This window comes from Marmota flaviventris, chromosome 13 (genome assembly GCF_047511675.1).
Source record: "Marmota flaviventris isolate mMarFla1 chromosome 13, mMarFla1.hap1, whole genome shotgun sequence".
Taxonomy (NCBI): domain Eukaryota; kingdom Metazoa; phylum Chordata; class Mammalia; order Rodentia; family Sciuridae; genus Marmota; species Marmota flaviventris.
This window is the reverse complement of record NC_092510.1, coordinates 32,493,688-32,637,866: the sequence shown is the minus strand read 5'-3', so window position 1 is coordinate 32,637,866 and position 144,179 is coordinate 32,493,688. Positions and strand designations below refer to the sequence as shown.

Sequence of the window (144,179 nt, the reverse complement as noted above, 5' to 3'; positions counted from 1 at the left end):
TACTATGGATACATATATTAAAACATCATATTATAACCCATAAATATGAACACTTATCATGTCAGTCAAAAATAAAATAACTTTAAAAATTAAAAAAAATATAGCACAATATTTAAAAAAGTGTCAGGCTGGGGATGTGGCTCAAGCGGTAGCGCACTCGCCCGGCATGCGTGCGGCCTGGGTTCGATCCTCAGCACCACATACAAACAAAGATGTTGTGTCCGCCGAAAACAAAAAGAAATAAATAAATAAAAATTCTCTCTCTCTTTAAAAAAATTTTTTTTAAAAAATTTAAAAAGTGTCTACAACCAGAGACATGAAAAATTGTGCTCTACATGTGTATCATGAATTGAAATGCATTCTACCGTCATGTATAACAAATTAGAATAAATAAATAAATTTTTAAAAATGGAACTAGGGTCTGGGGCTGTGGCTCAGTGGTAGAGCACTTGCCTTGCATGGGTGAGGCACTGGCTTCGATCCTCAGCACCACATACAAACAAAGATGTTGTGTCTGCCGAAAACTAAAAAATAAATATTAAAAATTCTCTCTCTTTAAAAATAAATAAATAAATAAAGATATTGTGTCCATCTACAACTAAAAAAAATATATTTAAAAAATGGAACTAGAAAAGATTAGACAGAAAGGGTGTTAGCATTTTCCTGTGCTTTCTATGTACCCAGGGACTCACTCAATCCACAACAACTCATTGAATTTTACATCCCCCTTACAGATGAGAAAGCAAAGGGTCAGAGGGCAACTAGCTTGAAGTCACACAGACAGGAAAGGATGAGATTTGACTCTGAACCCAGGCCAGTCTGGTTTCCAAACTCTTTCCAGTAAGTCAACCACTTTTACTCCAAGCCATTCTGTTAATGATATTCAAGTGATAAAAATTATCTTGATGCAAAAGATGCTTTAAAAAATAAATTAAATGGCTTCTACAAGATGTTGTACAGTCAGTCACCTATCTGGAGAAAAGAGACCCACTATGCAATTCACTAAAATGTGTTGAATGTTTTCTGTCACCAAAGCACCGAATTTCAATCCTTAAGACACATCTCAAGTATTATAAATAATGCTTTAGTCTTTCTAAATATGGGTTTGTTATATTATAAATTGCAATTCTTGTATTATCAGAAAAAAAGAGAGAAACTTAGATGAAGATGAAGAAAGAATGTGTATATTTTATTTATAGAAAAACTTTTCTCTAATTCCAATCTACTTGTAATCAATCAATTCATTCCTTGTGGCCTTTTTAAAGAAGAGAGATTTTGTGTTCTCCTTCACCTCCCACCCCTGGCTTTTTGTCCAAGTGTTTTTCCAGTCCACTTACAGTTCAGAACAGATGTAGATGCTGGCCTGCTTCCAGAATTCTGCTGCTAAGTCATGACTCCGCCATTCCCCAAAGACTGAGCCGAGCTGAAGTAGAAAATGACTTCAGCCCACAGCCGAATCTACTTTGCTGCCAATCCAACTGGAGCCCAAAGGAGTCAATCCTATTTGCAGCACTTTTTTTTTCTTTTTTCATTTCCAGTTCATGCTGAGATGGTATAGGACCTCACATTTGGATGATTTATAGAGTATATCCTATAGCCTCCCCCACAACATTGCCACTTGTCAATTTCCCAAGTTTGAAGAGCAGAAAATAAAATGAATTCTTTAGAAAACCTGGGAGACAATAGATGAAGAATATATAAATCCCAGCTAAGTGACAGGCCAAAGCAGGAATTCAAGGTCAACCTGGGCAATTTAGCATAGCGTAGACTCTGTTTCAAGACAAAAATTATAAAAAGGGCTGGGGATGTATCTTAGTGGTAGATCACTTGCTTAGCATGCACAAGGTCCTGGGTTGAAAGTCCCAGTTTGGGAATGGGAGCAAAAATGAGAGAGAGAGAGAGAGAGAGAGAGAATATCTAAAATTGTTGCTCTGCAAATGAACATGAACTCAAACAGAAAATAAAATGGTCTTTAAGAACATAACTGACAATCATTCAAAAATGCAAATAAAGTTAGAGTATATGGCTCAGAAGATTAATAAGATTAATACGGAATAACTTTAGATTACTCATGTGTACGAAGTCAGCTGTATCATTTCCCCATCGTGACTAGGACAGGAAACTGTACTGTGTTGATAAAGAGCAGATGAGCAAGCGGACAGCTGTCGGTAACTCAGCCCTTCATTACAGTAAAACTGTTCAGAAAAAAAATAAATAACAGACTCAAAATACTGTAATATGCAACAGCAGGAACACAAAGGACTTTGCTATGGTTTGGATCTGGAATGTTCCTCAGAATCTCCTGTGTTGAATGCTTGGTCTTTAATGCAGCCATATTCAGAGGATTTAGGGAGGTGACTGGATCATGCTCTCTAAAAATCTATTGAGGGGTTTATAGATGAATGGACTACCAGGAGGTAGTGGAAACCACAGAGACTGGAATCTAGTTGAAGGAAGTCGGTCCTTGAGGGCATGCCCTTGGGACAATTCTTGTCCCTAGTCCCTTCTTCTTCTCTCTGCTTCTGGAGGGCCATCAGGTGGGCAGCTTCTCTTCCACCACACCTTCTCCACTATGATGCTCAGCCTCACTGCAGGCCCATAGCAATGGCAATGGAACCAGATGACCATGGACTGAAACCTCTGAATCCACGAACCAAAATATACCCTTCTCAGGTATTTGTCACAGCGATATAAAACTGACAACACATGACTGAAAGACATTTTAAAACCTTTAATTGTGCTGGGCATGATGGTGCATGTCTGCAATTCCAGGGACTTAGGAAGCTGAGGCAGGAGGATCACAAGTTCAATTTCAAGGCCAGCCTCAGCAATGTAGTAAGGCCACAAACAACTTACCAAGACTCTATCTTAAAAAAAAAAAAAAAAATGGGCTGGGGAGGTGGCTCAAGCGGTAGCACACTTGCCTAGCATGCGTGCGCCCCAGGTTCGATCCTCAGCACCACATACAAACAAAGATGTTGTGTCCGTCGAAAAAACTAAAAAATAAACATTAAAAAAAAAAATTGGGGGAATACTTCAGTGGTAGGGTATCCCTGGGTTCAATCCCCAGTACAAAACAAAAAACAAACAAACAAAAAACAACTTTAGTTGCAGAAACATTTAGAAAATCTCCTATATAAAGACCGTGAAGACCTTGATTAGTTAGATTGCTGCACAGCTTCATCATAAAGCAGAAGCACCATGTGGTGTCTTCCTGGCAAATGTGGGGACTCAAGAACCTACCTGTTTAGGATTCTGCTTCACACTGGCTTCAATATATTTAGGCTCTTTGAGCTATGACATTCCCCAAAACAAGGGGCATTGAGTTCACTCACCAGACATTTGTTGAGCTACTACCTACAGGTTAAGCACAGTCAACAAGATGGACACAGCACTTTCAACAAGATGGGCAGGGCCTTGCTGTCATGAAGCTCACACTCCAGAGTCAGACTTCTCATGCTCCCAAAGGGCACATCCCAAGCATGTGCTGTATTTCATCATATAGAAAATACTCACTACTCACAAGTGACATTTCAGAGTGAATGTGTTTTAATACCAATACTGAGATTTTCCTTCCACAAGGGATTCCTTCTTTTTTTTTGGTGGGGGTGGTGGGGTGGGGGGTGGAGGGTACTGGGCATTGAACTCAGGGGCACACAACCAGTGAGCCACATCTCCAGCCCTAGTATTTTATTTAGAGACAAGTTCTCACTGAGTTGCTTAGTGCCTCCCTGTTTCTGAGGCTGGCTTTGAACTCCCAATCCTCCTGCCTCAGCCTCCCAAACCGCTGGGATTACAGGCGTGCACCACTGTGGCCAGCTATTTTGTTTACATTTTTATTTTTTGTGGTCCTGGAAATTGAAAGCAGGTGCTCTACCCCTGAGCTACATCCCCAGCTCTTTAATGTTTTCATTTGTTTGTTTTGTTTTGTTTTTGAGATAGGACCTCTCTGTTTCTGAGACTGGCCTCAAACTTGCCATCTTTCTGCCTCAGTCTCTTGGGTTGCTGGCATTTCCAGGAGTGTGCTACCTTGCCCAGCCTATAAAATGCATAGCTGAATAATATTAAAAAACAAGAAATAAAAACTTAAAACTCGGTCCCATTCCTCTGAAGGGAGCCTCCGCTGCCATTAATGAGATCCAAAGCCTTCGCAGTGTGCTAGGCCCATCAGCCTCGGATTGGTCTATTTTGATTCTCAGAAAGCAACAGATGCAGGAGCTGCAGGCACACTTCCTGAAGGATCCCTTTCCATCCCATGTATTCTAGTGGCCCTGGCCTCTAGCCTCGGCCTAGAGGAGCAACAGGTGCAGAATTGGTTTATGGTGCAACAGAAAATATACCCGAACTCTGAACGAGGCTGTCACCCATTTGCATGACGCCTCGGCAGGCCCTCGCACTCATCCTGGGCACACTCAACCTGGGCGGGCCCATCCTGGTCTAGCTTCTGTTGTACATGCCCATCCTGCAAAGATGTCCACTACCCCAGCCCAAGAAGACCCAGAAGCTTCTCTATTCAGGCCCAGGCCAGTGGGACCCTCTGGGGCAGTGCCCAGGAGAGTGCCTGGCGCCTCAGGGGAGAAGATGAGGAACTAGAAGCTGCCTTGAAGAGACTCTCCACTGCAGAGCCTGAGGAAGGTGACCTTGAAGACGCAGACAAATCAGATCCAGGAGATTTCTGAGTGGATGGGGGTTCTGCACTTGCCACATTCCACAAGTCCCACAGGTTCTCACTCTGGCTACTATTTCATCTAATTGTTGTCCCCACCTATCATTTGAGTCACCTGGGAGTGTCTGGGTCTCCAGTCTAGGAGTGGAATGGGTGTTCCTGGGTGCACTTCCTTCCTTTGATGCTGCGCCCACCCCTAGCCAATTTTATCACTATCTTTCCTAATTTATGGGGATCTTAGTCTACAACCCAGTGCAGCGGCTGCCTGCATCTCCAGGAATGAAGGACCTCTGCTTTCCCACAAGCATTTTCCCACAGTCCTCTGCTGAAAGCCACACCCACATCAGATCCCCATCCCCCACCTGCATCTTTTAGATACCATATCCAATACAATTTCATCATTTTGAAATAGTTTGGAGCTTTGTCTTAATTTAGGTATCTTTTCCTCTTATTTCCTTTTAGTCTTTGCTTTGTTACTTGTTTGAGGTTATTTTTTCTGTTTGATTTCCCTCGACTTTCAATAAATTTTCTTGTTTTGCTTCAGTGGAAAAAAAAACAAAAAACTTAAAACTCTGATATGAGTCACGTATTGCTAACCACCATAAAGTCTCTGCAGAGTGAAGACATAAGAAAGACCTATTGTGTGTCATACTGGTCTTTGAAGTACATAATGCTGAAGAACCATTTCTACTAATATTTGATGAACTTCAACAAATTTGCACAAAGGATTAGGCCATGTGAACTGTCTCAACAGGAGGTTTAAGCAAATTAAACAGAAAATAGTTCTCTTACAAGGGGGATGTTGGACTAAAGTGTACTCTTGTTATAGATGAGTAAACCAGGACTGCCAAGCTGGCTCTAACACACAGAATTCAGGTAGAGGGAAGGTAGTCGCTTAGGATGTGGGAATGGGGGTAAGTTCACAAGGAACAGTGATGACTGGTTGCTAGATTTCAGCACTTCATCAGTAAAAGCTCATTTCCTCCACATGAAGAAAAAGTCAGGGGGAAAAAAAAAAAACTGGGAGAGTAGCTAGGAGTCATACTTCAGCTGTAAAAAACAGGAAGCAGCAGAAAATGAGTGTCCTTGTGGCCACCACAAAGGGCAGAAAGGAAGGAACCAGTACAACCAACAAATAAAAATGGATCTATGAATGATAGAGGACAGAACCAGGAGTTCAGACTCTGGGGATAAAATAATGAGTAACTCTCTATTCTGAAGAATTCTGAGTTTAGAAGAGGAAACAGATTCCAGGTGCTGTGGTGGTGCACACCTGCAATCCCAGCAACCTGGGAGATTGAGTCAGGAGGATCGAAAGTTCAAGGCCAACCTCAACAAACCAAGTGAGATCCTGTCTCTAAATAAATAAATAAATAAGGGTTGAGTATGTGACTCAGTGGGGGAGCACCCCTGGGTTCAATCCCCAATAGCAAAAAGAAAAAAAGAGAGAAAAAAAAGAAACAGATTAATTCCACTGAGTGAGAAAAGGGGATAAGAGTCAAATTGAGGAAAGCAGTGAGCCCCAGGGGAGGCAGGTGAATAATTCAGTCAAATTACACAGGCATCTTACCCAGAGAGTATACTGCAGGTACTGAGGTATAAATAGGAAGTAGGGAAGATCATAGCATTCCAACTTGGAGAACACCATGGGCAAAGGTAATAAACTGAAATTACATAACAACACTGAAGCTTAAACACCAAGGGGGAGTGGCAGATGGAGACTGTGAGGAAAGCCAGAAAAGCATTTTGTTTTGTTTAACTTCATTTGGAAAACACTTTTAAGCTTACCAAAAGTTATAAAAATAAAAAGGATTACATAGAACATATGCTTATGTTCATTTTCCCCCATTTGATTTATCCTTCTTCCTCCCTCAAGAGGGTCACAGATTTAAGGTCAGCATAGGTAATTTAGTGAGACCATGTCTCAAAATTTAAAACAATAAAATAAAGAAGAGCAAGGATCTAACTCAGTGGTAAAGTGCCCCTGAGTTCAATCTCTAGTATCTAGAAGAGGAAAAAAAAAATGCTTTGACTCGATATAGAAAAACAAACTAAAATGTGAAAAAGCAAAGGATGTTTTCAATCCCAAATTCTTTCAAATTAAGTAAAACAAATTTATTTCTATTTCCATATTTAATATAGTTTTAAATAACTGGAATGAAAAATCAGCATCTCCCAGGCGCCCCCTTGTGGCTTGACTTCATGATTTCCCCAATTTTTTGATGGACAGAATTGACCTGGAGAATTTTATGAAAAGTTCCTAAGGCTGCATCTCAAAATATCAGAGCAGGAGAGGGGCTATATATTTGTTAAATCTCTCCAAAGTGATTTTGTTGACCAGGCATTGAAAACATACAGCTCAAAAAAAGTATTTTTCCCCTGAAATTTCAGAAACAAAGTGTTTAGAGCCACAAGGAAATGTAAGAGAACATTTTGTCCTTTTGTTTCATTTGACTTGTGAAAAAGTTGAAACCCAAAACATGAACTGGCTTGCCCAAGGTCACAGAGAATGCAAATGTCAAAATCAAGAGCAGAACCCAACGTCTCCTGGCTCTAAATTCAGCATGATTAATTGTAACAATGCTGTCTAATCCAATCCATCTCAACATGTTTATCCCATAACCCACTGAGAGTTCTACAATGTTCCCTAAACCCCTCATCACCTCTGACTGAAGAGAGCACCGGAAAAGTTGGCAACCAATAATCTTTGAAGATAAACCCTTTCCTTCTTAATGTTTGGCATACCTTAAAGGTTGATTTTAAGAAGGCACAGGGAAATAAGCAGGAGAACTTGTAGGACAAACCACTGAAACAAGTTGAGTTTTGTCTCCAGGAACTGTACATACTGACACTGGGGGAGTGCACAACAGGGACCCTGCCCCACAAATATCAAAGCACAGCCTGTTGTTCCACATTAAACTTTTGTTTCCTTGGGTGTTGATATTTGAAAGTACGTCTGAAAACACAGCTTTCCTGAGGGAGGATGGGGAAAGTGTAACAGAAAAAAAAAAAAAAAAAAAAAAAACCACTTTCCAATCTGCCTCTGGGCATTTACCAGCTGCAGAAAAAAGGGAGGTAGGGAACACCCAGGCAAGGTGTTCAATGAGGAATGGAAATTGTAAAGCAGGGAAATGGTCCTGACATCATTTGTCTGACCCCATCCTTAATTACAGTTTTCTGAGATTGCTTTAGGTCCTTTGCCTCTAATTTCTCTCCATGTGCATATTTACTTATTCCCTACCTGGGGTGTAGCTCAGTGGAAGAGCATCTGCCTACATGCAGAAGGCTCTGAGTTCAATCCCTTTTACAAAAAGTAAAAATAAAAAAAGAAGAAGTTCATCTAAAACCTTGCTTTCTTAAAAGTCAGATTGGTGGCATGGGTGTCCCCTAGGAGGTTGTTAAAAATGCAGAAACTTGGGGCCCCACCCTGGACCTACTGAAGCAGAAATAGCACCTTAACAAAATCCCCAAGTGGTTCATATGCAAGTTAAGGTTTGAGAAATGGTATTCTGAAAAATAAATTTCAGAATCCTATGGATGGGTAAGAAACTGAAGTTTACCTAGGCCAATTCTGATTTTTCTCAATTGTATTGAAATCTAGGGTCTCATGGAACATTTCCATGACTCCACATAGCACAGTTGCTGAACATATACACATTTTAAGTTTGAGGATTATAGCAGAACCCAGTTTCCTTCTCTTTCTTCCAATCTCACTCTTAATTTCATATGTGGCACTACATTTATTTTCACATATGATAAAAAAAAAAAACTGTATAGCAAACAGTTCAAGCACTGTCACTTCAAGAAGAATATTTAAGAAGCCAGAAGCTCTCAGTATGTGGACTAGAGCAAATTATTAGATTTTCTTGAATGTTAGTTACTTCAGAAAAAAAAAAAAAATGGAGACAGTATTCCCAGGCATGGTGGTCCATGCCTGTAGTCCAGGCTTTTCAGGAGGCTGAGGCAGGAAGATGGCAAGTTCAAGGTCAGCCTCAGCAACTTAGAACCTGTCTCAAAACAAAATTGAAAAGCTGGGAATGCAGCTCATTGCTTGCCCGGCCTTTGGTTCAATCCCCAGTACTGGAGGTGGAGTGGAAATGGAGGAAATATTGTCTGCCTTGTGTATTTCCCAAGCATGTTAAAGGATCAAAAATTCCTAGTGTGTAGAAACAGTGCTGCTAACTACTGAATAGTTCAAATCAGAACTGTGATATTAAGAGCATCATTTCTTTTAAAACTTTCTATTTATCCTCACTACCTCAGCTCTGGACCAACATAATATTTTTTTTCCAGACTTATTTTTCGTGATCCCTATCTCTACTACCCTTCAAATAGTCATTTAGCCTGAAACTAGAGGGATTTTTAGAAGAGTTCCATATTGCTCACAAAATTTGCCTACCTTGAACTGCTTAATGGTTTTCTAAGAAGGGTCTTTAAAAAAACGTCCCACATCCTTCCGATGACTCAGTCCACACTCAAATGAGGCCATTGTCACTTTCTCTATAATCTCTTGTCTTGCTACCCTCTAGTTATACCTCTGTTGAAAATTAGAACCCAGACAACTTAATCAGAAAACAGTGTGTATCTCTCACTGTTTCTTCTTGGGACTGTTACTTCTTTGACACTTGGATGAAAATGCTGGGAGTTTCAATGATTTCTTGGTTCCTTTTTGGATAATAGAAAATATTGTAGTCAGGCTGGAGATGAAGCTCAGTGTTAGATCACTTGCCTAGCACACATGAGGCCCTGGATAGAAGAAGGAGAAGGAGAAGGAGAAGGAGGAGAAGGAGAAGGAGGAGGAGCAGCAGGAGAAGGAGAAGGAGGAGAAGGAGAAGGAGAAGGAAAAGGAGAAGAAGAAGAAGAAGAGGGAGAGGGGAAGGGGGGAGGGGAGGGGAGGAGGAGGAGGAATGCGGCAGCAGTGGCTAAGGGTGTGGCTCAGTGGTAGAGTGCTTGCCTAGCATGTGTGAGGCACTGGGTTCCATTCTCAGCACTGCATAGAAACAAATGAATAAAATAAATGTTCATCAACATCCAAAAAAAAAAAAAAATTTGAATAAACAAAGAAGAAGAAAGAATAAGGAAAAAAATATAGTCTGAATAAGTGGCAAGCACATATTCAGTTTCATATTTTAAAATAGTTAGTCCCAAATAACCATCAAAATGACAAACTTGATTTTAAATTAAATATTTACCCTCCCCACACCGGGGCCCGATGTTTGTGGAGAAAAAGGTGTGTCATGGCTCCTTCTCTTCCTTTCTCTTGTGCTCCTACCTTCTCTAAACACCCCCTTCCAGCAAAATCTGGTTTCTGACTCTACCAGGGGGTTTAAGGGGAAGAAGGGAGGTGAGGTGGTGGTAGGATTAAAGTTCTTTCTCAGCCGATGTTTGAGATGTCAGAAGCAAAATATAAAAGTCAAGCTGCTCCCACAGCTGGCCTCTCCTGACTGCAATTGGAGACAACTCCTGCCGTTTTGCCTATAGACTTTTGTTGGAGGGGTGGGTGGGTTACCTTCATATTTTTTATTGGTTCATTATAATTATCCATAATGATGGGATTCGTTGTTACCTATTGGTACACACACTATATATATATAATTTGGCCAGTTTCATTCCTCAATATGTCCCCTTTCTCTCCCCTGTTTCCTTAAAAGTATGACTTGATATGAGTCCACCATGTTCCCTGAACTCCTCAGGATACTTATCAAATTCTGACTCTTTGCACTGAAGTTCTTCTCTTTGTCTGGAAGTAAGAGTAATATCCCTTCCTCTGCCTCTTGGAGGAATCAGAGGAAACAGTTCACCCTCCAAATATCATCTCCATAGATCTTTCCTACATCTCTGTTATGGCAACCTTTTTATTTTTATTTTTTTATGGTGCTGAGGATTGAACCCAGAGCCTTGTGCATGCAAGGCAAGCACCCTACCAACTGAGCTATATCCCCAGCCCAAGAAGTAAGTATTTTTAACTAAAGATCTTATATATCACAGATAAGAGCTGGGATTTGTTTCATACATGAGAAAATAAGAAAATCCAGTAAACATATGAAAAATACTCAACCTGAGAAATGATGCAGGAATTATGAATTAAAACGAAGAGATACTATTTTCCCCTTAAGGTGTGACAAGGCCAAATGTTGAGACAATAGAAAATGGTTTAACCATGGCTGGTAGCAGGACAAGTTTGTCCAAGCTATTTAAGAGAGAACCTGTTATTACCTTGTGAAGGAAAAATGTATGTGTATCCTATGATTCAGGATTCATTTTAATCATATTTATATATTTGTTTCTACCATATACCTAGAAAAGCACACACTGGGTGTGGTGGTGCATGCCTGTAATCCCAGTGACTCAGAAGACTGAGGCAGCAATTTAGTGAGACTCTGGCTTAAATCAAAAAATAAAAACTCAGTGACAGAGCACCCCGGGGTTCAATCCCCAGTACAAAAAACAAAACAAAAGATATAGTGAAGAAATGATACATGTAGCTGGGTGATAGACACATGATTGCTTATTATATTCTTTATAAATTGTATTTTATATTTATAAATAACATTAGTAAATGATTTCACATGTATAAAACATTTGATAAAACAAATAAAACATTTGATAAAAAAACAGCAGGGGTGTAGTTATTTCCCCCTTTATTATAAAATTTCTTTGCCATATGTAATCATCTCTGTTACATCAAGGTGCTTGAAAGGGCTTATGATTTCTTGAGTCCAATTCTGAGAAGCCATTTTTCTCATACACTAAATCTGATACTATACAGTTGGGGGAAGTGGAAGATAAGAACTCTGCTCCAAGCTGGCTCTGCTGTTTACCAGCTGTTCGCTCTTAAGAGCTGGCCTGGCCGGGCACAGTGGTACAACTGTAATCCCAACAACTCAGTGAGACTGAGTCAGGAGAATCACAGGTTCCAGGCCAGCTTGGGCAACTCAACAAGACCCTGTCTGAAAGTAAAAAGTAAAAGGGGATGGGAATATAGCTCAGTGGTAGAGGACCTCATGTTCAATACCTAGTCTCTCCCCGCAAAATGTGTTTGCCTCAGTTTTCTTGTCTACAAAATGGGACTAACAATGCCATCTTACAGGATTGCTATGAGAATTAAATGAGATAAATAAACATGCACCATGTTCCTGGGACACAGTGCTAAGAACACATTAGCTTCCTTCCCCATCATGAAATAAATAGGTAAGAGTGAGTGTTCAAAATGGCACACAACTATTGCCATTCCTTGGAAATTAAATTTAAACCTATGCATTATTTTAATCTGCTCATTGCTTCGTTGGACAGATATTCACTGAGTGGCTACTATGTACAGGCTATTTTGATAATAGATAAGTAGCTTCAAACACACAGATGAAAAACAGCGTCTCTTCCAACCTCAGGGCTAGACCTAATGGAGAGAAGTTTGACCCAGGCCATGCACTACGTAAGAATGGAGTTGCAGAGACTTAGGCTCTGGGCAAGCAAAATATTTAATAAGTAATGACAATGTGACCCTTGGCGCCAGCATGCTACTTAAGGCCATTCATACTCTCCATCATCCGCTGAGTCATTGCTAAGCCAGGGAAACATGAGTTCCTGAAGCTACCTGGAGGGTTGGTTATATCATCTCTGGTTAAAATGGATCCTGAAATATATGTCACCTCCTGGGTGGGGAAGGAAAGCTTTTAACTCCCAGGAAGTGAGACAGTACATTGTTCCAGCTTACAAAAAAAAAGATCTGTTAATCTATCAGATTCCATTTCCAGAAACCATCTCCTGAATGACTTAAGGCAGGGCTAAGGAAACAAAAGCATATTTTTAATTGATTGTGTCTTTCTTTGAGCTGAGATCCAAGTTACCTAATAAATTTTTAAATTCCCAAAGAGCTAGTTGCATTCAGAGTGACTCCAAAAAAGATGTTCTAATTTGAGATGTCATGGGCATCACAGCCATAAATCATCACCAACCAAATTGTGGCTTTGACTAATTGTGGGCTATATGAAAGGATGTCCTTTCGTCCTTCTCATCTGCTTTCTCCTTCTTCACTTTATCAGGTATCAGTTCTCAAAATTAGGGCTATGAATCCAATCTATCCTCCTATTAATAATTCAGATATTAGATCATAGAAGTACCATAGGGCTTCGGAACTGGCGACTGCAGCTCAGAGTTGCCTTCATTGCTCAAGGTCATACATCTTAGCTCAGGGTTTCTCCAACTGCAGTGAGCATCAGAATCACCTGGAGGATTTGTTAAAAAAAACAGACCACCACTGGGCCCCATCCCTGGATTTTATAGCCCAGCATATATGGAATGAGGCCTGAGAATTTACATTGCTAACAAGTTTCCAGGTATTACTGATGCTTCTGGTCCAGGTCCAAGAATGACTCATGAGAACCAGCTGTGTAGGTAAACTAGAGGCCAACTCTCAAGTAGTCAAGTACTTTTTTTCCCAGTGGGTTCTTTTCTAGGGAAGAGTCTTTTGTTGTTTGTTTTTTGCAGTGCCAGGGATTGAACCCAGGACCTCCTGGATGTTAGGAAAGCACTTAACAATTGAGCTACATTTCCAAACCCTTAGAACCCAATCTTTTCTTTGCGGGTGGGGCGTACCAGGGATTGAACTCAGAGGCACTTGACCACTGAGCCACATCCCCAGCCCTATTTTATATTTTATTTAGAGACAGGGTCTCAGTGAGTTGCTTAGTGCCTTGAATTTGCTGAGGCTGGCTTTGGACTTGAGATCCTCCCGCCTCAGTCTCCCGAGCCACTGGGATTACAGGCCTGCACCTCCATGCCTGGCTAGAATCCAGTCTTTTAATGCTAGGTTGATTTTTTGTTGTTGTTTCTGCACTAGGGATTGAACCCAAGGGTGCTCTACCACTGGGTGACATCCTCAACCCATTTTATGTTTTATTTTGAGACAGGATCTTGCTAAATTGCTGAGATTGGCCTGGATTTGCCATTCCCTGTCTTAGCCTCTGGAGTCACTGAGATTACAGGTTTTACACCAACAAGAACAGTTTGTTTTGTACTAATCTTTCACTTTGGTTGAATATTTCCAAACTAGACACTTCAAAACTAAGCATTTTGGTAGTGAAAGTCCATTCATGTGGCAAGATAGAATTGCAGGTTTATGACAAGCATTTCAGAGAGACCTATTAGCTGCAACCTGTGATTTAATACACTCTTCAAAATACCACTCCTCATGGAATGCTGGGAAACATTGGTAATGGTGTCAAAGGACAAAATTATTACCATTTAGTTTAGAAATCTTAATGAACCTTATTTTCAATTCTAGAATCAGATATTTCATTCCATAAATAGACTGAGGACTCCTATGAGCTGAGCGGCAGAGGTTGGTTTTATAGATAAGAAAGAGCTGAGGGCTGGGGTTGTGGCTCAGCGGTAGAGTGCTCGCCTAGCATGTGTGAGACCCTGGGTTCAATCCTCAGCACCACATTAAAAAAAAAAAAAAATTAAAGGTTTAAAAAAAAGAAAGAAAGAAAGAACTGAAAAAAAAAAGCAGAAACAAAAGGTGGACTGGTCATTCTGAAGGTATATTTCTTGTAAGGCAGGATCAGGCAACAGAACAAAAGAAAACTAACCAACTGGTTAATATGAGGTTACTTCAGGTTACCTGTTTTTTTTTTGTAAGGATTAAAGCAGAGAGAGCTTCATTATCATGCCAGTTGAAACTAGTCTCTCTGGGAAATTTGGTTGTTATTTCTCATTTTTCCTGGTTTCTTGGATGGTCAGATAACAACTTTGTTTTAGTATGACTTTTAGTATGAGAAATTTCATTTTTATTTTGAGTCTGGTCTATTGGGATTTGCCTCAGAAGCTTAGTCCAAAACAAAGGCTTCCTGTAATATTTAATTTTTGTGTTTTTCCAGTTGCTTTTATTTTTTCCCCATATTTTCATTGGTACATTATAAGCTGTACATGTGGTGGGATTTGTTGGTACATATTCACACATGCGTTTCCCATAATTTTAATTTAGCAGTAGAAAGATATAAAAGAATTTATTCTGCTCATTCCTAACTACAAAATGAAAATTTATACCTCCACATTTGATTTTATTTTTCTTTACAATACATTTTCAAAAAAGAATTCTCTGTTTGGCATAATAATGTTTTGCAAAAGGGGTATGGCTGTTTTCATTTGCTATTAGCAATTATTACATTTGAGAAAAGAGAGGTTAGAGGATGGGAAACCAATTTCCATATGATTAAATGTCTTCAATGTATTTCGTAAAGTGAAAGTAAATATTTTAAGGGGGAGGAAAAAAAAAAGCAAGTCAAAGGTGTCCCTCAAGCTGTACTTGGTGTACTGTTCAGGGACACATAAAAATTAGAATAGGTGGAACAGCTAAAACTCTTCATCTAGTAGATATGAACCCTGTGACACAGAGGTGGTCAGAGATCTGATAACTGAGCAAATGAGGATGGAGCTCAGGGCTCCTCAATCCTGGGTTCAGGGTTTTTGTCACTGTGATCAGGTTCATCATCATCATTTTTTATTTATAGTTTAATATTTTGATGAAGCCAGGAAATAAAGGGCCAGTGTTGAGTATTAAGTCACCATGGCATGCTTTGGTACTCCCTGGTTATTTGTCTTGATATGAACTGTTTCACATCTGTTTAAAACAGTGATCCAAATATTTGTTAAAGATGATAAGGCAGACAATTCAACAGGGTCCATAGTGATAGGTATGGAGACTGAGGCAGTGGGGCAGGGATTGGACTCAATTCTGACTCCTCCAAGGACAAGTGGGATTTGGAGCAAGGTGGGGGCCAACAGGATGGAAATTACCAAGAGGAGACATCAAAACATGAGTAAGCTGACTTGATAGGATTATTGTTGCAGGCAGGCCAGGATGACGAACTATGGAGGGTGAAGACACCAAAGGTTGGGGGGATTCTCACTAAGCAAAGTGGTTTTTTTTTTTTGGTTTTGTTTATTTTTAAGTCCTGAGCATTGAACCTAGGGCCTAGCACAAGCTAGCCCTTTCTCTTATTTATTTGTTTGTTTGTTTGGGGGATACAGGGATTGAACTCAGAATCACTGGAGCACTGAGACACATCCCCAGCCCTATTTTCTATTTTAATTAGAGACAGGGTTTCACTGAGTTGCTTAGAGCCTCGCCATTGCTGAGGCTGGCTTCGAACTCTCAGTTCTCCTGCCGCAGCCTTCGGAGCTGCTGGGATTACAGACATGCGCCACTGTACTCGGCTCTCTTTTTTATTTTGAGATAGGCACTTGCTAAATTGCCCAGGATGGCCTTGAACTTGTGATCCTCTTGCCTTAGCCTCTAAAGTAGCTAGGATTATCATCAGCATGTGCCACCAAGCCCTGACCCCATTTAGCAAGAGTTCTTTCTCACACTGGATTCTACAAGGACAGAATGAGAACCCAAGACTGGGCCTAGTCAAGCAAAGAACTCAGGAGCCTGAGTGAAGTTTGGATCAAACTTTGTCACACCTAAACCAAACCTTAGTTTATGGTAAGACTAGGACAATAGTGCATTTTATAAAGTTCCTTTGGTCCAAGGAACATAGTAAAACTCTCTTTCTGAAAGGAGAGATCCATTAAGCGGTCACTAGCTGGCTAAGTAGACAAGGAAAAGATCTTTTCTCACAGCTGTTTAGCTACAGTTCAAAGCTTCAGTATCTGGACTTATTCAGTGACACAGACATTCTCACATGGCAGGGATGTTCAGTTGCCTTGGAAGGACACTGATGTGTAATAAATCAGATGTATTTGCAGCCAAGGAGCAGGAAACTGTGCCTATCAGGAAGCCCATGACCTCTGATAACTAACAATCCTCACTGATAGAAGGTGTTGTCCCAGGAAGAGAATGGAAAATCCCTTTCAAAAGCTACTTTGACCGTGGCCAAAATTTGTAATGTGTCCTTCCTCTGATGATTTGGAGCTCACTTTAATGGGCCTGAAAAATCTGAGAATAAATCATTGTGAAGTGATGACATAAATTATGTATGAGTACCAATTGAATATTCAAGTATAATGAGTTTATGGAATACAAGAGAATGTTTCTTTGGAGACACTGCAATACTGCTATTGTTGGGTTTAGGGCCCAGCTGATCGCTTATAGGGAAGCTTTGTGTAAACTTGGAAAAGGCACCCCTGGGTGATGCAGCTCCGCGGGTACATGATTTGGCAGGCAGAGCTTGGGCTGGATCTTAGCTTCCTTTTGTCTCATTGGCTGAGTGCCTTTGTGCAGTACACAAACTGCATTCCCTTAAGTGGTAGCCTTGGCTCCTATTTGAAGTCTTTAGAAAGATTTCAAGGCTTGAAGCACATGCATAGGTTGTTTGAGAGTACATCTGAAAAATGTAGAAGTTATTTGCTCCTTCTCTTATCACAACATAGAGTTTGTTTGCAAGGTGTAAAGTGTCAATTAAGCTTAAAAGTGCCATGAAAGCAGGTAAAGCCTTCATGATAGAGAATTGAGATCCTGCCTTATTGGGCATGATTCTGGAAGAAGTACATCTGGTAGGGCCACCCTTCCAGAGCCAGACATAAACAAGTCAACACTCGGGAAATTTAGAATTCTAGCACCAGAAATGACTAATTTTTCTACCTGCTGTACTGACACTGAAAGGGGAGAGCTGTGTTATGTCGAGAATAGAGTTAAAACCCTCTATAGTACCCACCTAAATGGACCAAAACTTGGGGGGGTGGGTATTAGCAATATAAATTACATGGGCTTGGCCAGGTATGGTGGCACCCATTGTAATCCCAGGGACTGAAAGACCTAAGTAGGAGCATTGCAAGTTTGAGGCCAACCTCAGCAACTTAGCAAGGCCCTAAGCCACTTACAGAGCTCCTGTGCCAAAATAAAAAATAAAAAGGGCTGGGGATGTTCAACGGTAAAGTGCCTCTGGGTTCAATCCCCAGTACAAAAAAAAAAAAAAAAATTATGGGTTTTAATGTCATAAAACTACTTTTAGTAGTTTATGGTGCAGTGAGGGCAGAACCACAGGAATCTGACACTGAGTCTCTAGTTCGAGAACAAAATGGATAGATACACATCATCCTATTTCTCCTGTTAAGTACAGCCTCTCTACATTTTTTTATATCGTGTATAAAATAAAGATGGAGAAAAGGTGGGCTTGACGAGGAATCTTAGGGCTCAAGGAAGGACATGGCAATATGAATTTTCTTCTTGCTTCATCTACCCAGACTGGCTGTAGAGAAGCAGGCAGTCAAAACAACAACAACAACAAAAACCCTAAGTCTACTCTTCCTCTAGCTACAGGACAAGGAAAGGGATGGCCTAGTAAAACAGATCACTTTTAGACATAATTGCTCTATTTTAGCCAAATACAACAGAAAAAAATGTGACCCACCCACATCACAGCAGCCAAGGCCAAATGGACAGCCTGGGCTTATGCAGCTGCTCAATTGTGTAGATCATCTCAGGTATTTTATCACAGGGATGTATAGCCGACACACATGTACTAACCAAACCCAGGGTAATAGAATCCATTCTATCAGTATATCACTGAAGTTGCCCAAGATTAATTTTAAGGACAAACTTTGGTTTTCTTTTTTTTTTTTTTTTTAATTTTTATTGTTGGTTGTTCAAAACATTACATAGTTCTTGACATATCATATTTCATACTTTGATTCAAGTGGGTTATGAACTCCCATTTTTACCCCGTATACAGATTGCAGAATCACATCAGTTACACATCCATTGATTTACATGTTGCCATACTAGTTTCTGTTGTATTCTGCTGCCTTTCCTATCCTCTACTATCCCCCCTCCCCTCCCCTCCCCTCTTCTCTCTCTACTCCCTCTACTGTAATTCATTTCTCCCCCTTGTATTATTTTTCCCTTTCCCCTCACTTCCTCTTGTATGTACTTTTGTATAACCCTGAGGGTCTCTTTCCATTTCCATGCAATTTCCCTTCTCTCTCCCTTTCCCTCCCACCTCTCATCCCTGTTTAATGTTAATCTTCTTCTCCTGCTCTTCGTCCCTACTCTGTTCTTAGTTACTCTCCTTATATCAAAGAAGACATTTGGCATTTGTTTTTTAGGGATTGGCTAGCTTCACTTAGCATAATCTGCTCTAATGCCATCCATTTCCCTGCAAATTCTATGATTTTGTCATTTTTTAATGCAGAGTAATACTCCATTGTGTATAAATGCCACATTTTTTTTTATCCATTTGTCTATTGAAGGGCATCTAGGTTGGTTCCTAGATTGCTATTGTGAATTGTGCTGCTATGAACATCGATGTAGCAGTGTCCCTGTAGCATGCTCTTTTTAGGTCTTTAGGGAATAGACCGAGAAGGGGAATAGCTGGGTCAAATGGTGGTTCCATTCCCAGCTTTCCAAGAAATCTCCATACTGCTTTCCAAATTGGCCGCACCAATTTGCAGTCCCACCAGCAATGTACAAGTGTACCCTTTTCCCCACATCCTCGCCAGCACTTGTTGTTGTTTGACTTCATAATGGCTGCCAATCTTACTGGAGTGAGATGGTATCTTAGGGTGGTTTTGATTTGCATTTCTCTGACTGCTAGAGATGGTGAGCATTTTTTCATGTACTTGTTGATTGATTGTATGTCCTCCTCTGAGAAGTGTCTGTTCAGGTCCTTGGCCCATTTGTTGATTGGGTTGTTTGTTTTCTTATTGTCTAATTTTTTGAGTTCTTTGTATACTCTGGATATTAGGGCTCTATCCAAACTTTGGTTTTCATAGCTTTTTATACCTTTTGTGAATATTTTCTGGTCTCTAAGTATTTAGGTGGCAAAATTAAGATGAATGTGTTTAAAAATAAGTTAAATGTCCTCCCACCCCTGCAGTACTGGGAATTGAACCCAGGGATACTCTAACATTGAGCTACACCCAGCTCTTTTTATTTTTTTGAGACAGGGTCTTGTTAAATTGCTGAGGCTAGTCTCAAACTTGTAATGCTCCTGCTGTGGCAACCCAAGTAGCCAGGATTGTAGATATATACCACCACACCTACAAATTGTTACTTTTGCAATGCATATACTATTTAAAGTTGTTTAAATTTAACATTCTAGAGAAAATTACATTCAAAATTATTGTTTTCAATTAAATACAACAACCACATATAGCACTGATTCCACCTTTCCTTTTCAGCTTCTAGAATCAAGTGACCTAAAGGGATGAAAGTTCTCATTGTTTGAATATTTTTCAATGTATATATAGCAAAGAATGCAGCTAATTTTCTTATAAAAATGACACGGAAAGTGCTGTGTTCTTTATAAACATCTTTTTCATTTTTATTCATTTATTTTTGCAATGCTGAGGCTCAAACCCAGGGCCTTGAGAGTATGAGGCAAGAGCTCCACCACTTACATCCCCAGCCCCTAGGTTTACACACATCTCTTTTCCAACATTATCTGCTCAAGTCCTCATAGCAACGCAATAAGAAGACACTAATCTTCTCTTTATTGAGAAGAACAAAGAGATGCAGAAAGACAAAGGTTTGTGCTGGGTTTCTACCACTTGGAGCAGTCAACAAATGATTTGAGTCTGATTATCCTTTCCACTTTGATCTCAAAGTGCACAAACTCCATCTCATTTTGAGGTTAGTAATTTATGAGGAGAAATATCACTTTTTTTTTTGATATTAGAGGTAGAACCTGGGGGCACTATAACACTGAGCTACATTCCCAGCCCTTTTTAAAATTTATTTTAATTAGTTACACATGACAATAGAATGCATTTACGCACTTTGATATATCATACATAGATGTGATATAATTTCATTTTTGAGTGTACATGTTGCAGAATCATATTGGTCATGTAGTCACACATATATAGTAATCATGTCTGTTTCATGCTACTATCTTTCCTATCCCCACATCTCCTCCCCTCCCCTTAATTCCCTTTACCTAATCTAAGGTAACAATATTCTTCCCTACTGTGCCCCCACCCATTATGAATTAGCATCCATATATTGGAGAAAACATTCGGCCTTTGGTTTTGTGGGATTTGCTTATTTGGCTTAGCATGATATTCTCCAGCTCCAACCATTTACTGGTAAATACCATAATTTCACTCTTTTTTAAAGCTGAGTAATATTCCATTGAGTATATATACCACATTTTCGTTATCCATTCATCTATTAAGGGACACCTAGGTTGGTTCCATAGTCTACCTTTGTGAATTGAGCTGCTATAAACATTGATGTGGCTGCATCACTATGGTATGCTGGTTTTAAGTCCTTTGGGTATAAACTCAGGAGTGGGATAGCTGGGTCAAATGGTAGTTCCATTCCCAGTTTTCTGAGGAATCTCCAAACTGCTTTCCATAGTGGTTGCAACAATTTGCAGTCCCACCAGCGATGTATGAGTGTACCTTTTCCACCACATCCTTGTCAACATTTATTGTTGCCTGTATTTGATGATTGCCATTCTGACAGAAGTGAGATGAAATCTTAGTTTTGATTTGCATTTCTCTAACTGCTAGAGATATTGAACACTTTTTCATATATTGTTGATCAATTGTATTTCATCTTCTGTGAAGTTGTCTGTTCAGTTCCTTAACCCATTTATTGATTGGGTTATTTGTTTTCTTGGTGTTAAATTTTTTGAGTTCTTTATATATCCTAGAGATTAATGCTTTATTGGAGGTGCATGTGGTAAAGATTTTCTCCCAATCTGTAGGCTCTCCCCTCACATTATTGTTTCCTTTGCTGATAAGAAAGAAGCTTTTTAATTTGAATTCATCTCATTTATTGATTCTTGATTTTACTTCTTGTGCTTTAGGAGTCTTGTTAAGGAAGTCAGATCCTAGGCTGACATGGTAAAGATTTGGGCCTATTTTTTCTTCTATTAGGCACAGGGTCTCTATTCTAGTGCCTAAGTCTTTGATCTACTTTGAGTTGATTTTTGTGCAGGGTGAGAGGTAGAGGTTTAATTTCATTTTGCTACATATGGATTTCCAGTTTTGCCAGCACCATTTGTTGAATAGACTATCTTTTCTCCACTGAACATTTTTTGGCACCCTTGTCTAGTATGAGATAACTGTATTTATGTGGGTTTGTTTCTGTATCTTCTATTATATACCATTGGTCTACAAATCTATTTTGATGCCAATACCAGGCAGTTTTTGTTACTATAGCTCTGTAGTATAGTTTAAGGTCTGGTATTGTGATGCCTACTGCTTCACTTTTCTTGCTAAGGATTGCTTTAGCTATTCCCCCAGCCCTTTTTATTTTTTGAGATGGAGGTCTCACCAAGTTTGCCCAGTCCGTCCTCAAACTTGCAATTCTCTTGCCTCATCTCCTGAATGCTGGCTTCATTTTAACCAAACTAAAATTTTTTATTCAATGACAGACTAAATTGTTCCATAGTAATCACTTTTCCCCAAAAGTGTGCTTTGTGATTATATCCCCCTCACTTTAACATTTTGTCTCTACTATATACCAAATACAAGAATGGTCCCTACTTTGGGGGAGACTAAAAATTTGGGAGGAACATGGACATACCATTTACTGTATTTCTATACATACTTAGTCTATTTGAGCCTTTGGACATTGTTCTTAAATTCCGCATTCCTCTTTTTTTGAGAGAGAGAGAATTTTTTTAATATTTATTTTTTTAGTTTTCGGCAGACACAACATCTTTGTTTGTATGTGGTGCTGAGGGTCGAACCCAGGTCGCACGCATGCCAGGCAAGCGCACTACCGCTTGAGCCACATCCCCAGCCCCCGCCTTCCTCTTAAACCACAGAAATCAACTATCATTATGTGATCCTAGTTTAGAACAGTATCCAGAATACTCCTAAATAGTTTTAAGCAGAAGCATGGTGAGCAGTTAAAATCTCTGAGTCCTCTTTGTACATATGCTGCACAATCTTCTGGGACGGTACCTCTTTTCCTTATCCCTCCATCCCAGCCAGTCAGAAAGCTCAACTAGAAATGGTCTGAGCAAGAATATATTAATCTGCCAACTTCCTCTCTCCCAAGCAAAATAAACAAATAAAAACATCATCCCCTCTACTGACGTCTATTTCTTTTCCCCCCTTCTCTCTACACTCTTCTCCCATACAAATGAGCCTCGCCATTTAGTATTTCCCTGGTTTCCTCCCCCGCCCCACCCCCACATTCGATGGCAGGAATTTGGAGAACAGGCTGTAATCCTCCGGTGGGATGTTCAGTCTGTTGTTTTCTCATGTGTTCACAAGAAACAATCTGGGAGAGCCTTTAGTCCTTTCCAAGACACTCTGACCTGAATCTGATAAGGCTATGGCAAACAGTTTGATTTGAATTGGATTTTGTTTTATATAGTCTTTTTCAGTCTCTAGGTTCTCTGAAGTGGCATTTTTAGAATGCTAAAGCTTGGGCATGGCTAACTCTGAATTTCAAATGATGTAATTAATATTGGACATGATCGTGAAAAGGCACTGTCCTTGCATGCCCTCTTACTGTACTTGCCAAATGAGTTGAAGTTTGGCAATAGAAGAAAATGTATTCTCAAGGCATCGTGGCTGCACATGCTTCTTAGAACATGCTGGCGGGTGGGAACAAAATGCAGTCAATTAATGTAAATAAACAATCTGACTAGCCCCATCTCACCCAATACAGCTGTGTCTGAGCAGACTGGACCCTATTTAACTTCATGGTGGATCAACAAATCAGTTACTTCCTGATAGCAGAAATTTCATTTTCACCATGATAGTAAGCATGGGTTATTAAGTGGTTATTGTGTATTTTTATTTTAAGATAATGATACAACAGCTTGGTAAAATTTAAGATAATGATACAAAAATCTAATGTTGACTGAGCACAGAACATTTTGAATAGGATTCAAAAGAGGAGAGAGAGGAGAGGAGGAAGAAAGGAAGAGATAAAGGGTAAAATCAAAATGTCAAAGATAAAACACGTTTTGTTTTTTTTTCATATGTGGGAAGAAGAGAAAAGAGCTACAGAGAATAACATAGAAGCCAAAACTTCATGATTACAAATTACATTTCTTCAGCAGCAAAACTTTTTCCTTTTTCATTTTTATTAAAAAGCACTCATCTTTTCTTAACATAGAGGTAAAGTAGTTGACTAATCCCAATACAAATCAATACATTTGTACATAATATGGAAAGAAAACATTTAGAACCCTATCTGCAGAGGCTGGGGCTGCAGCTCAGTGGTAGAGCACTTGCTTAGTGTGAGGACCTGTGAATTCCCACGCTGCAAAAAAAAAAAAAAAAGTAAAAACAAATAAACAAAAACTCACTGCATTACTATATATCCCATTCCTCCTCAACTCTTCTGCAATCATGACATAAGGTTTTGCAGCCAAACTATCTCTATCTAAAATTGAATGACAAAAAATTAAATTAAGTATTGACTATTATCTTTCTTTTTTGGTATGGGGGAATTGAACACAGGGGTGCTTTATTCATTGAGCTACATCCTTAACTTTTTTTCAGACAGGGTTGTCCTACATTGCTGAGGCTGACCTGTAACTTGTGATCCTCCTGCCTCAGTCTCCCAAGTCTCTGAGATTACAGATGTGTACCATCTCACTAGTCTAAAAATTGACTATTTTCTTACAGAATGTAAGAATAAACTATAGGAGAAATTCAGTTTTCTCTGATTACCGCTTTTCCCCTGATGTCTCATGGGAAATGAGGAGTCAAGGCATTTTTTTCTTGCCTTCATGTGCTGTTAGACCAGTGTTCATGATACACAATATTAACCTAAATAAAGTGAAGTGGTATTAGGAAGGCAGATATTTATTTGTCCAATTGTTTTATATTTTTAATCTTCCTCCCATTTTGTTTTCCTTTAAATCTTTGAGCATAACTGTTTCAGTCTCATCAGCTCATTCCTTCATTTCTGTCACATTTGGTACTATTTCTATGGTTTTTCTCCTACTTAATGGTCAGAATTTGGTACTTTTTTGTATGTCTAGTAAGAAAAAATTTTAATGGATGCTGAACATTACCATATTACTTTGTGTTGATGTGTTGTTGCCCTTTAAAAAAAAATTGAGCCAGATGTGGTGGTACACCACACATTTTTAAACCCAGTGACTCCAGAGGCTGAGGCAAAAAAACTACAAGTTCAAGGCCAGCTTGGGCAACTTAGCAAGGTCTTGTCTCAAAATAAAAAAAACAAAAAGGGCTGTGGATATAGTATAGCTCAGTGGTAGAGCAGTGCTAGTTTCAATTCCCAATTAAAAAAAAAAAGAACAAAAATAAAGTTAATTTCTTTAGATAGGCAGTTTTACTTAAAAACATCACGCTATTTGAGGGTTGTTTTAATTTTTCATCGTACTGGGCATCAAGTCCAGGGCCTCACACATGTAAGGCAAGTGCTCTACCCTTGAGCTACCTAACCTGAGGCTTGTTTTAAAGCTTTGTTACAGTGGGTCTGGTGTTACCTTTATTTTACACTAATACAGTCTTACTACTAAGGTATGAACTCTTAGATCTTCTTTGATAGCCCTAAATGTTCAGAACAGTCTGGGGCCTCGATGGGTGGAATTCAGATGTCCCTGAGCCCTGTGTCAACTCTTTGGCCTTTGTTATTTTTCTGCTGGTCTTGGCCTTGTGGAGTTTCGCCCTATACAAACACATAATAGTACACAGTCAAGAAATCAGGAAGGTCCTTGTGAAATTTTTTAGGGCTCCTTCCTGTGACATAGCATGCTCCCTTCCAGTATTTTGCTCTACAAACCCCTAGTTACCTCACCAAACTAGTATTTGTCTCACCCTACTGAAATTAGTGCCCTCTATTTGGATTTCCTTTCCCTGTGTCAGAGCCTAAAAATTCCCTCTAAGTAGGGTTGCCAGATTTAGAAAATAAAGATAGAAAATTATAAGTACTTCTACTAAAAATTTTCTGTTGTTGTGACCTGAAATTTCTTGTATATCTGAGATTTAACTAAATGCCCTGCATTTTATCTAGCAACCCTACCTCTAGGAAGAAATCCACAATTGTGAGGCTCACTTCAATTGTTTCTCTTCTCTCAGGATCAAAATCTTGAACATACCATGATCTGAATGTTGAAACACAGTTGTTTCTTACATATTATCCAGTTTTACAGTTGTTTGCAAAGGGAGAATATTGTACTCCTTTTTGGTTTGAATGTAAGTTGATAGGACTCTTTAAATTTAATGCAAACAAATAAATGGAACAGCTGACCCTTCTAGAATTGTTCAGAGGAATCATTAAGAGTAAAGAAGTGTGTTACTTCTCCTTGTGCCCGAATTGCTGTGTAAAATCAAGCTAAATTATAATCCAGAGCATATACCTGCTATTCAATGTTTATATTTGAAGTCAGCTTTTCTCTCCTGCTTTATGGTCTCCACATGTACCTCAGTTTTAGCTACTCTGGGGAATGTCTACCTTTCTGGGAAGCCACAAGGGTCCTTCAAAATGAAGTCCTTGTACTTTGCACATCCTGTGTTTTTTAGAAAAAGAATCCCAAATATGCCCATAACAATTGTGAAATGTTATGAAGGCAACTTGAGGGTTAACTTTATTTACAAATACAATGATGATTCTTACATCTTGAGGAACTAAAATAGTCTTTAACAAGCAACAGTTATATATAGCTTTCTTGAAGGGACTCATGAAGACGAGAAAACAATAATATTTATTGAGTACCTGCCATAAGCCAAGTGTTATACATTCAGCAGTGTGCTGGAGCTGGCTCGGGTGCCTCATGGGATTAAGAGAGGCAATTGCTAAACTGTCAGGAATTTTGCCAGCTAGTTGCTAAACCATCAGTAGCTTGAAATCAGCCATGGAAGGAATATTTATACCATGGAAATAATCAAATCCTACTTATCAGGGTATCTACTACAAGATCTGATTATTAAATATTTACCTCCACATAACATTTTTCACTTTATCTTCCAAATAACTCAAGAAGGTGTGTGTCAAGACTGCAAAGTTTAAAAAGAATTAGATTGCATAAGAGATGTTTAAGCTTTCCCAGAGTGTAAAAGTAAGAAGATCAATTCTATGTGAAATTCCTCATCTTTTGTACTTACCTTCCTATACCTTTGAGCCAAGAGGCTTATTATTATTATTATTATTATTGCATTAACATTGACTGCATTGTCTTGTATCAGTAAGTGAACATTCTGAATTCCCATGCTTAATCTCCAAAGTATTGGAGGTATAACAGTCTCTGCAGTCAACTAATTCTACCTCAGCCAAAGTATGAGATACCAAGCATAAAGACCTATCAAGTGGCTGCTAAAAAAGGGGTTTGTACTGCCACCATTTTCCTGGAACTTAACACTGATACCACCAGATGTGCTTTGTTCAACTGTCTACCCAAGGAGATGAAAAAATGAGAATGTGTATAGTCCGCTGATTTATTAACTTAACAGCACAGCAACCTACCATAAAATTAGCTGTCTTGTTTTTTCAGCCTTAGATTTGAGTTATTTTATCACCACTCTGGGCCCAGAGGGATAATCAAGTTTTGTGTCACAGATGATCCTGTCCCTAAGGATAACTAAATACATTTTTTAGTTTGAATGCTTCATTATAAAGAACAGAAATGGAAGAAAATTAAGGAGTACTTTAAAAAGGGTAGAAGAGGGGAATAATCCCATTTCACATGGGACATGTCCCTTAAAAACTGGGTAAAGGGCTGCAGACTTTTAAGTTGAGTTTAGGTTGAGTTTATTGTTTGTTTATGGGAAGGACTGCAGAGATGTCTTAATGAACCAGGTGCTAAGTGTCCTTCTAGTCTCTAGAAACATGACACCGGTAGTGTGACTACCTGTATGACCATTGACCTTTCAATAGACTGAAGTGATTCCTGAAGCAATTCTAGATTGAGGATCAGGACCTTATAATTTTCTTTAACTTAGGAAGAAAGAGGAGTAAGTTCTTAAGATCGGCTCTTTATTTGACTTTGGTGCTTGGTCCTCAGACCAAATTTAACCTAATTGTTATGGAGAAAACATGTTAACTACAAATAGATATAATTCACATTTTCTAAATCCATAAGCAAAGATATTCCATGATTATGCTTTGTGACAGGGTAGAAAAAAATGCCCCCCTTTTTTGTCTGTGTTTTGGGGGAGTACTGGGGATTGAACCTAGGGGTGTTCTACCACTAAGCTATATCCCCAACCCTTTCTAAAAAAATTTGATAGGGCCTCACTAAGTATCTAATGCTGGCCTCCCACTTGCAATCCTCCTGCCTTAGCCTCACAAGTAGTTGATATTACAGGCAAGCACCACCATGCCCATCTAATAATGATGATCTTAAAATCTAGCATTATAATTCTTTTTAGGGAGTGTTTTAGTTCACATCTTCCAAAAAGCAGATGGGATTACATATGCAATAGCTTTAGTAGTGGGTGGGAAGATGTGAAAGTTAAATGGGGAGGGTAGAGTAAGCAAGGAGAGCCTTCAGATTGTGATGAGATTCTGACTTCTATAAAAGGGAACCAGAAAGGAATAATTTTTAGAATGGGCCTTGGACTGCAGCACAGTTCTGAAAGTCTGGCCAGGTCAATGTCAATGGAGCATCCCTAACCCAAGTACCCATGGGGTTTCTATAGCGAAGTCTTAGTCAAGAATGGCCCACTCTAGCAGCCTCACTGTATACAGTCACCTATTGGAAGTAGCTTGGGAGAATAGTCTCAGTGTGAATGCCACTGTGGAGATGACAGCTGAACAGCTGGAGGCTGTCAGTAGATTCTGCTCTGGCAGCAGATTTCCTTAAAGGGACAGAGGGCTGCATTTCCCTGCCTACCATGCTATAAAATTGTTTTTAGAAAAATACCATGAGGCACTGCTTGGGGGTAGAAAGCAAGAACTTGGGGTACAAACTCACAAGGGAAAAGGAAGTAAAGAAATGCTAAAATGTCACCTAGGCAGATAGAATCAGAAATTTGGGAGCATAGTTCAAGAATACAGAGGCTGTACTGGGTTGAGGACTTAGTGGTAGAGTGCTTATCTAGCACATGTGAGTCATTGGGCTCAATTCTCAGCACCGCATATAAATAAAGGTCCACTGACAACTAAAAAATATTTTTTAAAAAAGTTAAAGAGGCTGAAGAATATGGCAGGAAATGGCTGAATGACTTTTACAAATAGGAATATTCAAAGTTAAATTTTCTGAGTTCCAAGTATAAATTCCCTGACACTCTAAACTTTCAATAAATCTGACATGTACAAACACTTCATGGGAATGTGTGTGTGTGTGTGTGTGTGTGTGTGTGTGTGTGTGTGTGTAAATCAAAGAAAAAAGCTGTATTCTGTCTCCGGTTCAACAAAATACAAAATGAATCACTGTCCATGGAAAAGAAAGATGATTCATAATAATTAATTTGGTGGAAACGAGACTAGTCAGGTGTAGTCAGTCACTAGAGAGCAGAATTCCTTGGAATTCACAGAAACCTTGGTGGGAAGGTGTCGAATATTTTGGATAATGTAATGAGCACATTGGACTCATTTTTCTAGCTCTGCTGAGTCCATGCAGATTGAGTACAACTGCAAAGCCTTCATGCTAAGCCATTACCAACCTACAGAGGTGTATGCAGTATCAAATAAACAGTCCTTTGATGTTAAGCACCGTTGTGAAAATGGAAAAGTTAAAATAAAAATAAACTTGGTCATTTGTATTGAATACTCTTTAGGATGTATAAATTCTTTATCTTCCATGAGGACTTCTCATGAATTTGAGAGTTCTTTAATAGAAGTTGATTAATTTTAAGTCACAATCATTCTTACTTTGGTAATTTGTGTAGCTTTTTTGGTAGGGTACAGTTGGGAGTAGGATCTCGTTTTCAAAACTATCCAAGGTAAAACAGTATTGTAGAATCTCATTAAAACAAACAAAATAGGGCTAGGGCTGTAGCTCGGTGGTAGAATGCTTGCTTACATGTGTGAAGCACTGGGTTCAATTCTCAGCACTGCATAAAAATTTAAAAGAAGACACTGTATCCATCTACAACTAAAATTTTTTTTTAAAAAAGATATCAGCTGCTAGAATCAGAAATAAAGCATGTACAGATGAAGTTTAAGTCAAACAATAAAATTTACTCACTAGTATATATTTTGTATCACAATATGTAATAAGAGGATTATTTTCTCTGAGAAGTAGTTTAAATTGAAATGCTTCCCCTTTCTCCTTCTCCAATTTGCAATCCTCCTGTCTTGGGCTCCTGAATTGCCAGGATTACAGGAGTATGCCACTGTGCCTGACCCAGAATTTTTTTTTTAAAGGAAAAGTGAGCAGTAAGGATTTGCCACTATAGGTTAAATCTTCCATAACCAAGGGGTTTTCATTTCAGTTGCTTCAATGTTATTTGTCTTGCCTCCAGCCTTGGTTTTAACTCATAAAACCAAGAGCATGTTTGGGAACGAGAGGACATTTGGAGAAGCATCATGAGAGTAGGACAGAATTCAACAGAACAAAAGGTACATTGCTTTCATATACTGTAGTTCATCTACCTGTGCCAATTTCTTGAACCTTTCAACGACACTACAGACCAGATTCTCCAGTGGTTTTTAAGATCTCTCTCTCTCTCTCTCTCTCACACACACACATACACACACACGCACACACGTACATGGCCAAAGTAAGAAATGGGACAACTTTAATCACAGAGTTTCAGATTCAGTGTTCTCTGAATCTGTTCATTGGTAAACTTATATATTATCAATAAAAATTTCTCTAAAAATTATCTAAAGTGATTCATGGCCTGGCACTCTTCACTGATAAACAGATCCACATATGACATAAACAACCCCTTATTTATTTATATTTTCTTTTAGAACACTGAAAGTATTCAGTGAACAGAAAGGATATTATAATTACTCACCTTTGATGATGAAACTGGCTCACAGACTAATATCTAAAATTTCAAAGCTACCCTCTGTACCCCTGGTACTTTTAATGTTGCTACTTTCTTTTCAAATGTCATAACTTAAAGAAACACAAGGAAAATATAAAGTCACAACTTTTGACTGATGACTTAAAACTTCAAATCAGAAACAAAAAGAACAAGGCTTACCTCTTTGGAACATCTTCTTCGTTTGTAATGAATTCAATTGTTAGGAAGCTTTCAGTTACCAAGGGAGGGGTAAAGAGATAAAAAAAATAAGGTAATTTTCTCTCCAAGTTAGCTTCTTTTAAGGCAGATCCATGTGGGAAGGGTCTGCATCCTGGGGATCTTCTTTTCAACTCTGCAAGGCATACTGTTAAGAGAACTACCTAAAACTGTTAGGCTTAAAAGGGACAGGACACAATACTACTTCTCCTGTTTTCTGAAGTGAGGCTTTGAAATCATGATTCCTGGAAAACACTGGCATAGCCATCAACAGCTATTATTGGACCTTATGTTTCTATTTATGTATTTGTTTATTTTGGCAATACTGGGGATTGAACCCAAAGCACTCTACCACTGAGCTATTACATCCCGATCCTTTTAATTACTTTCAGACAGTGTTTCACAAAATTGCTGAGGCTGGCCTCAAATTTGCAATCCGCCTGACTCAAACTCTGGAGTAGCTGAGATTACTGGCATACCATTGTTTGTGACATTCCTTATGTTCTTTAAGTAATTATTTTTTGCAGGCAGACCCTAGATGTTCCTAAGTATATGCCTGTATGCATGCACATACCCTACAACCCAGGGGATTAAAAAAAAAAAGAAAAAGAAAAGAAAAACAGTTCAAATGTGACCATAATGAGAACTTAAGTTGTGAAGATTAATTCCTAGTCATACTTCCCTCAACACAGTCTGTTTCCAGCACTTCAAAAGAATTCCATACTGTTAATTTATATTCAAATTAGGTATTAATGCAGTATCATTTTTTTAAATGTTGTGCTCAGGGTATCTCATGAATTGTAAAATGGTCCTTATTTAGGTGTTTGGGCTGTATTGTGTATCTACCTTGCCTTTTTCCTGATTATGTGTATTTGTTTAGAAGCATTTATTAGACTTAACACATTACATCGCTTCCTTCTATTCTGCTTCTTTCTGGCATTCATGAACCCAGTTACTTCATATTCAAAGTCACTTTAAATTCTCTTCCATAGTCCTTGGTATTTACAATTGCTTGACTTTTTGTCTTTGATCCAGAGAGAGCACTTTCAAATCCATCTGTCAATCATGGCTGTCAAACTGGGCTAAGCTTAACCCATACTAACTACCACTTTGTATGCTCCATGCCAGTTTCTTGGTTTGTGATGAATTGTTTAGAAGTTACTGTTCCAACACTGGCAAAACTTGCCAAGAGTACATTGCTCTGTTTCTTGAAAATTCTTGACTTTGTTTTTTCAAAGAAATATGGAAGACAAGACCAGTAACATTCACCAGAAGAACAGACTCCTAGCAGCCAATCGTAGAAATCCACATCTGCTGGACAGAAGCCAATTAACTGGGTGGACAGTAACTAATTCTTATCTCAGGATGGGAGGAGCTTTGGTTGAAGCTGTCTGGCTGTAGCTCATAGCATGTCCTTTCAGGGCTTCAGCAAAGTCATTTTACTCTTAATTGGTTTTACTAAATTATGTCTAAATTATCTGTTTTTCTAGATTGTTTGAGTAGAAAAAGCAAATTGGAATAGCTGAAATAAACTCATAATTGTTAGGTAGTGTGAAAAGACAACAAAGGAAATTCAGAAAGCAAATAGAAGACCCCTAAAAGCAAAGCAGCCTAGTTCCTATCCACATGAGAGCAGATGTGATCTTATAATGCTTGAGTTGAGAGTACCAAAGGAGAGAGAATATTTAAAGAAATAATGACAGAAAGCTTCCCAAATCTATTGAGAAACAATAACCTACACATCCAGGAAGCTTCATGAATTGCAAAGATTAAATGTGAAGAGATCTATAACCGGCACACATATATTAATGACGAAAGTTAAAGACAAGGAGAAATCCTGAAATTTGCAAGAGAAACCCAAAGCAGCATTTACAAGGGAACCTTAATTAAAATCTTATGTCTCATCAGAATCAATGGAATACAGAAAGCAGTGGGAAAACATCCAAAGGACTGAGAGTAAAAAACCTGGCTACCAGGAAAAGGGTGGTAGAGCACTTGCCTAGCATGAGTGAGGCTGAGTTTGGTTCCCAGTACCACATAAAACAAACAAACAAACAAACAAAGAAAGACCTGGTAACCAAGAATTCTATACCCTGCAAAGATATCTTTCAAAATGAGGGTGAAATGCTTTCTGAGATAAACAAAAACAGAATTTGTTGCTAGCAGACTATTTTATAAAAAATACTAAAAAAGTTTTTCAGCCTAAAAGCAAGCAATTCTACAGTAATACAAATCTAAAAGAACAAAGAACATCATTGGTTAATTATAAAACTTTATGAACATTTTTCTCTTGATTTAAAAGCAATTTCAAAAATAATATGCATATAATGAATTGTTTTGCCTATAACATAAAATATATATATGTAACATATTTGTCAACAGCAAAAATAAGATTCGTACAAAGTAGTAATGGGCTAAGCAAATTACTATAGATACTAAAGTAATAATTATAATAATGCATGGTTGCATTTGTAACATTTAGATGTAATATATAGTCATTGGAGAAAATACTTTAGTTAGACTTAGTACTTATTCTTTTTTTTTTAGGTATTGGGGAGGCCAAAGACTCTTCCCACTCCTCTTTGGCAGTACTGGGATTAAATTCAGGAATGCTCTACCACTAAACTAACTCCCCAGTCCTTTATTTTGAGGCAGGGTGTCACTAATTTGGCCAGGCTGACCTTAAACTTGCAAGCCTCCGCCTTAGCCTAGGATCAGTCTTGTACCAACACGTGTGGCTAATTATATTCTTGATAACATCACATATATTCAGATATATATATAGGCTAATTTCCTCTCTCTGTCTCCCTCCTTTCCATTCTTTTGTCTAGACATAGAAAGTTCAGACAGACTCAAAAGGAGCAAACTCTCATGAAGTAAAATTGATGGCCTTTGACTTTTACCAGAGTTGTTAGGCATTTAAATAACCTACCATATTCCATAGGGATTTTGGAAATGAATGGTACATTTAAAAATTTTAATTCAGATTCCATTATATCCACATACCTCCCTGCTACTCTCCCTTCCTCTATACCATATACTGCTGTAAGCAGTTACTTTGGAAATTTTTTCAATTCTGGGTAAAGTAGTAAGATAGATGAAATTTGCATTTTATCAGATAAAATGTGACTTATTAAAAACAACATTTCCTTCTATTTTTCCAATATAAGAATGCTGTTCTTGAAACATACTAATAAAAACTCTTTATGAGAAATGTTAAATTGTACCATACACATTCAATACATGGTCTACAAGAAATAGAGGGATACAAAACAATTAAGTCCACCTCGCTTCTTATTGAAGAACCATTTTAATAGCTTTCAGCTCAATGACATTTGTAAAGACTCTATACTTCCCATTTCCTTTTCATTTATTATTTTTTAATGCTAATATCAAGTGGGTCATTTCCAGCATAAAGGTGTTTGCTTCCTTCAGAGGAAAAATCCATTTAAAAATCGGATAAATACCTTCTTTCTCCCTTCTGTAAATTCTGAGAATAATGAGTATCATATGTATAAATTGTTACTGAACATCTGGAGTATACTTTATTAGAATGCAGTATGCTATCATGATATTTAAGTATATTGCTTAAATCAACATAACAAACTATATCCACTTAGTAATAACTACTTTGATATATTTTTCAATGTAATTGCTTAAATTCTCAGCTCTTACACTAAACAGGCTGCTGAAATAAACACTATTCATGCGACCATGGTCATCATTCTTACTAGATTTTAACACAACTAAATAGCTGTCACTGTACCTAATAAAAACAATTACCTTAAACACACAAATCACTAATTTAAGAATTGCAAAGGCACAACCCACCAATTTACCATTCATTAAAAAAAAAATAGCTGATATGGAAGAATCTTGGAGCAAATATAAAATTGGAGAGCAAATAAATTTATGCTGTTTTATAGTTCAAAAGTATATTGCTCCAGACCTGAGTGTCAACTTAATTCTTCTACATCATACTATCTTCCAGAAAGCACTGGGCAAATGATCCTCTGAGGAATATGTAGAGGAAATCTGAATGCAATATAAAATATTAAAGAACTTACATGTAGCACATCTAGTTCAATGTCCCACATAAATCTGGAATTTCTTCTGAGGCATGAATAAAGGATGCCCTTCAGCTTCTGCTGTATTTCTGGTGGTAAGATACTTGTTAACTCTCAGGAGGACAATCCTCCTCTTTGGTGGACAAATAATCAGTTTTTCTTTTGGTACTCAGCTTGCACCAGGGCACTTCCTCCCGAGTTGCTGAGTATGCCACCATGCCCAGCAAAGTCTTCCTTAAACTGTAGTCTCATCTGCCATTTTGTAACTTTCACCTAGTTCCACTGAGATCCAAAAGAATAAAGTGTAAATTTCTCTCAAATATTTGAGTATAGTTAGCTTCCTCAGTCATCCTTCAAAGCCTTTGGGATTTTGACTTGGTAAAACACTTCAGGATTTTCTCTAATTTGTGATCATTCTTTCACAGCATCTTAAAATTACATTAATGCTGCAATACGATTTGTCTATCACTGTTCATATTATTTCCTCATAATGTATTTTTACAACCCTAAATTAAATCAGTTTCTAAACAAATGACTTATATGTTATTACTTTTCTTTAAAATATTTTTTTTAAGTTGTTGATGGACCTTTATTTCATTTATTTACTTATATGTGGTACTGAGAATCGAACCCAATGCCTCATACATACTAGGCAAGGGCTCTACCACTGAGTCACAACCCCAGGCTCTATATGTTATCTCTAACAAGCAAAAATCTCTACTACTACTTCTTTTCCCACTTATACTCTATTTTATGGTGCTGGCAAGCAAGGGTTTTGTATGGCTTAGACATTCAATAATTGTTAATGAATGAGCAAATACTAAGTAGCATGATCACTACAAAATAGACTTTTGAGATAAAATTTGTAAGAAGGGACAAAGAAGGTTAACTTTTAAAATGGGTAAGGGAACAATTCAATAATAGAGATGATTATTGTAAATCTATATACATTTAATGTCAGAGCACCCAATTTTATAAAACACTATTAGACAAAAAGGGAGAAATGTGTTTCAAAACAATAATGGGGGACCTTTAAGACATGCCGCTTTCATCAATGGACAAATCATTTAGACCCCCCCCACCAAAAAAAAAAGAAAGAAAGAAAAAGAAAAGAAAAAGGGCTGGGGATTTGAGTCAGTAGCACCCCTGGGTTCAATCCCCAGTGCCAAACAACAACAAAACACAAGAGATCAAATAAACTAAACATGTACAGAACAGTCCATCCAACTAGTGCAAAAAAATTCTTTCCATGAGTGCACTGAATTTTCTCTAGAATAGGAAATATATTAGGACACAGTCTTAAAAAATTCAAAAAAATTGAAAGCATATTCTACATCATTTCTGAAAACAAAGGAATGAAACTAGATAATAATTCAATGAAACTGATATCAATAAGAAAAACTTCAGAAATTATACAAATACATGGAGACTGTACAACTCATTTTTGAATAAACAATGGGTCATCAAAGAAATCAAAAGAGCTAGGCACCAGGGTGCCTCTTCAATAAATAGTGCTGGGAAAACTGGATACCCACGTGTGGAAGACTGAAACTTGAACCCTATCTCCCACTCTAGACAAAAATAAACCCAAGACAGATCAAAATATAAACCTAAATATAGGACCCTGAAACTACTGGAAGTGGAAACATTTCAAGACACTGGCATAGGCAATGATTTTTTGGCTTGAACCCCACAAAGCACAGGAAACAAAATTGAAGAAACAATCCACAGAAATAGATGGAAAAAATGCTCAGTTTCATTAGTCATCAGGGAAATGCAAATGAAACCTACAATGACACCATATCACCCCAGTTAGAAAGGATATTAAAAAGAAACAAAAGAACAATATAAACAAAAATATAAATAAATAAATAACAAAACAAAACAAAACACAACAAAAAAAACCCCAAATATTAGTGAGAAGATAAAGGAACTCCTATACATTGTTGACAGTAATGTAAATTAATTCAGCCATTAAGCAGAACAGTAAGAAAGTTCCTCAAAAAAGTAAAATCAGACCTACCATATGATCTAGTTATCCCCACTTCTGGGTATAAAGCCCAAAGAAATGAAATTAGCATACCAAAAAGAACCCTGGGATGCCCTTTGCTTATTGTAGTACTATTCATAATAGCCAAGATACAGAATCAGCCTAGATGCCCAATGCACACATGAATGGATAAAGAAAATGTGTTTTTTATATACTTCATATATGTGCACACACACATTATTTGGACATAAAGAATGAAATCCTGTTATTTGCAGCAAAATGGATAAAACTGTAAGACATTATGTTAAGTGAAATAAGCCAGACACTGCCATTGTCTCTCTCATATGCTGAAGCTAAAAAATTTGACCTGAAAATAGACTAGTGATTATTGGAGACAGGGGCAGGAAGGAGTGGAAGAAGTCAGGTGATTTATCAGTACATGCTATATACACATATGGAAATATCATACTGAATCCTACTAATATGTACAAATAATAGATGTTAATAAAAAACTCAGAAAATTTCAGAACTGAGTCTTATAAAGGTGAATGGGCATTTTTCACTCTTGTGTAGGAGTAAGGAGGATGGAAGAAGGCAAACAAGCACAGCTGAGTGGTATATCTGTTGTTTTACTGTTAATTTGACACATCTGAACCAAAGCATTCACAATACTTGATATACGTTGTAGAGAATCATATACTATTGTCTTAGACATAACCACAGAACAAGCAGAACAATTAAAACTACATAAGGCCTTAAAAGATATCCACAGTGTGTATTATTTCAATATTCATTCATTTACAAATTAGACTACATACCGTTAATTTTATTTTTATTTTTCTTTCATTGTTTTATTCAGGCAGGATTCATTCAAGGAAAGGCAACTTAGTTTTTGTGTGTGAGCTTTATTTTTTACTATACTGGTTAATATAAAACTTATGAATTAAATGTTTTATTACCTCCTGCATACAGGAGTAAATCCATGAAATTCTTAGATAGTAACCCAAATGAGTGGGTCCTATTCTTAAAAATAGCCAAAGTGAAAAAAGTCCAAATAGCCAGTCTGTTTGTGGTATTGAAGAACAACTAATGGACTTTCAGGTTTTCATACAATGAAGAGTAGTACTACAATTCTACAAGATTAGTCAAAATTTGAAAACAACGTTGCATTACAAATCAGTCTTGAAACCCTAAATGCCTTTTAGGTAACTAAATAAAATTTAAGTAGTTGCCTCACAGTATCAAACTTATAAATCCAAACTAGTTAAAATTCAGTGCCACTATGACTGCATTTACAAGGTAACTAATTGGTAAATTAACAGATGGCATAAAAATTAAGACTTACTTCATTTTTAGGATAAATGTATTATAATGAGAATACAGAAAATTCAATGTATTTTACAATAAAATAGCCATTTAAGCTCCTATCCCTGTACAACAGGGTTAGATGAACCCTATTTAACTTGATGTTTTAAAATTTTATTTTTACAGTTTATTCTATTATGAGTACTTGAATTGCTTTAGATATACAGCTTTTTTAAAGAATATTACATCATTTGTATATCAGGATAAGATTTAGTACATTGAGATGTTTTAAAAATATTTATAAATTTGTTTCTGATATGCAAAAGCATTTGGCAATACTTTTACAGCATTTGATTTTATAGAACTAATTAAAATTTCATACAGTACTCATCTTGATGTTTAAAAAAAATTCACAGAAAAAATATAAATTACACAGCCTGACTGCATGATACTGTTATTTCCAGTTTCTATTTCTGGTAATTAAAACCTTCATTAAGTCTGTTAACAAATCATTACCTGTACATTTTTGAAGGCAACTGACATGATTTGTAAACAAAACCTTCAGGTTTTATATTATTTACCAAAGAGTGCAGTTCAGCAAGAAAAGAAAATCCAGTATGCAAATTTACAGAATATTTTACAAATTTACCAGTTCCTGTGACACAAACTGTTTCAACCTTTCAAGGTACTGTCCATAAAGTTCCACATCATTATGTCCTGCTCCTTCAACCCACAGAGGCTCCACAGGTCTTTGGCAACGCTCAAATAATGCGAGGCCATGTGAAAAGTCAATAACTTCATCTTCAGTCCCATGAATTATTAATACTGGAGAGGTTATCTTAGAGATTTTGTCAATGCTGTAGGGGAAAGAGAGAGGGGTAAGAAGACTCAATAATATGGCTATGTAAAAAGAAAGAAATTTTCTTGTGCTATAACAGAAAATTCAAATATTTGATCTCTAAGATTAAATCAGATTTTAAGATTCAAAAGTTGCCTTTTATATTAAGTCTAACTGAGGAAAGTGACCTTCATGTACTTCTGCTTTGGTGGAGTCATTCAATGCTGTCATCCTTTTGCACTGTTCTAAAATACTGATTTTTGTTTTTAAACTCAGGAAAACTTAAGCTTTCAAAGACAGAAATTAAGAACAATTTCAAGTATGTGCCAATTTTATCTCCTTCTGCACTCATATTCTCCCTCCTAATTTCATACTAAAATCACAACAAAACATTTTGGGTTTTGTTCTTATTGAGGGAATAAACAAACAAAGATAGGAAGAATGTTAATGCACCAAAATTTTAAAGCTAGAAAATAAGTGAATGTGAGACAGAACTGATTAAAAGGATAGGAAAAAGCAAATACAACTTTAAGCAGACAGAAGGGTAAAGTGAAGAAGCAACCCAATTTGTAACAAAGAAGGCTAAGGAATTTGCTATGGAGATAAAGGTGGGGGATTAGAATATAGAGAATTTGTTCAGTCTGTTAAAACATATCCTCCTCTTTCATAGGTCCCCTTTACCTCTCAATTGCAGCTAGGTGGTAAGCCACCTTCCCCCAAGACTGAAGGTTCTGTGAACTCAGAACTGTCAGAGTTTAAGGTAGAGGTATCAGTTACAGAATACTCATATATTCTGGCTATTATGAACCCTACTTGGTTTCCAAGAATACTGGAAGCTAGGCCTTCACCGCCCAAGGGTTTTTTTTTTTTTTTTAAGAAAGAGAGAGATTTTTTTTTTTAATATTTATTTTTTAGTTTTTCGGCGGACACAACATCTTTGTTCGTATGTGGTGCTGAGGATCGAACCCAGGCCGCACGCATGCCAGGCAAGCGTGCTACCACTTGAGCCACATCCCCAGCACCCAAGGGCAATTTCAAAAAGAGCTTTCTTTATTGATTAGATTAGATTAGTTCTTTAGTTTTACACTCGTATATATGAGCAGACAGCCAAGAATTATTAGATATTGGAAGAGAATACCTCAAACATAAGATAGAGATCAAAATAAACAGAATTTTCAAAAGACAACTTAGAGGAGTCAGTCAGAAAGAGAAGAAACCTTATAAAGAAAAAGGTTTTTCAAGAACTTTTGAGAGAGAGAAAGATAACATTACGGCCTTAAAAAAAGAAAATCACCAGACACAGTGATACATGCTTATAATTACAGTGGCTTGAGAAGCTGAGATAGGAGGACTGCAAGTTTGAGGCCAGCTTTGCATTTTAGAGAGGACCTAAGCAACTTAGTGAGACCCTGCCTCAAAAATCATCATCATCATCATCATCATCATCATCATCATCATCATTATTATTAATTAAAAGAGCTGAGGATGTAGCTCAGTGGTAAAGCACCCTTGAATTCAATCCCTAATTCAATTAAAAAAAAAATCTTGCAAAGAAAGAAATTAATCAGTGAAATAATTCAAGGCTGAAGTTGCTAAGAAAAATTCTTGTATTATTTTTTATCAGAAAGATGTTTTAACTATAAAGGAATTAAAACTTTAAAAAACAAACTGTTTTAAAATAATTTACAACCAATGCTATTTCTGCTCATGTGAAGTAAAAACGGGAGCTAGACAGAAATATAAGATGGCAATGGTATAGACGCCATCACTTCCCTACATTCATTACTACCATTCAGCTAAACAGAAGTTGCATAATGTATATACCTAAAACAAAACTAAACCAAAAACAATTAAAAAGCCACAGTGGTAGAGTGCTTACTTAACATGCAAGAGGTCCTGGGTTCCAGCATCACAAAAATAAAGCAAAATAAAAATTTAACAAAACAAAATCCCTTCCCTCCTACCTCCCACAGCCTGCTTGAATGATAAGATCACATGCTCCCATAAGCTTCCCTATTAAAATGATCACATTCTGGCCAACATAAAAAGATTTATGCTTTGAAATAACCTCCATAGTTCTTCTAAAGAACCAAAGGATAGATTGGCTTTTGGCCTGTCACTCACAAAAAAAAAAAAAAATCTTTTGTGTTGCTGCCAAGAAAAGAAAGAAGACTGAAATTTGCCAGTTTCTTCCTTTTTGTCTTTCTCCCCTCTGAGTAAAACAGGACATAGATTTTTCTAACTATGAAGAGAAGCAGAAGAGAATATCTGCTTATCTCGAGAAACATGAAGAAGCTGCCTTTCTTTCAATCCATTTAATACTGTATGTTTGCAAATTTTGTGATGATAATACTTATTCTAGCTCATTTAAGACTCAACCTTTTTTTGTAAATTAGGTGTCATTAACTAGAAATTATTCACTCATATTTCCTTCTACCTAGTCTACTCAATGGCATCATCATATGTTGGCAGCTCAAGGCAGAAACTTTAGAGTCTTACTCAGTTCTGTCATTTCCCTTCTCTGCAATACTACTGCCATTACCCAGGGTGCAAGGCCCTCCTTGGTACTTCTTATGTAGATTACTATTACTCAAACATTTCAGCCTCCTTACTGGTCACCTGCCAATATCCTTTTCACATTAGTTTTTCACAATTTCTTTTTCTTTTTTATTTAATTTTTTAAGATATTGATGGAACTTTATTTTATTCATTCATTTACATGTAATGCTGAGAATAGAACCCAGTGCCTCACATGTGCTAGGCAAACACTCTACCACTGAGCCACAACCCTTCATAATTTCTATGTGATGTAAAACAGTTTATGGCTGAATAAACTGTATCATCAATGCATGCTATGAAAGAAAAAAAAATTCCCTTAAATGCATCTTGGAATTGAACTATTTTGAATATTGCCACTTACTTTGGGAATGCATCAAAACAGTAGGTCTTCTTTGTATCAGGAAAAGCAACTCTCATTCCAGAGGTCAAAGGAGAATGAAGAATAACAGCAGCACTCTCATACCGAGCAGCAAGATCCACAGATGGTACTGTACCTATACTTTGGCCATATATGATCACATTTTCAGGACGAATGCCATATCTATAAAATTCAAAAGTTAAAAGTTGGACAAGCAATGTTCCATCATTCTCTAAAGATTTGCTATTAGAATGAAAAAATTAGACAATATCAATTTATATTTAAAATTGAACTTTCTTAGTTATCACCATCATGTTGTTGGGTTTTTTTTTAACTTTTTCTTTTTCTGTAGTGTTGGGGATTGAACCCAGGGCTTCCACATGCTAACAAGTGCTCTATCACTAAGCTATACCTCCAGCCCTATCACCATCATTTTTAATGCTACTTAGTAAGCTCTATATTCTCAGCTTATTTCATCTATATTCTCAGCTTATTTAATTGCCCTTGAGATCAATCCCCAGTACCCCGCCCCCACCCACACACATTTATTAAATCACTTATTAAGCTCTACTAATTCAAATCTGGCATATTGTTGTCCTATAGAATACCTTATGTTATAATTGTTGTCTATATAATACCTTAACAAAAGTTCTTTATTTATCTAGATACTGAGAATAAAAATGCTACATATAGTTATGGTCTGGAATGAGTATAAAAATTTTAGTCAAAATCAAATTACAATTTATCTTAAAGTTTGTTTACCTGTAAAAATAGACTAATGATTGAAAAGATCAACAGATAAAATACAATTCCAAACACCATGTGGTTTGGTTAATTATGAACAGACTTCATTCTACAAGTCTCAGGAGTATTTTACCCCTTTTAACACTGCTACAGATCTAAAAATGTGAACTCACTGACTCAATAAATATTTATTGGTTATCTACTATGTTCCAGGAACTGTATTTATCCACAGTATAACTGTCCCAACTGTAAACTACTTGAATTGTAGGTGAAGTGATACAGGAGCTAATGAATGTAAGGTGAAGGGTTATAGTGACCTTAAATATGTCTTTCCACCTACAAGGCAGACAGTAGTCATTTCTGGTAGCCAAGAGCCATTTGCCCAGCAAGCACCATCTGGTCTTTTGGAAAGGTAAGGGAGCTTTCTGAGAATCTGAACATTCACCAGGAAAGAGCAAGGCTAAATACCCATGTGTTCTCTTCCAGGAGCACAAGACTATTTGAATTATCCAGTTAGTGACATACCTCCACATAGTTTCTTCCACAAACATCTGTGATATGACCCAGAAGTGGGGTTTCCAGCTACACCTGACTCTAAATGTCACTCAACTCAGAAATGCCTTTTTATTTACAATTTACCTAGTTGTACATGCTCCTTAGAAAAGAAGATATTAGGAGAGAGAATGTGTGCAGTCACAGCACAACTCCTAACATTGCACTACTGCTGTCAGATGAATAGAAGCACTGTTGGTGGCAATTATAGGTTGTGGGCTCAAATGAGCAATGGCAAGAGTAGTAGAGACATCTCCTAATTAAGCATGAACAATTTCAGAATAGTATGAGTTAGAAAGGACTTTAGAGACCATCTAATCTAGTTGAGTTGCTTAATGAGCAGATGTTCATAGTTAATGATAGACCTATAATTATAACCCAGGTAAACTGATTCCTGCCTGGTACAGTGTTCTTTCCACGAGAGCACACACATGCAGAGCTCAAGATTTGTGAGAGAAGGCTAAATGGTGAAAACCAGGCCTTTATTTTCTGTTGACCTATCAAAAGGTCAGAAACTGGGATTATTTTCCCAGTTGAAAAGTTCATTTATTTATTTCCCTCTTCCTGATTACTTAACATTTTACTTTTGGCTGGTAAAAGAAATACATGGCATGTATTCTAATTATATACATTTTGTTAGAGGATAGATTTTCAGAACTACAAAGAATTTTGGAGATCATTACACTCAACTTTTTCAGTAAAAAGACGAGGAAACAGACTCAGAGGAGTTGAATAAATTTCCCAAGACTACTAACTCTTTCAACTGTACTTAGTTATGAAAAATCATACAGGAGAGCTCAAACAGTATGTGGGATTATTTAAGAATTTATTCTGCACTTGTTCCTCATTAATACTTGTTATCAAACGTGTTAAAATTAATTATTCAAGACAGGCAATCATTTTAGAAAGTTTCCTTCAAATTGGTATCTGGCCAGGTGCAGTGGTGCATGCTTGTAATCCTAGCAACTCAGGAGACTGAAGCAGAAGGATGACAAGTTGAAGGCCAGCATCAATAACTTAGCAAGTCCTGTCTCAAAAATTAAAAAAATGTAAAAGGGCGGAAGATGTGGCTCGGTGGTAGAATGCCCCTGGGTTCAATCACCACTACCAGAAAACAAACAAAAAATCTGACAGGAAAAAAGAAAGCTGACTAATCAAAAGAGGGAATATTTTTCGAAAGACATATACTCATGTTTTGTTTCAAAAAAGTTGTCCTTCTATGTTAAGCACTAATAATAGAGGCTATCTACTTTACCTTTGCACCTTCAAAATCATTATTATAGATGAAATTGACCAAATCATGCTATGTGCATATATAACTATGACAAAATAAATTCCACTTCTACGTGTAAAAATGAATTCCACTATTTTATATGTATGTATACGGTACACCAATAAAAATTAATTCAAAAAGGATTTGAACCACTCTCCCAAAACCACATTATCAAGCTATACTTTATAAGTATATCTTTGTTATATGAATCACATCAATTATTTCAGTATTTTAAAAGATTATAATACTTTGTGAAATATAATATTCCAATGGTTGACTTTGAAAAGTGGGTAGTATTTTGTTTATTTAAGGCCTAATGAAACTAATATCAGTACAGTTGAAAAAGAGTTTTATATTTCTAAAAAAGTTACACCTATTAACAAACAATGAGGAGGTTCTTTGACATCATTAATATTTTAAATATTAAATTAGAAATAGTAAGTTTTCTTTGTGCTTTAGTTCTTTAGTACAATACTCTGGAAGTCAGGCAGCTTATCAGTATATAACATCAGAAAACTTAGATATCTATTTATTGTACACTAACTGCATTGATAATAAATAATTTACAAAAACTTGAGATTATTTCTCCAAAGTTTAGGAGTCCAGAATGTAAAGTAAAATCTCACCTTTAAATAATATTGAATTACTGTTTTTTTTCTCATTCCCTTAAAATGCTGAAATTTTGAGTAATTATTTGTATATCATGCACCAATAAGTTTTTTAAAACCAAATATTCATCGTTGCATTTAACTTTAAAAATTCACACATACATGCATTAATACATATACAAATCTGAGCTATCTTTAAATAAAAAAGTTTGTTATTCTATAAAATTTAAAACTGAAACCTAAAAGTTGGACTATTAACATTGGTAAATATAATCTTTATATGGTAGTTCAAGGAATATGTAGTAAAACCAACTATTGTGTAAAAAGCAATTCCCAGTCACAATTTACCTTGTCCTAAGACTAAGCCAGGCAGCTTCAATATCTGCATAGAGGTTCTTCTCTGTTGGCTTCCCAGAACTTGCACCATATCCAGAATAATCATATGAGAATATATTACAATTAATCCGTGATCCCAGTCCTATGTAAAAGCTGCTCATCTGACCAAGATCAACAGCATTTCCATGTGAAAAAAGTAAAGTATATTTGGCATTGGGTGAGCAACGCACAAACATACAGGCAATTCTGTTGCCTTTACTGGTTCCAGTCATGAAACATTCGATAGCATCTTTTTCTCTAGAAGAATACTGCCAGTCTGCTCGTTCTGAGAGGTGTAAAGTCCAGCGGCTTCCACTTTCATCACACATCAGTGTGTAAGTTGGATCAGGTGGCAAAAATGCTAGTTTAGAAGCAATTTTCCCTGGGCAAGGAGGACAGCAGAAGAGGCAACACAGCTCACTAAACGAAAGATTATTCATCTTCTGAAAAAGAAAAGGAAATCACATAGGTTTTAATAACTGAATGTGGACTCTGTATTCTCATATAATAGATTAAAACAAAGACCTGAACAAATACTACTGGTGGTTAACATCTAGTACTATAATTTCAAGTATCCTTCTCCCAAGAGCTTTTTGGCATCTTCCTAGGAATACATTAAACACTGAAGTGAGGCAAATATTCCTGGCCAATAGGCAGACTCAAATATTTTATGTTTCAAATAGTGATGATCATTATTCTCATTTAACAAAAATATGAAAGGTGCAGAGGTATTCATTTACAAATAATATAGATGATATAAATTATCTTTAGGTTAGTTTGTACTTTCTGTTTAATTCAATGTACATCATTATACCAAAAACGAGAGGAAATCACTTTAGGAGAGTGACTAAAGAATTGAGAATACATGAAAATATATGAAAAGGAAAGAATGCCCTTTTCATTCAATACTGAATCAAAATATACTCTATAGTAATATAATGTGTTGATTTCCCAGTGCAAACACAGTAAGTAGAAAGAAGCTGAAATAGTGCAAGAAGAAGGGAAACAAGGCTAAACATGACATGAAAGGTTTTAAAAAAATGAGTAAAGGAAGGACAGAAGAGGGCAGATATTATAAACATTTTTTTTTTTTTAAACCCGGGGCATTCTACTACTGAGTTACATTCCCAGCCCTTTTCATTTTATTTTTTATTTTGAGACAGGATCTCACTGAGTTGCTAAGGCTGGTCTAAAACGTGTGATCTTCCTGCCTCAGCCCTGTGAAGAAGCTGGGATTACAGACATGCATCACTGTATCTGATTTGGAAAAACCTTTACTTGATGTTTACCTGAATTCTTTTAAACCAAATACAGTCTGAGTGTTAGCCTAGTTGGAATAAGAATTATAATAGAAATAAAATTATGCAATATCTACAGTGCTAACTTTAACTAGCTTCCTGAAATATGTGCTGAGAGAGTTCTGAGGGCATGCACAGGGCTTAGCAAGGCAAAGAATATGTTCTATTCCAGAACAGTTGACCTGATATATATATATATATGAGTTATAAAGGTATGATATATCAAGGCAGTGTGTTTAATAATCAATGTTGACCTACAACAGTCAATTAAAAGCTCAATTAATAAGTAAACTATATATAGCTAAACTATATTCCTATAATTTACTTCTTAACCATGAAGACTCTTACATACTAAATTAGTTTTAAAATAAATCTGGCTGGGCTGGGGCTGGGGCTGTAGCTCAGCGGCAGAGCACTTGCCTAGTATGCATGAGGCACTGGGTTCGATCCTCAGCACCACATAAAAAAAATAAATAAAGGCATTCTGTTCACCTACAACTACAAAAAAATAAAATAAAATAAACCTGGCTAACAGAACATACATAATGCTGCAGATGCTTCTAAGGATTTAAAACATCAAAGGAAAGAAGCACACAAAACTGCAATGCCAAGGTCTTGTGTAATGAAAAAACAATCTGTCCTTCTTAATGGTGGCAAAAGAAATTATTCTTACCTCCACTGCCCAAAAGCCAGATAACTACAGCCCATTCAGTGATAACTCACAAATTATCACTTTCCAAATAATCTGAAATAGGGTAGAAACATAGACCTACTTTTTAAAAAAAATTATTGCCTTCTTCTCTGTAAATTTCAAAGTTTTACTGTGAACTGAGTTGAGCAAGTTACTGAGGGAAAACATTTTATTCTTGATTTAAAAAAAAAAGCATTGACATAGCTTGTTAAATTTAGATAACTTCAAGTCCAACTTACAAACTTATCTGAATGAAAATATTTACTAGTTATCCTTGGGAAAACAGCAACAAACAAACAAAACCAACATAAAACAAACAAACAAACAAAAACCTGAAATGACAAGGCAGTGACTCATTCTTTAGGAAGATAAGTCTTAAGAGACAACAAATTGAATTTATAGTAGAAGCAGATTTTTTTTAATATTTATTTTTTAGTTGTAGTTGGACATAATACCTTTATTTCACTTGTTTATGTTTGTATGTGGTGCTGAGGATCGAACCCAGAGTTTCGCACATGCAAGGCGAGCACTCTGCTGCTGAGCCACACACAACCCCAGCCCAGAAGCAGATTTTTGAACCAGACAAATTAAGGATTTAAAATAAGTTATAATAAATCCTTTTAAAAAAAGAGAAAAACTACTTATAAGATGAAGCAGGAAAACTGTCATAAAGAAAAACCCAACTGGAAATTCCTAGTTTAAAAAATTATTAGGTGTTGTTGGACTGGAAAAGCTATTGATGGATTGGAAAAATGAATTGGTTTAGCAGTTGAAGAACACATTAGTTAAGTTGGAGGATCGGGCCAGAATTTCAGGGTGATAAGAGAAAACAGAAAATAAAATTTAGAAGAAATGCCAATACGTATGCCATAAGAGTCTGAGGAAAATAAAAAGGAAAAAAAAAAAAAAACAGAAGATAAAAAGACTTAAGATCTTCTTAAAATTAAAGATAATTCATATTGAAATAGCTCCAAAAGTGAAAAAAGGATATCGAAGACAACTCTCACAGCTAGACACACTATAGTAAAACTGAAAAACACTAGAAACAAACCCAAAAGTTTCTAAAAAGGAAGCATGGATCTCACTTTCAACTGAATAAGTCAGTTTTCAACAGCAACACCAGAAACCAAACACACTGGAAGACAGTTTTAAAAGAAACTAAAAATTTTAAACTTATGCTTTTCACATAACTGAAATATCATTTTATTATAAGAATAAAATAAAGATAGCTATAAGCATACAATAACTCAAAAGACTTATCAAGCCAAAGACCTTTTTTGAAAAACACTAGCAAGGAAGGAAATAAATTCCAAGAGAATTCATATCTGAAATTATGAGAAATAAAGGAGAATAGCTAATACAATGTGCAAGTAAGTAATGAGCAATTTTTTTGTTGGGGATAGGGGTTACTGGAAACCAAACCTGCGGTGTTTAACCCCTGAGACATATATCCAGATCCTCTGAAAAGAGCCTCTTATGCTAAAAGCTTAGGCTGGCTTTGAACTTGGGATCCTCCTGCCTCAGCCTCCCAAGCCGATGGGATTACAGGCATGCACACCCATGACCGGAGAGGAAATACATTTTTAAAGGTAGTAAAATATATCTCTAACAATCCAGAATAAAAGTTCTAGAGAATACCAACATGGAGAGAAATGGAGTATAGTTAGGGAATATTAAGAGATGAAAATGTGCTGGGGAATCTGACTTGTTCAGAATGACAGTGATAAGCAACTCTTAACAAGTCAGCTAAAAGTAGTAAGAAAATCATACTTTGTAGGCTATATCTAATGTAGTTATATTAGCTTTTTTTTTTCAGAGTACCCAACACAAGAAAAGAGTAAGAGAAAATAACAACAAAAAAATTAATGGTAGATAACAAAATGAAGAACCAAAACTTGATTCTTAGAAAAGGTTTCCATTGTGACTATTTGCAAACAGTATTAACAGAATATCTACTCAGTGCCAGAGACTATTCTAAATGCTTTTTTAAAAATATATTAACCCATTTTATTCTTTCAACAACACCCTGACATAGGGACTATCTTTTTTCCCCATATTTTTTATTGGTGCATTACAGGTATACATGATGATGAGATTTGTTGTTGTACATATGCACACAATATAACAATATAATTTGCCAATAACACTTTCTAGCACTTGCCTACTTCCTCTCTGCATCCCACCCCTGGTCCCTTCCTCTACTTCTACTGATCTTCATAGGTACTATGTTTATACCCACTTTGCAATTGAGGAAACAGAGGCACAGAATAGTTATAGAACTTGCCAGTAGTCACATAGCTGGTAAAATTCTGGAAGCGATAAATGGAATGACTCTAGAGAATGAATTCATAATCTCTATTTTGTTGAAAGGGTCCTCAAACAACACTGACTATGAGGAGGTAAATGTTATATAAGTTTATTTTTTGGGTGTCCCCCAAAGGCCCATGTGTTAAAAACACTGATGACCAGGATGGCAATATTGGTATGTGGTGAAACACTTAGGAGCTAGGGCCTAGTGTTGGTTGTCTTTAGGTCACTGGAAGTTTGCCCTTGAAGGGGTCCTTGGAATCCCAATCCTCTTTGCTTCTCTTTCACTTTCTGGTCATGTGAAGTAAGCAATATGGCTTTTCTACGTTTCTGCCATGATGTGCTTCCTTACCAGAGCCCAAAAGTCAAAAGGGCCAACTAATCATAAATAGGAACCTTCAAAAATATGAGCAAATATAAAAACTTTTCTCTTTATAAGTTGGTTATCTCAGGTTATATTTGTTATAATGACAGAAAAGTGACTAACAAAATGCTACATGTAAAAGGAGAAAGAGCTACAGGAAAAAGTTTTTTAAAAAGGCAACTCAGTGGCAGCAAGAGCTGTTATACCAGTGATTTGGGAGGTTGATAAAGGAGGATTGCAGGTTCAAGGCCAGCTGCAGAAACTTAGCAAGACCTTAAGCAACTTAGCCAGATCCTGTCTTAAGAAACACCAAGACAGTGAAGACAATCTATTGAATGAGAGTAAATACTTAAAAGGGCTGGGAATGTAGCTCAGGGGTAAAAGTTTCCAAATTCAACCCCCAGTAACCACTCCCCAAAGAGTACCTGTCAATAAATTAAATGACCTCAAATGCATAATTTCTTGAGTAATGCAAAAGGAATAAATTGGCATAAGAAACAAGAGGCAAGAAGACATAAATAACCGTGAGAATTTGAACAGGAAATAAAAAAAAAGCCGCCTTCACCTAAAACACTTTCCAAGAAAAGTTATTCCAGAAATAATAAATACTCAAAACTCACTTCCTGAAGCTATTACAATCTTTATACTAAAAGTGAGTAAGGACTGCACAAAAGTACAGCAACAATATGTAAAATGCACATAAAACATGAAGTACTATAGTTGAAAGAATGATGACACTTCCAACGTTAAACCAAAGTAGTTTTCCACATTAATAATTAAGACTAAGAAAAACCTATAGATAACACAGAAACAAAAATCATGATCTACAGATGACATGACTATCTAGATACAAAAGTCAATATGACACTGAAAGCACAAATAACAAAGAAAATAGACAAATGAACTTCTAAAACTTTTGTGCTTGAGAGCATACCACCAAGACAGTGAAGACAACCTACTGAATGAGAGTAAATACTTGTAAATAATGAATCTGTTGAACAGACTTATATCTAGAATATAAGAAGAATTTCCATAATTTAACAATAAAAAGATAATCTATATAAAAAAAAACTCAACAAAAACTCTAAATAAAACAATTTAAAAATGGGCAAAGGATCTGAACAGCATTTCTCCAAAGACAGACACATGGCCAATTAAGCTTGTGAAAAGCTGTTCAACACCAATAGTCATTAGGAAGATACAAATCAAAACCACAATGAAATATCACCTCAAACCCACTAGGATGGCTATAATGAAAGACAGTTAATAGCAAGGGTTGGTTAAAATGTGGAAAAACTGGACATTTTCTGGGTAAGTAAAATGATGCCACAAAATCAGTCTGGTAGTTACCATTTCAACAAGAAATTAACTCAAAAATAACTTCTGGGTATTCCAAGAGGAATGAAAACCTATGTCTACAGAAAAACATGTACATGAATGTTCACAGCAGCATATTTATAAAGACAAAAAGTGAAATAAAACAACGCAAATGTTTGATTAATGGGTAAACAAAATGTAGTATATCCACACAATGGAATAAAAAGGAATGAAAGGTTTTAAACATACATGTTTAGAAAGAATGCACAAAAAAATTGAGGAGACTATTGCTTATGTTTAGTATGTGGAAACAAAACAGAAGCAGATAAATGAAAATCTATGCATCTAAGTTGTGGGAAAGGAGACCTATTGTGAAAATTAGGATTTACTTTCAACAAAGGATTCTTTTTCTTTCTTTTCTTCCCCTCCGCCTTTTAAAGTTTGCTGCTAGAGAACTCACACCCTCAAAATTTCTACCACTGAGCTACCTACCCCCTTATCCTTACACTTCACTTATAGCAAGAGGAATTTCCTAAAATTATATGAAATAATTTAAGAATCTGCTTCTCCTGGTAACTTTTTCCTGCGCACTGACAAAGGAAAAAGATGAGCATCGGTTCTTTTACACCCCTAACAGAATGATCTACTACTATACCTCCTTCTACTCTAACATAAATTACTAACATTATTCATGTCGATTTCTGATGTAATTATAATTTACTGAAAAACTTCTTTTCATCTCCCTATTGTTTCTTGGTAATAATGCAGATTAACTTGGCAAACTCTTATAAAATAGGGTCAGAGAAAACATTAATGAAAACTTATCTTTCCTTCATTTTGTGTGATATTCTGAAAGCTGTGCTCTAAATAAAATCTATGTTGAGTCAATATCTTATCCTATTTATAGTGTAGGTAATAAATAATACATAGCAAACTTTGCTAATACTAGATTTCATGTTAAAAAATACATTGTAAAGTCTAAGATGAATTACTTTGGACCTGGTCTCTATATGTATAAATCTGGGAAAGTAATTTCACATACTGTTTTATGTAATGTCAGAACTTATGTCACAAAGAGAAATCTAAATTAAAATTTAACAAATAGCTTCTAGAATTTCCAATGTTCCCCAAAACAAGCATTTCCTAGATTTTTAAAAATAAACAAATCTTTAATAATTCAAGAACAAAAATAATTAAAAACATGAAGACTGCACAAAATGTAAAAATGGTTTGTCTGCTCTTGTAAGGAAAAAACTCATCAATTTTGATATTTCTCTGCAGTGATGGGGACTGAATCCCCTAGACGCATGCTAGACAAGTGCTCTACCACTGAGCTACAGTCCCAGTTCCACTCATGCTTATTTTGGTTACAAATATTAAAACCCGATGTTTTAGATGAACAGATGAAGAAAACAGAAAAAAAATATATACTTAAAACAGAACCTACTAACACCTGATGTGAACAAACAGAGTAGATGTTTATTAACAAAAAGAAAAGACCAGAGTAGAGCAGAGTGACAGCAAAGGCACTCAACTCTGAAAATGTAAACAAAAATTGGAATTTAGGTCAGTTCTGTGGAAAGGGGGCCTGGAGAATGACCCAAGGGAATCTATCATAATAAAGGTGATCAATATATAACAACTCAGTAGTCTTGGTATAAAGATACAAAGAAAGGCATATCATGGTTCATTTCAGTTATTATCTAAGGACATCATTTATGCCACACACAGTCACCTCAAATCTAGTATGTAACAGGTAACAGCATTCACCAAAATACACCCAAGAAGTGTTATGGTCTTTACAGAGCAGTACATTTACAATTTAATACACACAGAGAAGCTGAACCCTTCAGTGAAGTTTGTCAAAATGCTCCTTTTTCAGTAAAGCTGGAACATATAGAATATTTACAATAATTTATAAGTTTTAAAGAAGGTATCATAATGTTTTAACACATTTTCTGTGTTATGGAGAAATATAGCTAGTGAAACTCCTATGTCTATGAGGTAGGTTGTACTTCTTTCTTCTTTTAGACTGTAAAAAAAATCAGCAGCAAAACCATTCAGCTGCCTGTGAGATCACAGAATCTGAAATTCTGGTGACTTTTCTAGCAACATTCAACTCTGCCTGAAGAAATGCTGCATAGACTACTATATGGGAATAGAAACAAATGGAAAATTTTAAAGAGTATCAGATTTTTTATATTTCAATTTGAAAGGAGAAATTTTAACAGAACTATTTTCTTCTTTGAAAAGGAATCATACTCGATACTAAAGTTACAATGTAAAATACTAGGAAGATTCTATACATACTCAAAGCCAATGAATTACTTGGGGTATTTTGTTGATAAACTTGACAAATACCCTGATAATTCTGAGTTTAGTTTGGAGAAGTTTCTCAAATTGGAAAAATCTACTGGGTGATTCTAAGATTACTTTTCCACTAGTGAAAAAAACTGGTAGAAACAACTGAGGAGAAGATAGCAAGCATCTAACCAAGAGACATCAAAATAGTTCAGTCCTTGTGTAGGTTATAAATTATTATTATTTTTTAATAAAAAGTTAGGCAGTAAGATCAGAAATAAAGAAGTTGTATCCATGACATTACAGAAGAAGACGAAAATAAAGGCTGAAGAGCCTATGTACTATACCATGTAAACACATTTTGGGTCAGAAGTCCACACAGTTCAATGCAGATATTTCTATACTTTTGTCTTTCCTTAGTTTTTAATACTATTTGAAGAGGCTGGGAGTATGGTTCAGTATGGCTGGGAGTATGACTTTCTAAAGATCATAACACTTTTTGAGTATATTTTGGTGAATGCTGTTACCTGTTACGTACTAGATTTGAGGTGACAGTGTGTGGCATAAATGATAAATCCTTAAACAATAACTGAAATGAGCCATGATATGCCTTTCTTTTGATCTTACCTAGCATGTGTGAGGCCCTGAGTTAAATCCTCAGCACTGCAAGATACACACACACCCCTACCTATCAGACATTATACTATCTAATATGGAGTCACAAACTATGTGTAGCAATTTAAATCTGTTAAAATTAAATATTTTGTTCATTAGTTCCACTACTCACATGTGGCTAGTGGCTACCAATTATACAGTACACAGTAACAATTCCAAATCCTACTGGGCAGTGCTGAATTAGAACCTTAGAAGCCCAGACAACTCAGAAATAGAGCTCAAATGCATCACATTCATACTAACTTCAAAAGTTCATTCTGTACACACAGGCAATTTTGATAGATTCTCTGATGAAGCACATGTAACCAAGATTACATACACAATACTGTTTTAGAAGACCAATCTTGATAAAAATATTATAAACTTATTTCTGATAAAATTCTAATATAAAAGCCAGTTTTATAAAAATAATGTAAATTAATCAAGATATTTATATGCTTTAAAGTATGGTTTTGATTATCAAAAGGATTTATGTTCTAGGCAGGTTACATGTAAGCTAGAGTTGCAAGCAAACTATAAGAAACTATCTTGTGACTATTAGCCAGCTGTTTTCTGAATTAGCCCAAATAGAATTCTAAATATTTTTATAATCTTTTTTTAAATATTTTTAGTTATAGGTGAACACAATGGCTTTATTTTTTTTTTAATATGGTGCCGAGAATCGAACCCAGTGCCTCACATTTGCTAGACAAGCACTCTACCACTGAGCCATAACTATAGCCCCTACTTTTACAATCTTGATTGATAATCTACTATGGCAATGCCCTAAAAAATGAATCAAGTATTCCTGATTAAGCAATAAGACAGGTTATCAATTTTTGCATATTTTAGTATACCAGATTCTCATAAAGCTTTTTGTAACTGGAAAGTACAATTATCACAGAGATTTCCAGGACACACCTCCACATGTTGCTGAGCATAAGCTAAAACATGAACAGACACATGTTCCCCCACCTTAATCATCAGTTTTGGCACCTCTACAATAAGACATGTACATCAAGTGTATCTTCAAAGGTAACACAAAAGCTGTCATAATACTTTGGTCTAGAAACATTCTACAAATACACATTATTCCTTCCTTACTTACAAGAAATTCCTAGGAAACTTTTCAGGTGAATATCTATTTAACACATTTCATACCACATGGTATCTATCCATAGCATAACAATCTGATCAAGGCTTTCATGCATTTCAGAAAACTTAAGAATTATTGATAATATGTGAACACAATCTTTTTTAAAAAGAGGCTCATATTACTGGTACCCCACTTTTTTTTTTTTTTTTTGGCTTTATAAATGCAATATCCTCTGAATTCTCAATACTTTTTTTTCCCCGCTATTCTGATAATGTTTCAGGTATTTGCTCCTTGGGCTTTCACCGCTTCTTCACTGATTTTTCTTATGAGGAAAGAACTAAATTAAGCTTCATTTGTATTTGTTGACTCAGAGGACTGATGTAGTCTGAAGAGGAGGATCAACTGGCTATAGGCTTGGGATGCCTTTAACTGTCTGAATAAAGATAGATTTCTGGGGATAGGACTGAATTCCTTTCTTCTCACTCACTCATACCTGCCTATGGGGCAACTAAATGTGTCCTGTTTACCATCTTCTATGAGAATAAAAGAAACTTTATAAATATTCTACAACATGATACAGCTTTAATTACTTAGTCCAGTGAGGCAATTAGGGATTTTACCCAGCAAATTCTTCTATTGAGAAGGTTTGGATTCGCAACATCCCCCAAAACTCATGTGTCAAAGGCATACAGTCACCAGTGCAGCATGGCTCAGAGGTGGAGATTTAAGGCAATGATTGGATTGTGAGGGTTCCTGGATTAATCCACTGATAGCTGAATGGACTACTGGAGGGCTGAAACTAACTTGAGGAAGTAGGCACTGGGGTTGTGGCTTGGAAGGGTTTCTCTTCTCTCTTTCCTCCTGGCTGCCATGAGCTGAGCAACTTCCTTCCACCACGCAGTTCTGCCATGATGTTCTACCTCACCTCAGGCCCAAAGTATTAGAGCCCACTGATCATGTACTGAATCCTCTGAAACTGACCAAAATAAATCTTTCCTCCTCTAAGTTGTTCCTGTCAGGGATTTTGGTCACAGTGACAAAGAGGCTAACACAGGAGGCAATACCTCACTTTATTTTTCTATAAAAGGAGTAGTGTGAACTAAATATTAAGGTTTCTTCTAGTTCTATAATGTGTTGTGACTAAGATTCTTCTCATAAGTTTCAAATTCACTTCATCATTCACTGCATGTAAAAGAATGAAATAACTTGTAAAATTTAATATTCTCACCCCATTACTAAGAAACAAAGAACCTAGTTTATAGCACATTAATTTATATTTGACAATTTATAGTTCCCGAGTTGTAATTTTGGGGATGGGGCAAGTGGAGAATAGGAAGGTATTCATAACCGGATAAGAGGTTCCCATTTCCCAGAACTGTTTTCCAAAATGAGTGTTTTCTGTGTCTCCTATACACTGTAGGGAAATATTTTGTTTTCCAAATTGTGAAAAAATATACATACATCAAAATTTGACCATTTTTTAGTGTACAATTCTGTGATGTTATGGGTACCCAACTGCTGTGAATGATCATTACCAGCTCTCTCCAGAACTTTTTCATCTTCTCTAATGATATATCCAATAAACAGTAACTCCATTTTCTCCTTTGCACAGTCCAACAACAACCATTCTACTCTCTCTCCAAATGTGACTACCCTAGGTACCTGGCATAAGTAACAAAATTATACATTTTGTCCTTTTTTTTTTTTTTTACTGGCTTAGGGTCCTCTATGTCTTTAAGGTTTATACATCTTGTAATGTATGTTAGAATTTTCCTTAACTTTGAAGCTAGAATAATATTCTATAATATGTATATACTTCATGTTTTGTTTATCCAGTCTTCCATTGATGGGCATATTTTTGGCTCTTATAAATAAAGCTGCTATGAACACAAATATGTAGTCAAGTTCCTGCTTTTATTTCTTTTAGGAAGGAAACAATGTTTTGAGCAGCATAAAAATATTTTAGTTTTACTCTAATGTAGATTTACTTTTCTAAATTATTTCTTACTTCCCATCAACTGGAAACAAGATAGATATACTGTATCTAGCCAACTTGTATATACATATAAAATGAAGCTAAAGTAACACTTCAAAGTAAGTTTAAAAATCTGAATCAAAAATACTTTAAATTTAAATATTAAAATTAGGAGAAATGAAGTATTCAAAATACTTGTTTAAAATTCTAAGGCAAAAACTTCAAATATTTCAGCTTTAAAAACAATTAAGCCAGGGTGTAGTTTAATTGGAGAGTACACATTAGCAGGCAAAGACTCATGAGTCCAATCTCTTTCCTAGCAAATTCTCTAAACTTGAAATTTTCAGAAATTTTATATCTTTAGTACCCAGTGAATTATCACTAAAAGATTAAATTGCAGTGTGTACATACATCATTAAAAGGTATCTTCTAAAAGCATGGAAATGTATTAATGGTCCAGAAAGTCCCGTTTCAAAAGGAGCTAGACTTCTTGGGCTTCAAATTGTTTCCTCTTCAATCACCAACTATTTTCTAACCATTAAGTCATGTTTGTAGTTGTTTTGAACACTATCATTCATACATTCAACTCCTTAATTGTGCATACTTAAATTTAAGTATATCTAAAGCTGACAATGGCTTCCGCAGAGATGTCACTCAAAAATTGAAGTTTGTGAAACCAAATCAAACAGTATTGTCACTGATTTGTGGCAATGAGTATTCTAAATTTGTAGGTTTAAACTTTGGTAAGTTATGAAAGCCAGCCTAGTGTTTCTTTATCAAAATGTATTTACTAATAAATCTTGTTCAAAGTACTTTTAGTCCTTATAACAATCTTACAAAATAGACACCATTATCCTTCCTCCTCTGATCCCATTTACAGATGAGGAAATACACGCAAAGAAATTCAACTTCTATAGGATCACGATACTAGTAAATGGTGAAGACAGGATTTATATTCAGCAATTTGAGTATACAATGAATGGCTTCTTGATGCTTAGTTATATTGATATGTAGGAATGAAACTTCTTTCTACTGAAAGATAATTTGAGAACACAAAGACTCCAAAGATTTCAGTAAACTACAACAACAAAATCCTACTATTGGATTTTTAAAAAGGTGGAACAACTGCTCAGAATATGTGAGTGAGAGGATGTATGTGGAGAAAGAAGTGAGTAGCCTTGGCAACTAGAGGCAAAAAAAAGCAACAAAACCTAGACTGGGGTTGGGTCTGTAGCTCAGTGGTAGAGCGCTTGCCTAGCATGTGTGAGGCGCTGGATTCAATTCTCAGCAATGTACATAAATAAATGAGCAAAATAAAGGTCCATTAAAAATATTTTTAAAAACCTGGACTGGTGTCTACACAACCACAGCTTCATTGTTCTGTTCTCCAAAAGATTCTAAAGTGTGACTTTTTTTTTTAAAAGGAAGAAATCAATATATTACCATGATCTTCAAATATATAAGGATTCTTGGAAGTCTTTGGATATATGCCTTGATATTATTAAATATCTATTTTATAAAATGTACCTGAAAATAAACACGGAACTGTGATACACTCTCAAAAGTGTATCAGTTTGCAATAACACCTACACAACTACTCCAAGTATATTTCTCACTTAGATTCACTCTGATATATTACTGAATGTGAGACTGCTGCAAAGCTGATGGGTGGCACTGAATCTAGAAATCAATCTGGAAGAACTAAAATCTTTGAAGTCTTTGTATTCTCACATCATCTCTCCATAACTTCTTAAAACAACTGCAGTAGATTATGTTCACTGACTTCGTACATAGCAACTTTGCATTATTACAATCCCCAAATTTCTATTATCAAATTCTGATATCTGCGCATTACTTTTTCTTGCTTTACCACACTGACTGGGGTTCCAATACACTGTTCCTGGTGAAAGAGGTGACAGTAGTCTTTTTAAGGCTAACACTTACTGTAGAGTTTTGTATGGGAATTTTTTTCTTAGTTTTTAGTTCCAAAGAAGTAAATACCATATCTTGCATTCCTAGAATAATTCTACTTTGGTGATAATGTATAGTCTTTATACATAGATAGCCTTGCTTTACTAATATTTAACATAGGATTTTTGTACTTATACCATGATTGAAAAAGGCCTTTACTTGTTTTCTTTCATACTTTTCATTAGGTTTTTGTATTAAGATTATATTAGCCTCATAATTTAATTGAGCACACTTTCTATGCTAAAGAAAAATTAGTTATATTTTCTCATAGGCAATAATCAGATTTATTCATATTTATTTACTACAGATTTTCTGTGCTTATCCTCTTGCTATTTTTCCCCTTTACTGCTCTTTAGAATTTTCCCCTTTACTTTAGCCTTTAAAATTGCTATTAGAGCTATAGCATTGAGGACAGAAAAATGGATAACTCACAAAACAAAAGCTGCCTATTAAACAGAAACTATTGATTAGTCTTAATATATATCAAGCATATACTACACTTTTGTGATTTATGGACTTAACATTCAGTTAACTAACGGAGGACAAATGCAGACACCTATGCCTGGAATAATGTATATTATGGAAATCTATCTATCTTACAGGGTTGCTCTGAGAACTAAGTGAAACCTGTGATACAAATCTGAACAGAGAGGCTGGGCTGGGGATGTGGCTCAAGTGGTAGCGCGCTCGCCTGGCATGCGTGCGGCCCGGGTTCGATCCTCAGCACCACATACAAACAAAGATGTTGTGTCCGCCGAAAACTGAAAAATAAATATTTTTTAAAAATTCTTTCTCTCTAAAAAAATAAAACAGAGAGGCTGTTCCAGGAAGAACTGAGGTTTTATCAGCTATTATTAACACAATTCTACCTCAAAGTAGTGTATATCTGGCCTTGAATGATTTGTTAGAAAGCTTAGCAGGCTCCTTGAGATACATATTATCCAAGACTTGGAAAAAGGGGAGAAGAGTGGGAAGTGGTATTAGTGGAACCAACACACTTGGAACCAAACCAAGCACACCAACTTGGAATCTGAGCCAGCTTATAACCCTTGATTAATAGCCTTCCTCCCCAGCTGGATGAAGACATGTGGCCATGCTGCCCTATTTCAAGATTCTACATGTTGCTCTTCTTTTGAACTCTCTTGTTCTAGTCTATTATTTCTGGTTTCTGTCCTGTTGCTTTTCTACTTTCTACTGTCAATTCTGAGGACTTAGTTACATGGTTTACTTGACTCAAAATCACAGAAATCATCTACCCAAATCCTACATTAAATCCAGGCTTCCACATGGGTAGGAAGAGAGAGAGAATGATGCACAGAGGGAACTAGACAGAGTCAGGCAAACTGGCTATCAGGTGTACATTAGTTAGAAGGGATTTGTTAGTCACCAGGCTGAGAATCATCAGCCCTATCAGAGGCCTTGTGTGGCTTTTAACTAGAAAGAATCTACAGTCATTGCATATGCTTACTGGTAGAAAGCATGACCACAATTCCACTTGTTAACTCTGAAAGGATATTTAAACAATTCTATTCCTCAATTCTAATGAGAAAATAACCAGGGTAGCTAGGTCCATTCTTTTGGTTTTAGGTCTCATTTTCGACTTTTCATCTTCTTGAGAACAGTCTCCTTTAAAACATTACAAGCCACGGACATGGCAGATTCCTGAGTAAAGGGAAGTCTGTAGAACTTGAGTGAAAGCAAAGAGCTCACTGATGGTGAGATTAAAACTCATCACTGGGGTTGGTGTTGTGGTTCAGCTGTAGAGTGCTAACCTAGCACATATGAGGCCCCGAGTTTGATCCTTAGCACAAAGTAAAAATAAATAAATAAAATAAAGGTATTGTGTCCAATTACAACTAAAAAATAAATATTAAGAAAAAAACAAAAAAAAAAAAAAACAAACTCATCTGACCAAGCAGTCACTAATGAGCAGCAGTAGGTGGATAAGCTATACACATGATAAGCTCATATAAGAAATCTACCCTAGAGGTCTAGAAGGGGTTTGAGAAGCAGCATAAATACATGCTCTTTTAGTGAATGCTGGGGCTGCCTGAATAGACATCATGGATCCCATGATTACATACTGCTTAGAAGTTTTAGCCTTTGTATTTCTCCACAATGTTAACAGTATATTTATGTATTATATTATATATTATATATTACATATAATATTTTCACAGGGTTTCACAGGTTGCCATGAGAAGATATTCTTAGATCTGAAAACCAAGAAGTTATAAATGCCTAACTCCTATTTTCTAGTAAAATGGGTAAGGATACTGTATTGTCTTTCAGCACTGAGTTAACCTGTTTTGCATTTTACTCAAGATTCTTTTGCCACACTAGTGTGGAGAATCTTAGCTGTCCCCTCCACATTGTGTGTGTGTAGGGTGGGCGGCAGGGAGTCATCTGGGGATTAAACCCAGGAATGTTCTACCATGGAGTGATATCCCTAGCCCTTTTTATTTTATTTTTTATTTTGGGACAGGGTCTTGCTAAATGCTGAGGCTGGCTTCGAACTTGGAATCCTCCTACCTTAGCCTCCCATGCAGTGGGATTACCCACATGCACTACTATGCCTGGCTCTACCAATCTTAATCAAGAGACAATTGTTCTCATTTCTATTCTTTCTGCCCTCTTATATCAGCTTTAGTTTGAGTATTAATGAAATTGAATCTAGGGGTAGATGCAGGGGGCTATAACCCAGTATAGATATTTGAGGTAGAAAAGTGCTATATTATCTTTCGTTGTAAAGTCTGGGCAATTTGAAGAATGCATCAAGTTCCTCAGCCTCTGTAGTCACCTTTTCAACATTCAAATGCTTCATAAACTGTTTCTAATGAATACCCTATATCCTTGAGAATATCAGGATTAATATAATACTATATATATATATATATATATTACTCTCAGATCTGACTTGGGATAAAACCTTATCTGGGTGTTTCTAAGCTGAAAATTATTTAATCAACTTTAATCCAAAATCAGTTAACGTGCCAACAGCTTCAGGTCAAACCTGAGAATCACCTTAGATAGCAACAGTACTATGAAAACTGTAATTTCTTGGACCTAGATATGTTACATGTTTATCTTATGCTTCTCAAGACTTACCACTTGCCACTCTATAACAGCTACAGTATTTTAATTTCTACAGAAATATTTGGAAAGCTAAAAGAATCCATCTCTTTTACAGCTATTTAATCTGTGGTTAAAATGAATATCTCCAGTATTATACTGGTGACAGCATTTTTGTTTCAAAATAAATCAAACTGGATCTTAATCTATTGACATCTTGATTTTGTAAATGCTCATTCTGTCCCAACTTTGCTTCTATATGATTAACACTCTTAGCTCTAGATAGGAATTTCTACTTTGTGCTCCCAATTTCAATTTCTTGTGACAATGCACACAACCCAGATTGTAATTCTGGTAACTGACTTCTTATTCCTGGCCTAGGGATATGTCTTTATATAGTCATGGAGGTTTAAGAGAATTTGGTAAATTTCTTACTCTACCCACAAAAATCCCTTCATAATCCTTATCTGAAGTAGACTTAGAGATACTTGCGAAGGGAAACGGTTAGAATTCTAGTCTGTGAATAAAGCTGTGATGCTGCTAGATTTCCTTGTAGAAGATCTCTTTAAAAGGTAGTTAAGATTATCATTAGAAGTCAACTAATGAAATGGAATACATACATTTCTCTTTTTCTCAAACACACACACACACACACACACAAAAAAAAAAAACCTTCCTCAAGACATAGGACCATCTCTTCCCTTATCTTTCTAAAGATAAATGATAGGATTCAAAAGCAAACAGGATATAGAAAATTGATCAAATCCAAATACACATTTTCCTTTTGGTACAAAGACCAAATGAAAGTAAAATGCAAAAACAGGTAACAGCCCATTTTTTTCTGAGTTGAAGAAGCTCAATTAAGTTAAGGAAATGTCTTGTCTCTTCTAGGAGGCCTGGGGGCTGATTACATGGAAAACTTCTAAGAATAAGGCTTAAGATGTCCAATTGTATATTCCTAGGAGGAAAAAGGGAATTATAAGAAAATTTATATATTGATCTATTCACATTCTTAAATACCATATTTCACCCCATAATTGGAAAAAAAAACATAAAATCTGCAACAATTATACTGTAAAGTATGGTAAGGATCAAGAAAAACTATAGGTCTTTCCCTCCTCCTAAGGAGCAGCTCCCAAGAATAAGCAATAAATTAAGAACAGTTTGCTTAGAAGTTTTCAACTACCTCCATATTATTAAACTTCTTATAACCCTATTCTACATTAGCTATGAAGTCACCTGCAAAGTAGAAATTATGTCCTAATAACATTCCTCTTATTTACTAATCCCTTTCCATACATACAATACATTTTAGGTAGCGATACAAGATGACAACATTTATGTAGTCTCAATATAAGTATAAGATTCTCTAACTTTCTTTACACAGATGGTGTGATATGACAGTCCTTACTAATGTAGCCTTTAGTTGTCTACTCATAGTCTGACTACATAAACTGCCATCTCTACCACTTCCTTTTCCTTCCTTTGGCTGCCAGCTGCTTTCCCTTAATCATACTTATCTGTAGTAAAGACTTGAAGAAATAGGGCTGCTTCAGAAGATGTGAAATAAATACTTGTCACTTGTGCTCAATATCCTAGCCGGCCTCAGAAAGCCAAAACTTTGCCTTTCAGAAGAACACTTACCTGGGTTGAAAGTGAAGCTCAGTGATAAGAGTACCAGTATGGGCAAAACCCTGGGGTTCTATCCACAAAAGAGAATAAAACAAAAAAAAATCCCCACAAATCTAAATGTTTAAAGAAAATAAGAATAATTTAATTTAATAAATTTAATAAATAAGAATATTTAACAGACTGGGAACCAGTTAATTCTTCAAGACCTTGTGAAAATCATCTTAGAGTTTGTTTCCTCATTTGAAAAGTAACCAAGCTAATATTCATTCTAGTCTCTAAAATTCTAAATTCACATTCTACTTTGTAAACTGATAATTAATATTTTGAATATTTTAATAGCCACATAATTAATAAACAATATACTATTAACAAATTGAGGACTCTATACAGCTTTTTTATCTTACCAAAAAAAAAAACAAAAACAAAATAAGAGCAAGGTAATGTGAAATAGCTTCAGAAATCAAGCAAGAAAACAGTTCAGTTGTTAGGAAAACTTCGTAATAGAACTTTAGGGTTTTCCAAAAACAGAGGGAAAACCCTCTGTTTATAGTGGACCAACACATATAAAGGTGGGAAAGAACTGAAGCAATGAAAGAAAAGGGGGAAGGGATGGGAAACGGTAGCATTAAATAAGTGAGAAGCAATCTTTGTTCAGTAATGTATAAAAAACCACTATAGTTCTTTAAGCCTGGAGAGAATAAAGTAGTCATTTAGGGCACTGCATATAGGGACATCAGGATTTGATGCTACTGATACTTTATAACTCATGTACTGTTAAATAATTTTATGTATTTAAACTTTAAGATTTCAAATCTAAGATTTTGAAAAAGAAATCTCAAATACATTTCAACCTGGTACATGGAAGTGTGTTAAATATACATTGCTGCCACGCCTGTAATCCCACTGGTTCAGGAGGATGAGGCAGAAGGATGGCAAGTTCTAAGCCAACCTCAGCCAAAATAAATAAATAAATAAAAAGGAGGTGTTAAGCACTCAGTGAAACCCTGTCTCTAAATAAAATATAAAGTAGGGCTGGATATGTGCTCCTGAGTTCAATCCCCAACACCAAAAAACAACAACAGTAAGTATTGCTAGGTAGAAAATTAACATATGGCTATTATTTATACTGCAAAATGTATAAACCATACCCTTTAGTTAAATACCAATACTTGACTACATTTAAAATAAACTGTTTTCTCCAAATTAGTAACAAATATAAATTTCTACCACACAAAATAAAGACAATCATGATTTGACGGATATTTGAATGAATATGAATTTTGTTTTATATTCTCCTTTTAAAAGTGGCAAGTAGCAATAACTCAGCAAAGACAGTGGGTTTTTCTTTTAAAGACAACTTCTAGGGTAGGTCTGAAAAGTACTTTAGCTGACAGAGGACAATACTTCTGAAGCTGTAAGCCAAGTAATGTAACAGGAGAAGAGTACGATGGGGGAGGAGAAACAAAGGTTTATAAAAATGGTTAAGGCAACTTCTTTAAGATGCAATCTGATAGCTTAAGTGTTTAGTATTTGGAAGTCAACATGTCTAGTATATCTCTAGCACTCTTTAGGAAGGAGAAAGCAAATATTCAAGAAAGGTGTTCCATTCATCCTTACAAAGGTCATTCATTAAGATACTAAATATTATACACTGTTTACAGCATGGATGCGATAGGCATATAAAATTATCAAAGAAACTTTATTCATTCATTCATTCATTCATTCATTCATTCATTCATTCATGCTGGGGACTGAACTAAGGGGAACTCGGCCACTGAGCCGCATCCCCAGCCCTATTTTGTATTTTATTTAGAGACAGGGTGCCACTGAGTTGCTTAGTGCTTCACTTTTGCTGAGGATAGCTTTGAAGGAAAAAAAAAAAAAAAAAAAGTGAATCTTTTAGAGGCATTACTAAAGACAAGCCAAAACACTATTACCAAGGCAGGAAATTTTCATTCATCTAAATATCTTAATATCTAAAACCAAAAAACTAATTGGAAAATCATTCAATTTCTGTCACCCTTAGTTGGAAAGGCCCATACAATTCTCTAAATATATAGAGATTATCTTCTCTACCCTTTTGTAGTAGTAGTTCCTAGCTTTGAGAAAACAAAGGCTTGATCAGGGTAGAATGAGACTAAAGAAGAAGAGCTCAGTAAGTATTGAGTTGATAAATGATAAAATACTTGAGAGTAAATGCGAATTTCTCCCATTCAAATGTTCTCTAAATCTACGCTTCCTTTTCTAGAAAGTCTAAAAAAGTGATTTTTGGTTTAAGAACTCCTTGCTATGTTCCCTCCAGACTTATAATAAATTCGAACTTCTCCACAGGTTCTCAAAGACCTTGCATGAACCTACCTTAACTTCCCCCTCCAACTTTAATACTCTCCCCATTCACCACTACGGTTGCATTCTCACCATCTTTCAGTACCTTGAAAGCACGAAGCTGTTTCTACATTAGAACTTGCACACTTGCTTTGCTTACTCCCTATTCCAGTCTCAAATATCACTGTTTCAAAGAGATCTTCTGAACCCCAAATCTAAATTATGCTATTTTTTTCACAGTACCCAGTTCTTTCAATTCATAGTTAAAAATTGTGATTCCCCACCATATATTCATCTGTGGACTCACTTGATTAATGCCTACTGTCTTTACTAAACTTAAAGCTCCCTGAGGTCAATAACAACAATTTCTTCAGCATTTGTACAAGTAGCATCTGACCATTACTCTTTTAACTACATTAAAGAATGGCAGTTAAAAAAAACAGACCATTAATGAGAGTAATACCCACATGTACAACTTACTAATTTGCTAGAAATCTGTTTACTTGGTTAATGCCTATTAACTGTAACATATAAAACCAATTCTTGCTGGGAGTGGTGGTGCACACCTGTAATCCCAGCGGCTCAGAAAGCTGAGGCAGGAGGATAGCAAGTTCAAAGCCAGCCTCAGCAAAAGCAGGTGCCAAGCAACTCAGTGAGACCCTGTCTCTAATAAAACACAAAAAAGGGCTGGGATGTGGCTCAGTGGCTGAGTGCCCTTGAGTTCAATTCCTGGTACCCCTGACCACCACCAAAAAAAAAAAAAAAAAATCCTGATTATAAGGTCTTAACAATACCATATTTTTTTCTATATCAAGTTATATCTTGAACATTCCCTGACAAGGCCATAAAACCCTTTAAAAAAGTTAGAGAGTCATTGGAGCATGCTTCCCACCTTGTTAATCTGGAAGGATATTTTAGAGTGCTTGGTCCTCGTATATTATTTTGATGAGATAATTTAAGTCTTGTATTAGCAAAAACTAACCATTCTTATATGTTTGAACATTTCTTTTTCAGATGATGTAATAAGATTCTTGCAATTCTTGTGCTATTGGAAAGGACTTCATTAGTGAAAAATTCATTTTTAAACGATTGTGCATTAAAAAAAAATTAATATTTTGTTCCTGTAGTTTCAGGTACAGCCTATGTTCTTAAGTAATGTGATACTTTTAATTGATGCCCTAAATACCACAAAAGAACAATTCAGGCTTAGAAGTAACTTCCCTTACCATCTATTAGGGCGGTCAACTACAGGTGCTGAAGACCTCAGGCAGTAAAACATTCTTAGGGTCAAGTCTGAGACACTTAAGAGATGGCAAGAATTCTACGTTTTCCCCTTCTTTTCCACCCTCAGCACAACACAGGAGATACTAGCCTGTGTTCTGCTATTTCCACATTCTTAGGACTTACAGGAAGCAAATGTTGGTATTAATGGTAGCTAAGCGCTCCTGAACACTGAATGTTAAGGCAAGGGCTCTACTATTGAGCTACACCCCCAGTCTCACTCTCAATTACTTCCAGTGCCATCTTAACTAGCAGAAGCAGAATTTAAAACTAATTATATATATATAAATATACATATATATTTTTTTTTTCCATACACACACCCCACACACTCTGCGAGAGCTCTATTTCTTTCGGAGGCTGAGGCAAGAGGATTCCAAGTTCAAAGCCAGCCTCAGCAACTTAGGGAGACTGTGTTTAAAAATTTAAAAAATTAAAAAACTAAAAGGAGAGGTGGGGGGCAGGTGGCTGGAATGTAGCTGAATGGTTAAGTGCCCCTGGGTTCATTCCCAGGCACCAAAAAACAAAACAAAACAACAAAACATATATTTCTCAGAACTGTTTCAGTTGTCACTTCATTAGTTTCTTACCAGTTTGGCAATGAGTAGAATCCTCAAAAATCAATCTGGAACAAAATGAAATATGAAAAAAATTTACAAAATGAGGGAAATACAATAATTTTTTGAACACAATAAAATGTTCAGCCATACTATTTTGTTTTAAAAAAGTAATAATATACCATATTTTTATAGATAAACTTGCCATTTCATGACTATTTCTTGGAAACAAAGGTCCAAGATCTGGTGCTAGCTAGTCTATGTTAATGTTTTCATGATTCTTTGGCAAAATGAAAACAATTTTGGACAAATTAAATGTATTAAATTAATTTTAATCTATTTCCACTGAAGGGAATAGAAGGGATGCCTTTTGTTCACATTATATTCTTTCTACTTTGCTAATGCTAAAATGTATTTTTCATGAAAAATGAAACCTTTGTAAAAAGTAAAACAATGGTAATAGATGTCAAGTTTCATTTCTTTTAAGTGATTTTTACCAGACAAAACTTAAATTAGCTTTCTCCCACCTTTTTTGAAATCTAACTGGTTCCAAGACATTAGGTTTTAAAACTAACTGGGTTTGGAGCTGGACATAAATTCATTCAAATCACAATTTAGTTGTAAGACTTCAGACAAACTCCTTCTCTGGGTCTCAATTTTCTCAACTGTAAACTCTACAGAGTTGCTGGGAAGATTAAATGAGATAAGCTTTTAAGTTCTGCACAGGCTACATACAGAAAAAAAAATGTTCTTTTACTTGGCAGATATATTATTTTATCTTTTTCTGGGCCCTAGAAATCCAAATCCGGATTGTCTTTTCAGTCCTGGGGAAAAGTCTCACATGCTTTTACCAATCCCAATGCACATATTCTGGAGGATTCCATTACGGCGAATATCTTCAGACCTAATAACTAACCAGTTATTCTATCAATAGACCTATTTTCTGTATCTTCAGTCTCTCTTCCTCTAGTTTCACCACTTCTGTTTATATTGAAGACTTTCCACTTTAAAAAAAAACTGTGTGTATATATAAATAGATAAACAGATGTATGCCTACATATCTGCATCTAGAGTTTATCTCATATATCTCAAAACATCCTTTAGAATCAAATTACTTTACCTCTCCATTTCACAGTTACTCCATCAGGCTCAAAATGTGTTCTGGTCCAGTGTCTATCCTTACTTGCTCATCATTTAGACTCTCTGACAACCTCTTATAATTTCAAAATACATTGAGTTCTGTGCAACTTTTACTTTATGGCATGTAACACCACTTTCCTTCATTAAGCATAAAAACTAATGTTTAAACTTGGTTTCTTGGTTGCCTCAATCAAAAATTCCATTTTAAACAGATTGGTATTCTTTTGTCTTTTTATGCCAGTCAAACCCAGAGCTTTAATTACCACTTCCACACTACTGACTCCTACATCTAAAGATTGCAATGATGTCCCTTCAACTTCAGACCCCGGACATCTCAGTCTGTAACCCACTACCATCCCCCTCCTTAAACCAAGGCCTGTTTTTTTGGGGTGGGGAGTGACTGGGCATTGAACCTAGGGATGCTTAACCACTGAGCCACATCCCCATCCCTTTTTATTTTGAGACAGGGTCTTACTAAGTTGCTCAGGGCCATGCTAATTTGTTTAGGCTGGCTCTGAACTTCCATCAAACCTGCCTCAGCCTCCATAGTTGCTGGGATTACAGGCATGTGCCACCATGCTTGGCTGAAGGCTCATTTCCTATGTATTCCTTTCCAATTCTCTCAACCACATTTCTGCTCAACCAGTTTTCATTGAGATCACTCACTGACTAATCACTCACTGACTAATATCTACCTCATACTCTTCTAATCCATACTCTACATTACTGCAATGTGATGTCACTTTCCTGTTTAAAATCTTTGGATGGGCCTTGCAAGCCCTGTTGAATAAGCATAAATTCGTTAGCATGCCATGTATGATTCCCTCCTACCTCCTGTTCCTGTTTTCTATCTTAGTTTTGAACACTACTCCATTTATTCTACTGAACATACCGTGTTCTTTTCCACGTCTTTACTTTTGCACATACTGTTAATTCACTGTTGGTAAAACCCTCCAACTCATCATGCCCCTTTCAAAAAAACAAAACAAAACAAAAATCAAACAATTTTTTATTTATTTAACCCTCTGTTAAAGTTTAATTTCTTCCTCTAGGGAAAATAAAAATCTCCTCTGAACCATGCCTATGCTGACTGCTTTAGATAATCTCTTCAGAGATTTTTATGTTTGGGATTGTGTATTTATGTTATGTTTTTCTTAGGGATCCTAACAGATAAAAAATTGAAAAACACTGCCCTAGGGATTTATATCAGAATGTCCTTTATTTATGCATGCCCTCCACACTGCATTATTTTACTGCCCTAAATCTTTAATTAATAAAAGTAACATTGAGGTCTGTTAAAAAGCTGTGTAAGGTAGCATCAACCCAGCTACCTATGTGGCTGAAACAAGAAGACTGTTTGAGCACAGGAATTCAGAGAGCCTGGGTAACATAGAAAGGACCCATCTCCAAACAAAAAACAAAACCCCAAATGTAACCTGTGGTGTTTTAGATGTTACATTTGACAACCCAAGTCACTGAATAGTTTTTTCCCCCATAACCAATATGCAGAGAATAATTTTTTTCTTTGGGGGTTGCAGATGTTAGAGGGTAAAAAATTATCAGCATACTAAGCAGGATACTAATCGAAAACAAAATATCTAGGTCAAAATCTGCAGGTGGTATTTTTTTGAACAGTTTATTATAAGGAGTATGTCAACTAATTTTAATTTTTAAAATACACAAAGAACAATCCAAACTCAGAAGCCAAACAAGTTTGCTGCAATTGATAGCAGTCATAATAAAAAGAATTTCTTTCACTGCATATAGATTCTTAAGAGTAAAGGCTTGACAATTGACTACTGACAATTCTAATACTACCTCTAAGACACTGGGGAAAGCTTCATGGGAAAACTGAAAACAAAACCACAACTAGAATATCCATTTCATGTTTCCTAATGATTTTTCCAAAGGTTATGACAAAACAATATAACATAAGCTGTGTTTTTGTTTTTATGCCTTAAAGAGTCAATTTTAGCACTACTGTAGAAAGTACAAAAGCAACACAGAGGAAATGTAACTAAATATAATCAGATTCAATCCTAATTTGCTTTGATTTTCAAGTAGCTTCAATTCCTTCATGTACAAGACCATACATACCATACCCACTGCCTTCATTACAAAGATATGTGTAATTAATAATGTGCTAATACTTACAATACAATCTGAAGCTCTGGTGTAAGGACACTATAAATATAAAACACTTGCTTGACAAATCTGCACAAGATGATTTTTCTAATGAAAAGGTTAAAAATGTTTAAAAAGTAAAAAAAAAATTAAAAAAAGAATAACTATATGCTAATATCATATTACTGCACAGACTAGTTTGACCCATCAATATTTTAGAATGGGTAAGATAAACTTATCACAAATGATGGCACAGATAATTATGAGCATAATATATACTAAGAAAATAAAGTAAAAAGTGGTATACGAGAACAAAGTGGCGGGGGTGGAAGGTGGCCCTTTCACTTGTCATCTCTTAATCTTACTAATACTGTTCTCAGGCTATCATCCCTTTGCACATAAGGAAATTAAGCCTTTGGGTTGTTAAGTTATTAACTTGCCTGAGTTAACACAACTTGTAAGTGGGAGAGACATAACACAGGTTTAACTTAAAGACTGTCTTCTGTCCACTGTTCCTGGATTTGGCTAATGTCTGCCCAGCTATGATTTCCCTGACTGCACATCATTGCTCATTTTTTCATTCTCCCCTATTCATTGAGGTCTAACATGATCACCCTATTGAACAGGTCAAATCAAAAGTGACTGGTACATACATCATAGACACTGGCCCATTTCTCCTTTCGCATTTTTAAATGTTAGCTGTACGTAAAAACTAGTTTAGTCATTTTTTACTTTTATCTCCTTAGAAAACAAAAAGGTCTTATATCTAAGTCAAATTTACATATAAAATGTATTCTAAAATTTGAAATAATTGAAATAAAAATTAAGTTTGAAATTATGATTGTAATTTTAACAAATTCTAGCCAAAATGAAAAGAAACTGCAAAGTGTAGGTTGCAGTGATTAGTATTTAAAAGAACCTGCCATGTTCCATGACTTTTAGAAACTGAATGTGAGCTAGAGATGAAACCTAAGAATCAAACAGTACAGCTTCATTATCCTTGATCTAAAATGTGTGGGATCAGAAGTCATTCCAATTTTGGAATATCTGTGTGGCACTATCAGTTGAGCATCCTTAATCTGAAAAATCAGAAATCCTTAACTGCTCAGATTTTTTGTGATACCGATGGTCAGCTTATATTCTGAAGCAATGGTTTGGGGTGGGGAGAGGAGAGAGTTAGAATGACAGAGTTGCAAAGTTTTAACTTTTAAGTTAAAGGGATATTAAAAACTAAATACAGTTATTACCACCATAATTTTATCATAGCATATTAACAAAAAAAAAGACAATTTCAGAGAAAAAAGAGTTAATTTTATTTAGCAAACTGAATTCACAAGCACATCAGTATATAAAATAGCTCCATGTAAATTTAAGTTCTAAATGTGAATAAATAAAATTGTTAAGGTTTTATTTAGAAAAAGGACAAATCATAAAATGATAAATGTGGCATTAAAAATCTTTTAGTCACTAGAAGATACCATATTTAAAGTAAAAAGGACAATCCCCAAACTGGAAGAACAGATCTTTAGAGCCTACCAAGTACTGTTATATAGAAAATAGAAAAATTATTACAATTTAATAAGAAAAGGTAACCCTGAGCAGGCAATTTATAGAAAAAGAAAATGAATGGCCAACAAATAAGTGAAAGTTTTAGCAACTACACAAGTTATTGGGTGATGCAAATAAAAACTGCCACTATGTGCCATTTCATACTCCTTAGAATGGCAAAAGTTAGGCCTTAAGTATTTGTAAGGCAGAGAACACATCTCTCGTCCACAATCACTTTGGAGAGAAAACTGGCAGTTATCTTAAAAAGTGGAATAAGCTCATACCCGGTGTCTAACAGACGACTACCAGATTTATATTCCAGAGTCATCTTTCTCAATTACAGCTTTCTGGTTGTTTTAATGAATAGGGGTGCTACAAAATTAGAAGTCAAAGAGCCAGGCACTCTTCTTGCATAAAGATAATGCTGCTCTGTGTCCTATGACTTTTAACTATTCTACAGACTTTCAGAGAGGGGTTGAAGGAGAGGAAAAACAACAAGAACCCTAAAGTCAGATATTTCTCAACAGGACTTGCAACCAACATTGCTTTAATACAGGTGATGATTTTAAAGAATTCAACTACTGTGTTAAAAAGATTCACTTTCTTTGATTCAACTTTACTGAAAATAGTTTTAGAAAATCATTTTTCACCAACAGTGCTGCTTTTGGTATCTGAATGCCCATTTCAATATAACAACTAAAATATGCACTGGTAGCTGTTGTATTGACAGTGTTACTATCCATTGACGCAAAGTACCCAAAACTTCTTCTAGTAGTGCTTCTAATTTAATGCATACACAAATGACCTGACAATCTTATTAACCTACAGCACCTGAATCAGCAGCATAGGATCTGAGATTCTACTTTTCTAACAGGCTGTCAGGTTTTAGCATCACACAGCTAAAACTTAAGTATAGTTGAACTGAATGAAGCATTTGCACAGTGAAATACATATTAATGTATTGTAATTAACTGCTTATATGTTAGAGAGGACATTGTCGGTATAACACTTGAGAGACTGGGTTTGAGACCCAGCACCACATAAAAAAAATAAACAAAAGGTATTGTGTCCATCTATAACTAAAAATACTTGATAAAATTAGATGTAGGATCAAAAATATAAAGAGATAGTTTGGGAAAATTGTTATTAGGTAATTTCATTGTTGTGAGAATGTCAGCATATACTTAAAACATGGCTAAGATGTCACTAGGTGATTCAATTTTATGAGATCACTATTGTGTTTGCTGTCCATTATTGACCAAAATATTATGTGGTACATGACTGTATACAAGAATATTCCTTAATTCTTGAATAGCAAACAATTGAGAAGCAACTAAAATGATCAACTACAGAAAGCTGGTATAGTAACATAATGGAGTACATACCATATTAGCAATAAAAATATACTAGAGCTATCTGAATAAACAAATAAATCCTGGCCTAATGACAAAAAAGCAAACTACATAAAGATATAAACATTATATTTAAATAGTTTTTGTTGTTGTTGTTTTGAGATTGGATCTATGTTATCCAGGCTGGTCAAAATCCTTAACTGATTTTCTGCCTTAGCCTCCTGAATGCTGAAACTATAGGCGTACACCACCACACTCAGCCTAAATCATTTTAAAACAATCAAAAACGAAAGTAGTGTTCTGGAATATAAAAGTAGATAGTTAAGTATAAACAAGCAGATAGGAAGGATGGATGTTAATTAAGTTAGTGGCTGGGGTGAAGAGAATAGAATTTAAGAGGATTTACAAGGTAAATTGTCTCATTTTGATTTGTAGCTTTATTTCTTCAATTGAGTCATAGGTAAATGGAGAATCGTTATATTGTGGGTCATCAATAGTTATATTGCTATATTATTTCTCAGTTCACCTGGACTGAAAATGTTGGGCCTATATGTGTTGGGAAAACACTGCTCTAAAGAGTAGCATTCAGGACTAGAGGTCAGAAGACACACATTCAAGTCTCAATTCTGCATCTCATTAATTGTTTAGCTTTAGGTAATTCAAGTAATTCTTTTCTTTAGTTTTTACTCGTTTCACCTCTAAAAAATAAAATTTAAAAAAGCCATTAAACTACTTTTCCACTCCACCTCAGAAGATTGGGTTTCAGAGACAAATAGTGCAATGTATGTGAGAGTAGGAAAAGTGGGAGTAATTCTGAGAATTAAAAGAAAAACCTTGGTTAGACAAGAAATAAAATCTACCAGCAATAAACCAATCAAGTCAATGAACTATTTTTTTGTTATCACTGATTCTAAGGATATGACACCAATACTAACATGGAAGAAATTTTGAGTTTATCAGTTGGTAATTTTAAACAGAATATAATGTCGCACACTTAGAGTAACTGTTGCTTATAAATTCTCACTGCCTTTTCTATAAAGTGAGCAGGTGGCACATTTTATTAGCTCTATATTACAGATGGAGAAACTGACTCAGATGTGAGATAACACTGCCTGGAGTTGTATACCAATTCAGTAACAGAACTTGGAACAGATACCACTTGCCTAGTTTTGTGTTCACAAAGCTAACTTTAAAAAAAAAATTGTTAGGATGCTGTATAGTTATTGTCCCACGAAATAAAACATTCTTTGTCAACTATCATTTCATACACATTTCAAAATGGGCAAAGATACTCAAGGAAACAAAACACATATCAACTAGAGGACTGAACACCAAGAGACAAAATTAAAACCACCTAGATTGCTGAAAATCTAATCCTATCCTTGCCAATTAACCTTATTAATGGTAGAGTACGAGAAAAGAGAGGACAAAATGTGGGTGAGAGAGCTTTTCACTTCCTCCTGGATCTCAAATAAGATATCAATTATGACACAAAAAAGAATTTGTATCTTTAGAAGTTTAACACAACTTCGCTGCTCTTTAAGTAAGGCCACTACCACTTCTTCCAAAAAAATTTCTCCAACAAGCATGAAATTAGGCAGTCTTAGATTACTGAGTACTAGCAATCCTGGTAATTATCAAAATAATGTCTTGTTTGTGACTATTACCCGAGTTCCTAAGATAAACATACGAAGAGACTAATTCTTAATGGAGAAAAGTCCATTATTGCAAACCTTCCTGTCAACGTAAACATATTAATTTTATTACATGTTCTAACTTTAGAGTCCAAACGTAGTAGTTTCAAATGCTGACACAAGACATCCAAAATCCTATTTACCGAATACTTAAAAAAGCCAATGAATCATCTTATGGATCAAGCATTATACAGCAAGTGTTAGAGGAATACCTTTCAGAAACTAAATAGCTAAAATTTAAAGGTCACCCTCTCTATATTCCGTTATTCACCCTTTGATTACCTAATGTACCTTACACTGATTTAAAGCATCATGTTCAAAGAAAGGGCAGAAATCTCACACTGGATCAACATTTTAAAAAAAAAAAAAAAAACAAGAAGCCGAGTTTAGAGCCTCTCTACGAACATCCTCCACACAATACAATCCACAACTTTGTTTCAGGGGTAAAATAAAATTTCAAACCCAAACTCTTAATTTTCCAATTCAAAGTTGATCCCTGATGAGCATATCCTAGAGCAGATGAAAGTTCAACTATCTAAAGAAGAACCCTGCGACGGCCCGGCCAGAATACACAAATCACCAAGCTCGGCGCAGATTCAATCTAAAATCGAGGCTGGCACGATGAGGACCTTGAGTAGAAAGCTGCTAGGCACCGGCGAATCTCAGAGAGCGAAGGAGAGGAATGTAAACCCGACCCCATCTTTCGGTCCACTGGGAGAAAAGCAAAGGAAGTGAAACAAGACCCTTCCCCGCTGGGAAGGACCCAAGACCTTCCCAAGGCGTCCGTCTCTCCCTCACCCCTAGACTCCAGCAGCTCCGCGGAACGCAAGGACCCTCCCACCTACCCCTTCACCAATACACTAGAGTCCTCTTCAACACACCGACCCGACCGGGAGTAGGTCTCCGGCCTTTGCCGACGCGGAGAGGCATCTCGGTCGCCAACAACAAAGACGCCTCCCGCTCCCCTCCCCCGCCGGCCCCGGCCCGTCCCTCCCGCGCTGCGGCTCCCGGCCTAGCGCCCCCTCCCCGAGCCCGGCCGCAGCCGCAGCGCGTCCCATCAGCGGCCCCACGCACCTGCACAGAGGCGGCCACGGCCGAGATGCCGAGCAGAGGGGGTCGGGAGAGAACGTCTGCGACGCGTTGTCCTCCACGAGGCGCGACCCGCGCTCCGGCCACCGGACTCTCGCAGTACGCGGACGGGCCCAGGCGAGGAGGGGGCACGAGGGCTGCAGTCCCCGGAGCCGGGACGAAGGACCGCGGGGTCTGAGGTAGCCCCGAGTCTCGCCTCGCGCCGGCTCTTCTCCACACAAGCTCGCGTTCTGCTGACTAACGGCCCCGGCTCGAGGAGCTGGAGCGGCGGCCGCCGGCGCCGGCTGCTCTCGGGCCTCACGTCCCGAGCGGCCGTGGTCGCAGACGCTGCCACCGCCTCCTTTTCTGGCACTGTAGACAACACCCAGTCCCAGCCAGGTCTTTCTTCTCTTCAATTCTCCTTTCTTTCTCCTCCTCAGCCCGCCAGGCGCTGGGCTTGCTCTTGTAGCGGGAAAGACACTGGATAGGAACGGAGGGGGATAGCCGAGACCTTTCTACACCAAGAGTTGGTCACTGACTGGAGGAAGGTGCCAAGCTGACCCGGGCTCCAGCCTGCGATCGGGTGTGGGGAGGGACGAAGCCCTTCCTCGCCCAATTTGCACCAATCACAAGCCGTTCAGTAGAGTCGGTAGCGCAGCCGACTTCCGGAGAGGCTGAACGGATTCGGCAGGAGGCGGGGATTGCGGAAAGGAAGAGCCAATAGGAATAGAGGAAACCCTCCCCTCTGCCGTGATGGACTGCCGCATTCGGGTCAATGGGAGAATGCTCATTTCGAAGAAAGTGGGACTTGTTCACCCGGTTAGAGGCAAGGGTTGCGCAGGCTGGGGGGTCGGGGGCGCTGGTAGAGGCTGAGCCTTGTGGAGTTTCCTGCACCAAGTGCTGGGAGGGCAAGAGGATGTCCTTTCACCACCACAGGGAGTCACGTGTGCCTACTGGGGGCGGAAAGGCTGGATAAGTTCCTTCCGGGTCACGAGAGAAGCGTCAACACCTGGGGAGGAAGCTCTCTGGTCTTCCCTGAAACTTTTTAGGTACACTCTACTTGAGGTGGTTGTGGTTTCGGGGATGAGTTCCCAGAAGGGCAACGTGGCTCGTTCCAGGCCTCAGAAGCATCAGAATACATTTAGCTTCAGAAATGACAAGTTCGATAAGAGTGCCCAGACCAAGGTAGGAACCTGCCTGTTGTACTAACTCTGACTCCAGGAAGAAGTGATTTATTGGAGGGGGAGTGAGGAAATCAGTGCAGTTGGCGAGAGCGAGTGTGGACCGCAGCCCAGGGTTAGTCTTGGCTGCAGTGCAGCCCTTTCTAAAATGTTATTCCCACGCCCTTTGTTTGACCTGGATATGTTGTCTCCTCGTAAATACTTGTCACGATCGACACACTTAACTAATTGCACAGAGTGGACCGGGACCCTCGTCAAACCTAAGGTGCCAATGAGAAAATTGAGTCGTTGAACGCTCCCATCTGGATCTTTCTCGTTTGGGGTAGGAAAACAAGGATTATGCACGAGTGTCTCTTTCAGAATTTGCACCAAGTTTATGCAAGCAATAGCCTCAGTGTCCTCACCAACGTAATGGGAATTTCTCTTTTTCTTAAGATTGTTTTGATAAGCAAATTATTCAATTTATGTAAAACTGGTAGCTTTGGTCTTTATAAAGTCTTTTACTTCTTTAGCAGAACTTCTGTAAACTGGTAGAAAATTCAGACTGTTTCGATAAGCCAGAGAAATTGGGTTGTATGTAACTACTAATTTACTGTGGTTATCTCTTCCTGCACCCTTATCCCTATGGAGAGGACAAAATTGACGACACAAGGGCATATTAGAGACCAACATTACATCAGATAAACTTGATATTTAAACTGGAATTCAAATGTATTAGGTTTGAGACTTGAGTTATTTAATGTTTATCTGAGCTTTAATGTTGTCTCAAGTGAGAAATCTGGAAGGATTGTTGTAATGCTAAACTAAATGATCATAATGGGTGTTCAGTAAGTAATTAGTTGAGTGAGAAAGCAAAGTCATCTGTTTATAGTAACCTGTAGTCTTATTTTGTTTCCTCTGTCTCTTCATTTACTGTACAAATATTTAATGAGCACCTTCCATGTGCAAGGCCCTATGCTCCTGGTTGTGCAGTATTCACAAGTATTGACTCTTTATAGAACTTAAGAGTTTTCTGCATAATATGGGCAATAATTAAGACAAGATATATGTCATTACAAATTGTGATACATATTGGTGAAGTGTAAGACAGTTTAGTAAATTGTCCTACAAGGACCTCTCCTTTCTCCCACTTAAATTGAGCAAATTTTCAGAAGAAAAATCATAAGCAGTATTTGGAAAGATTTTTCCAAGACTGTGCCAATTATCAATAGGTTACACCAGAATAAAAAAGCTGCATTAGCCAGGAGTGGTGGTGCAAGCCTGTAATTCCAGAGACTCAGGAGGCTGAGGCAGGAGGATCCCGAGTTCAAAGCCAGCCTCAGCAACTTGGTGAGGCACTAAGCAACTCATTGAGACCCTGTCTCTAAATTAAATACAAAAAAGGACTGGGGATGTGGCTGAGTGGATGAGTTCCCCTGAGTTCAATCCCCAGTACCAAAAAAAAAAAAAAAAAGAAAGAAAAAAGAAAAAGCTGCACTATACCAAATAGATGTCTACAGTTTTGTCACAAGGATTTTGATTTTGATTTCCTTTTCCTCTTTAAAATTGTGAAGAAGTCTCATTTTTCAGTAGGTCAGACCACCAGATTATTTGTTATTGGGAGTTCTGACAAAAATAGCAAGAAATATTTTACTAAGGAACAAATATTTTACTAAGAACTAATAAATAATATACATAGTTGGCTCAAAAATCTTGTGTCTAAAGCTAAGACTTTCCAGAACCATCTGACTCTACCTCAGGACTGGTAAGAAATGTGTGGTAATTCCCTTTAAAGTCAGAAGTGATTAGTTTTACTTCGTAACTTACAAGGTGAAGTGTAAGACAGTTCAGTAAATTATCCTCTAAGGACTTCTCCTTTCTCCCACTTAAATTGAGCAAATTTTCAGAAAGAAAATCATAAACAATATTTGGAAAGATTTTTCCAACACTGTGCCAATTATCAATAGGTTACACCTATTGTATATTTTATTCAACCCTGTATCCCCAGCATCTAGTAGACTGTGGCTGGTACCAGACACTAGATGTGGAATAAATGCATGGATACAAAAATTTCACTGCAACCTTTTAAAAGGCACAGTAAAAAACTGAAAAGAACTCAAATGTTGTGCATGATACTTCTCTTTTATTCTCCTCTGCCAAGTGATTTGTCAGGACTTAACTGAAATTAGAAGTTGGGTAATGATAGATGTTTTTTGGGGGGAAGTATATCCAGATAAAGCACCCATTCTCATACTTAAATATATTCTAGAAAAAGAGAGAAATTTTGTTGTGGCACTTCAAATGAACAAATTTGTACCAAAGGGTCAGAGTAAGAAAGATAAGTTTCAGCTTAATATGAGGAAATTATCTAACAGTAAAGTAGCAATCGCCTTTTGTAATCTCCTGTCACGGGAGTTATTTTAAAAAGGCCCTGCCGCTGTGGTCATTGGTCAGCAGTGTGCAAGTGGTGGTTAGGAAGGGTGAAAAAGGGGATACGTTTAAATTTGGTAATAAAATGTCAATTCTGTAAGTTAGCCTTGTTTCCTCTACTGGAGAGATAATGATACGTAGTGAATTTTGAACTAAGAGAAAAGATCTTTTTAGCTCCAGGTCTATCATTTGTTTTGTTATGTCAGGCAATTTCCCTATAGCTTTTAATCTATAATTCTGGGTTATTAAAATATTTTGTCTTACTTTCTTCTCAGGATCGCTGTGAGGATCATTTCAAAAATTTTTAAAGAAATAGGGATATGAATCTGCACTAAGCATAAAGCAAATGATAATTTATTTTGATCTGAAGTTGCTTAAAGCCTAAAAAAAATTAATTAGAAAAGAACTTCAAAATTGTTGAAGAATGTGGAAACAGTAGAGAAGTATAAAAAACATGAAAGTGATAATTGCTGTTCCCAGCCCTAGTCCTGTTTAGGTTTAATCACTGTTAAGTTTCTTGTGAATGTTTCTAGACATCTATGTACATCTGTAGTGTGTACATCTAAGTGTGTATGCAATAAAGTATGTTTTCTTTCTCATTTAGCAAAGTGGGTGTATCAGAGCATGGAGATTAAGTTCTTTGTTTTTAATGGGTGAATAATGTAATATAAACAGGAATTTACTTAATTACTTTTCTGTTAATAAACATTTGAGTTCTTTTTAGTTTTTTATTGTGGCTTTTAAAAGGTTGCAGTGAAATTTTTGTATCCATGCATTTATTCCACATCTAGTGTCTGGTACCAGCCATAGTCTACTAGATGCTGGGGATATAGGGTTAAGTAAAATACACAGTCACTACCATAATTGAAGCTTATAGTTTGGTGGGACAGGTGACAGACATTAGTCAAATAATCTTTCAAGTATGCTAATACCAATAGCAGTAAGAATTATGAAAGAAAAGTCTAAGGAGCCAAAGAGTATATAGCAGGATTAAGTTTGGAGTGTTTAGGAATGTTCTTCTGAGATTGGAAGTATAGATAATATTTAACTGAATGAAATGGGAAGAGCATATGTCATCCTCTGGAGGCTGCTGTTTGTTTTATATGAATAGTCAGCATTGTTTTTAACTAGTATTTCCCAAAGTGTATTTTTTAGCGCCCCAGAGACATGAGATTTTTGTAATAGGGAAATAGTAAATGTCATTACTTCGAAAATGCTATATGCTAGATTTCACTATGGGGACAGGAATAGTGTACATTGGCATGAACAACTGAGATGTTCTGCAGTTTTTTAGAAAATTAAGCTAAAACTTGCTTGGTTATGAACTCTGGTTTACAGAATACTTGCTGAATTAATTTATTGTGGAACACACTCATTTTGGAAACTGATCTTCACCTTGCTATGAAGATAGAAAATGAAAGTCTGACTATACTCTAGCTTTGGAAATATAGTGATATTAATAATAGCTAATATTTGTGTACTTAAGTGTGTTATGCACTAAGCCAACCTGCTACACAAGATCTAATCTTCAAAATAACACTAGGATAGATGCCATAATTATCCTATATCACATACTGGGAAATTAGTGCTTAGGGGAGTGAATTATGCACCCAAAGTTACAAAAATTATCAGGTAGCTATCCATTGGTGAGGTGGAATCTGTTTGAGGAGACCTTAAAGGGCAAGTAATTGAAAAGCCCTCTATTATATAAGTGTGTATGGATGTCTTTTTCTGTATTTTTGTGTGCAGTAGAGGCCTTGTGACTGAGGTCAGGACAAAGATGTGTGAACTTTATTGCTGCTCCTTCTGTTATACTTTGAATATGGTTTGTTCTGCAGAGGTTTGTGTGCTGACCACTTGGTCCTCAATGTTGTAGTGTTGAAAGGTGGTGGAACTTTTAAATGATGAGTCCCGGTGGAAGGTGATTAAGTACTTAGGAAGGTGTTGATCTCAGAAGCGATTGTTGTTGGTCTTGTGGAGTGAGTGAGTTTTCATAATAGTTGAGTTCTTATAAAGTAAGACTATGCTATGTGCTTGGCCACCTCTGCCTGTGGCTGTTTCCCTTTTTGCCCCTCTGCCATGTTGTAGTGCAACAAAGGGAACCTTCAACAGAGGTGGAATAGATGGGGCCTCCAGATCTTGGACTTTGAGTCTCCAAGACTGTGAGCTAAATAGACCTCTTTTCTTTATAAAGTACCCAGCCTGAGGTGTTTTGTTATGGAAACAGAAAATGGACAGAACACTGCCTGTTTGGGGCACATACTGTTTAAAGGAAAGAGTCTCTTTCCTTTATGTTTAATGTTTAAAGGAAAGAGTCTCTCCTCATTGAATGTGGTTTCTGGAGTATCATGCAGGTTGGGGTGGGTCTCACCTAATAAGCCAGGCTTTCTAGTTACGATTCCTTTTGCTCACTTAACATAAAAGAAGATGCTAAATCAGTCTAATCCTTCAGCTTCTGGTTTGCTTCAGACAAAAAGTTGTCTTAAGTTTAAGCAACACAATTATACTTATTCAGCAAAATAGGAGTTTATGTTTACTAGGTCCTTTATTTGCAGTAGCCAAAATGGGGAAAGCCCCCAAATATTCATTATTAGGAGCTATATAAGCAGATTATGGCAGATACATACCTTGGAGTGTTTTTTCTTTTTCTTTTTTGATGGTACTGAAGATTGAACTCAGGGATGCACTACAACTGAGTTATACCCCTAGCCTTTTTATTTTCTATTTTGAGATAGGCTTTTGCTAAATTGCTAGACTGGCCTCCTGCCTCAGCCTCCTGTACTCTGCTATTTTTTAAAAAAGAACTACTGATACATACAAACTGTGAATGAATATCAAAAACATTATGTGGAGGGAAAAATTAAAAAGAACATTCTGTATGATACCTTGTGTGGAAATTTAAACTGCAATTGCCTTGAGTGGTAGGGGGATTGACTAGAATAGACATGTTCTGGGGTAGTGGATGGGTGAAGATCACAAAGTGAAAACATTTATCACATCTGACTGAATTGTACAGTTCAGTCTGCATATGCCACTCATGTAAATTTTGCCTCAATTAAAGATAGGTATTAGTTGGGCATGATAGCACATGCCTATAATCCTAGCAATTCAGAAGACTGAGGTAGAAGAATCCCAAGTTGGAAGCCAGTCCTCAGCAACTTAGGTCCTTAGCAGGTTAGCAACACTCTATCTCAAAAAAAAAAAAAAAAAAAAAAAAAGAATTGGTGTAGCTCAGTGGTAAATTGCCCCTGTGATCAATCCCTCATACCAAAAAATAGGTATTTCAGCAAAAGAACTGAGTTTGCTTTTTGTTTAGGGAAAGTTATAGGAACACTACCTATATCAGTCCTTTTGAAAAAAAAAAAAAAAAAACATTTTTTCTTCAGGAGTATAACAAAAACAAGTTAACAGTCTTAACAGGTATTGAATACCTTAGCTAATCACAAATAACAGTTCTACTAATTGTTTTTCAGCTTTTTCTATTCATAAAGTTTTATCTACAAACTCTAATGATTCTTGAGTTTGTCTCTCTGTAAAAGTACAGATAATAATTACAGAGTTGATTTTGTACATTAAGTTACTGAGATTGGATTCTGTTTTTTTTTTTTTTTTAATCTTACTCTAAGATAGTTTTAATCCTAATTTAGTTGGCCATGATACCTGACACTGTAAAATGAATAAATATATGCCTGTAATCACAGCAACCTGGGAGGCTGAGCCAGGAGGGTATCAAGTTCAAGGCCAGCCTCAACAACTCATCCAGGCCCTAAGCAACTAAGTGAGATGCTTTCTCAAAATTTAAAAAAAAAAAAAAAAAAATGAGGGAGGGCAGGCTGGGGATGTAGCAGAATAGTAAAGTGACCCTGGGTTATATCTGTAGTACCAAAATAAATAAATGAAATGAATAAAACTTTGCTGTGTAAAAACCTCTATATTATTGAAAAGGTTCTTTTTAATCCAGGTACTTTGGAATTGGATTATAGGATGTTATTGGATGTTTGTCCCATCTCCACCAGCCCAGGAATGTTAAGCTGTAGGGAACTGCCTCAGATTGGTTCAAGTAATCCTTGGTGTAAGTAAATTTAAGTGTGAATGATAAAGTGCTAGTCCTGGGAATAAGTGTTATTTCTCAACCAATGGGTGTCAGCAATTAGGGGGTTAAGCCAGTGGGTTTCCATTGAGCAAAGCAATTGAGCAGATGTAGACTCCACATTAGTTTTGAGATGATTATCTTAGGTAATCTAGAGATCATTCTAGTGATATAGAGATGAGTCTCTTTTGATATTAAATGTATCTCCTGTTTCATTGATCTGGTTTTAGATTCAACATACCTTTTCAACTCATAAAGTGACTTAATTTATGACATGCACAGCATTGTAATATATATATATATATATATTACATATCATACCTAATGAAAGTCACAGCGCTAGTAGAACTACTTGCTTTTCTCTTGTCTTTTTCATTGTTTTAAGTGCTGCATTCTATACTATTCTTTACCTTTCGTTTTCTCTCCTTTCACACAAAATGATTCCTAGAGATTTCCATATACTTTCATTCCCGACTTGCTACTGCTTGAAGCCAGTAAAACACTTCTGCACATTTCTTGATGTTGACACCTGCTACAAACAATATAATTGTTTTTCTGCATTAATCAAATATTTTAGACACTTCCTTTTATATATAATGAATAGCAACTGAAATTAATTTGTCTTGACTTGATCTGTTGGGTTAGGTAATGGTACTATGTTCACTATTGAATTAATTATGATGTTTTATAATTATCTTATCAATACTTATTTCTACATAAAGTTAAATACTACGTTGTTAGAAACAAATAAGTCTCAGAATTCTTCATCCAGGCATATTAGTTCATTGGAGAAAGGGGAAGTTATAATTTTTTATAAATTACCCACCAAAATGGTCCTTTGTCCTTTCAGAAAACACTGTGCAGAGAGTGGTACAATTGGACACAGAACTGGACTGAGAGTTACAGTCTGGCATTTGTTATTTTAAGCCATAGGGCTCTTTCCACACCTGCAGAAGTGTTATCATAAGGTCATAGGTAGGTGCACTGAGAATCCTGTTTGTCCTCTGAACACCCCTGCTGCTGGCTCACTTCATCCTCAGTGGTCAGTTCTCTCATTTTTTTTTTTTTTTAAACAATGGCTTTTGTGAGATGAAGAAATGAGAAGGGGATAAAGCAATATAACATGCTCAAGGTTTCTTTCTCAACTTTTCCTTATCACTCTAGTCCAAATAGCATTTAAATGTATTGAATGAAGTAAATAAATATTCTTTCTCTGAACTCCTCTGATGTGTGCAAGGCAGTGTACAAAAAGGTATTTGGCATTAAGATTCTTTAGCTGCTAAATTAAGCAAAAAGGAAATTTGTTGGAACGATCCTAAGCTAGACTTATGAAGCTTACATAGGGTATTTATTTCTTGGCTATTCCTCAGCCCCTGTAATAGAGATTGGACCCAGGGGCACTTTACCACTGAGCTACACCCCAGCACTTTTTTTTTTTTTTTGCAAGACAGGGTCCTGCTAAGTTGCCCAGGCTGATCATCCTGTCTTAGCCTCCCAAGTCGCTGTAGTAGCAGGTTTGCATCACTCTGCCTCATTTGACTGATTTTTTAGTGTCTAAGATTTCCTTGTCAGCCATCATTACTGGAAAATCTTACCCCATTTGGATTGCACATCTCCTAATCTGATGCAATCTTCCAACTTTATGGTGCCCCTCCCTTACCCTTCCATTTGCCTGCATGAATTTATAGTTTATTGTCACTAAATAGAGACATATACTTAAAATTTGTTACTTTCTTGCCATACCTGATTCTTCTGGGAACACTGTTTCTGAATAGACTTCTTAGGTGATATTTTTTTTGCCTCACATCTTCACCTCCTCCTAGGTGGAACCTGACTCCCATTTGTTGTGTTAGTTCATTTCTTTTCACTCAAATACTTTAGCCCATCTGAAATACATATCATCAGAAGAGTATCCCCTTCATCCCAGTGCTAACCTTCTCATTACATGTCCTCATTAGTGACTTGGCTCACTGCCTTTTCACATTTCCTGTCATCATACTTAGTAATTGCTACATACACCTGGATAATCCATCCAACATCTATCTGACCTCTCAGCTGTTAGACATCCTCCCACCTCAGAAGTCTATTCCCACAGGCAAACTCTAACCTTATTACTGTTGGTAACTGTTGTACTTATAAACTTAACAACAACAAAGAAGTATCACCATCTACTGGTTTGCTTATGCCTCAACTGTAAATTTGTGTGTGTGTATGTGTACATATTTAAACTCCATTAGGTGCTCTTGTCCGTTAATATTTCTACTTTCCACGGTACTTCATTCATGTTCTTACTTCTAACTCAGAGTCTGGTTTCATCAATATGACTATTCTTGACAGAAATCTAAGCCTACTTAGATCTAGATTTCTATTATTTTACCACCACACCTACCAAATTACCCATACCAGTACCTATATATCCTGCCTTCCTATTACAATAGGTGAAATGCCATTCCCTCCTTAAGGCCAGCCCCTTCCCTTGTACCCTGAAGTTCATCCTCTCTTGCCTATCTAAAGACTTAAAGGTGCAAAACTCCTTTGTTGTTCATATATACTCTTACATAATCTTTCCATCTTTAATGACTTTATACAATTTCTTTAAAAATTTTCCTTAGAATCTATTTTTTCCAGCTGCCACCCTATTTTTTTCTTCCCTTTATAGAAAAGTTCCTGCTTTTCCACTTCTTTACGTGCCCTCCCCATTTTTTTTTTCATCTCATATTGTTTTTGCACCCATCATTTTCACTAAAATCACTCATGATGAGGTCATTGATGTCTGTGATATACAAGATCTTTAGTAAAAAATACTCAGTCCTTGGGCTGGGCTCAGTTGGTAGAATGCTTGCCTTGCATGCACAACACCCTGGGTCCAATCCCCAGCACCACAAAAAAAAAAAATTAAAAAAAATAAACAAAGGCTGGGGATGTGGCTCAAGCGGTAGTGCGCTTGCCTGGCATGCGTGCGGCCCGGGTTCGATCCTCAACACCACATACAAACAAAGATGTTGTGTCCACCGAAAACTAAAATAAATAAATAAATATTAAAAAAAAAAATAAATAAACAAAAATACTCAAACCTTTTTGCTCAGCAGTGTGAGAAGCCTTGGGTTCCATCTGTAATAACACTAAACAAAACAAAATTTAGTCATTTCAGGTGAAAAAAAATGTGTCAATGTAGATGCATCAATAATAATTTAGTCCACAACTTACCATGCCATCTTTGTGCTTGTAATTCCTAGGTTTTGCACTCCAGGTCAAACTTTCTTCTGAGCTGCAGAGTTGTATGTTTAAGTACGTACTTGACCTCTGTTCTTAAGATTTCTAAAAGGGATCTCCAGCATAAGATGGCAAAGAAGGAACTCTTTTTTTTTTTCCTCTCTCAAAAAAATTTTCCCCCATGTTCCGTAACTCTGTAAAGCACTCTACCATTTACCCAGTTCCTTAAACCAAAAATAAGAGTATCATCCTAGACTTTTGGCCTTTCTCACATTCCATGTTTCAGTTCATCAGCAAAATTGAACTGTTGTATTGTTGTATTGTTTTAATTTTTATAGCCTTATTACTTTTGGACATTATATTGTTTATTTTATTTATAGCTCACCTTAGAATATTATAAATAAAGGAAAGGATTTTTTTTTACCCTCAATACCTAGGGGTTGGTACATACAAGGTATTAAGTAAGTAGTTGGTGACTGAATAAATTAAATAAATATAATTGTATTTAGGGCTGGGGATGTGGCTCAAGCAGTAGAGCGCTCACTTGGCATACGCGGGGTGCTGGGTTCGATCCTCAGCACCACATAAAAATAAAATAAAGATGTTGTGTCCACCGAAAATTAAAAAATAAATATTAAAAAAATTCTCTCTCTCTCTCTTTAAAAACAACTGTATTAAATGCTTTGACAAGAGAAGTACCATTATAATTAAAAAATAATGGGTGAGAAAGGGAATAACATAATTATTTTCCTCAAAGAGATAGTGGAGCTTGGTGATGTGGGATCAAGGAAGAGTGAACCAGATGGAAGACTGGGTGCATGTGAGTGTATATGTTGTTGATCAAAAAGTTGAATGAGTTTAGCTTAATGTGAAAACAAAGGGAAATGAAAAAGGAATCAGGTAAAATTATTATACTGGACAATCTTAGAAACAGGGCTTTTCTTCATTTATCTTTGAGGGAAGAGACACATTGGAGGTGCCTCAGAAGTATTCCATTGAGTGACCAAGGGAGAAAGAAAGGCAAGAATAAGCGAGTCTGTGGAGTTATCCCTTCACCCCAATGATTATTCCAAAACAAGATTACAAATTGGCACTGATGCCTTTTGGCAAAATGAATATATTACATTATGTGGTGACAAACGCATAAGAAGGAAATCTCTCTATTATTAACTCTCTAGGGCAATTCTAGTAGTTGAATAAGACCTTTTTACCAAAAAGGGTAATCGGGTGGATTCATATTAGGCTACAAGTGAAAATTCGAATACTGTCAATTTAGGCCATCATTCTTGTAAGTAGACACATAGTTGGTTTTGTTTTGGCTTTGGTCAGTTTACTGTGAAAAAATAAAGACATTTTGAAGTATTTGCATCAGGTAGAGAAAAAAATCCTGTTCTGGTAAGATTTCAGATGTGAGGTTTTTTATTTTTTGGCCCAAAGTTATCAAGTTCTCATTCAAGACCATATCTACTAAAGGCAACTTGGTTTGGCAGAAAGATACTGATTTTGGAGTCAAAAGATGTAGGTCAATTTCTCTGCTATTTACTGGCTGTGTGATCTTGGACGAATATCTTAACTTTTCAGAATCTTAATGGGTTTTAACTGTATTTCAAGTGTTAAAAGTTTTTGAAAATGCCCATATGGTGCCTGACATATAGTGTTGAACATTTTGTAAATGTCAGTTCATTCCTTTATCTTGCTAAGACGTTCATCATGCTCATGTGCTACTGCCTCAGTGATGCCTTTCCTGGTTGATCCTGGCTGGAATGTCCCTCTATTTCCCTGTGGCATTTCTTAGCCTCACCATACATAGGATGCATGTCATCTTAGTTATTAGTGTACATGTCTTGGCTTCTTTTTCTTATACACATACATAAATACTATCTACTAAAGACAGGGACTCAAAACATTTTTGAACTACTCATGGTGTATAATATATACCGTGGAGCAACAATCCTATGAGGTGGCATGAAAGTATGGAAATTGAGTAGTTCTTATTGGCATAATATAATCGATTACTGATCTGTGTTAATTCACCTATCGTTATTAGGTCACTATCATGTACCAAACACTGACAAAGATGAGTGTGATATAAATTCTTCATTCAGGAATCTCATTTTAGTAGTTAATTTTAAAAGTGGAAAAAGGTAGACATAAAGCATTTTCACTTACTAAACTTTTTTATTGAAATATAACTTAAGGGAGCTGTGGCTGTGGCTCAGCCATAGTACACTTGCCTGGCATGTGTGAGGCACTAGGTTTGATTCTCAGCACCACATATAAATAAATAAAATTAAATTAAAAAAAAAAGAAAAGAAATATAACTTAAATTGCCAGGCACGGTCACACATGCCTGGAATCCCAGCGGCTTGGGCGGCTGAGACAGGAGAATCGCAAGTTCAAAGTCATCCTCAGCAACTGCGGGGCGCTAAGCAACTCAGTGAGACCCTGTCTCTAAATAAAACAGAAAATAGGCCTAGGGATGTGGCTCAGTAGTTGAGTACCCCTGAGTTCAATCCCTGGTACCAAAAAAAAAAAAGAATAAAATGAAATATAACTTAAAAACATATAGAAAAGTATGTATATTATAATACAATCCAACAAATTCTCACAAATGAATACAGTCATATAACTGCCACCTAGATCCAGAGAATGCCATCACCTTCTCTTGGTCAGTATCATCTCTCTTTATCAAATATAGCCATTCTCTTCAAAAATATGAAGTATTTTAAAATAAGTCATAGCTTTTGGGGAAGAAAGGAGAGGGATATATAGGTACCTGGATGGCCAGCCTCTTTACAGAAATAATGTTAGTGAATATGGAAAAGCACCTTGATGGATCGATCATCTTTCTACTTCATATGTACAGTACAATCTCAGATAATCCTTCTTTGGACTGAAAGAAATCAGTGTGATTTGATTTTTCAACAGTCCCTGTAGGGTTTTGGGTTTCTAAAAATATCAGGTGTAAGCTTAGACTTTCCCATAGCTTTGGGCTGATTATCTCAATAGCCTTCCTAATTCTCTTCTCTTTTATCTGCTTATTCATGAGGTGGAATGACATTTTTAGAACTTAATGGAGGACATTTCTTTGATATCAAGTTTATTTCTAGTTGGAACAATTGGGTTTACATTGTAATGTTAATGTAATTATTCAAATTGTTCTTTTGCAACTAAGTCAGTAGCTTTTTTTGTTTGTTTGGGCAGGAGCTTTTTTGTTTGTTTGTTTCAGCAGGGTAATTAACAAGAAAGTATTTCTTCTTGTAGGTAATGAAGCTATGTATGTGTAACAATTTTCAAGCGATGGTCCTTTAGCAGTAGAATTAACTTGGTGTTACTCAAACTCAGTTTTGAAGGTCATTTGATATTATTAAGTCATTCACAACATCATGGATATGAAATATTAATCTGAGTTTGGGATTATTTTATATACTTTGTTGTTCTGTAAAGATTTATATATTATTAAATGCTCACCCTTTCCTACCAGGTGTCTGACTTGTTTGTTTTGAAATTACTCATGTCACTGAAGTCATCAATTTGCATAATATATTTGCTAGCATGGTATATACTTGTGTATGTTGAATGTTCAGTAGACGATCATTAACTTTTATCACAAGACACTATGGAACATGATATCGTGTTTCATGTGAACATCAATGACATAATAGTGCTAGATATAGTCTTCAATAGAGTTAGAATAGTCCTGTGGGATAACTTGTCATGTATTGTCTAGATAAAAGAAGATTATGGCCAGGCTCAGTGGTGCACACCTGTAGTCCCAGCGGCTCAATAGGCTGAGGCAGGGGGATCAAAAATTCAAAGCCAGCCTTAGCAATTTAGCGGGACACTGTCTCTAAATAAAATACATAAAGGGCTGGGGATGTGGCTCAGTGGTTAAACGCCCCTGGGTTCAATCCACAATGGGAAAAAAAAATAAAGAATATTATGGTTGCTTTTACATATATAATGTTTGAATTTATATTCATTATTGAAGTCAAAGGAGACAGTGGACTAACTCCCTTGTGTACTGTGTGGCTTGGGGAGAAATGGGACAAAGAAGTTGAATTCTGGAAAACTGAACCCATATCTGAGGGGATTGTTTTAACTTAGTTGGTAGCTTATGACAAAAATCAGATCTTTTATAGGAAATGAACAAGCTATTTAAATATCTGAATGTAGAGACCCTTTAAGCTGTCCTGTCTTCATAATAAAAATTTAAGGAATTTAAGATATAAAGTAGGTAGTAATAGACTTGTTCAAATCAAGGAAGGTGAGGAAGAAATGATTAAAAATAAAGAAAAAAATCATTTTCCCAAAGTTGAAGAAAATCTTAGACCGTGTCAACTGCTTTACAGGAATATTGCAGAAAAAAAAGATATTACCTATACATGACAATGTGATGTTTTTGAACGCTAATGATAGAAATTCCTACCAGCTTCCAGGAAAAAGAAAAAATAGTGATTACCCATAGGCCACCATAACACTACAAGCATCAGATTTCTCATTTGCTACTTGTGAAAAATAGGGCAAGGTCTACAAAGTGCTATAATGGGAGCATTTTTAATTTAGAATTCTTTATAGAACTAAGTTATGGCTTTTTTTTTTTTTTTCCAGAACTAAAAAAAAATCATTTGCACTAAATTTTGTCAAAAAGAAAAAAGTGTGTGTGGGGGGGTACTATCCAGAAACACTGGGTGACACACTCCTGCAATCCCAGTGATTTAGGAGGCTAATACAGGAGGATCACAAATTCAAGGCCAGCTTCAGCAATTTAGCAAGGCCCTGTCTCAAAACAAAGATTAAAAAGAGCTGCGGATGTAGCTTAGTGATAGAGTGCCCCTGTGTTCAATTCCTAGTGCTTGAAAAAAAAAAAAAAAAGGAAAAGTATGCTTAGGAATTTCTCCAGACTATAAAAAGACATGTGGTAGCTGTGCACAGTGGTGAATGCCTATAATCCCAGTGATTCAGGAGGCTGAGGCAGGAAGATCACAAGTTCAAGGAAAGCCTGGGCAACTTAGGGAGGCCTTGTCTCAAAAAATAAAAAGGACTGGGGGTGTAGCTCAGTGGCAAAGCACCCCTGAGTTCAGTCTCTAGTACAAAAAAGAAAGGAAAAAAAAAAGACATGGAAGAAGAAATAGTGATAAATCATGAATCTAGTAAAACTGAATTGATTTTAAATAAAGATTGATAATATGGCAGTGAAATTTAATGCTTTTGTTAAAATGAATCATAAAATAGAAGAGGTAAATCTTTTAGAAGTATAATATCTAGACCCATAGCTCCAGATTTCAACCAAGCCTAGGAGTTAAAAATAAATACAGGCTAAAGATTTTGTCTGATTGGAGGTGGTAGAGACGCCACATAAGAGAAAAATCAGTGTTGCCATCGAGATTTTCAAGTCTGACTGCCTATTGTTGCTTGATATTTGTGCTAGGCATTGTGGACACGAAAATAAGAACAATTCTAGCTTTCATGGTGTTAAAAGTCTAGCAGGGGCCATAAGATCACTGTACAGAAGTAATAGTGAGCAAACTAGTAATTTTACTAAGAGCATCTTATAAAACAAGTTTTTTTTTAATTAAAAATAGCTGAATTAAGGGTTTGAAATGAGTTTTCAATTAGTAAAAATATGAACTGCAATATTGTTCAGATACTTGAGCGTTTAAAACGCGGGATTTCTCATTTTTGATTGAAGCAGTTCTTTGAATCACCTCATTCTCTATGAGACCCAAAATCAAGTCACATGCATGTCAGGAAAGGCTGAAAAACAGTGGCCTGAGAGAATTATCTACACATTATCCACATTATCTTTCCTGCTTCTGCTTGTGGGTTAAAGCCATTTCTGATCTTAACTTCTGACTGTAGAGGTACAAGGAAGGTTTGAAGGAAGAGAAGTTGCTGCTGTTATAAATTATCAATGCATCACTGTAGACTTTGATCTGAAACCTTTTGAGGACTTACTGTATTTAACAATAGCCCCCCAAAGCATAAAACGCCTCTTCCATCTGTCACACCTTATAAATTTGTCATATGCAATAGAGGTACATTACTCACATCAGATTGGAGTTGAATGAAATTTGATTAAAAAAAAAAAAACTTTTAATCTGGAGGCTACCAATTAGCCTGGGTCTGTAGTGGTTCCCATTCAGTCCATATCCTTCTGAAAGCCCGGTTTAAGAAGCCAACCAGTTAATCTCTTCCTTTAAATACCATTTTAACTCTAAAAATAATGCTTTCTCTTCTGACTTATTTTATGCCCATTAATTTAGTCTTTCCAACTATATTTTAAGTAACATGAGGAAGGAACTATGTATGCATCATAAATCTTCTGAATCTTTGAGATGGCTGGTGTACATACCAGCTACCCGTACTCTTTTTAATTGTTTCTGTAGGCAGCAGAGAGATGGTCATGATACATGCTATGCTTAATTCTAATCTACAATATATTTATAGTTTGGTAAGTTGAAAGGAGCCCTAAACTTGGAGTTAGAGCAACACCAGTAGTAGACTCCCCCGACTGCTAGTGTGGCTACTGAGTCGCTCTTTATGTAATCTTGGGTGAGTTACATCAACTTGCTATAAGTTAGAATAACAACAAATACAATACCACTTTCTTCCCTCTGCACAGGGATGATTTGAGAAAACCAGGATTTGTATAACAAAAAAGAATTGTATAACAAATTCAGATTTTAGGACTGGGATTATGGCTCAGAAGTAGAGTGCTTGCCTAAATAAATAAATAAATAAATAAAATTCAGATCTCAGAAAAACTATAGAAATACAAGGACTATATTTTGTTATAGGTGATTTGCATTCTTTGCTCAGTATATTTTAATTTTATATTCTTGTCATCAACAATATCTTTATGCTTTTTCTCTTTAAAAAAGATAAGAAAATGCTCTCAGCTGAAGGTTAGGTAAGTCATATGTGAAAACTGAGCTTTAAACTAAATGAATCATGGTACAAACCTAAATTTTTCCTCATGTGACTTGACTCCTGAATCCATTATCAGTATAAATAGATTATTTTTTTTGATGTGTTAATATGACCAGAGCAGGGCAACTATCTTTGAAGAAGTTTACTAGCTTCAAGATGTAATTGTCTTCTTACATCTGCCCCAAGTAAATGACTTAAAATGTGGTTTTATTTTAAAAGATAAAATCACTTGGTTTGTGGATATTACCAATTAGTATGCTTGAAAATGTTAAATCCACAAGTTCCTAAATATGGTATTAGGAGGAAAGAAATATTCTTTTTTTTTTTTTTTTTATTTAGTACATGTTAAACAGTGGTCAGTCAGTTGTTTGTCTTAAGATCACTAACTTAGGGCATAGCATACTGGTTGGACAAGATCTCAAATTGTGACTAACTTCTAATGAGTGGTTATAAAAACATTTGTGTTGCCTTGTGACACTACACCATTGCTGCTTGAATAGGGCTTTTTGCATTCAAGTTGAATTGTACATATGTTGGCCTGTATTGTTCAACAATTAGGTACCCTTCATTATTTAGATAGGTGATGATAGAAAACTAAATCCTCCTGTCTTAGAACACTGCTTAACGAACATAATGGTTTCTTTCTAAATGAGGTTTTCTAACTTTGGAAGTTTGCTTTGTGCTTTTAAACAAATAATGTACTGCATACTATACAGCGGTTAAAATACCAGTGTTAGAATAAGTCAGAACACTATACAAATTGAAATGTATACTCTGCAAAATGGGGGGGGGGGCTTGTTTGTTTGTTTGTTTGTTTTTGTTTTTTAAAATTTAAAAGAACTTGAAGGCTGTAGAGGAAACACTTTCTACTTGTAACCTAATAGCATGCCCTAAACTAAAAAGCATCTTTTTATGGCTGCTACCTGTGCTGCTCTCGATTAATTTTGTGACCTCAAGCAAATCTCTTAATTCTGTGAGCCTCAGGTTTCTCATCTGCAAAATGAGGATAATTATGCCTACTCTTAGCCACAGGAATGTTGTAAAAACAACAGGGAGAATTTTTATAAAGGATTAGACATGTGATTTATAGATTTATGGTAGCAGTCTTTTATGTACAAATTATTTAGCTTGCTATTATTTTTATGATAAAAACCAAAAGACCTGTTATATAGTAAACTATGTAAAGAGCTCTTCCCTAATACAATGACCAAAGTATAACTATGTCTATGGATGTGAAATCACTGGAAGACTTGTGTAAGAAAAAGAACATTGATCAGAAACATCAAACCAGGCAGGGATTTAAGTGAGAAGACAGAAACACATACACACATATGTATAGTTTTGATGTCCCTTACTGGGAAATAATATATCAGAAATTTTCTTCCTTGTCCTTCTCCAGAATATTTGTTACTTACCTGTTAAGATGTACTGTCTTCTGTATGTGATAAGAGCATGTGAACAGGGGAAGCAGAAACAAAGACTGAGAATAACTGATCTAGAAATTACCCACATTTCCTAGTGTGTTTCCTAAATTTAGATTCCCTAACTAATTAAGTTTTGGTCTGACATTTGATCTTATTAAGAAATAGAAAAGAATGAAGAAGGAATAGTTTTCCATCCATTAGTGTACTTTGATTGGACTAAATTCCAGGAATAGGAATAAATTCTATTTTTCTAATCATGAGGAAGTCAGTAGAAATAATAGATGTTTTCTATATTGTGCTATGCCAGGGTCAAACGATGTCTGAATTAAGGAACTTTATAAGACAGATTAAAAAATCTGGGGAAAATTACATTTGGGGCTGATGTCCTTTGTTAGAAAAGCTTTTTAAATGATGTATTAAATAATAGCCCTTCTGGATTACTGATTTATGCCTCTAGCATGGATTTTCCTGTCAATTCTGAGATTATTTTGGGGACTAAGATATTTGATATATTCGTCAAGCATACAGGTAGTCATATATATGTTTCAAAGATATCTTCAAGTTACTTGTTTAGTACTCAAGATAATCTTGCCAAAGAATTGATGCTCTCAATAGTGAAACTGAAAATCAGCTATAGATTTAGTCTCTAGAAGAAAAGTTACCTGGAATAGTAGGGCATAATATGGAATTTAGAGTCATGGGTGTTGTCTTGAATGATAATTAATAGACATAATAGTTTAGGCAGATTATTTAATCTGTCGGATTTCTTTGTATGTAGAGTAAGAATAACATGTTATCCATCAAGGTAGTTAATATAATCAACTGAGAAAATTGATTTTTAAGTGAAATCAATGACAAGTATAGTTTGATAATAGCTGACAAATACTTAGAACTGTACAGAACACTTGCCAGGTATTTATTTCCCTTTTTTTTTTTTTTTAAGTGCTGAGAAATGAACCCAGTGGTACTCTACCACTAGCCACACACACACCCAAGCCCATTTTATTTTTTATTTTGATACAGAGTCAAAGTTGTCCAGGCTGGCCTTGAACTTGAGATTGTCCTGCCACAGCCTGCCTAGAAGCTTGTTACAGGCAAGCACCACTACACCCAGCTATTATTATTTCTTATCTATACTAACTAATGCTGTTTCAATTGTGATAATTATAACTTTCTTTCTAAGGTAAAGTATATCACCTTATTAAAACTTGTATTCCCAGTAGCAGAGGTGAGGTTTCGTTAGCAATGTCAACTTGTTTCATCTGCTTAGAAGAGAAGTTCTTCAATTTTGGTGTGCTTAAGAATCGTCTAAAGGCTTGTTCAAAGTGCAGAATCCCAGATGCCAGGAATTCTTAATATCTTGGAGTTGAGCCCAAGAGTGACGTTCTTAGCAAGCCTTGAAGGTGATTCTGATATACATGGTCCTCAAACCACACATGAAAATACCAGGTAGTTACCTTCCCCCATATAGATGTGCCACTCTATTGTACATAAGTAACTTTCCAAGGATCAGACTTGTTCAGTTTGTGCTTTTAAGTTTACCTTGGGAAGGTGAGGATGAGGGAGAGAGATTGGTTGTTATATAAACTCACCCTTTATGAGCTCTTGGCATTAATTGTGCCTTGCTCTAGAGCATTGTCCATCCTTTAACTGCGGGTTAAGTATCATCTGTGCCACAGAAACTCCTAAATGACAAAATCAAAATATCAGGGAGTGTGCTTGGAAATCTAGATTTCAGAACTGGCTTAAAAGTCGCTCTTCCCAAACTCTCCCCAGTCTTGACTTTGCCCCAACACTGTATTAGTCATTTTATCACTAACGATTTACTGGCTATAGGTCATTTTTCATCTTCATCATTCCCCTTGTTTGTGTCCATCTTTCTGTCAACCCTGCCACAGCCAACTATACTGTTTAAGGATATCATTTCTAGATTACTTCAGTAACTTCCTAAGTGATCTCATCCTTTCTTTTATCTTTAATTGCTGCTCAAAATCTTATCCAGTCATATCCCTTCCCTAAAGAGGCCAAATTCTTTAGCTTGGCAAACAAGATCTCTCATAATTTAGCTTATTCTTTCCATTGTCTTCATCCCCTTTTATCTAGCCCTTCTAACTATTTGCAGTTTTCCAAATAGACTATATGCTTTCTCATGCTCCGTGAGGGCTTCTGCGTGTACTGCCACTGGATTTGCTAGGTATAGAATGATACCAAAGCATACTTTGTCATAGTAGTTTCCACACTGCTGTATTTATCTCAATGGGAAAAAAAAAAAAAAATCAACAGACATTATCAACAGACAATCAACAGACATTATTCCTGAAAGACATTGTCTGTTCAGACTGATTGTTGACACAGAAACAGTATACAATAATAATTTTAAATCAAATGGAGGAAGGAGATATCTGACCTCCAGAAAAAACTGTTTTAGTAAGATTTTTTGCTGCTGTGATCCAAGGACCTAGCAAGAACAATTAGAGAATAAAAAGTTTATTTGATGGGACTTATATTTTAGAAGTCTCTGTCCATAGACAGCCAATTGTATTCCTCAGGGTGGAAGATTGTGGTCAAGGAAGCCTCGGAGCAAGGCACCCAGGAAGTAAAGAGAGAGAGCGAGCTCCACTCTTCAGGGACAAAATATATACCCCAAAGGCACATCCCCCAATGACCCACTTCCTCAAGCCATACCCTACTTTCCTATATTTATGACCCAAGTTAATCCTTATCAGAGGATTAATGCACTAATTAGGTCAAGACTCTTATAACCCAATTATTTCACCTCTAAGCTTTCCTGCATTGTCTCACACCTAAGCTTTTTGGGTACACCCAATATTCAATCTATAATAACCACATTATTCAGATGTCTGGTTTTCAACAAAAAATTCACAAGACATACAGAGAAAAAGGAAATTATGACCCATTAAATGGAAAAAAAAAAACTAAATCAATAGACATTGTCCCTTAGAGGCAACTAATGGTAGATCTATTAAACAAGGAATTTTAAATAGCTATCTGAAAGATACTCAAAGTACTAGAGAAAGATAAGAAAGCTAAGAAAATGATGTTAAAACGATAGTAAAGAGAGAGAAAAACCTAAAAAGAAACCAAAAAGAAATTCAAGAACTAAAAAGTATAGTAACTGATATGAAAAATTCACTAGAGGAATTCAAAAGTAGATTTGAGCAGGAATAAAACAGAATCAACAAACTTGAAGATAGGAGAGTGGAAATTATCAAGTAAGAGGAACAGAAAGGGAAAACAATGGAAGGAAAGTGAACAGAGTGTAAAGGAGCTGTGGGAAACCCTCAAGTGGAACATATATATTGTGGGGGTTCCAGAAAGAGAGAAAATGGCAAAAAATATTTGAAAAAATAACAACTGAGGGGCTGGAGTTGTAGCTCAGTGGTAGAGTGCTTGCCTGGCAGGTGTGAGGCATTGGGTTCAATCCCTAGCACCATGTAAAATTAAAGGGATTGTGTCCATCTACAACTAAAAAATAAATAAATAAGCAAATAAAAAAAAATAAAATACACACACACACACACACACATATATGTGTGTGTGTGTATATATATATACATACACACACTGAAAACTTTCCGAATTTGATGAGACATGAATGTAAAAATCCAGGAAACTCAACATGAAGGAAAATAAACATAAGGACATGTACATCGAGACACATTATAATTGAGCAGTTGAAAACCTAAAAAATCTTGAAAGCAGTGAGAGCAGTGACTCATCACACAAGGGATCCTTGATAACATTATCAGCAGATTTCTTATCAAACTTGGGAAGCCAGATAGCAGTGGACTGATAAAAAAATTAAAAGAAAAAAACTATCAACCAAGAATCCCATGTCTGACAAAACTGTCCATCAAAAGTAAAGGATTAATTAAGATGTTCCCAGATAAAAGGTGAGAAAGTTTGTAACTACTAGACTTGCTTGTGCAAGAAATGCTGAAGGGAGTTCTAGAGGTTGAAATGAAGACAATGGGTCGTAACCCAAAGTTTTGTGAAGAAATAAAGATCTCAGTTAAAGTAAATTCATGGACAGTTATACAAGCTATATTAAACAGGGTGTGTAACTCCACTCTTTGTTTTCTATTTGATCTGAGAAATAAACACATTTTTAAAAAAAAGTATTAGTCTAAGAGCTAGAATTATTGTAACAAGTGTTTATAATTCCACATTTAAGAGTTGAATCCATTTTAAAAAGTAATTGTTTTGGGGCACACATGTTTAAAGAACTAGTTTTATGACATCAGCAACTGAAACTGGTAAGGATGGAAATTAAAGGAGCAGAGTATTTTGTATTATTAAAGTCAAGCTGTATTATAAATTTGCTTTAAAACTTTAAGTGCAATCCCCATAACAACCACAAAAAAATAGTTTATAGAATATACATATAAGGAAACAATAAAATAATTTATAAACATTTCACTACAAAAAAAAATCAACAAAACACAATAGGAGACAGAAATGATGGCCAAAACAACAACTAGTAACAACAAAAAAAAATAAGGCATACAGAAAATAAATAACAAAATGACAAAATCAAATCCGCCCCCCCACACCCTTTTTTTTTTTTGATGGTGGTACTGGGGCTTGAACTCAGGGGCACTCAACCACTGAGCCACATCCCCAGCCCTATTTTGTATTTTATTTAGAGACAGGGTCTCACCCAGTTGTTTAGTGCCTAGTTTTTGCTGAGGCTGGCTTTGAACTTGGCGATCCTGTTTCAGCCTCCCAAACCACTGGGATTACAGGCATGTGCCACTGCGCCCAACTTAAATCCCTTCTTATCACTAATTATTTTTAAGTGTAAATGCGCTAAACACTCCAATCAAGAGAAAGATTGTGGAGGTATTATTGTCTACAAAAGACTCACTTTAGATCCAATAAGTAAAAAGTGAAAAGAATGGGGGGAAAATAGCCTGTGTTAAATAGTAACCAAAATAGAGCAGGAATGACTTTGCTAATCTCAGACAAAATAGAGTTTGCATTGTCTTACTCGTGAGCTTTTAGGGGATGCCTCATATCTAAACCATAACAACATTTGTGTACGTAATGACAGACCATCAAAATCTGTGAAGCATAAGTTGAAAGGAGAAGAGGGAAATAGTTCCATAATAATAGTTGGAGACGTAAATACCTTACTTTGAATAATGGATTGAATAACCAAACAGAAGGAAACAGAAGACTTAACAACAAACCAACTAAATATAACTACCATTTATGGAATGCTAACCAACAACAACAAAATATTCTTCCAACAACAACAAAATATTCTTCGTAAGTGCACTCAGGACATTAGGGATAGACCACCTCTTAGGCCATCTATTAAGTACCAGTAGATAGATATCATTCAGAGTACCTTCCCGACCATAGTGGGATGCAGTGAGAAATTAGTAACACAAGAAAAACTTGAGGGGCTGAGGCTGTAGCTCAGTGATAAAGTGTTAGCCTTGTATGTGTGAGGCACTAGGTTCAATCCTCAGCACCACATAAACAACTACAAATAAATAAACATTAAAATAAGAAAAGCGAGAAAATTCACAAATATGTGGAAGTTAAACACAGTCTTACCCAATGGATCAATGAAGAAATCACAAGGAAAATTAGAAAATGCTTAGAAACAAATGAAAACAAAAACAATATACTAAAACTTATGGAATACCACAAAACAACACTATGGAAGATATTTATAGCTGCAAACAAATGCTTATGTTAAAATATAAGAATGATTTCAAATTAGTGATGTAACTTTACAATTTAAGAAATTAGAAAACGAAGAAACTGTATCCAAAGCTACTGAAGGAAGGAGATATAGTACAGCAGAGATGAATTAGAACATAAAAACAATAGAGAAAATCAGTGGAACTAAAGGGGTTTTTTTGTTGTTGTTGTTGTTTGTTTGGTACCAGGGATTGAACCCAGTGGTATTTAACCACTGAGCCACATCCCCAACCCTTTTTATTTTTTTAAATTTTGATACAGGGTCTCACTAAGTTGCTTAGGGCCATGCTAAATTGCTGAGGCTGGCTTTGAACTTGAAATCCTCATACCTCAGCCTCCCGAACCACTGGTGTGTGCCACTCTGCCTGCCTAAGAGTTGTTTTTTGAAAATATCAACAAAACTGTCAAACCTTTAGCTAGATAGACTAACAAAAAAAAAAAAAAAAACACTTAGATTACTAAAACCAGAAATAGATTATAGAAATGAATGCCCATTCTGCAGAAATAAAAAGGATTATAAGACAGTAGTATGTCTATATAGAGAATAATGTTCAACAGGAAAAAAGCATTTTGCCAAAGACATACAAATGAGCAATAAACATGTGAAAATGTGCTTAACATCACTGATCATTGGGGAATTGCAAAGTAAAACTACAAGATAGGATTGCCATAGGATTCTATTAGGAAAAAAAAAATCAAATGTTGATGAGACTGTGGAGAAATTGGAACCTTTGTGCTCTGTTGGTGAAACTAAAATGGTAAAGCTACTGTGGAAAGTGGCATGGAGTTTCCTCAAAAACTTAAAACGGAGCCGGGTGCAGTGGTGTACACCTGTAATCCCAGTGGCTCTGGAGGCTGAGACAGGAGGATCATGAATTCAAAGCCAACCTCAGCAAAAGTGAGACACTAAACAACTCATTGAGAGCTTGTCTCTAAATAAAATACAAAATAGGGCTGAGGATGTGACTCAGGTTGAGTGCCTCTGAGTTCAATACCTAGTACAAAAAAAAAAAAATTAAAACGGAATAGTCATTCTGGCCATGTTCTCCAAACACACAAAAAAATCGAAAGCAAGTTGGTTTTCTATTTGTTTGTTTGTTTGGTATTAGGAATTGAACTCAGGGGTGAACTACCACTGAGCTACATCCCCAGACTTTTTATTTTGAGAAGGATCCAAGTTGCCCAGGTTGCCTTTGAACTGATGGCTCATCCTGGTTTAGCTTCCTAAATAGCTGGAATTACAGGCATGTGCCACCACACCCAGCTAAAGCAGAGTCTTGAAGAGCTATTTATACACCCATGTTTGCAGTAGCATTATTCATAGTAGAAAAACAATAGGCAACCCAAGGGTCTGTTGAGGTATGAATAGATAAGCAAGATACATTATATACATACAGGAAATTCTGATATATTTACTGCATCTATGAACCTTGAGGACATTATGCTAAGTGAAATAAGCTAGTCACAAAAAGACAAATATAATTCAAATTATAAAAAGTACTTAAAGTAGTAAAATTATAGACAGAAAATAGAATAATAGTTGATGGGTTGAGGAAAAGGAAGAACGTTACTGTTTGACTATAGAGTTTTAAATTTGTAAGATGAGAGTTCTGAAGATGGATGATGGTAATGGCTGTGCAGCAGTATGAATGTATTTAATACCACTGAATTACATACTTCAAAGGCTAAGATAGTAAATTATGTGGAAGAATTGATTTTGTCAGTATTGGCATGTTGGTGAAAGGCTATGGAGGAGTAAAATGTGACCTGAAACTTGTTAACTTGAGCTGATGAAGTTTAGGACAGAGGAGGAACAGATTTTCTAAGAAAGATTATGATTGCTATATAGTTTGTAATTTGAGGTGTCTCAAAGATTTCTGTGAGGAGGAAAATGGAAATTTCTCATGCAGTCTGAGATATTGGAGAAAATAGTTAGAACTGAGATGTAGTTTTGGATATAATCTTTATTGAGCTTATTGCTGAGACTGGAGTTAAATATTCAGTTGACCATGAATATATAGTGTGAAAAAAAGGAGGATCCAGCAAGCACCTGAGCTGAGAGAGGAGAGTTAATGACTAATGAGGAAGAGTGTTAGCAAAGGATCTTGAAAGGAGCAGATAGGGCTGGAGGCGCTGCCTACATGTAAGGTGAGTCTTTAGACAAACTATTGCTGGATTAATCCTTTAAAGACATTTTGAACATTCACAGTGAAATCTTGAGGAAGAAAAGGCCTGTTCTCCATAGTGCTGACAATAAAGCTGTTTGTTTCTATTCAGATACTTTTTTTTTTTTTTTTTTTTGTGGTGCTGGGGATTGAACCCAGGGCCTTGTGCATAGCTCTACCAGCTGAGCTATATCCCCAGTACTCTGTTCAAAGACAATTTTTGTGGGTTTTTTATTTACTGAAAATGTTCTGTAATCAACAGGTACAAAGGTAAGTAAAGCCACATTATGTTAAAACTCTTAGTACCCATTTTTTAATTCTTGTTAAGGCAAAAATTTACCTGTTGTCAAGAGAGAATTGCTTCTGTGTTTTGTATTGGCGATGTTTTTTTAAAAATATTTTTGTACTCAAGAGGCTGAGGCAGGAGATTAGTTCAAAGTTCATAAGACCCTGTCTCAAAATGTAGGAGATGGAGTAGGAGCTTGCTCTGTCATGCCACACATCAATCTGGTATTACAGTACCTCCAGGAATAGTACACCCCCTGCGGGGGAATAAAACTCAGTTAAAGGAAAGAAATAAAAGTGAATTTTGGGGTGTGTGTGTGTGTATATGTGTGTATTATATAATATGTATATACACACACACACACACACAAACACACACATATACATAGTTGTAACTCAGTGGTGGAATGCTTGTCTAGCATGTGTAAGGCCCTAGGTTTGATTCTCAAAAGAGGGGGGATGTATTTTGTTAAAGAAAATCGCCTTAATGGGTTTTCTCTTACTGCTAGAAAAAGGTACTGCCACATTGTGTTTTTGCCTGTAGATAGGTGTGATTCTATTTAAGTGTCTGCATTAAGATTGTCAGTGAAAATCTAGATAGTTTGCTTGGCTGTTGTAACAACAGTAGATAGTCTGTACATAGACCCTCTCTGTATATTTGCAACTGACAGTATCTGTGTATCGACCTATTCAGAGAATAGCCCTCTGTTTGGGATGATCAGAACTCATTTTAGATTCAGATGTCTTGCGGATGAAATGTGATTGTTTATTGTTGCAGTTGATGTTTGTTAAAGATTCCAGCCATAATAAGAAAAGTAGGAGGAGGGAATCAAATATTATTTCTTTACTTCTAGAAAAAGCTATGTTCTAAGTGTATTTATTGAACAAGAGGAACATTTTTAGCATATATTTTGAATTCTCTTATTGGTGTTTTAAAGATTTGTGATGACTTTAGAGTGAATGAGAGAAAGATGAGCTAGACTTCAAGGAAGAAAATAATTTTGTCTCATAGTAGAGGCATGCTTTGTTTTATGGTTTTTAATTAAATTTGTATAAATAAAAACTAAATATGGGAGCTGGGGTTGTGGCTCAGTGGTTGAGCGCTTGCCTCGCATATGTGAGGCACTGGGTTTGATTCTCAGCACCACATATAAATAAAGGAATAAAATAAGGTCCATCAACAACTTAAAAAAAAAATAAGCTAAATATGTATTCAATGTATATATCTGTACCGGACATTTTTTAATACTAGAGTAATATTTTGCTTGAGGGAGAATGGGCTGATGTTTTTGGTAATAAAATCTTTAAAATGTTGATAACTGCTGGGCATGGTGACACATGCCTGTAATTCTGATGACTCAGGAAGCTGAGATAGGAGGATCACAATTTCAAGAACAGCCTGGGCAACTTATTGAGACCTTGTTTCAAAATAAAATACAAAGCACAGGAAATGTAGCTCAGTGGTAAAGTAGTAGCAAAGTGCCTTGGAATCAATTTCCAGTGCAGCCAAAATAAAAAAGTTGATAGCTAATTTCTGACTAGCAATGTTGTACAACTATAGTTTCCTTAAATTAAAAAAAAAAAGGTAAACCAATAGTAACTTTGATTTTACATTTTTCCTCAAGTGACAGTAAAACTAATTTTACCACTAGAACTTGCTTCAAAAGTATTTCTGAACTATATATATGACTAGCTCATTACTGAAATAGTAAAACACAAAAAGTGACTTATCCAAATAATGTATTTCAGAGAGTAATAGATGTTCAAATTGTTACCTATTATTACATTTTTAGAAGGATTTATAGGTTCAAAAGTTTTACATGAGTAAAATTTAATATTGATAATCTAGCACTGTTGACTAGGTGAGAACTTGACATTCTTTGCCTCCTAACTTGGAATAATACAAAATACACAGCAGTGGCAACATGTATGAATTGTTCTGATCAAAATACATTTTTCCCAGATGTTATCAAGACTTTGAACTTAACTTCCTCTTCATAGGAAATATAGAAGGTAAAGCAATGAGTTTAATTCCAGTATGAGAAAACAATCAAACAAATCTAGAATGTGAGATATTCTCTAAGATAGTTTGCCTGGTATTTTCAAAAACAACTTTGTAAAAAAGGATAAAAGTGGGTGGATCAAAAGAGACATAAGAGCTAAATACTGATTTGTTCCTGGATTTGATGCTGGAGAGCAGGGGGAGGCAGGGGGACAGCTATGAAAAATATGTGAGCAGTCAAGGAAATTTCAGTGTGGAATAGGTACACTCATTTGTACTAGGGAGTTATTTTACCTGTTTCTTCAGTATGGTAACAGTATTATGGTTCAACATGAGAAAGTATTTCTAGAATATGATAAGTAGTAAGAGGTGTAGTGCCTTTATGTTCATGACTTTAAAAAGTATACACCTGGGATGGGAATATAGCTCTGTTGTAGAGTGCTTGCCTCACATGCACAAGGCCCTGGATTCAATCCCCAGCACCACAAATAAATAAATAAATAAATACACACACACACACACACACACACACACACACACACACACAAAGCAAATATGTAAAATGTTCATGATTGTCTCTAGGTAGTGTGTATGTGGCTAATGTTAATATTATTATTTAAAATTTTCTGCAAATTTGACATTTTTTATAATAGAATGGAATGTTCTTAAAACTTAATTGAGAGAAATAGTATTTATTGAGTGGCCTTATGATATACAGTGCATTCTACAGGTCATACAACCAACCATCAGGGATCTGTACGTATACTTCATTCCTGAGTAACATTTTTTACCAGGCTGTGTCTGAGTACCATAACACAAGTTCCATTGAGAACCAGGATGGAAAACAGTTGTGTTAAATATTTTGGAGAACTTTGCTTATTATATCACATGATATCCTTTTGGGGAACATGAAACTTTGGATTTTAGTAACAGGAATAGTTAAGCTGCTTCTGAGAAACTAGATTTTTGGCTTGTTACCGACATTGAGTTCTGTTTTTCTGGCTGCTAGAAAGGTCAGACCTCACTTGTAGCCATCTCCAGCTGGTGGTCTTCCTAACTGTGCCCCTGAGTGCTTTCAGCTTTTCTCTGTTTCCTTTAGTTTTTCCTCACTTTGATTCTCTTATCTTTTTTTTTATTATTATATTTTTAGTTGTAGATGGACACAACTAAAAATTTACTTATAATTATTTATTTTTATGTGGTGCAAAGGATCGAACCCAGTCATAAGTGTGAGACAAGCACTCCACCACTGAGCTACAACCCCAGCCACTTTTATCTGTTTTTTTTTTCTAGCCATATTCAAAGGATTTAAAATAATGTAGTTTATTATTTGAAAGTCACAAACTAAAAGACAGATTTTCACATTATTTTCATTAGTCCTATAAGTTCCTACTTCCAAATGCAGTACTCCATTGTCCGTTAGTCAATTTTAGAATAAGAGAATGTTTCTAGAAAATTATATACTTTTAAATGTAATTTAAGATATAAACATTTTTATTTTCTGGAATAACATTGCCATTGCTATATTTAAGTAAAATTCCTTATTTTATGGGGAGGAGTAATTCAGGACAAAGAACAACGCCAGTCCATGAAAATAAATATTTAGCAGCAGTTGGAATTAGCATTTTCCTTTGAGAATTTCGTTTTTCTTTTTTTCAATCAAGGGAAGTAAAATATGCCATTTGCAGTCACTTTACCTTTAACATTTCTGAAAGAATTGTGATCTACAATGACATTAGTTGCTTTTGAATGGTATTCAAATTCCTTCCCTCCTATAATAGTATCTTTCTTCTGTTAAAAGAGACTTTACATTTTACAAAATACTTTTCAGCATCAGCGTGTTGATGCACATATTTAAAATTTGCTCTTGCTACTTTTCAGGAAGTCAAAGTCCTCACCTCATTTTTGTGTGGGATTGCTGTGTTATATTATTGTGCTCTAACAGAATACTTATGACAGGGATAATACCACTTACTCTAAAATATGTAAGCTAATGATGGCCAAGACAATTTTTAGATATTATGTATATGTTAGGTAAGTATTTAAGTTTAAATTTTTAAAAAGTGTTCATTCAGTGAAATTTTCCAATGAAGTTTTTTGTGGTTTTTTTTTTTTTTTTTTTTTTCTTTAGTGATGGGGACTTGAACTCAGGGCCACTTTACCACTGAGCTACCAGCCCTTTTTATTTTTTATTTTTAAACAGGGTCTCCTGAGATAGGAGGATCAACTTCTAGGCTGGCCTAGAAGTTGATCCTCCTATCTCAGCATCCTGAGTTGCTGGAATTACAGGCATAAGCCACCATGTCTAGCTTTTAAAGGCTTTTGTATTTGCAAAACTGTGTTAATTTTATATTTGGGCATACTTAAGTCTGACCTTAATAACCTGTGATCTTCCATCTTGAGTGGTATACTCAAATTAATTGCCAAAAGAGGGTTGGTGTCGCTGTGTCCTGCACAAGGGATCAGTTAGTTAACTGCACAGAGGTATGAGCCAGCTGAGAAATTAAAAGTCTGAAATAATTAGTAAGAAATAAAAGACTCAGAAAAGTAGTTTCACAGCGGGGTCCTGGTGGGAATATTGGACCTGATGACTCCTGTCTCTAACAAAGAGTGAGGGTCTGCATGCTTTATTTATAGGGGAACACATCAAAGGGATTTATTATGAGGAAGGGTTCTTAAAGGTAAACGAGAGAGAAGCAGGAGGTTATGGGGAAGTTGGCCTGAATGGAGCCTTATCACCTTCGCAGTAATTCCTCCTCCTCCAGGCAGCTGGCACCTCAAGACTATATGGATGCACAGATATCTCTTTCCACCTCCTTGAACCTGGAGCTGTCTGAACCAATAAATTCTGCAGTATCACAGAATTCTCTATGAGCAGGATGTTGCCAAGGCAACGGAGTGGTCTCAGATTGGTGAGATGGCACAGAGAGTTCTTTGAGGGGCACACCTCCGCTTAGAGATGGCTCAGACAAGCTCACAATTCATCTGTGGCTCCCAACAGGTTAGTTGTTCACTTAAGTGTGAGTGAAGTAAGACTGCCATCTCTTTTGCCCCAGATGGAACAATTCCTAGAATCAGGATTTAGCTTTCTTTGCTCACCTCTGGAATTCACTTCTGGTTTGCCAAAATAAGGTAAAATAAGGTGTATATCTTTCTTTCTGCATTTTACTTTCAAGTGAAAATTCATTGTCATCCTTATCCCATTCATTTGTTTTTTCTTTCTTTCTATGTGTGTGGTACTGGGTATGGAAGCCTGGGCCTCACACTTCCTAGGAAAGTTCTCTACCACTGAGATACATCCCCAGCCCACCCTCATTCATTTCTTGACACATAAACATCAACTTTAATTTTGCCTTAGGGCCAGTTGGTCATGTGAATGCTGTACAACATCTCCGTTTATACTGCTTCACACATCACTCTCAGGACAAGTTCCCACAAAGACCTCTTTTGTTCTACTGTCAATCCACCCTGAAGAAACCAGTTTCCAAACTATGCACAGCTTTGTAAATCAAGATGAACTGGTCAGAAATTGGATACAGAAGCAAACAAGAAGCCAAATAATACTTCCTAGTTAACATGGCAGTTAACAAGCTGATCGTGCTATGTGTAGTAAAATTGCAGGTCATAAAATGTTTTGAATTCTAAGAAAATGCCAGTTAGAAAGTTTATATCATATTCTTATTGTAATTATAGTTCAAGGTCATTAACTTGTTCCTATTATTATTGGAGTTAAGAAAATACAAGTAATGTTTTTAGTAAGATATTCTAGGCAACAGAAGGCAGTGAGAACAAGAACAAATGATGAAATGCGAACTTTAGTTCTGCATATTTCTTTTTTTTTTTGGTGGTGCTAGGGATTAAACCCAGGGCCCTGTGCATGTAAGGCAAGCAGTCTACCAACTGAACTATATCCCTAGCCCCCTAGTTCTGCATATTTCTTAATTAGCTTTGTACATGATCACTGAGGACCAAGATTGGGAGGAAGAGGAGTTTGGCCTGTGGGCATAGCTGTCCTTTCTGACACCAGTGTACCACAGTATGGAACCAATATAGTGAGATACAGAGCTGACGTTCCTGGGAACTCTACGTAAGTCAGGAGGAAAGCGATATACCCATACATAATGATAGTAACAATATGTTTTTCACCAGAGTTAAACATAATGTATTCACAGCTTAATTTATGGATTTTGAAAATATCCTTGAAATATTTTCTCTTTTAATAAATGTTTTGTCCAATTATTTTTGCCATCTTGTTCAGAGCTTTCAAGAATATCAAGCACTTCTCAAAAGTTTTGTTTTCCTTCAGATGATCTAGTCTAAACACTGTGCTTTTAACTCTATCCTTCCAAATATCCTTCCAAAGAATTGGCATCTTTGTGATATGTTTCTCTCCCCTTGAAAAATTTAAAAAAGAACAAAGGGAGTAAAAAAGAAAAGATTTAAAATGCCTTCTATTCGTAAGTTCAGTAATAGGCAAAGACAATGTTCCTCAACCAAAGAGATCAGAAAATTCTCAAGAGTACTTTGAAAATATATAGTTTAGATTCTGAATCTGTTACAGAGATGGTATGATACATTTAAAATTTTACTATATATCACATTTCTTCCCCACCATATTTTGAGATGGAAATCATAATTAAAAATGTTTTCTTTCCTCATAAAGCCCCTTTCTCACCAAGCTATTTACATATACAATTTTTTTTTTTTCCTATTTTGGTAAAGCCAGGAGAAACTTTTTTGGTTTTTTTGTTTTTTGGGTTTTTTTTTTTTTTTTTTGGTACTAGGGACTGATCTCAGAGGCACTTAACCACTGAGTCACATCCCTAGCCCATTTTTTGGTTTACTGGGGATTGAACTCAGGTACTCAACCACTGAGCCACATCCCTAGCCCTGTTCTATATTTTATTTAGAGATAGGCTTTCACTGAGTTGCTTAGCACCTCGATTATCCTGAGGCTCGATTTGAACTCAAGATCCTCCTGCTTCAATCTCCTAAACCACTGGGATTACAGGTGTGCACCACCATAACCAGCCTCAAGAAGAACTTTTTGAAAATATTTTTTCCTTATGTAAGAAAGAAAAAGGGCTGAGTAATGAAATGCTGCCTTGTTTCCAGCCTTCTTTCCCCCCCTTTTTTTTTTCATATTCCCAGGCTGGAGGTGCAGCTAGGTGACACTTGCCTAACATGTCCCAGGTCCTGGGTTGGAACCCTAGAGACTGAAAAAAAAAAAGATAATTCAGAATGGATTCCTCAGTTTAATTCCAACTTACTGATTATATTTGAATTGTTGAAATAATATGAGCTATGTTTTCTTTTTTAATTATTGCATTTTTGAGGTATAATTAACATATACTAACATACACATGTCTTAACTATACAGTATGAATTTTGACCCATCAGGATATGATGTACATCTGGTCAACAGGAAAGCTTTCTCAAAATACTCGTCAGAAAATTGAAAAGTTTTCTAGATGATTCTGAGCTAAACCCAGTTAAGAACAATTACCTTTTAAAGAATCAGAGGATAATATACATAAAATATGTAATATGTCATAGAATGTTATACAGATTAAAATTAGGTTATTGTTTTTTTAAAAAATATAAACTTATCAGGCTAGGGTTGTGTCTCAGTGGCAGAGTACTTGCTTGCCTAGCATGCATGAGGCCCTGGGTTCGATCCCCAGCACCACATTTAAATAAATAAATAAACAAAATAAAGGTATTGTGTTCATCTACAACTAAAAATATTTTTAAAAAGTAAACTTCTCAGACTGGGGGTGTACCTCAGTGGTGGAACACTTGCCTCACATGTATGAGACACTGGGTTTAATTCTCAGTACCACATAAAAATAAATAAATAAAGATATTGTGTCCCTCTACAACTAAAAAAATATATTTAAAAAAAAGTAAATTTCTCTCATGCCTTTTTAAGGGGTTTGCTATACTCACTCATGTGTGAAATTTTTAATTTGTTTTTCTGTTTGTTTTTAAGAAAATTAATCAAAAACTTCACGATGGAGTATGTCAGCGCTGTAAAGAAGTTCTTGAATGGCGTGTAAAATACAACAAATACAAACCATTATCAAAACCTAAAAAATGGTGAGTTAAATTTCTTCATTACCTTAACCAGTGGCATGTATATCATACATTGTTATTTCTAAAATTGTATCCAAATAAATATCAAAGTCAATTTTTTTTTAAAATTCCATTTGGGCTGGGGATATAGCTCAGTTGATAGAGTGCTTACCTCACATGCACAAGGCCCTGGGTTCAATCCCCAGCGCCACATACACACATAAAAATTCCATTCTCTCTTTTAGCATTTTGTCTTGCATGCATAGTGAATCTTGGTTTTTAGAGATGAGAAAAAGTAGATTCATCATTCCCTGTCCAGTCTTTCACAAATAATAATGCACCACTCATAGAACCTTGTTCATAAAAAGTGAGTTTTGGCTGAGAAGAAGTTTGTGTTACAAAATGTCTCCTACTAATGAAATAACACTATTTACTATAGATTATCTTTACCAATTCTTAAAAGGAATCCGATCTTTTAATTCAATCCATAAAATTTTTTGTAATTACTTTCAATGTAAAAATTAGCATATTCTTTTTACATTATGAATTTAATTTGGTAATCTATATAGTTGCTATTAAGAACATTTGCTCAAGCAGGACATGGTGGCACATGCCTGTAATTACAGCGGCTCTGGAGGTTGAGGCAGGAGGATCACTATTTCAAAGCCAGCCTCTGCAATGGTAAGGTGCTAAGCAACTTAGTGAGACCCTGTCTGTAAATAACATAGAGAATAGGACTGGGAATGTGGCTCAGTTGTTCAGTGCCCCTGAATTCAATCCCCAGTACCCCAAAAAATAATCTTTATTCATTATTTCTTTATTTAACTGTTCAATAGCTTCATCTTCCTTGAAAAGGTGTTCTTCTTTATATTTTTGTTTGTTTATTTTTTTTTATACTTGGAATTGAACTCAGGAGTGCTTTACCACTGAGCCTTTTTTAACTTTGTGACAGTGTCTTGCTAAATTGCTGAGGCTGGCCTTGAACTTAATCCTCCTACCTCAGCCTCCCAAATTGCTGAGATTATAGTGTGTGCCACTGCAGTAGGTGGTATTCTCACTTTATGAGAGAAAATTTTACTTAAACTTTGGAAGATCTGTCTAAATATATGTAATAAAGCTGTTGGTGTTTATTTTTGTCGAAAAATGTCAGCGTGTCTGTGAATCTAAAACTGAAGCTATGGAATAATTTGTTTACTTGGGAATATTTGATAGCTTTGAGTGTCTTAATTTGAGTGATTTATTTTGCCTGAGATATGCTGCATTTTCTTAACTTTTTATTCTATAAAATTTATTTTATACTTTCTATGAAACAGATACTAAAACATCTGAAATGCTTTCAATTTTTCAAATACACTGAAACATCATACAACACAAAAAAATGCAAATTTTATCGTGAAGTTTTTTTGATACTTGTCAGAAGGTGACTGATTGCAATGCCTAAGATAGTCATACTATTAATTTACCTCCAAGTTTGTTTAGCACATTGTAGATCTTTTTTGTCAGGCATGATATCCCAGCAGCTCCAGAAGCTAAGGCAGGAGAATCCTAAGATTGAGACCAGCTTCAGCAACTTAGCGAGGTCCTAAGCAACTTAATGACACCCTGTCTCAAAATAAAAAATATAAAAGGGCTGTGGAATGGGGCTCAGTGATAAATCACCTCTGGGTTCAATCCCTAGTACCAAAAAGAAAAAAAGGAAAGAAAGAAAGAGATCTTATCTCTTAAAAGACAATGAAACGTGCACAGGATGCTTCTTTTTAGTATGGAAAGTTACAAACTTTTTAGAAAATTTTTTTTCCAGTACTAATCTTTCAGACCAGAATTTTTAGATTTATTTTGGGTATAGTTGACTCCCCCTTTAAAAGGTTTATAAATTTCTCACTTCTGTCTTTCAGTGTTTTCTTCTTGTTTTTCAGCATTCCCTTCCAGAACAAAACACCTTTAAACAAGTCTGATGAGTCTTATTCTCACTGGCCCAAATTAGCAGTAGGGAGATTTAATAATAGGGAAATTGTATGCAATATCTAATTTAGATTTTTATAAATGAATTAAGTATATTCTCTGGATAGCAATTAGATACTAGTTGTGTACTTTCAGTTAATAGGCCTAATACAAGATTTGTAGGTTTCTGAGTATTTTCTACAAGGCATTTTCTATAAAGATCTTTTAAGATTTCATCAATCTCCATTTTCTCTTTCTAGCATTTTTTCCCTAAAAGAATTGGAAGTATAGGTAATAAATATTTGCATATTCATAGGATTTTAATAGACTAGTGTTGTGTAAGAAAGAAAATCTTTTAAGAACATTTCTGTCTCAGCAATTGTTTATGTTCTAATTTTGCCCATCTTTAATATATGCTAGCTGGTGACACATGCCAATAATCCAGTAGCTCAGGAGGCTGAGATAGGAGAATTGAGAGTTCAAAGCCAACCTCAGCAACTCAGTGAGATCCTATCTCTAAATAAAATACAAAATAGGGCTGGGGATGTGGCTCGTTGATGAGTGCCCCTGAGTTCAATCCCTGGTACCTAAAAAAAAAAAAAAAGATATATATATATATTATCCTAGGTGTTTATCTTCATTATGAATGTGCTAGTATGTGAAAGATTATATCAGTTATTAGTCTTCCACAGGCTATAGAATTTCCAGACATACTTATATGGCTCTTAGATTTTTCCCTTCTTTTCTGTGTTACTTATAATCTTAATATTTTCATGGCCAGTGCCAGGTGCAGTGGTGCACACCTATAATCCCAGGGACGAGGGAGGCTGAGGCAGGAGGATCGTGAGTTCAAAGCCAGCCTCAGCAACTTAACAAGGCATTTAGCAACTCAGTGAGACCTGTCTCTAAATAAAATTTTAAAAGGGCTGGCGATGTTGTTCAACAATTAAGTGCCCCTGGGTTCAATCCAGGTACCCCCCTCCAAAAATTTTTTTTTTCATGGCCAGAAAAACTTGCATACTTTAAATCCTAGAAAAACAAATATTTATTTGGACAAACACAAAGATTCAGTTAAAAACAAAAAGAAAAGGAAAGCAGTGTAAGTGGCAAATTTTTGTAAGTCACACATCACTTAATGATGGGGATAGCTTACCATTATAGTCCATCCTGTATGTGGTTCATCATTGACAAAAATATCATTATATAATGCATAACTGTAATTAGTTTTCCAGAAAATTTAGAATATACCAATCTTTGAAAATGGTTGGATGTGAACACATTAACTCAAACACATACAACTTTGTTCTGACTCAAAGCTGTTGAAGTCCTTGGAGTTAGGGGAGTTTGTGGTGGTATTGTCACTAGCTGTGTCACTAGCTGTGATTCAGAGGTCTTCAAGAGACCATTGTGTCAAGGAGGTGAGGGCTAAGAAGGACCTCAAGAGCTACTATTCTGCATTATATTGAGGTAGATGTGGTTAGCTGTACTTCAGCTCACAACAAAGCAAGATGAGGGAAATATTGTACAAATGCCAAAATATAGATAACAAGATTTTAAAGCCTAAAGGAAGATCTCTAAGAGTAAAGAAGCCCAAGCTAATGGAAAACAGGTCATAGCTTATGAGACTGAGACATTACTAGTCAAAATAGGATCTTGTAAAGGAAGAAAAAGTTATTTTTCCATCTACCCTTCTAGGTTCTTAGTTGAGGCCCTTCTTTTAATAAAAACAATAGCAAGAGAAAAGGACACCTTTATTTAATATGAGTTTTATGTGACATTTACACATTTTTTTGTTTAGTTTTTTAGGCAGTGCTGTGGGGATAGAATTTAGGGCCTTCTACAGGCTAGGCAAGTACTCTACCCCTGAGCTACACCCCACCCAAATTTTATGTGCCATGGGAACCTTCATAAAGATTTGAAGAAATGATTAAACCCAAGTGCTTTCATATTAGGTTTGATAAGGAATGGAAAGCCATGGGAAAATGTGATAGGACAAAGTAGGAAACTTAGCTAGACCTTTGTCCGCCTTTGGAGATAATGATGATCTTTTTCCTCCAGGTATCATGAGGGCATGTCTTGAATGAGTGTCTTATAAGGAGAAGGTCAGAGAGATTTTCCTACACCTGCTGTTTCTCAGATTACTTCATCTTAAACTATTCAATTTGCCAAGATACCTTATTTTAGACTAACATGTTTTGAACCTTGTCAATCTGAACATGTTACCTTCCTATACTAGGACATCGTTAATTTCTTTTCTTTTTTTTTTTTTTTTTGTGTGTGGTGCTGGGGATTGAACCCAGGGCCTTGTGCATGTGAGACAAGCACTCTACTAACTGAGATATATCCCGAGCCCCAGGACATAATAAATTTCTGATAATCCTGGACACATGGTACGTGAGGCATATAGGAAAGCCTAGCTTTCAAATTTCAGTCCCATGACTGAAAGGGTTATAGAGTGTATAACTCATCAATATCCACCTTGCTTTTTCTGTGTATTAAGACATGCCCAGGGGGATGGGGATATAGCTCAGTTGGTAGAGTGCTTGCCTTGAATGCACAAGGCCCTGGGTTCAATCCCCAGCACCACCAAAAAAAAAAAGACATGCCCAACATTATAAGGAATTTAAATCTATTGATGATGTTGCTAACATAACTTGTTTTGAAATTTTAAATATTTTATTCAAGTTAGTAGTCACCTGTAATTTAAATTTGTCCTCTGTTAGGGTTTCTATAAGATGTTTACAGATGCCTCTCAACTGATAATGGTGTTACATCCTGACAAACCTGTCATATAAGTTGAAAATATCTTAAGTTAAAAATGTGTTTAGAGGGCTGGAGATATAGCTCAATTGGTAGAGTGCTTGCCTCACATGCACAAGGTCCTGGGTTTAACCCACAGAACCACCAAAAATATGAATTAATAAAAATGTCTTTAGGAGTGGTAGCATACTTGCCTAGCAAGTGGATATCTCAGTTTGATCCCTAGAATTAAACATGCAAAAGAATATATGTTTAGTATATTTAACCTTCCAAACATTGTATCTTAGCTTTACCTTCCCTAAATATGCTCAGCATAATTAATCTACAGCTAGGCAAAAAGTATCCAAGAGGAACTATTCGTGTGTGTGTGTGTGTGTGTGTGTGTGTGTGTGTGTGTGTGTGTGTATATACTACCGGGAATTGAACTCAAGGGTCCTTTACCTCTGAGCTATAGCAGTCACCCACACACACTTTTATTTTTTTCAATTTAAGAAAAGGCCTAGCTAAGTACCTGAGGCTGCCCTTAATCTTTCAATTCTCTTTCCTAGTTACTAGAATTACAGATGAGTGTCACCATGCCCAGAAAACACAAACTATTTCATAATAAAACATGTAATTAATTGTATAACGTATTGAAAGTGGAAAACAATCCTTGTATGGGTTTGTTTTTATACCATGATGAAATCAATAAATTGTAAGTCAAAACATTAGAAGTAGTAGACCATTCGTACTTTGTTACTAACTGTCAAAGATGTGTCTTTTAACTGGACATGGTAGCTTACACTTACAATCCCAGGTACTGGGAACCTGAAGCAGGAGGCTCACAAATTCAAGGCCAATCTAGGCAATTTAGTGTGACCATATCTCAAAATAAAATTTTTCAAAAAGTGGAGTTGTAGCCAGAGCACTTGCCTAGCATGCATTAGGCCCTGGGTTCAATCCCTAGTACTAACCCTCCACCCCACCCACAGACACACAAACAAAAGTAACTTCTGTGTAATTTCATTTTTCTGGTTAAAATGTTGAATACTGGGGCTGGAGTTGTGGCTCAGCGGTAGAGTGCTTGCCTAGCACATGCCAGGAGTGGGGTTCAAACCTCAGCACCACGTAAAAATAAATAAAATGAAGGTATTGTGTCCAACCACAACTAACATATGTTGAACACTATTTTACTTGTCTAAATATCACTTGCCACAAATTATGCAGCAAAACAATGTATATAAAGAAATGTTAAGTAGAATATAAAATGTTAAGGGAAAAGGGGGCTCTTTGTAAGTGACATTTATTTTAAATTGAAGTAGTAATATTCTGAATATGGGAACAATTAAAGCCCTTTCTCCCATTTGTCTGTCTTTTCAAATGTCAAAACCCATACCATTAGCAAATTTCTATCATTCATGGGGATCTGATACCAGAAATTAGAGCAGAGAAAAAAAGTTTGGCATCAAAATTTTCACACATACCTGCTTCAACCATTAGAAGCAGAAATGGTCCCATGTTTGTACTTGGCAAACAATGTTGCATATTTATTTTCTTCCAGTGTGCTAACATGCTGCAGGAATTTTTATAAGCGTGTTCATTATGGCAGTCTCTCCCAGTTACTGGAAATAATCCTGGACCATCACCAGAGAATTTTAAAAACAGAATAGAGGTCCTAACTTGAGTTGATTGAAAGAGAGATGGGTTGAAAACTGTATTTGATAGAGGGGAATTAAATGAAGGCAGTGAGAGGATAGGGGATAAAAAGCAGCCGGTGCTTCCCTTTGTAATAAGTCAATTTTAAATAGCTCTACATAGGGCTAGGAATGTAATTCAGTAATAGAGTGCTTGCCACCAAGCCCAAACCCTACAAAATAAATAAGTAAATAGCTCTGGATATTCAAAGCTTGAGGTCTTTATAGAAATAAAGTGAAAGGCTCATAAAAGTAAAAACCCTAGAATCAACAGTCACCTGTATTTTATACACTGTGACTTAGAAGTCAGATCAGTCTCTACCAGAATTCCCCACTCATTTTTCCTTAGATAGTTGCTCTTAAGGCCAGTACCTGCTACTCCCTGGTAGAAGGGCTGCTATGGTGGGATCCAGATCTCCTTTGGTACTAAATGGCATGATCACTATTAGATTTCAAATTTTAATATTACTATTAATAAATGTATGAGTTGTGGTTCAGGGCAAGTCTGCCATTTTATATAAAATTATTTTTTCAGTGACCTTATTTTTGACTTTTGAAAAAGAAACCCAAAGATTAATTAAAACTGTTCATTACTATTCCTGATTTGTCCCAAATCACTTATGAGCAGTATAAATAACCTTGGATGTAGAGCTGAATTATTAGAAAAGCAAGAGATCTTATAAAATGATTTGTGTAACTCTTTGAGAAGGAGGAAGGAATCATGTTTTTTTAATACTTAGTGGAGTGTCTATTTAACACGTGCACGGTCCTGGGTTCAACCCCCAGCACACGTAAATAAGCAAACAAGTAAAGAAATATTTTAAAATATGTATTTATATTTTTCCAGGTACTTGAAATATAAACTGTTAAAAGATTTTGTTCCCTTCTTCAATCTTAGGCCAGAAAGAAATTCTTTGTTTATCCTGGGATTAGAGAGATTAGATGTTTCATCCTAGACAAAAGTAGAGGGAACAAAGATTCAAATGCAAATTGGTCAGATTGCAAAGGCATGTTTTCCTCCTCTTTCATAGTGATTTTTCAGTATTGTATTATTCAGTCAAAAGACTTTTTCCCCCTCTTCAACCTGAGCCTGATGCTTCATTAATTTTTACAAATGTCACCATCTTGTTTCATGGAAGTTGTCTGCTATGTGCTGTTACCACATACTGCTGAGTACCATCCTGCTTTGTTTTCTAATATTTGTTTCTATGGAAAGTATTAAATAGGTTTGCTTCCAGGTGCTGAATGCCTTTTGTTTCAGGTAACCAAGCAACGTTTTTCTTCTATTAAGTTAGAAATGTGGTAGGCAAATAATGCACATTTCTGTTAAAATGTCTAGCCTACTTCTTTTCCTCTTTCCATCCACTTAAAAAAAAAAAAAAAATCTGTAGGCCTATCATGTGTTCATTCCCCAGAACTGCAAATGAATGAATGAAGGCTGTATCATCATGGATACAGCATTAGTTCATGATTAACATCACCATAGTAGTAAAAAAGAAAAGAAAAGCTGCTATAAAACAGTGGCAGGCCACAAACAGACTGGGATCTGAGCTGACAGTTGAACCTATAAGTTTTCTATTTCAGTTTTCTGTCCCTCTGGGACATTGGACAGAATCTGGAGACCGTTTTCTTTCTTTCTTCTTTTTTTTTTCTTTTGGTATTGGGGATCAAATTCAGGGGCACTTTACCACAAAGCCATATCCACAGCCCTTTTTGTTTATTATTTTGATACAGGATCTTATTAAGTTGCTTAGGGTCTTGCATAGTTGCTGAGGCTGGCCTTTTGATCCTGCCTCAGCCTCACAGGTGATGAGGATTAGAGGGATTAGAGATGCCTGTGCCTTAGTACCCAGTGTGAATTGTCCTGTATCTTAAGTCAATGGTTTTCAAACTTTTCAGCTATAGAATTCTTTAGTAAAGCAGAAGCTTACTCAGGAGTCCCATGAACACAACAGGTTAAAACAACTGTCACTAATGGGGAGAAGGTAGCCCAGAACTTAAATGCTGTGAGATGAATGTTCACTGGAAATAGCTTTGATCATTAAAATATTTCAAGTGAAAAAATGGAAAAATTGGTATACCCTGCCTTGGAATCTACATTGCTCTGGAAATGTGTGGGCTGACAATTGCTTTAGTTTTTTACAAGTAAGAAACTGTTTCCTTTTTTACTAAATCTTCTTATTTGTATTGTTTGTTTGTTTGTGTTTATTGCAGTACTGAGGATTGAACCTAAGGACACTTTATCCCAGCCCTTTTTAAAACTTATTTTTTATTTTGAGATAGGGTCTTGCTAAATTGTTCAGGTTGTCTTTGAACAGTGATCTTCATGCCTCAGCCTCCTGAGTAGCTGGAATTATAAATAGCTGAGATCACAGAGGTGCACCACTATGCCCAGCTAAATCTTTTTGCTGAATAAAGTTAGGCCCTTGCTTCTCACATCCAAAATTTAGTACCTCCTGATTGGCAATTTTTATCTTATTGATTCTAAGTTTTTATTCTCATTGAGTGTCCCACTGTAGCCCTTGTCTAGTTGAACTTAATTACTTTGAACAAATAAATTCTCCTCTCCTTTTTAATATCTTTGCTTCTCATCTGAACTATACTCAGATATGAGGCCAATAAGACAGTGGTTTGGGGTGGGGTGGGGAGAGCCTTAATCCTCTTAACTGTTTCAAGACCTCCAGTGGGGAAGTGGTGAGTCTGTAGCAGCAGGAGGCTCCCTGAAGCTCTGTCTCCAGAGGACTCCTGCTTTTTATGTCTTCTATAGTGTGGGAAAAGCCAGTTGGTTGGGGAGAGAGGTCTGCCTCTACAATGCATTAGAAACAAAAAAGTCATACTATTTGGAAGAAAATGAGCAAAGGAAATGAGATGAGTCACCATGCTTGGCACTAAATGAATGCTTTTAAAATGAATTACCTTGTGGAGAATTTTTCCTTATTTTTTCAAAACGTCTTTGAATTTAAAGAGTGTATTTATATCAGGACATCTACAAATTAAGTACCTTATTACAGAATCTTTAATAGAAAAACTGTCTAAATGCTGATAAGCATTGGTGCTTATCACAATTTATAATTGGAATGGAAATGCAAAGCCTTCATACTTGATCATAGTAATATCATAGCCAGAGAAGACTCTTGACTTTGTAAATTTCTATAGGGAAATGGCTAAAGAGTAATGGGCAAAGTTGAGTACCTTAAGAATGAAATAGCATGAAGAAAGAGAGATTATAAAAGGTTTGGTAAAAATAGAATGTTTAATTTGTGTTTACTGCCTAAAGACTGATTTTCTATAAATTGTTTTATTCTTACCACTTAAATATAGCAGTTGGATTACTCTTCAGTTTATACATTATCAGATACCTCCCATACCACCATGTTTCAAATATCATTTTTTATTATTAATTTAGGATATTAGACTTAGAGTAAATAGCAGTGTGTTTATTATATTTTATTGACTAAGAGACAAGAACTGGCATTTTAAATGTCGTATTATATTTCACTAAATTTTTACCAGTTTAAACTCCAAATGACATCCCAACAATTTTCATCAAAATAAATGCATTACTAGAAATAAATACAAAGTATCACATTACCAGACCAATGAAAAGTTGATTATTTACTGCTATAAGACATAATTAATTGATTAGGAAGAAAAATATTATTCTAAAATACAACAGAAGAAAGGGCTATTTAAGATTAAACTTTCGTGATCAGTCTGTTCCTCTCTCTGTAGACGTGTACCTGTGTAGCTTATTTGAAAATTCAGGTAAGTTTGTGATGGCAGAGGTTGTTGGGAAAAAGATAGTTGAGTAGTACATGCCATCTTCCAGAATCCAAACAGAATTAAAAGATAATAAAGACACAACTGTAGTTGTTTTTTTCTTGTCCATCTTCTTTCTAGCCCTCACCTCCTTCCTTGCCTCCATCCTTCATATGCATAGTAAGATCTGCTGTTAACAGCTGTGGAAGGCTGTCCATCTCCCCCACCCCCAGCAGTGGAGTCTTTCCCCCACTAATACAGTGTGACTTCATGAATTAAGGATTAGGAATGACATTGCAGAGAATATATCTTAGATCAATAAAGTACTTTTAGTAAGGATTGCCCTCTGGGATATAGAAATAGCTGCTGTTGTAGAGCATTCGTCTTTAATGGTATTTTGGAAATGCAGTTTTACTGTTGAGGCTCTGAAATGATGTATCATTTCTGACTTGAATTTTAACGGTAAAAAGTTAGAAACCAGTATGCAAGAATGCCTCTAAAATTAGAAATTATATTCTGTTGATGGTAATTGTGAGAATTATTGCAAGAATTCTTCAGGGAATTTTCAGGAAGCTGATGCAATTTGGGGAAGCAGGGTAAAAGGGAAAGGAAAAGATTTCAGCTGCTTAAAGCTGACCTAAGGAGGTCACATATAGCTGTTCTTTAACCTGAGAACACCAATTTTTTCTTTTTTCAGATTGCATTTTAAATCAGTGAATAATTAAGATATTAAAATGAGGGGCTGGAGCTGTAGCTCAGTGATAGAGCACCTGCCTTTCATTTGTGAGACACTAGGTTCAATCCTTAGCACCACATAAAAATGGATAAATAAAGATATTGTGTCTATCTGCAAATATATATATATATATATATATATATATATATATATATATATATTTTTTTTTTTTTTTTTTAAATTGATATTTTATTGAATTTAACATTTTTTCAAAGCTCTGCCATACCTATTACATTCTATTAACCACGCTGTAGAGTTAGAAACAATGAGGAAGTGGCCTTAGAAATTTAGATGACTTACCCTATTCAGCTAGCAGGCAGCAGATTCACAGTTAGGATTCAGATTTTTTTTTTTTTTTAAATCATAGTCTCTCACTACTCTCTTTTATTTCAATATCATATCAGATCACAGAGGTTTGATACAAAGTCATGCTCCATGACTTGAACTACTTCTGTATCTTAAATTAACCAAAACAGAATTTTCACTTATAAAATATGCCTATTAGAAAACCTCATATTGTGTAACCAGATTTCCATTAACCTACAACAACCAAAAGACTCAGATGAATTTGAAAGATAATTTACTATAATCTACTTGTTTTATTAGGTTAAAAAACAATTGTCTATAGGAAGAGTCCAGGGTAATAGCAAAGGATATTAACTGAGACGTAGCTCTGAATTTCAGAGCAAAAAGGATTGCTAGCAATGACAGGAAACTCGGTTCGATATGCAATTATTTTAAATAGTATCTTTAATATACAAGTCACTATGCTGCGTGTTATAGAATATACCAAGGTGAATCTCTGCTGCCAATAAATTTGCAATCTATTAAGAGCAGGAGGGTCCACAGGTAACTCTTGGGTAGATCACAAGAAATGCTAGGTGTAAGTAAAAAGGGAAGGACATAATGTCAGACTGAGATTGCAGCGGAATAATAAAATGAAAACAGAGAGATAGGTCTAGAAAAGACATGAATTAAAAGTAGAAGGTGGTATAAACAGTGTTTGCAGGAAATCCTATGAGGAAGAAATTAAAGGAAAATAAATAAGAATCTCCTCTTCCCTCAGAAAAAAATTTGGTAATCATGAGCTCTCTCTCTCTGTATCCTGTTAGTTCCTTGTAAATTCATTATCCTTTTTAGTTTTCTTTTTTTTTTTTTTTCTCATTACTTTACTTGGTGACCCATGAACATTGATCAGAGTTACCAATCAAAAGGAGGTTTTGTTCTTCCTTGAATGTACACATGATGAAGAAAAAATAAGAGTTGGAATTCTGGTTTGTGGCTTTACTCTTAGCCTTAGAAACTGGGTTATCACTTTTTTGTTGTTCTTTTACCAAAGTAAACGTGTATTACAGTCTTGTTTATATAAAAATGATAAGTACTACAGTTTTATCAGTTTCTCCACGTGGCACTATGTATGTGGCAATAAGCTATATATATTGGTCTCTGTGATTGTGCTTTTCAATACAGCATTTCTTGTAATAGACATGCTCTGAAAGTTAATCAGTGTTATGAAAGTTGTGTCATCACATTCAGGAGCATCAAAATATCCAGGAGTGAAGTTTTAGTCATAGGTTGCTCTTGATATGAGTGTATTATATAATGACTTTAACCCCTGACTTTACTCTTGCCTAAGATCTTGGGTCTTCTTTCATGTTTATAAAGGTAAAATAGAGTTTTCATTACTTCTATTACTCATTTACCTGTATGTGAATATTACTTGTTCACATCGATTGGTGCAGCAACTTTTGATTTAGAATTGTCTGCCCTAAATAATTTCATCCTCTCTTTTTTTTTCCCCCTTAAATTGTTCCTGGTCAGAGGTGAATATGTTGCACTCTTAAGAATTCTTATCCAATCTACCGCTGCGATAAGAAGTAGTATAACCTCTCCATTTACTTTCAAATACATAATCTAGAGACATAAGGAAGTGAATTGGAACTATGTACAGTCAGGGTACTTGAAATTTGAGAGTATTGTTTCCTTATATGCATCTTATAAGTAGCATGTGATGCAATCCTATAATATGGTATTAGAATCTTCCTCTGTTGGGTATAGATGACTTACAGCCACTTCAGGAAATGTGACTTTGTGAAACTCTACCAATATTGAGTGTCTATTATTTGTACTCAGGAGGGTGGAGTACCACAGGCCACTGTTTACCAAAGCATACCAAAGCACCTCATCATCACATAAGTGATAATACAAGTGCAGCTGAATTATGGTATAGGTTAAAGTGTAATGACCAGGAAATGAAGGCATTGTCAGAAAGGTTGTAACAAGAGACATTTTCTTTCTGACAATTACTAATCTATTTTAAGCCTGTCCCCATGGAAAATCCTAAGAGTACAGGAGAAATTTTACCTCACTGATAGATGGTCCAACTATTGATATGTTTAATTATATAATATGAAAAGTCATGTTATTATTAAAACATGACTTTTAATTGAGTAGAGGTTATGAATACATTGATTACTATTATTAATAGTAAGGTGTCAGCACTTTTAGTACTATTATAAAGAATGAGACTCAAAGAAGTGAAGGTTATATGACAAGATATATGTGAGGGCTGGGGATATAGCTCAGCTGGTAGAGTGTTTGCCTCACATGCACAAGGCCCTGTGTTCAATCCCCAGCACCACAAAAAAAAAAAAAAAAATATATATATATATATATATATATATATATATATATATATATATATATATATATATATATGATTATATGACAGGGACATGTCAAAGATGGGCTAGAAGCTTGGTCTCCTGTTTTCCAAAGTAGTGTTCTTTCTCTTTTGTTTTCAAAAAATTGTATTTTCTAGTTCTTATGGTGGTCGATTAAGAACTTCAAATTCTGTCTCTAATTTTTATTCATAAAATATAATGAACAGGACTGGGGAGATTGCTGAGTGATAGAGTGCTTGCCTTGCATGAGTGAGGCTCTGGGTTCAATCCCCAGTACCAACCATACACATAAAAACATATATATATATATATATACACACACACACACATGCATACATACATAGATACATATATATTTATATAGAACATTTATTAGCTTCATTTAATTTTTCTTTTATGTTTTTCATTATAAAAAAATACAGTACCATTTTTTAAAAATGTATTACTATCTCCCTTGTCAGTAAACATAGTTTGTAGAAGTGATCTGTATTTTTCTTTGACCGTATATTCCACCAAAATTATTAGTTGTAGTATAGGCATGATCATGATTGTTCAAATGATTGTTTCTGGAAATTGTTTTTCCCCAAGAAATGAAGTCAAAACTACTATTTAACATCTCTGAATTTTTTTTAAGGGTGGGGGAATTTTCAAATGTAGCCATTTTCAAGGAAAAATTTAATATTTAGGTGTTATTTTTTGGTGCTGGGAATGGAATCCCTAGTGCTCTACCACTAAGCCATTCCCCCAGCCCTACTTAGAGTTAATTTAAAGTTATTCCTTCATGGATTCTATAAGGAAAGAAAATATCCTGGAGTGATTAAAGAATTTATAGATTTTTTAAAAGGTATTTTACAACACTTTATAGGTTTTGTGACTACTTGGAATGTATAATTCTTATTAAAATGATGTCTAAACCATTCTCTTTTTTTTTTTTTTTTTTTGGTACCAGGGATTAAACTCAGAGGTACTTGACCACTAAGCCACATCCGTGCAGCCCTATTTTGTATTTTTATTTAGAGACAGGATTTCACTGAGTTGCTTAGTGCCTTGCAGTTGCTGCGGGTGGCTTTGAACTCTCCATTCTCCTGTCTCAACCTCCCAAGCCACTGGGATTACAGGTGTGCATCACTGCGCCCTGCTAAACCATTCTCATATTTAAGATCAAGATTATTTGGATAGATAAGTGTAATGTTGAGGTGGAAAAATAATGCAGAAACTGTTATTTTTGCTAGCCAAAAACTGCTACCTTTAACAGTAACCTCCTATACTTATAGGGGCGGGGGAACTGCTGTCCCTTTAGAAAACTTAAAATACCTTCAAAATTTTCAGCCAGGCAAGGTGTCATATAGCTGTAATCCCAGCTATTCAGTAGGTTGAAGCAGGAGGAGGGTAGCAAGTTCAAGGCAACCCTTGTTAATTTAGCCAAACGCTGTCTCAAGATTAAAAACAACAAATAAAATGGGCTTGGGGGTATCGCTTAGTGGTAAAACACTTGACTAGCAAGTGAGAAGTCCTGGATCCCCAGCACCTCCCTGCCCCCCCCCACACACACACACACATACACATACACACACACATATACAAAGTTTGTTCCTTTTTGTTTCAGCTAAGACTCTTTGGAGACACACACAAAAAAATGTGTCTGCCATCTTCCTTTTGGAATATGTGATGAATAATCTTGAACTGAATATGCTCAGGAATATGTACCTAAACTGAGCATGCTCAGGAAGGTACTAGCCCCCTCCACATGCTTTCCTATGTATAAGTGTAAGTTTCCTCAATGAATCCCTCTCTCTCTGTCATCTTACTTGCTGCAATTAATAAACCTCTCTCCATGCTTTTATCTTCTGGTTGTGCTCATGGGCTTTGCACTCAGCAAGAGGAGAACACAGCATTCAGTTACATGTTTAGAAAGCCTCTCACTATACTCTTCAGGGAAAGCCTGGATTTAAAGGTTTGAAAGAGGCATACCAAGGTGCCACTTACTTTTATGATAGGGAAAGTAAAATTTTATAATTCATATTTTCACAAACATGTCATATTTATTTTAAAAAAGGACAAAATGTCAATGTAATTGTGCACATTTGCTTTACTGTGAGATTGTGTGTGTGTGTGTGTGTGTGTAGTCAGAACTTCTATCCTAACAAAATACAAATGATTTTCAGAAAAAGTTTAAATTTGAGAAGAGCATAGTTGCTTTCAACAATAGAATTCATTCTGTTCTCAGAATTGGCTATTGTAGTCTCAATGAGCAATAGGAACACCGTAAAACTTGAGTATGAAGGCAATATTATTTTGATATTGGTCAAGACTTCTCAAAGGTTGTAAGCATAAGAATTTCTTGAAGAGTTTATCAAACAGATCCTTGGGACCTATTCCCAAGATTCTGGTTACCTAAATAATTCAGGGAGTCCAGGAATCTGCATTTTAATAAACTATGCAAATGTTTAGATTCTTAGGAGTAGATGGGCTAGAGAACTAGGACCTTTTGACTCCAGACTCCAAAACAAGTTAGCCATTTTAAACCTTTTTTATATGTAAATTTTAACACCAGCTCTGCTGCTAATACAGTTTTATCCTCAAATTAGCAATTAAGGATTTGTTTTCCCCAGGAGTCTCTAGTATGTAACCAGATTCTGATTTCTTTTGAAGCCTCAGATGAACCTAACCAAGAGAGATTTTAACATTATTTTAAAACTTTAAAAATATTGAAGGCAAAAAGCATTGTGAAGATTTTTCTAATCCATTTGAATTATTAGAACTTAATTCCATGTTCATTCTAATGGTTTAGAAATTGTTGATCTATTTTTTATTGCAGAGTAACTAAGTAAAGCTTTTTGGTACACTAAAACACAAGTATACCAAAATAATTCAACCCAGACATTTTTAATAATTATTTTCATTTAAATCATATATCAAAGAGGTTTTGGGTTTTGTTTAAAATTTTTCCCATTTGGGGCTCTTGAAGTATAATTTATGTACAGCAAAATTCACCCTTTGTAGCACACAGTTTAAATTCTAACACACACAAATGTATATAGTTGTAAGAACAACATCACAGTCAAAATATAAAACATTTCCTCTGTGATTAATTTAACAAAATTATGCTGTATCATGCTGTGTGTATATGTAAATAACCAAAGGGAATTCTACCTTTCTGTATATGTAAAAAGCATCAATCAAAAATAAATAAATAAATAAAAGAAAGGAAGATTGGTAGAGAAAGGAGAATGGGGGAGAGAGGAGGGGAGAAAAGAAGGGAGGAATAACAGGAACTAAAACAGAGAAAATCGCATGCTTGATTTTGTCAAAATGAACCCTACTCTATGTATAACCATAATGTTGTAATAAAAACATATGTCTATAAAACATTTCCATTACCCAAGACATTTTTCATACCACTTTATTTATATATATATCAGCAGAATACATTACAATTCTTATTACATATATAGAACACAATTTTTCATATCTCTAGTTGTATACATATCACTTTATAGAGACTCCTGCTCACTGCCAGCCCTGGCAAGTACTGCTGTTTTCCTTCCCTACACTTTTACCTTTCCTGAATGTCCTCTATGTAGAATCATATAGTATGTAGAGTTTTGAGTATAGCTTCTTTAGTTTAACATAGTGATTTGAGATTCATCCACATTGTGTGAATTAGTATAGAGATCCATTTTATTGCCAAGCAGTGTTCTATTGTAAGGGTGTAACACAGACTGTTCATTTACTCATCTGTGGAGGGATATTCAAGTGTTAGCAATTGTATATCATGCTGCCATGAACATTCATATACTGCATTTTGTGTGAATATAGTTTTATTTTTCTTGAGTAAATATTTAGTAGTGAGATTGCTGGGTTGTATATGAAGGGTATGTGTATTCCAAACTGTTTTCCAAAGTGGTTGTACCTTTTACATTCCCACCAGCAGGGAGTAGGAGTTGCAGTTCTGCGTCCTGGTCAGCACTAAGAATTGTTAAGTTTTTGCTTTTTGTTTCAGTTTCCCCTTTATTTAGCCACAAATGAATAGATCTCTCATTGCAATTTTGATTTACATTTCCTTAATGAACAGTGAAGACAAGCATCTTTTCATGTGTTCATTTCACATCTTTCTTTGAACTTTCTGTTAAGACCTTGAAATCATGTTTTATCTTGTTATTACTGAGTTTCGAAAACTCTTTGTATATTATGGATATGAATCAAATCTGTTTTGCACATATTTTCTGCCAATATCTGGCTTATTTTGTTTGTTTGTTTTTTCAATCTCTTTTAGTGTCTTTTGTCTTTTGTTTGTTTTTTGAGATGGGGTCTGGCTGTATTGCCCAGGCTGGTCTCAAATTCATGGACTCAAGTGGGAGACACCAAGTGTCCTTGAAGAGGAGAAAGTTTTATCTTGATGAAGGTCCAATCTAATAAATCATGATTATGGATCATGGTTTTATTATCATAGCTAAGAATTCTGCCTAGCTAAGAATCACAAATAGTTTCACCTATGTTTTCTCCTCCAAGTTGTATGATTCTGTTGTGTTTATAATTTATTTTCTTTTAATTTTAGGGATGTCTGATTGTTTATGCATCTTCTGTTTAAAAGACCATTCTTTCTTTATTCAATGGTCTTTGTACTGTGTTGAAAATCAGTCAAATATATATATATATATATATATATATATATATATATACACACACACACACACACACACACACAGTATGGGTTTGTTTCTGGATACTATTCTGTTTCATTGGTCTATGCATCTGTCACTTCACAAATGTACCTGAGTACTGCAGTTTTCTTGTAAGTCTTGAAATTATATATTTTGAGGCCTCCAACCTTGTTTTTTAATTATTTTGCCTGTAATAGTTTCTTGGCTTTTTCATATAACTTTTAAAATCAGCTTTTTACTTTCTACATGAAGTCATTGGCCAATGCTGGAAACATATGAATATAGTTTTCTTTTGTTTAATAATCCTATATATTATGATTTTATTAAACTCATTTTAAATTTCTAGAACATTTTTGGAGATTTCTTTGGATTTTCTACATAGACAATGATGATTTTTTTTTCCCCTAATGAAAGACAATTTGATTTCTTCTTCCCCAATCAATCTGACATTTAGTTAGCTATTTCTGGTTTTATTACACTTGCCTAGGACTTCCAATATTATTCTGGAAAGAAGTGGTGAAATCAGATATTCCTATTATATATTCCTATTCCTGATCATGTGGAAAGGCATTTAGTCTTTTATTATGAAGTATAATATTTGCTGTGGGTTCTTTGTAAAAACTTTGTGTAAGCCTTAGGACATTTCATTCAATTATAGTTTACTGAAAACTATATAACCGATAGTTGTGAAATTTTGTTAGATAAAGCTTTTTTTTTTTTTTTTTTTATTTTGAGGCAGGGTCTTGCTAAGTTCTTGAGGCTGGTCTTAAACTTGTGATCCTCCTGCCTCAGCCTTCTGAGTCTCTGGAATTATAGGTATGCACCACTGCACCTGGGTACATGAAGCTTTTTCTGTATCTCTTGAGGTCATCATGTGGCTTTTCTTCCTTAAAACATTAGTTTGATGAACTGTATTTAATGGTTCTTAAATATTGAATTATCCTTATTTTCCCAGAATACACCCCACTTGGCCAAGATATATATGTTACTGGGTTTGATTTGCTAATATTTTTTCAGAGATTTTGTTTGTTTGTTTTTGTGGTACTAGGGATTAAACTCAGTGGCGCTCTGCCACTAAATATATCACCAGCCTTTTAAAATTTATTTTTTATTTCAGGGGTCTTACTAAGTTGCTGAGGCTGGCCTCAAATTCCTGACCTTGTCAATGGGGATTTATGGGTAGACCACCATGCCCGGCTGATAATTTTCTTTAATGCACAAGTATTTAATTTTGGTTGTCATATTTACCTACTTTTTTGTTTGGTCACTTATTCTCTTAATGTCATATGAAAGAATACTTTACCTAACTCAAGTTTGCAAAGATTTCTCCTTGAGTTTCTTCTAGACTTTACTTTTGTTCCTAAGAGTTTATATGTTTAGCTCTTCTATTTAGGCCTTTGAGCCATTTTGAGTTAATTTGTGTGAAGTAGCAGAGTGTGGAGGCAAACTTCATTCTTTTGCACCTGGAGATTTACTTGGCCCTGCACAATTTGTTTGAAAAGACTGTTCTTTCCCTGTTGCATTATCTTGGCACCCTAGTCAAAAAATATTTGATCAAAATGTGAGGGTTTATTTCAAGACTGAATTCTATTTTGTTGACGTATACATCTATCCTTTGCCAGTATTAAACAGTCCGGTTTACTGTAGGTTTGTAGTGTGTTTTGAAATCTGGAATATGAATCCTCCCATTTTATATTTCCTTTTCAACACTGTTTTGGCTCTCTTGAGTGCCTAGTATTTCTTCAGGTGCCTTGGAGATATTGTGGGCTCAGTTATGGTCTACTACAACAAAGCAAATATTACCATAAAATGAGTCACACATATTTTTTGGTTTTCCAGGTAAAAGTTATGCTTATACTGTATGGTAGTCTGTTAAGTGTACAATACCATTACATCTAGAAAAACATTGTACATGCTTTAATTAAAAAGTACTTCTTAATGGAATCACCATTTCACCCAGTTATCCCACTCCTCAGTATATATCCAAAGGAGTTAAAACCAGCATACTACAGTGACACAGCCACATCAATGTTTATAGTTGCACAATTCACAATATTAACCTATGGAGCCAACCTAGGTGCCCATCAACAGATGAATGGATAAAGAAATTGTGGTGTATATATACACAATGGAATATTACTCATCCCTAAAGAAATATGACTTTATGACATTTGCCAGTAAATGGGTTGATCTGGAGACTATCAGGCTAAGTGAAATAAGCCAATCCCAAAAGACCAAAGGGCAGATGTTTTCTCTGATATGTAGAAGCTAACCCACAATGGTGGGGGATGTGGTAGGGGGGCGGAGTAGGAGTTGTTTTGATTAGACAAAGGGGAATGAGGGAAGGGATCAGGGATAGGAATGGGAAAAACAATGGGAAGAATCTGACATAACTTTCCTGTGTACACATATGAATACCGCATAGTGAATCCCACCATGATGTACATTCACAAGACTGGGACCCTAATTAGAATAAGATATATTTCATGCATGTATAATTTTATCAAAATGGACTCTGCTGTCATGCATAACTAAAAAGAACCAATAAAAATAAACTACTTCTTTGTATTAAAAAAACCCTAATGATCACATAAGCCTTCAGCAACTCGTGGTCTTTTTTGCTGGTGGAGGGTCTTCTTTTAATATTGATGTCTTCTAACCAGTCAAGATGATGGGAGCAGAAGGTTAGGGTAGCTGTGCCAGTTTCTTAAGACAAGGAAATTTGCTGCATTGACTGACCCCTGATTTCACAAAAGATTTCTCTGAAGCATGCAGTGCTGTTTGATAGCATTTTACCCAGAGATAAGCAACTTTCAAAATTGGAGTCAGTCCTCTCATACCCTGGAATGGCTTTATCACCTAAGTTTATGTGACACTCAATCTTTGGTTATCATTTTCACAATGTTCCTAATCCTTGGTTATCATTTTCACAGTAGTCATAGCATCTTCACCAGGAATAGATTCCATCTCAGTAAACCAGTTTATTTGTTTATCTGTTAGAAGCAACTTCTCATCCATAAAGTTTTATCATGAGATTGCAACAGTTCTGTCACATCATGAGGCTCCAGTTCTAATTCTAGTTCTCTTGCTATTTTTGCCACATCTGCGTTGCTTTTTCCACTTAAACTCCTCAAAGTGTCCATAAGGGTTGCAGTCAACTTCTTCCATACAGCTATTAATGCAATATTTTGAACTCCAATTAACCATGTTCTTAATGGCATCTAAAATGGTAACTCCTCTCCAGAAGGATTTCAATTTACTTTTACCTAGTTCCATCAGAGGAATCACCATCTGTGGCAGCTGTAGCCTTATGAAATGTATTTCTTTAATAATAGGGGTTGAAAGTTGAAATGTCTCCTTCTTATATGGGCTACAGAATGAATGCTGTGTTAGTGGGCATGAAAACAACAAAAGTCTCCTTTACACTTTTGTCAACATTCTCTAGTGAACAGGTGCAATGTTGATGAGCAGTAGTATTTTGAAAGAAATCTTTTTTTTATTTTTATTTTTTCTGAGCAATAGGTCTCAATAGTAGGCCTGAAATATTCAGTAATCCTCTTGTAAACAGTTGTGCTGTCACCAGGCTTTCTAATGCCATTTATAGAGCACAGGCAGAGTAGATTTAGTATAATTCTTTAGGGACCTAGGATTTTTGGAATGATAAGTGAGTATTGACCTCAACTTAAAGTCACTGGTTGCATTAGTCTCTAAAAAGAGACTCAACCTGTTCTCTGAAGCTCTGAGGCCAGGTACTGGCTCCTCCTCTTCTGCTATGAAAGTCATAAATGGCATCTTCCAATATGAGACTGTTTTGTCTATGTTGACAATCTGGCCTGGCACTGTGGTGGCGCATATAACCCCAGGGACACTAGGCTAAGACAGGAGGATGACAGTTTAAAACCGGCCTCAGCAATTTAGTGAGCAACTTAGTGAGATCTTGTCTCAAAATAAAAAATAAAAAGGGCTGAGGCTGTGGCTCAGTGGGTTAAGTGTCCCTGGGTTCAATTCATAATACCAATAAAGAAGAAGAAGGAGAAGGAGAAAACAATCTGGTGTTTGTCGTAGCTTTTGTAGTCAATTATTTTTGCTGGATCTTCTGCATAATTTGCTATGGTTTCTGCATCAGCACTTGCTGCTGCCCCTTGAACTTTTATGTTAAGGAGGTGGCTTCTTTCCTTAAACCTCAGGAACCATTTTCTGCCAGCTTCAAACTTCTTTTGCAGTTTCCTCACCTCTTTGAACTATCATAGAATTGAAGCAGGTTAGGGCCTTGCAAAAAGCAGGTTTGGGGATGGGGGAGTTTTATGGCTGGTTTGTCTTCTATCGAGACCACTCAAACATTTTCTGTAACAGCCATAAGGCTGAGTCACTTTCTTATTCCTGTGTTCACTGGAGTATTAATCTTAATTTCCTTTAAGAACTTGTTCTTTATGTTCGTAACTTGGCTAACTGGTACAAGAGGCCTAGGTTTCAATCAGGTCAGCTTTCCATGTCTTCCTCACTAAAAAAGGCTTAATGATTTCTAGCTTTTGATTTAAAGTGAAAGAGCTGTGACTTTTCTTTTTACTTGAACAGTTCGAGGCCATTTGGGGGTTATTAATTGGCCTAATTTCAATACTCTTGTGTCTCATGGAGTTAGGGGACCTGAAGAAGAGAAGTGAGACAGGGAATAACTCATTAGTGGAGCAGTCAGAACTTACACAATATTTATCATTTCAGTTTGTTGTTTTATATTGGTACTATGGTTGGCATCCCCACACAATTGCCATCATTACATCAAAGATGTCCAAAACCAGATCACCACACCAAATATAAGTATAATGAAAAAGTTTGAAATTTTATAGAAATTACCAAAATGTGACACAGAGACACTATGTGCTTGACCCAGGGTTGCCACAAACCTTCAATTTGTAATTAACAGTATCTGTGAAGCACAATAAAACAAAGCACAGTAAAATAAAGTTTCCCTGTATGAACTGTAGGATCATCCTGCCAATTTATGAGGCGAACGTGATAACCACTACACTACGGAAACACCTTATCCTGCCAATTTGTGAAAGAAAAAAAAAAAGCCAGGCAGAATTTTTATAATGCCATTGAGTCTCTACGTTAATACGGGGAGTATTGCCTTCTTGCCTATATTAAGTGTTCTATTCTATAAATATGGGAATCTTTCCAGATCGTTAGGTCTTTAGTTTCTTTCAGTGATGTTTAGTGTAATGGTCTTATATTTCTTTACTTGAATTTATTCCTAAGTAGTTTATTCTTTTTTGAATTGTTTTGTTGGTAGTGTATAGAAATGCAATTGATTTTGTATATTTTTTTTTTTTTCTTTTTTGACCAGGGATTGAACTCAGGGGCACTCAACCACTGAGCCACATCCCCAGCCCTATTTTGTATTTTATTTAGAGACAGGGTCTCACTGAGTTGCTTAGTACCTTACTAAGTTGCTAAGGCTCGCTTTGAACTGGTGATCCTCTTGTCTCAGCCTTGAACCACTGGGATTACAGGCGTGCGCTACCACACCCAGCTGATATGTTTTAATAACACTTAGAAAGCTTTAAGAAAGTAGATAAACATCAAGTACTACTCTGCAGTTGTAACTGTTATGTAGAAAAGCTGTATATGTAATTTTAAAATGATATAAAATAAATATCTGAGATTGAAATGTAAGAGTTTTGATTTTTAGATTCTCATCCATTCATTTAGTTATACCCTTAGTTCATCAACTGAATCTTAATTAGTAAAAGTTAATATTTTATTTTTCCCTTTCACTTTTAGTGTTAAATGTTTACAAAAGACAGTGAAGGATTCTTACCACATAATGTGTAGACCATGTGCCTCTGAGCTTGAAGTTTGTGCAAAATGTGGAAAGAAAGAAGACATTGTTATTCCGTGAGTATTTCCTTTTACATTTAGATTTTATTCTTAGTAATTGATATATGAACTTTCGTTTTTTTGGAGTAGGGGGGTTACTGGGGATTGAACTCGGGGGCACTCAACCACTGAGACACATCCCCAGCCCTATTTTGTATTTTATTTAGAGACAGGGTCTCACTGAGTTGCTTAGCACCTCACTTTTTGCTGAGGCTGTCTTTGAACTCATGATCTTCCTGCCTTAGCCTCCTAAGCCACCAGGATTACCAGGGTGTGTCACTGCACCAGGCTAAATTTTCTTTTATTGAGACATTAAGTAACTATTGTCTGAAGTTACAACCTATCACACTAATGTAGACATTTTTCTACCTATAGGAAAAGAGTCACTATTTTGTTAAATTTTTCTATTATTACAATAAAAGGGACTCTTTATGTTTTTAAGAAAATCAGATGTTTAGCTATGAGGTTCACATTTATTGAAAAAGAATTGCTCATTATGTAACAACTTTCCTTCAATGGATACCTTTTATTAATTTCTTAGAGCCTATTCTATTGCAACAGTATTATAATTAGTTGAATCCTAAGTTAGTTTTCAAGAACCTGTTCTCTGTACTTACTTTATTAAGCTCCTTTAAGAAATGTAGTGGTGGTCCCCAGCACCACAAAAAAAAAAAAAAAAAAGAAAGAAAAAGAAAGAAATGTAGTGGTGGGCTAGGGCTGCAGCTCAGTGTGGTAGAGTGCTTGCCTCACACATGTGAGGCACTGGATTCAATCCATAGCACCACATAAAGATAAAAAAATAAATGAATAAAGGTATTGTGTCCTTCTACAACTAAAACAGTATTTTTTTTAAAAAAAGGAAAGAAATGTAATAGTAAAGGTCTCTTCAACTGAACTGCATGGTTGAGAAATAATTAGAATTTTTTTTCTTCTATCTTTAGGTTTAATAAAGATCCAGAAAAGACTGAAAATAATGAAAGTTACAAACATACAAGAAACTGCAAAAGCCATGAAGAAAGTGATGCTGATTTAGATTTTGATATTTATTTAGATGATACAGATAATAATCAAGTGGATTAATGACTCAAGTTAAAGAATGTGAAATTTTGACCAACTTTTGCCTTTGAGGGGCTCACAAAAAATATTGTGAAATCCTAATGAGGAAATAAGAAAAACTATAGAAAATACATAAAATATATGTAAGAACAATATAAACTGTGTAAAATATTTGCATAATTATCAAACATTATAAAGCTTTCATCCAGAGTTTTTTATAACAAATTTTTTAGGTTGTATAAATTAGAATAATATCTGCCAAAATACATATTGTGGTATCCTGTTGTAGGTCATGAGAATTATTTAAAAGAATATATTACCAGGGCTGGGGATGTGGCTCAAGCGGTAGCGCACTCGCCTGGCATGCACGCGGCCCGGGTTCGATCCTCAGCACCACATACAAACAAAGATGTCGTGTCCGCCGAAAACTAAAAAATAAATATTAAAAATTCTGTCTCTCTCTCTCACCTCTCTCTTAAAAAAAAAAGAAATTCAAGAATGTATTACCTAAATACATAAATGTATTTGTTATCAAAATAAATGAGACTCAGAATTGGTGGTTATGTAAGAACTATCTCATGTAAAAATAAGATGATATTATTATAAATAATATTAAAAATCAGTAAACAGTCCTCTTGACAAAAGCTCCCTTACTTTATTTTTTTATAATAATGTATAGCAATTTTCCTTTGAAAGCATTTTCATTTACCTCTTCACACTGTTGTACCTTTTTCCTCTTGAGAACTATATATCCAGGAAAAATGCATAAAATTTATATGTACAGTTTACTCAATAATTATAAAAGAGAGTTTTACACTTAGACCTGCATGAAGAAACTGCTGGGACCAGAAGCTCCCCAAGAAGCTCTCCCTCATCATCACAAGTTCATCCTTCTTCCCAGAGTTGGCACTAACACTGAATTTTGGGGGGGGGGCAGCGGGAATGGGTTGCCAGGGATTGAACTCAGAGGCACTTGACCACTGAGCCACATCCCCAGCCCTATTTTGTGTTTAATTAGAAACAGGGTCTCAGTGAACTGCTTAGCGCCTCACTAAATTGCTGAGGCTGGCTTCAAACTCATGATCCTCGTTCCTCAGCCTCCCAAGCTGCTGTGATTACAGGCGTGTGCCACCACGTCCATCTCTAACCTGAATTTTGATAATTATTTCCTTTGTCATTTTACTACTACTAAACAATATAAATTCACTTTGTCTGATTCTTAAACTTTCCTATCTTTTTATTTTGAAACATTTCAAACCTACAGAAAGGTAGCAAAGTAGTACAGTGAACCTTTATATAGTCTTCACATAGATTTCAAATGTTAGACTTTTACCATGTTTTCTTTATAGCTCCATAAGTGGACATATATTTATTTTTAATTTATAAAACCATTTGAAAATCAGTGCTAAGTAAGGATTTGATTTTGAACTGTATGTGAATAGACTTGCAGTATGCATACTATTTTGCATCTCTTTTTTCATTTTTATAAAGTTTGGGAGATTGACTCATGTTGTTACAAAAGTTCATTTTATATTATTCTATGGAATTACATAACATAGTTTCTTTATCTTTTCTAATGTTAAGACATTTGAGTTAATTCACATTTTTCCTATTGTAAGCAATATTGGTATAAACACTGTTATATGTGTCTCTTGGTACATATGTGCATTTCTGTTAGGTATATATATCAATAAAAGAAATCAGGTGTATGCAAAAAGAAATCAGGTGTGTGCATCTTCAATTTTCCTATATAGCATGAAACTTTTTCCAGAGGTATAGTTATCCTCCCTTCACTTAGCAACATATTACTGTTTCTGTGCTCTGCATCCTTTCTGATGCTTAGAATCAAAATTTTAAATTTATGCCAATTTGATATGTGTACAACAGTATCTCCTTGTGTTATTGTTAATTTGTATTTCCAGAATTACTAGTAACCCAGATCCCCTTTTTATGTTTACTAGTAATTTTTTTCCTAGTAGATAATGCTAAGAAATAACTTTGTTAAGTATAATAATGTTATTTTTAAAAAGGTATACTGAATTAGGGTATAATGTCAGTTTACCTTATTTTGTTGTAAAGAAAGTAAATATACAGATAACATCTCGGTTGCGTCAAAAAATGTTACCTAGGAATAAATAAAAAGTCCTCAAGAACTGTCAACCAAAATATAAAATCTTATCAAGATATTAAATAAAGAGGAGCTGGGGTTGTGACTCAGCGGTAGAGCACCCACCTAGCATGGGCAAGGCACTGGGTTCGAGCCCCAGCACCATATAAAAATAAATAAATAAAGATTGTGTTCAATTACAACTAAAAGAAAAAAGATTTTGAAGAAAACATAGACAAAAATAAATGAAGCTCAGGAGGCTAATGCAGGAGGATCATGAGTTCCAAGTTCAGCCTCAAGGTCAGCATCAGCAACTATGAAAAGGGTAGGGGATGTGGCTCAATGGTTATACATCCCTGGATTCAATTCCCAGTACAAAATAAATAAATAGAAATACCATGTTCATGATTTAGATATCTCAATATTCTAAGCTTCTAGTCTCACAAAAGTTTCTCTCTATTAACTTGTGTGGCTTTCCTTTTTATATAAATTTATTTTGGTATCTATATATTTTTGTCCCTTTTTATATATAGATTTATTTAACTTTTGTGATTAAAGAGCCAACTAACTTATGATTCAATTAGCATAAATTCTTTCCCATGTGAATGCTTGTAATTCCTCAGAGCATCACCTAGTAACATATATCAATAGCTGCATTTTATTCTTTAATAGTAAGAAAATTTGTTGTGTTTTGTTCCCTTTGTTTTATTCCCCTGGTACTAGAAATTGAACCCAGGGGCACTTAACCACTGAGACAAACCCCAAGCCTTTTTTTTTTTTTTTAATTTTGAGACGTTACCTTGCTAAATTGATTACAGCCTTGCTTGGTTGCTGAAGCTGGCCTTGAACTTTCCATCTCCCTGCCTCAGCCTCCTGCTCCTGGGATTACGTGTTTGCCCCATCACACCTGGCTTTTGCTTTGTTTTGTAAACAGACTTTGTTATATTAACTTCCTTTATATTTCTTTAAGAATTATTCTAACCTCAAAACTGTTTTTTTTTTTTTTTTTTTGGAACTCAGCACATAGAAACAAAATGAAGACCTTGTTTTATTTTAACATAATGAATCAGTTTAATATAGTGAATTAGCTTATCCCTCCTTAATATTTTAGCATCACATATTCTAAAATATTACAGTACTTTATTACAGAAGTTCTGAATTCTCATCATTAAATTCATATGATGAGCTTTTAAGAAAAATCTTATTCCTGGGATATTGTGATTCCTTTGTCTGAATTATAGCCCCATATTTTCCCTCCAAATCTTTAGGTGATTCTGATCATCAGCTACTGCATGCAATTGGCTGCATGTGCCAAAAAACCATTTTCATCCCATCTGCTGCTTTTTAGCTACCATAATACCATACTCTATTGTCATGTTCTCTCTTAGCTTCTCTTGTAACTGGTGCTAGCCAGCTCCACTGGGAGATTCTAGGAAAGATTAGTCTTACTGGCAAAAAGAAAACGTTTTTTCTACCATGTTCTTCCTGCCTAAATGTGGTTGTGAGAAGACATGATGTCTAGAACTTGTATCCCTAAAGAGGAAGTTGAGCTGCAGAGACAGCAGTCCAGAGCCCTGATGTTTTTAAGCTGCTGACATAATGAATTCTTGTAAATAAGTGCCTATTTGTATAAGCTGTTATTAATCAGAAATCTGTTATTGGCAGTAAAACGAATTCCAGCTGATAACACAGCAAATTTGGTAAGCCTTGTTTTATAGAACCCATTGTGTGCTATGACAACTAGGTTAGTTAATATACCAAAAAAAAAAATTTCATTGTTTACCTTTGCTCTATACAACAATTCTGATTAAATCACAACTAATCACATGGTGGCAATAATTAGAATATCAAATATATAGTATTCATAGATTCTAAGCATCTTGCATCTATCAACACATTTAATGCTCCTACCAACTTCATGGAAACAAAGCACAGAAAGATGAATTTCTACCAAGTCATATAGCTGAAGTGATAGAACCAGGATTCAGAATCATGTTCACTGGTTTCAGAGTCTACTTTTTTCCTCCCCCCCAGGGGAGGGTACCAGGGATTAAACTCAGGGGGCTCCACCAGTGAGCCACATCCCCATCTCTATTTTGCATTTTATTTACAGACAGGGTCTCACTGAGTTGTTTAGTGCCTCGCTTTGCTGAGGCTGTCTTTGAACTCACAATCCTCCTGCCTCAGTCTCCTGAGCTGCAGAGTCTGCTTTTCAACTACTGCATTGTACAACTCCTTTGTCATATGCCAGACTTTTTTCTTTTTCTTTTCTTTTTTTTTTTTTTGAGAAAGGTCTGGGTTAGCATATTTTAAGACTTCATAATTATTATTTAAATTTTTCACTCAAGAGCACTACCTGCTTCTACAGAAGCCGGACCAATTTTTATTTTGGAGATACACACCTGTAGATTTTGAAGAACTTACTGATAGAAGAGCAGTCCTGGGTGGAAATAAGACCAAATGTTCCCCACAATTTGGGTCAGAAGGAGGGATCTATCTATTGGTTGAGACAAAAGTGACTTTAATCTAAAATGTACCCTGCTTAACTTACACTGATACCAAAGAGAAGGGAGCATTGCTGGAGCCCGAGTCCTGTTGCCCAGCTCTGCACAGATCTGACTGTCTATCTAGAATTTGCTAGACACACTGCATTCCCATGAGAGCACTCTGTCATTCTCCAATGTGTATCGCTACTCTTTACTCAACTCCAGGACCCTCAGAGACCAGGTGCCCTCAGAGACCCTAGCCAAATATTTCACTCCAGACACCGGATAGGCCAGCCTAAATGCCAAAGACTTTTCTAAAGGTAGAGCATATTAGACTGCATGGCATGATAGGTTATTTGGTGACTAAACTTTCTGTAATAATAATACAATAATATCTAATATTAATAGATAATCATTGAAGTGTGTGCATGGCACCGTTGAAGATAGTAGGGATACAACAGTGAACAAAACAAAGATCTCTGTCCTTGCAGAGATAACATTTGGATGGAGATAGACATTAAATAAAGTAAGCAGGTTATGTGTTAGTAGGTGAAAAGGGCTATGGGAAAAGTGAGTCATAGAGGGTGATTGGGAGCCTGAGGGTGTGATGGACCAGGGTTGAGGTGCACGAGTGGGTGGGGGATGGGATGTGCTTTTAAATTTAGGCCTCAGTGAAAAAGCATCATTTGTACAAAATCTTCAAAAGATGGGAAGAATGTTCCAGGCAGAGGAAACGATGGCTGCAAGAGTTCTAAAGGAAGACTGTGGTTGATGTGTTCAAGGAAGGGAGTGATTAAATTAGTCCCAAGAGATTAAGTCAGAAGTGATGGAAGGCCACACCATGGAAGCCTGCTTTTAAAAGACTTTTTTTTCCTTTGTATTTGGTTTTTAGCCATTTGAATGATTCCTAAGTATTTGTCCTATGTAAGGTTTTCCTTTTAATATTTTTTTTTTAGTTATCAATGGACCTTTATCTTTTTATTTACTTATATGTGGTGCTGAGGATCGAACCCAGTGCCTCACACATTCCAGGCAAGTGCGTTACCGCTAAGCCACAGCCTTAGCCCGGCTTTCTTAGTTTCTGAAATCTGTTGGTGAATGTCTTTAATGTGGCTCAATAGCAGAGCACTTGCCTCGAATATGTGAGGCACTGGGTTCAACCCACAGCACCATGTATAGATAAATAGAATAAAGGTATTGTGTCCACTATAATTAAATATATATATATATATATATATATATATATATATATATATATATATATATATATATATAAAAAGACTTAAAAAATTGTCAACTATTGTTTCTCCAAAGTCTGTTGTTTCTATTCTTTCCCCTTCTGAGACTTCAGTTACACATACTGGTAGACCTTTTTGCTTGTCTCCAGTGTCTGTCTTCCCTGCTTTCTTTTGTGCATTCATTTTCTCTTCTCTGGACTGTAGCTAGTATATTTTCTATTTGCCATTTTTGCGTTCATGAATCTTATCTTCTAGAGAAATAGAATTAATGTGTACAATTTACTTTCAAGCCTATGTGATAAGTTCTTAATATCAGACACTGAATTGTATAGTTCTAAAGTGTGCAAGGGGTGGGGGGGCTACTGGGGATTGAACCCAGGCACTTTACCACTGAGCCATGTCCCTGGACCTTTTTACTTTTTTTATGTTGAAACATGGTTCCACTAAGTTGCTTAGGGTCTTGCTGTGTTGCCAAGGATGACCTTGAACTTGTGATCCTCCTGCTTCAGCCTCCTTAGTCATTGGGATTACAGGGCTGAACCACTGTGCCCAGCAGTCTGT

The 144,179-nt window shown here is 35.9% G+C and overlaps 2 protein-coding genes and 1 non-coding gene across 10 annotated transcripts; 2 read left to right on the top strand and 1 right to left on the bottom strand.

Moving 5' to 3' along the window:
• Positions 1–37,352: 37,352 nt before the first annotated feature.
• Positions 37,353–77,702, bottom strand: Abhd17b (abhydrolase domain containing 17B, depalmitoylase). 2 transcript variants are annotated; one of them, XM_027940152.3, is made up of 4 exons: positions 77,131–77,702; positions 45,331–45,800; positions 41,809–41,988; positions 37,353–38,907 (listed from the first exon to the last, which is right to left on the bottom strand). In XM_027940152.3, the coding sequence occupies exons 2-4, from the start codon at positions 45,795–45,797 to the stop codon at positions 38,688–38,690; spliced, it is 867 nt and encodes a 288-aa protein (XP_027795953.1). In that variant the 5' UTR covers positions 45,798–45,800; positions 77,131–77,702; the 3' UTR covers positions 37,353–38,687. The 2 variants fall into 2 exon arrangements, with proteins under 2 accessions (XP_027795953.1, XP_071456674.1); XM_071600573.1 differs by lacking the exon at positions 77,131–77,702 and adding an exon at positions 68,232–68,266.
• A 160-nt stretch (positions 77,703–77,862) lies between these two features.
• C13H9orf85 (chromosome 13 C9orf85 homolog) lies at positions 77,863–138,278 on the top strand. 7 transcript variants are annotated; one of them, XM_071600577.1, is made up of 5 exons: positions 77,983–78,173; positions 109,328–109,563; positions 112,555–112,661; positions 136,636–136,749; positions 137,673–138,278. In XM_071600577.1, exons 2-5 carry the CDS (start codon positions 109,522–109,524, stop codon positions 137,809–137,811), a joined length of 402 nt encoding a protein of 133 aa, XP_071456678.1. In that variant the 5' UTR covers positions 77,983–78,173; positions 109,328–109,521; the 3' UTR covers positions 137,812–138,278. The 7 variants fall into 7 exon arrangements, with proteins under 7 accessions (XP_071456676.1, XP_071456678.1, XP_027795938.2 ...); XM_071600578.1 differs by lacking the exon at positions 77,983–78,173 and adding an exon at positions 78,224–78,309; XM_071600576.1 differs by lacking the exon at positions 77,983–78,173 and adding an exon at positions 78,476–78,627.
• Positions 117,095–117,167, top strand: Trnas-uga (transfer RNA serine (anticodon UGA)). The gene has a single exon. It is a non-coding gene; the product is annotated as a tRNA-Ser (tRNA).
• Positions 138,279–144,179: the final 5,901 nt, after the last annotated feature.

What these genes read in the sequence shown, in the direction of transcription:
- Abhd17b (XM_027940152.3), bottom strand. Translation starts at nt 45,797, where the DNA reads ATGAATAATCTTTCGTTTAGTGAGCTGTGTTGCCTCTTCTGCTGTCCT. An exon ending in TGGCTTAGTCTTAGGACAAG is followed by an intron (nt 41,989 to 45,330) that starts GTAAATTGTGAC and finishes TGAATTTTATAG; the next exon opens with ATATGGCATTCGTCCTGAAA. An exon ending in TGTTTTGATGCATTCCCAAA is followed by an intron (nt 38,908 to 41,808) that starts GTAAGTGGCAAT and finishes TTTCCCCTACAG; the next exon opens with CATTGACAAAATCTCTAAGA.
- C13H9orf85 (XM_027940137.3), top strand. Translation starts at nt 78,208, where the DNA reads ATGAGTTCCCAGAAGGGCAACGTGGCTCGTTCCAGGCCTCAGAAGCAT. An exon ending in TTATCAAAACCTAAAAAATG is followed by an intron (nt 112,662 to 136,635) that starts GTGAGTTAAATT and finishes TTTCACTTTTAG; the next exon opens with TGTTAAATGTTTACAAAAGA. An exon ending in AAAGAAGACATTGTTATTCC is followed by an intron (nt 136,750 to 137,672) that starts GTGAGTATTTCC and finishes TTCTATCTTTAG; the next exon opens with GTTTAATAAAGATCCAGAAA.